The 144,179-nt window shown below is 40.2% G+C and overlaps 4 protein-coding genes and 1 pseudogene across 8 annotated transcripts; 3 read left to right on the plus strand and 2 right to left on the minus strand.

Moving 5' to 3' along the window:
• Positions 1–254: 254 nt before the first annotated feature.
• Positions 255–35,973, plus strand: ERLIN1 (ER lipid raft associated 1). 2 transcript variants are annotated; one of them, XM_081225183.1, is made up of 12 exons: positions 255–342; positions 658–781; positions 2,805–2,886; positions 7,277–7,323; positions 8,703–8,764; positions 12,353–12,478; positions 14,751–14,824; positions 22,402–22,460; positions 24,357–24,448; positions 31,529–31,618; positions 32,511–32,590; positions 34,017–35,973. In XM_081225183.1, the coding sequence occupies exons 2-12, from the start codon at positions 669–671 to the stop codon at positions 34,236–34,238; spliced, it is 1,047 nt and encodes a 348-aa protein (XP_081081309.1). In that variant the 5' UTR covers positions 255–342; positions 658–668; the 3' UTR covers positions 34,239–35,973. The 2 variants fall into 2 exon arrangements, with proteins under 2 accessions (XP_081081309.1, XP_081081308.1); XM_081225182.1 differs by having other exon boundaries at positions 264–400.
• An 8,697-nt stretch (positions 35,974–44,670) lies between these two features.
• Positions 44,671–78,451, plus strand: LOC308624429 (cytochrome P450 2C23-like). The gene is made up of 9 exons (XM_081247635.1): positions 44,671–44,949; positions 47,062–47,224; positions 56,454–56,603; positions 57,218–57,378; positions 57,889–58,065; positions 69,615–69,756; positions 70,731–70,918; positions 75,037–75,178; positions 76,883–78,451. Exons 1-9 carry the CDS (start codon positions 44,770–44,772, stop codon positions 77,080–77,082), a joined length of 1,503 nt encoding a protein of 500 aa, XP_081103761.1. The 5' UTR covers positions 44,671–44,769; the 3' UTR covers positions 77,083–78,451.
• On the minus strand, positions 48,437–53,892 carry LOC308624459 (large ribosomal subunit protein eL36-like; annotated as a pseudogene). The gene has a single exon. The product of its transcript is annotated as a large ribosomal subunit protein eL36-like (transcript).
• Positions 78,452–100,913: 22,462 nt separating the features above from the next.
• Positions 100,914–103,812, minus strand: LOC308624423 (MSL complex subunit 3-like). The gene has a single exon (XM_081247622.1). The coding sequence runs from the start codon at positions 102,991–102,993 to the stop codon at positions 101,374–101,376; it is 1,620 nt and encodes a 539-aa protein (XP_081103748.1). The 5' UTR covers positions 102,994–103,812; the 3' UTR covers positions 100,914–101,373.
• Positions 101,913–141,528, plus strand: CPN1 (carboxypeptidase N subunit 1). 3 transcript variants are annotated; one of them, XM_081247646.1, is made up of 10 exons: positions 101,913–102,002; positions 106,616–106,805; positions 110,992–111,188; positions 116,385–116,540; positions 119,023–119,205; positions 120,410–120,521; positions 122,155–122,294; positions 123,882–123,981; positions 132,237–132,355; positions 135,713–141,528. In XM_081247646.1, the coding sequence occupies exons 1-10, from the start codon at positions 101,988–101,990 to the stop codon at positions 135,866–135,868; spliced, it is 1,368 nt and encodes a 455-aa protein (XP_081103772.1). In that variant the 5' UTR covers positions 101,913–101,987; the 3' UTR covers positions 135,869–141,528. The 3 variants fall into 3 exon arrangements, with proteins under 3 accessions (XP_081103772.1, XP_081103771.1, XP_081103773.1); XM_081247645.1 differs by lacking the exon at positions 101,913–102,002 and having other exon boundaries at positions 106,072–106,805; XM_081247647.1 differs by lacking the exons at positions 101,913–102,002; positions 106,616–106,805 and adding an exon at positions 106,819–107,060.
• The last annotated feature ends 2,651 nt before the right edge of the window (positions 141,529–144,179 follow it).

Here is a 144,179-nt window from a genome sequence, read left to right on the forward strand (position 1 = left end):
TGCACAAGAACACGCTGACTAGTCCCTTGTCTCAGAGGCCCTCTCCGTTCCTCTGCCTCCTTCCTTACTCCACATTGCCGATTTCCCGTCTCTTCCGGAGCAGGAAACCAGCAGTACACAGTGGAGAGCCCACGTACCTTCGCGCGAGATAGCTCGGCGGGCGGCGGCGAGAATTTTGTCCCGTCCGCTCCCCGTCTCTAGTCGCGGGGCGAGCGCGGCGTCGGTGTGCGTGTCCGCGCAGCCGCAGTGCCCCGCGGGTGGGCGGGGCCGGCTCTTGGCCGCGGTTGGTGCGGCCCGGGTGGAGACTTCGCGTGCAGGCGGGGGGCGGTGCGTCACGGATCGGTGAGGCGCGGCCGAGGGGTCGGCGTCTGTCCGGAGTCTCCGGCTGGCCCCCTTCTCAGTTAGTGCTTTCCCCTGGGCGGGGAGGAGCGGCTGTTGGGAGGGGGGTGGTGGCAAGACGCTCACCAGGGGCGACCCACGGGCCGGCTCGCGCGGACGGCTTGGCGACGGGGAAGCGGGCTCTGCGAGGAGGGAAAAGAGGCACAGGACTCCTCAGCTCGGCCTGCGGGAGGGGGCCAGGTCGCGGGAGGGCGAGGTGGAAAACGGAAGGTGGGCCTGTCACTCACGGGGCTGGGGCTCCGTTCCTTCCTCATCCAGGAGGAACTAGGATGAATATGACTCAAGCACGCGTTCTGGTGGCTGCAGTGGTGGGTCTGGTGGTTGTCCTCCTCTACGCCTCCATCCACAAGATCGAGGAAGGACACCTGGCCGTGTACTACAGGTGAGGGGCACGTGCAGTCAGCTCAGTTTCTAGAGCAGGTAGAAGGGAGACTCCCATTAGAGTCTAGGAAGTTGTTCCCTCTGCGGTGCCAGGGAGCTCCTTCCAGTCCTAGGAAGTGACTTTCGTCGCAGCTCTAGGGAGAGTATGGGAGCTGTGGCAGGCTTTTGCAGAGCATCCTCCAGGTGTTGGACAGTTTCAGTGCTATGTACATTGTGTGCAGAGGTTAGGACTCCCTGCAGTTGTTGCTAGTAGTCAGTAAATTCAGTCATTTGCAGAAAAAAATGAAGGGTGGAAGGCAGTGGTGACTCCACCTGTGGCTGAAGAAATGGTTAAATCATTGTTAAATTCCACACAGCTGTACTGGCTTTTAGTTTGCAGCTGTAGGTGCTGTTTAGAAACTCTGGTCCTGTTTGTGGTTGTTTCTTAGATTTTTTTTTTTTTTCCTTTAAAAAGTTCTGGTGTCTGGTTTGGGCTTGTAAGGCCATTAAGACCATGACAGTTGTTAAATTCCTGGACCTTGGGAGACAAACACAGGATTGTGACAGACACATCCTCCTCCCACCTTTCCCTGTCTTTTCGAGTTGTGGAAAGCAGTGGTGTGGAATGTGTTGACCTCTAGCTGAGATGAATAGCTTTTCCTTCAACGTAGTTACCACCAGTTCTTTTGATATAGACAGAGGACAGTTTGGAGAAATTGCGATAACGATGTATTTGAAAGAGCTTCAACTTTTTGCTGGCTTCTGTCATCCCATAAAACCAATATTTCTACTTTTAGATCCATCCAGAGTCTTAGAAACAGTCTTCCCTGTGAAGCATTAATTTCAAATACAATTTTAGTGGTATGTCTTAGCAGGTGGGTGGTCTGGCATTTAAAAAATGACAGACTAGTCTGTATTTCCATCTAGTTCAGCATTGTCTTCCTGATAGTAAAGCCAAGGAAAGAGCATTTCAAGGTATGGCTCTCAAAAAATTAGGGATGGACCTCAAACAGTTAATCTTTTATTAGCTATTTGTTATGAATTCTTTGCAAACCTATTTATATTTTCAAGATAGGAAAGTAAGTTATATTAATTTACTATTCATTATGTAAAATAGGACTTCTTTTTTATATTTGCCTCCAAATTACCTCCTTTTTATAACTTGCAAGATGTGCTTTCATGTTTCTCACATTCCAGAATTTGGTGAACAAGCCCACACTTATATTTATCTGTAGTCTTATCCCCTCACCCTTCATCTTTCGTGCTAATTTGTTGTTGTTGATTTTATAGAGGCTTTATGCCCCCAGTATTTTTTTCTTTGTTCCAAATAAGTTTCTTTTTTTATTTAAAAAATTGTTTAAATTGTTAATTTACAGCGTTGTGTTTCAAGTGTATAGCAGAGTGATTCAGTTATACATATATATATTTATTTATATATATTATTTTTCAGATTATTTTCTTATAGGTTATTACAAAATATTGAGTATAGTTCCCTGTGCTATACAGAAGGTCCTTGTTGTTTACCTATTTTATGTATAGTAGTGTGTATGTTAATCGCCCCCACATTTTAATTGCTTTGTAGGTAGATTAAAAGAATCTTGAGCATCAGAAATTCTCCTTCCTTGAAAGCTTGTGTTATCTATTTTTTATTCAACCTGGTGATTAAATGTATTGTGTTTTGATCTGGCTCACGCTATGTACAATTAAAGTACATCAACTGAGAGCCATTCGAGTTTTTTTCACAAGTAGTTCTCAAAAGGTTAAAGACCAAAGAGAATCTTTATACCTGAGAGTGGTGCTGGAGACCCAGAGGTATGGTTGGTAGAACTTGTGAAACAAGGTGTAACATTAATTTGATCTTTTCACTTCTGTAGGCGTGGCAGATATTTTAGGGACCAGCAGTTGTTCATCATTAGTAACTTATATTAGTGAGGCTTTAGTAGATCAGTAGCATGAGTAAGAGTGAATATTTATTATAGCATTTTAGATTTGGAAAGAGAATTTCTCTTTTTATAATCTTGTCAAATTGAAACATCTTTTTGCAGGGGAGGAGCTTTACTAACTAGCCCCAGTGGACCAGGCTATCATATCATGTTGCCTTTCATTACTACGTTCAGATCTGTGCAGGTGAGTGATTCCTAGGGAAGCCCCCGCACTGGATAGACAGGTGCGAGCGGAACAGTGACCACATTCATGGGTGGAGATAGAGTTCCTTGTTTCTTAAGCTAACGGTAGTATTTACTTAAATATAGGAGTTGAAAATTCAGAGTACAGTTGTCACAGCATAAGTTACGGTTTTGAACCACGTCACTCTCTTGAGGTATGTTAGAAGTATGAGCTAGGCAGCTTGGAAGGACTCACTTCTCCCATCTATATAGTGGTATGCAGCAGGTTTTCTGTTGCTGCTGTCAAAATAAAAGCAGGACTTTGAAACACAACTAGAGATATAAACCAGTGATAACTTGGTTTAGAATGGTGTTTGGTTTCCATAGAGGCAAGCTCCTGGGCTGCTGTTAACATGGAGGATCTGAATTTTTATACACAGCTTCTCTGCTTCACATTTTTGCCTGGTACATTAAGCATAATTTTATGCGGAACATTAGTGAGTGTTCTATTTTGACAGCATCCCAGAATATCTTAAATAAGCGGCTGGTTCTTGAGAACAGGCACTTAGTAAATATCTTTTGAGGTAACAAGATGACAAAACAGGACCAGATTGTTACTACTTTTGCAGGCACAGTGTGATTATAAATCTTTGGATTCAGAAGTTTGTCTACTATCCGCTGCTCATTTTTCAGGGCTCGGGAAAATTCAGTGTATTTAATCTCGTAATTTAAAGTCTAGGCTTCCTGCTAAGTGAGATTTTCATTAAGAGTACTTAAATCCTCCAGATTTCCCTCCAGTTCCCTGTTAGATGGCTTGGGGCAAGAACTGTGTCTGTTGAGGTGAAGTGTGGTGTTCTTCCCCTAGTCAGACTGATTTCCATACTGTCTTCCCACCTTTATGTTATTCACTTTGCCTAGGCTGTTGCTGTCACCCCTTCCCTCACCCTCTCTCTCTTTATTCCTTATTTCCTGTCTAAATCTTGCCAGCCTTTTTAAGGCTCATCACAGATCCTTCTCCTCCTCTGCCATAGCCCTTAAAGTCTGTATTGTAGAGTTTGGCCCTTGATCTTATTTCCTTTAATGATGTTGTATGGTTCCCTTAAGTTTTTGTGTGAATTTTTTTTTCCAGAAAGTCTCCAAGCTTCTTGAAGGCAGGGGTCATAACACATGTATATTTCTGACCTTTCTACTTGTGGTGAAAGTTGTTAAATTGAGCTGATTTCTCTGGAAGTGGTATGGTGTAGTGAACATGGGGCCAGAAACCCGTAAACTAGGTTCTGGCTCTGGCTCTGCCACTAATTGTTTATATGACTTTGCAGAAATCACTTAACCATTCTAGACTTCAGTTACTCCTCTGTGAAACAAGGGGTTTTATTTGCATGAACCCATCAACAGCTTAAGTAGTCTACATTGATGTTATCAATGGCATCATCAGACCTTAGAGATCAGGGGCTTTTTTTTTTTTTTTTTTTTTGGCGGTACACGGGCCTCTCACCGTTGTGGCCTCTCCCGTTGCGGAGCACAGGCTCCGGACGCGCAGGCTCAGCGGCCATGGCTCACGGGCCTAACCGCTACACGGCATGTGGGATCTTCCCGGACCGGGGCACGAACCCGTGTCCCCTGCATCGGCAGGCGGACTCTCAACCACTGCACCACCAGGGAAGCCCCCAGGGGCTTTTTTACATCTTGTTCAAAGCCAGGCAGGTTTGTCTCTGCCTTCTTGGAGCTTAGTATGTTGAGTCATACTGATGCAGAGATATATAAAAGAGATACAGACAATAAACAAATGGATTTTAGAGTTTAATTACATATATAACAAATACACAGTGTGTGTGTTTATATATATGTGTGTGTGTCTGTATTCATACATATACACACACACACACACATAGAGTGATGAACTGTCATAAGAAATGAAAATGAGGAACTTCCCTGGTGGCGCAGCGGTTAACAGTCCGCCTGCCAGTGCAGGGGACACGGCTTCAAGCCCTGGTCCGGGAAGATCCCACGTGCCGCGGAGCAGCTAAGCCCATGCTCCGCAACTACAGAGCCTGCGCTCTAGAGCCCACGAGCCACAACTACTGAGCCCGCGTGCCACAACTACTGAAGCCCACGCATCTAGAGCCCATGCTCCGCAACAAGAGAAGCCACTGCAATGAGAAGCCCACGCACCGCAATGAAGTGTAGCCCCCGCTTGCCACAACTAGAGAAGGCCCGTGCACAACGAAGACCCAACTCAGCCATAAATAAATAAATAGATAGATAGATAGATAGATAAATAAATTTATTAAAAAAAAGAAATGAAAATGAAATTAGTAAAAAGATTTACTGCTGGAGTCAGTGTGACTAAATAGAAATGGTCTGTCTTTATATGTGAAACTGTAACGTTCTAGGAAAGAATTAGATTAATAAAACCCTTTTAAGTTGTTTTCATAAGAATGAGATAGAGAAACTTATTTTTAGGAATTTTGGGATCACATTAGAAGACATAGCTTATACAAACAAAAGGCTTAACAGACTTGGCATTTGAAAGGAATATTTAAGACATCTTGGGGAAATGTGAGATCCCATATATGATGTAAGAAAAAAAAACTATGTTTAGAAAAATATAAAAACCTTCAGCCTTTAAAATATATATTTACATAACAAAACCAAAGACTTTAAAAATAAGCATTCATACTGGGGAAATAATTTTTGAGGTAATATAAAAGAAGTATAAAAGTACATGAAGATAGGATGTTAAATTGAAGATTTAACATTTGAACTCTTTCCTAGTTCTACTTGGTTTGAAAATTGACTAGAGAATATTCTTTAGGTTTAAGTAAGAATGTATATTTAAAGTTGATTTGGAAGTTGAATTTGGTGAATGTTTTGAAGGAAATAAAATAAATTGAGCTCACCTCTATCAACTTCCCTTACTCTACCTAGATCCTGTCACTAATGTTTACTATCACCCTTTTAACCCCAGACTTAATATTCTATTCTTTTTCCTCCTGGAACTTTATATGAAACTAGTTATCAAATCCCTTCTCTATTGTATCTCCTGGGTTGAAAGCTTTAAATTTCCAGGGCCTTTTCTTCATTAACCTAAATAAATGACTACTTTAGCTTCCCAGCTGGTTTTCTTGCCTCCAGATATGATAGATAATGAGAACCACAACACACATAAGCAAAGGAATCAAGGAAAGGTCCTGTTTTTGAAAGGTTTGTTTGTGGCTCTGTATAAGATGGACTAGGGAGAGCACAAGCCCCCCAGCAAACATTCAGGGCCCTCTACCTAACATCATCATGTTATGTTCTCTTCTCAGAGTTTCACCTCTCATCTATATTGTCCCTTCTGCTCCAGGCAAGCCAACTGCTTCCTGACACCTATACACACGGTTTGTCCTCAACTTTGTGTATTTGAATAGATACGTATTGAATTTAAGATGCTTCTCTGCCTTATCTGTTCTTATTTCTCCTTCTCTAGACTGGGCTTATAAATATTTCACCTCAGAGATCTTTTCAGATGATTATTTTACTCTATCACTTAATACCTAACAATTCAGTTTATACTCTGTTATTTGTACCTGTTATGGATTGCTTTGTAAGGATTTTATCTCCTGTGTTGGATTGTGAGCTCTTTGGAAACAAGGACCATGCTTCTTTTTTCCATTGTATTCCATAAAGTACTATGTTGCTGTGGGCTTAATATGGTGCAGTGTGTCCAGAATACACTCATTATTTGCTCGCCTGTTGGAAGCCTTCAAGTGCAATAGGGAGTCATTCTGGATCCAAACCAAGTTGTGACAGGGGCAGAGTAATTAAGTACCAGATGGTTGGTTCACAAGGAGGAAGCAGTGCTGATGGTGGCATTTCTGTTAAAAAGGAAATTGAGAGACTGTCTGAGAAATCTGTAGGACCTGAACTAAAATATTGACTATAGCTTTAGAGGAAAAGGTTGGTGTTGAGCTCAAGGGCCCCTCTGAGTTGAAGACTGCTTGTATGCATATAATAGTTATCTCTTGCCTTCATTGTAACCATCAATATTAGCAGTGGAATCAGAGTTCAGAGTACAAATCCTAGCAGTAGTTTCCTTGTGGGTAATCCATGTAGTTTGCAGTCCCAGGCCAGCTCCACGCAAATAAGGGACTGTCTGAGAGATTGAACATTGAAACTTTCAGATAGAGCATTGAAGCTTTCCTGGTGCATCTTGACTCAGACATCAACTGTGAAATATTCTGTCTCTGGTCTTTCATGTTTGCCAGGATACGAAAAGAGATTGCTCTGATAGCTAATCTTTGGGGACTAGAATTGTAATGGAGCTCTCCTGTACTTACCTTTCAGCAGTCCTCTAGAGATTTTCCTTTGGGACCAGTGGTTCTTTGATGTTATGTGTGCTGAGTATTGATGAGATATTTTTTCCTCCCCAGACAACACTGCAAACTGATGAAGTTAAAAATGTGCCTTGTGGAACAAGGTAAGCGTTCCCCTTGCTTACCACCCTCCCTTTGGTTCAGATGTATTTTCTGTTCATAAGCTGTGATCACTTAAACACCTTTCAAATAGGTATCATAGTAACCCAGGGGGATTTCTCTTCAGAGCATTATTTGAGAAAAGCCCTGTCTCCAAATAGGACCTTTCCATCTTAGGAGCCATTTGAAACTAACAGTAGATAGTTTAAAATGAAATCAGCTCACCTTGTCATCTGTAGTATTAAATGCCATCTAATTTAGAGTTTCTGATTCAGTAGGTCTGGGATGAGACCCGAGAACTTGCATTTCTAGCAGAAGTCCCACGTGATCCTGAGCTGGTCTGAGGACCTTACTTTGAAAAATCACTGCTGTAAAGTTTGGGGGCAAGAAAGACAAGCAAGGCCCAAATTATTTTTAGAGTATAATCAGTACACTGAATTGTATCAGAAGAAGAGTATAAAGTTCAGTGTATGTTTTAAATTCTGTATTTTAAATGACCAAAATATCACAGAAATGTTCTTAAAGAGGGAGCAAATTCTCTCTGTTTTAAGTTAACTTATTTGATACAAGTTGTCCCTAGGTCTATCTGTAACTTTTTTAGGGATTCCCTTTAGAGATGACTCAAAATTGGCAGCTGATGAGATGTTGGGTAAATTTTATTTTTATCTTCATGCTCTCCTGTATTTGTCAGATTTTTTTCAGTGAGCAGGTATTATGCTTTTTTATCAGAAAAAAAATGTCGTTGTAAGTTGGTAGGAAGGCTTAGTTGTATAGTTTCAAAATCTCTTAACTTCATGTATCTGAAATTGAGGTTCACATGTTCCTCAGGGTGTGTGCTGGTAGGCCAGGAAGTATAGGAGGCCATCAATTAACAAGACCTATCTTTCTGGAGTGTCAGTTTTACTTCAAGGTTTGGGGGAAAATTCTTCTTTTCATATTAGAATAAATACAGATGAAAAGTAGATCAAGATAAAGCAGGGAATCAAAAGAATTTCAGCCTGTGGCTGGCCTCCATACCTCTGGGGAACCACTTTACCTGATTCCTTGATGGAGAAGTTTGAGAAGTGCACTGCCTTAGCTGTTGGCTTCATTTAATAAGGGCAAAGTGCTAAGCAGCTCTAGGTTATAGGTCTAGTCTTCCTGTGAGCTGATTTTGATCACAGCAGTTACAGAGGTGAGCTTTTGGTTATGAGAGAGCCAGGTGAGTGTGTGCAGGGTCATTTGAGTAGTGATCAGTGAGGTCAGTTTAATCAATCAGTAGTATATGTCTTTAGATTTTCCTCCTAAATTTCTATCATGTGGGATTTGTTTGATGATGTAGAATTAATCTAGGAACATAATAGGTTTGTATTTGGCTCACATTTTTCCATTTCTCTGTTTTTAGTGGTGGGGTCATGATCTATATTGACCGAATAGAAGTGGTTAATATGTTGGCCCCTTGTGCAGGTATGGTACCCATCTATTCTGTTATAGTTATAATCAGAGTATCTGTAACTGAGAGCTTCTCTAAGGAATAGGAATAGATTCCCTAAGGAAAGTTTTACGACCTCATTCATTTCTGATATATATATTAAAAAACATAATCACTGGAATGTTTTCCCTTCCTAGGGAATGGAGACAGAAATAGGTCACAAATCCTGGACAGAGTTGACTTTCTGCAACTGTATGGGTTACTCTGAGCTGAGCTGAGTGTATCTAAGAACAAGACAGTCATTGATTATTTCTAGAATTTCTAGAAAGTAGCATTTTATCCAGTCAGGATGAGAAATAATATCATTACATGTTAAAAGTCTATAACTGATCAGTTCCTTGGCTACATTGATTTGTGACCATAGAAAAATCTTTTCTAGTTGAGATTTTTTTTTTTTTTTTGTGGTCCACGGGCCTCTCACCGTTGTGGCCTCTCCCGTTACGAAGCACAGGCTCCAGATGCGCAGGCTCAGCGGCCATGGCTCACGGGCCCAGCGGCTCCGCAGCATGTGGGATCTTCCCGGACTGGGGCATGAACCCATGTCCCCTGCATCGGCAGGCAGACTCTCAACCACTGCGCCACCAGGGAAGCCCTCTAGTTGAGATTTGCTACAACTTGCAAAGCAATCTGAAAGTCCTCAGTGTGGGGAGAACATTTTGTTGGTAAAAGATGAAAACTCACAGAGATGGAGTACTGTTCAAATCAAAAACTTAATTAGGAGTTCTGAAGTAAGATCAACCTTTTTAATGTTTGATTTTTTTGGTAATTTTTTTATTGTGATAAAATACATGTAACATAAAATTTACCTTCTTAACCACTTTTAAATATTCATTGGACATTACGTACATTCACATTGTTATGCAACCATCACTAGCATCCATCTCCATAACTCTTTTCATCTTGCAAAACTGAAACTCCCTACCCATTAAACAAGAACTCCTCATGCACCCCCTCTCCCAGCCCTGGCAACCACCATTTCTGTCTTTCTGACATTTCTGTCTGTACTTTCTTTCTCTATGAATTTGACTACTGCAGGAACCTCATAAATGGAATCATATAGTATTTGTCTTTTTGTGACTATCTTATTTCACTAAGCATAATGTCCTCAGGGTTCATCCATGTTGTAGTAGCATGTGTCAGAATTTCCTTCCTTTTTAAGGCTGAATAATATTCCATTGTATGTATATACCACATTTTGTTTATCTACTCATCCATTGATGGACACTTGGATTACTTCCATGTTTTAGCTATTGTGAATAATACTACTATGAACAAGGGTGTACTTGGGTTACTTCGAGACCCTGCTTTCAATCAAAAGATCTGCCGTTTTCAGAAGACCTAAATGGACATTTCTCCAAAGAAGACATACAGGTGGCCAATAGGCGCATGAAAAGCTGCTCAACATCACTAATTATTAGAGAAATGCAAATCAGCACTACAATGAGATATCACCTCACACCAGTCAGAATGGCCGTCATTTAAAAGTCTGCAAATAACAAATGCTGGAGAGGGTGTGGAGAAAAGGGAACCCTCCTACACTGTTGGTGGGAACGTAAATTGGTGCAGCCACTACAGAAAACAGTATGGAGGTTCCTCAAAAGACTAAAAATAGAGCTGTAATATGATCCAGCAATCCTACTCCTGGGCATGTACCCAGATAAAACTATAATTTGAAAAGGTACATGCACCCCAGTGTTCATTGCAGCACTATTCACAATACCCAAGAGATGGAAACAACCTAAGTGTCCATTGACAGATGAATGGATAAAGAAGATGTGGTACATACATGCAGTGGAATACTACTCAGCCATAAAAAAGAATGAAATAATGTCATTTTGCAGCGACATGGATGGACCTAGAGATTGTCATACTAAGGAAAGTAAGTCAGAAAGACAAATACCATATGATACCATTTATATGTGGAATCTAAAATGTGACACAAATGAACTTATCTATGAAACAGAAACAGGACAGACTTATGGTTGCTGTGGGGGAGGGGTGGATTGGGAGTTTGGGATTAGCAGATGCAAACTATTATATAGAGAATGGATAAACAACAAGGTCCTACTGTATAGCACAGGGAACTCCATTCAGTATCCTGTGATAAACCATAATGGAAAAGAACATGAAAAAGAATGTGTACATATGTATAACTGAATCCTTTTGCTATACAGTAGAAATTAACACAACATTGTAAATCAACTATAATAAAGTTTTTGAAAAGATCTGCCATTTTATTTTTATCCTTACTACTAAAATGTGCATGCTTACTATGTCAGGATACTGTGTTGGCAAAAGCAGTTTTAAAAGGTGAAGTTAGAGCATTTGCCTTAAGGGCTTTTTATTTTACTTGAGAAGACATGATACTGACCTAAAAAAAATATATATATATATATGTGTGTGTGTGTATATATATATGTGTATATATGTATATATATACATATATATATGTATATATATAGGAATGTAAGGTCATGCTAAGTTTCATGTCACTGGTACAGGCACAAATAGCAAAAGAATTTCAGAAGAGAGAGTAACCTGTATTACTATCAAGTGGATTTGGATTATATTTTTCAGCAATTAAGTGTTTTCCTGTCTTTTATCATCTACTTTCCCTGGTCACAAATCAATGGAATGGACTATGATTGAAAAAATAGAAGAAGGGGAGATAGTGCTTGTTTTCTGGCCAGAGATAAAGAGGAAACTATTGTATCACCAACTCATTTGGAAATGACCAAGAGGATGAGTTAGTCAGCAAGTATTTATTGATGGCCTGTTCATCTGTTGTGATCTGGAATCTGGTTACATCTAGTATCCTCCATGGGAAGGCGAGTAGAGCAAGTCTTGGATTTGAAGGGAGAAAGCATGTTTTAATAAGTAGGGCACAGGTTCTGGCATGTTCTAGTATGTACCCTTAGGCACATTTCTGAAATTCTCTGTTTCTCAGTTTCATATTATGCAAAATAAGGAGATTTTTTTGTGAGAGTTAAGTGTTAATGTATATAAATTGCCTGATATAAAGTCTGGCCCAGAAATGTTAGCTTCTTTCCTATCTAGCCTGTCATTTCTTTTTTTTTTTTTTTTTAACAGCCTTTAAAAACTGCCTTTTTGAAAATGGTCTTTTGGATCTGTCTCCTTCTTTCATTCCCACTGTTCCTCAATTAGTTCAGGCCCTCTTTACCTCTTAGCTAAACTTTTACCTTGCAGTAATTGCTTTACACTTCCCCTGCCTCTGATTTATATGCCTCACAATTCATTTTCACTCTGCTGCCGAAGTACAGATCTGATTGTGTCATGCCCTTGCTCAATCTTTGACGGTTCCTTATTACCTCCAAGATAACATATACTCTCCTTAGTATGGAATTTGAAGTTTGCCCATTAGAATTGCAAATGCAGTAATATCTGGAGAATAAGGCACAAGGAACACATCAAGGCTTGGAGTTGTGTTTCATGTTTTCACTATTTCATTGGCACTTTTCCTCATGTATAGTTTATCACTGTAACTTTTACCTTGGCTGAATTAGAGGATACACGGGTGAACATGGATAGTACCTCTCTTTCAGTGTTTGATATAGTGAGGAACTACACTGCAGATTATGACAAGACCTTAATCTTCAATAAAATCCACCATGAACTGAACCAGTTTTGCAGTGCCCACACGCTTCAAGAAGTTTACATTGAATTGTTTGGTAAGTGTCTCATTTGTTTTAAATATATAAGTAACCAATTAGAAATCTTGTTCAACTTGTCTGTGAATGCTATAATAATATTAGTAAACATTATGCTATTTGAGCATTTCCTCTGAATTTATAATAGAGCAATTGTCTTTAAAATATTCTTTATCTTAAGTTTAAAATTACTTAAATTTGCTTAAAATTGCTTAAATTAAGCAAATAGTTACTCAAACAAGATACTTTAAGAATGATAACCATTTTCTGAAATACAAAGTATGTAACTTGGTAGAGATTGGAAAAAGATCATTTGTTACAAACTATGTTCTTTTTTAAAAATTAATTAATTAATTAATTTTATTTTTGGTTGCACTGGGTCTTCGTTGCTGCACGTGGGCTTTCTCTAGTTGCAGCGAGCAGGGGCTACTCTTCATTGCGGTGCGCGGACTTCTCATTGCGGTGGCTTCTCTCGTTATGGAGCACAGGCTCTAGGCATGCAGGCTTCAGTAGTTGCAGCACCCAGGTTCAGTAGTTGTAGCCCGCGGGCCCTGGAGCACGTGAGCTTCAGTAGTTGTGGCATGTGAGCTCAGTAGTTGTGGCACACGGGCTTAGTTGCTCCATGGCATGTGGAATCTTCCCGGACCAGGGATCAAACCCGTGTCCCCTGCATTGGCAGGTGGATTCTTAACCACCGTGCCACCAGGGAAGTCCCAGACTATATTCTGTTTTTACTATGATAATTTACTGAAAATTAGCTTTGTTGCTAGTTTAATAGATAATTTGGAGAAATTAAGAACCTGTGTCTTGGAGTTTCCCAAGACCCACCCCCACGTTTGATGATTTGCTAGGAGGACTGATAGAACTCAGTATAATCATACAGCTAAGATGTACTACAGCAAAAGGATACAAAGCAGAAGGAAAAGGCACTTGGGTGAAGTCTGAAGGAAATCAGGCACAAGCTTTCAAGAGTCTTCTCCCAGCGGAGTCATGCAGGATACGCTTAATTACTCCAGCATTGAATTGTAACAACACATGTGAGGTGTTGCCTGCTGAAGAAGCTCATTAGAGCCTCTCTATGCAGGATTTTTACTGTGGGCTGGTCGTGTAGGTACCTTCTGCCTAGCATATACCAATATTCCAGATTCCCAGAAGGAAAGTAGATGTTCAGCATAAAACACATTGTTTGAATAAACAATTTAGGCACGGTGAGTCATTGTTATCAGTTCTGGGGATAGAGGGAATGCTCTCCAAATCCACGACCCCAGGTGACAGCCAGAGGCCAAATTGCAAACAGGCCTTTCTAAGGATAGTAGTTTCAGGCTTGCTATGTTGACTCTCTTCTGTACAAGTTACTTTTCATTTGTGGTAGGGAAAGCTCTGGCCAGGGATTGGGTTGCTGCTATTGGCTGCTCACTTCTCCCTTCTGGAATTCTTAGTGAATTTCTTAGAGGCAGGCATAGGGATGGTTAATCAGTTTAGAAATCTACCAGTTGATTCCTCATTGACGATTGAGAACTATTGGGGCGGTGTTTGAGAAAACTGGTCTGTCCTTAATTGTCACATCACTGGTTATTTAATAATGGGGAAAGTACTGTTGAGGTGGATAGAAAATTCATGAGTTACAAAGCCAGGTGAAGTGACATCTTCATTGTCCATTCTTGTGTGCTTCAAGGACCTTCCTATGAGCCTTTCCCCCACCCTCTCTGTTTTTAAATCCAAAATAATTGGCAGAGGTCCATGGAAATGAAATTTAGTTATTTGGGAATTTGGATAAAGATCAGCTCGGTGCTTTGTGACCGCCTGGAGGGGTGGGATGGGGAGGGTGGGAGGGAGGGAGATGCATGAGGGAAGGGATGTGGGAACAGATGTATATGTATGACTGATTCACTTTGTTATAAAGCAGAAACTAATAAAAAAAATAAAAAATAAAAAAAAAGAAAATTTGTTTTTTTTAGAGAATCAGGACACATATTAAGTAGCGACACTGAATTAAGATATTAGAAACCTAGATTCTCCATTTATTTGATAAACTTCAAGTAGCTGCTTGTCATCTTTCCTTCTTAATTTCTTTGTTCGGTAATTCCTCACAATTTTTCCTCACACAAAAAGAAAACTATATATAAAATATATATATTTTTTCATATGTGTGTGAAATGGCTTAAGCCCTATAAAAGAATAGTACCATGGAAACTTCAGGTCTAATTATGATTGGTTTTGTTTAAATGTTAATACAATGTAACGAAATTTTTTTGAGTATAATGAGAGCTGTTGTTCTTGGCTTCAAAAACAGATCAAATAGACGAAAACCTCAAGCAAGCTCTGCAGAAAGATTTAAATGTCATGGCCCCAGGCCTCACCATACAGGTAAGCCCTTCTCCTAGGGAAATTCTTTGGGAATTTTGAGAGCTTTGTATTTAATTGTCCTTTCATCAGACTGTTTATTCAGCAGTTATTTAATTGTAGTGCTAGGGTGATTTACAGAATATCTTTCTCCGTTATGGGTGGCATTTTTTTCTGAACTCTTAGAGGGAACAGATAAGCTGAGGCTCTTGCAAGGAAATAAAATCCGTATACAGCTGTGTATGTGTGTGGCATTATTAAGATACAGTAATAGTTATAAATCAGTTTAAGACTAATCCTTGCCCTCAGTAAGATTATGAAAAAGAATTTCACGTATAAAATTTGAATAATAATTCTAGACAAAGTATTAATTGACAGATGAATTGATTGGATGATTATTGCTCTAAGAGTTAAAGAACATTTCAAGAGAGTCTGCCTGGAAATGACTGAGTTTTTATTGATAGGTAGGTCTGGAAGAATTTATAGGATTTATAAGGTGGAAAAGAGTAAGGAAGGTATTTCAGGTGGGTGGAAAGACCTGAGTAAAAGCAAGGTAGCAGGAGAATTTAGTGGTGGTGTGGTGGTGGCAGTGGCATTGGGAGATAGAATGGTGAGAATAACTGCTTTTTTTGGGTATTTTTTCAGATTGGGTTGAAATCCACTAGTAGGTTCTAAAATCAATTTTAGTGGGTCATGACCAGCATTTTAAAAAAGATGGAATTGAATAGGAAAGGAAACCCGAGCACATGGCATGTAGTAAGTTAAAGTATCAGTCTGTGAGGCTTTTGTTTGTTTTACGTAAGTGTGTGGGGTAGGTGTTAATATTGGGTGTCACTGTAATATGCCTTTTCTACTGTAGTCATGGTCAGTAACATTAGAACGCAGTGGCTTTGGATCTGGATTACCTGAGAAGTGGTAATGTGGCTTCTCTAATGTCCTTTCTTAGTTTCTAGATTGCACTGCTTCTGAGAAGTGTGCATTCACTGTGGGTGATCGTATGCGATCTCATGAGTCTGGAAAACTTCTGAAGGTTTTCCCTGTCCTCCATCTTGCCATTATCTCTGCCAGGTGCCTGAGGGGGAACTGCCAAAGTTAAGGGTTCTTTTGAAATGTCCCCGAGCTAACTTTGTAAAACTCTCTTGGTTGTCCTGGAGTAGCTTTTCAATTTTAAAGATAATGTGAATGCCACGGATTCCTAGATTCTGCTCAGGTCATTACTTGGAGATCTAGCTCATTGTTCTAAACAGCCCCCTAGAGTTCCTTGCCTTCTATTACATAACCATTTCCCTACTGTTTCCAATTTTTTGCTATTAATAAACAATAGTGTATTGAATATTCCTGACACATCTCCTTGTATGTACACTTTATCTTTCAAAGTGGCTGTATAAATCTACATTCTTTTTTTTAATATTTATTTATTTGGTTGCACCAGTTCTTAGTTGCAGCACGTGGCCTCCTTAGTTGTGGCATGCGAACTCTTGGCTGCGGCATGCATGTGGGATCTAGTTCCCTGACCAGGTACGAACCCAGGCCCCCTGCATTGGGAGCGTGGAGTCTTATCCGCTGCGCCACCAGGGAAGTCCCTAAATCTACATTCTTACCAGCAGTATATGTGAATACTTGTTTCTCCACGACCTCATCAGCATTTGAAGCAATCAGACATGCTGATTTTTGCTGTATGGATAGATGTGAAGTTATCTCTCTCCTTGATTTGCATTTCCTTAGTTGTTAATGAGGTTGAGCATCTTTTTGTTTATTTTTTTGTCCATTTGTACTCATCTGTCAATTGCCTATTCATATTCTTTGCCCATTTTTCTATTGAAATGTTTTTTTCTTACTGATTTATAGTAGTACCTTGTATATTATCGATATTTTTATACACACGCATGTTATATGTGTTGTAAAAATAATCAGATATTAGGAAAAAGATGAATAACAAAGTGAAATTCAACAGTAATCTTACTATGCAGAGATAACATAGTTCGTTGTATCTTTCCAGACTCTTCTTAATACAGAAGAGCATATGTTTATAGTTATAAATAATGTTGAACTAAAATGGAATCATACCATAGCTTTTTTCACCAGCAGTATATGTAAGCATCTTTTCAAGTCAAAAGTAAGATTTGCTGCATCATCACTTTTAATATTTTTATTTAATCCCTGTTGGCTTCCAGTTTTTACTGTTATGTGCATGTTATAATGACCAAGCTTATACATACATCTTTTAAAATCCTTCCCTTAAGATAAGTTCTTAAACGTAGGATTGATGCCTTGTTTGGGGGCTTTTTGATATATATTGCCAAATTGCCTTTCAGAAAAATTTTAGTAGCTTATACTCTCTCATCAGCAGTGTTGATGAGCTGTTGTTTTCTATACATTTGATTGTGTGATCATACTCAAATAATTAACAGATGCATACCTGCTCTCTACATCCTTTTGGAAAAAATGAATCTGCCATTGTGTATTAATTATTGAGGTTGAATGCCCTAGGATGTTTATTGGCCCTCTATATTTGATTTGTGAATTGTGTTTGCTCATTTTTTGGTTGTTTTTATTTGTTTTTCTCATTAACTTAAATAAACTGTTTCTGATATGTTAATTATTGCAACCCTTCTTTAAATGCATAGTAAACATTTTCTCCTAGTTTTTTTCTTTGTCATTTAACATCTTCCCCTTGACAATTCTGAAGTTTAATTTTAGTATTTTTAGCAGTAATTTTAGTATTTATTTCTTTATGGCATTTTGCTGTGCTACTATGCTTTTAAGAGCCTTTCACCAACTTTAAAATATAGAAATTTAAATCAGAAATTACAACATTTTCTTTTACAGTTTTATTTTTAGATTTAACTTTTTAATTCATCTGGAATCCATTTTGATTTCATTTGTGAGGTTGGGCTCCAATCTGCCCCTCCCCCAATTTACTAGCAACAGCAATTACTGAGTAATTTATGCCCCTCTCTCCTCTTTGTTTGAAATGCCATCATATTATTTGCTAACTTCCGTTATATAGTAAAGTCCTTTCTGAACTTTGTTCTGTTGCATTGATTTTTCTATTTCCTATTCTTTCATTAGTTATTGAGCCCTTGGTCTTTTCCCATCCAATCTACTTCTCTCCTGTTTTTTCCCTCTTGTTAGTAAATGGCTCCTTCTTACCCTCAGGCCAGTCTAGAGGTATGGGAGGCGTCTTTGAGAACTCTCTGGCCCTTAACATCTAATCAGTCCCCATATCTTGCTGATTCTACCAAAACCATCTAAAACATCTTCACTGCCACCTCCTTAGACCAAGTACTGTTTCTTGCCTAGACTTCTGCAGTAGTCTTCTATCCTGTTTTCTCACTTTCACTTGTGCACATCATTTTCTGCATGGCAGAAAGAAGGATCTTTTAAACTTATCTATATTTATTTGTTTTTATAAATGTTATTGAATGAAAAAATGTCACTTTATTGTTTTTAAACTGATAGATCAAGGTCTCCATTTTTTTGGTTGCTTTATTCTTGTTATAAAATAGTTTCTTATGATAGTTGGAATGCATTTTTAGAACTTAAAGGCTATTTTTCAGCATTCCTATTTTTAACATACTACCGTATGGTCATGATAATTCAACTTTTCATTCACTTTTAAAATTTGATAAGATATATTATCTTTTAAAAAAATAACGGCCTTTGGCAGTACAGTGGTTAAGACTCTGCGCTTCCACTGCGCGGGGCACAGGTTTGATCCCTGGTCGGGGAACTATTGGTAAGATACTACTTGCTGCATGGTGCGGCCAAAAATAATAATAATAATAATAATAATGGCCTTTGATATTTCTGCCAGTTTATTCTACAAGATGAGTTTTCATTATTAGTATTTTCAAGTCATATCAGGTACCTAAATTGGCTTATACATTTAAAAATTAGGAACATAGTCTATGACTTTACTTATAATTGTATTATCATTTTTGTTTCTTTTAGAATTTCTTTTTTTTTTTTTTTTTTTTTTTTACTATTTTTAAATTTTTTTTTTTTTTGCGGTACACGGGCCTCTCACTGTTGTGACCTCTCCCGTTGCAGAGCACAAGCTTCGGATGCGCAGGCTCAGCGGCCATGGCTCACGGGCCTAGCCGCTCTGCGGCATGTGGGATCTTCCCGGACCGGGGCACGAACCCGTGTCCCCTGCATCGGCAGGCGGACTCTCAACCACTGCGCCACCAGGGAAACCCTATTTTTAAAATTTTTTAATTTATTTTTTGGCTGTGTTGGGTCTTCGTTGCTGCACGCAGGCTTTCTCTAGTTGTAGCATTTGCGGGACTACTCTTCATCATGGTGTGCGGGCTTCTCATTGCAGTGGCTTCTCTCATTGCAGAGCGTGGGCTCTAGGCGCATGGGCTTCAGTAGTTGCAGCACGCGGGCTCAGTAGTTGTGGCGCGTGGGCTCTAGGGCATGCAGGCTTCCGTAATTGTGGTGCTCAGGCTCAGTAGTTGTGGCTTGCGGGCTGTAGAGCGCAGGCTCAGTAGTTGTGGTGCATGGGCTTAGTTGCTCCATGGCATGTGGGATCTTCCTGGACCAGGGCTCAAACCCGTGTCCCCTGCACCGGCAGGTGGATTTTCAGTCACCGCGCCACCAGGGAAGCCCCTCTTTTAGAATTTCTGACCTAGGTGAGAAACCCATATCCCAAGTTAAATTAATATCCATGAATTTAATGAGCTTTAATGCTATTAAATATGTAGTCTTTTTTTTTAAGCATTGAGGATTGTAAATGATTCTTGGTGACTTTATTGAATATCTGCAAGTTTGCTGAATTAACTGTCTCTAGTAATTCTTTTGATTAATTTCCTTAGATTTGTGAGTGTGTGTGGTAAAAAATACTTAACATGAGATTTACCCTCTTAAAATTTCAAGTGTACAATACATTTTTATTGACTGTAGGTACAATGTTGTACAGCAGATCTCTAGAGCTTTTTATCTTGCTTGACTAAAACTTTATGAATTTCCCTAGATTTTTTTAGTTATATAATTATGCCAAAATAAAAACCTTGATTCCCCCCAACCTAGTATTTTAATTCTTCAAATAACACTAATAACTATCTGAAATTCTCTTGTTCATTTATTTGCTTTTTATTGTTCTTTTCTGCCTTTAAAATGTTAAAGTCCATGAGAGCAGTCTTGCTTTATTCATTGCTGTGTCCACAGTGGTTGGAATAAGCAGTACTTGGTACAGACTAGGCACCCAATTAGTATTTGTTGTTGAGTGAACCTTCTCTGTAACAATCAGTATTTTCATTTTTCCCTTCTCTGTATTTGTACCCCATTTTTCCTTCTTGAATAACTACTATGGCAAATTAAAGTGGTGAAAATAGGCATTCTTGATATTTTTTCCTGTGTTATTTAAGGCAGTGACTATATATATTAAATGCTGGCTTTTGGTTTAAAATACATGCTTATAATCCACGGGTCAGTTTCAACAGACATATTCATTTCATCAGCTTTTTTTTTCCCTTTCTTCACTCACTGTGTGTGTGTCTGTGTGTGTGTGTATTTTGACCATTGTTTTTGAATATGTTGCCATTTTATTTCTTAAATCTCTTGTGAAGCAAATTACTCATGATATCTGTTACAGTAGGTGCTTATATTTCACATATTTGAAAATTATGAGATTTCCCAAGATTGGCAAGCATGTAGTGTGTTCTTCAGCCTCACACAGCAAGACAGAAGTCTTCAGAAGAAGTACTATTTCATGCTCTTTTTATAAGACTATAAAGATACATGGCCAGTTTCATAATTAAATGCAATAAGACAGTGCTTCCCCCTGAATCATATTGGAAGTCATCTGTATTTCTGGTAGTCACTTGGGAAATCTGGCATCTCTTATAAATTCTGGTTCTGAATTTTTCTTTGTCTTCTGGGTATGTCCATGAGTTGTTCTTTATGGCCTCACATGCCTTACCATTAGCATGAAATGACTTTTTTTCATCATGGTCCCCAGCTTCTTATTCCATTTCACTCTAATTCTTGTATTTAGTTATTATAATCCTCAAAATTGTGTACAGATCTGACTTGTCTCTTTTATGTAGGGGAGGCTATGTTGCTTAAAAGTTTTAAAAGCCTTCTTTCATAAGCCCTAAAAAAAGGCTATGTGCTTAAAGGCCTTGTTGCTTAAAAAGTTCAACCAGTTTTCAGAGGGAAATTAAAAGTATCTACAGATCAGTAAAGTGCTTTGTGTGTGTGTGTAGTAGGGTGGAGGGGTGGTGTAGGATGTTTAACTGGTAAAATCAAAGATTTCTGAGAGATCAAGTCCGTGATACAGAAAAGTCAGCCTTCGGAATCTGTATTTCCCAAGCAGATGTAACCCTGTAAGTGCTATGTGCCCACAGCACAGAAAGCCAAACTCTGATAGTGGGTGTTTACAGCAAAGTAAGGGTTTTTTCGCAGGGTCCAGCAAGGAGAATGGGCAGCTCATGCTCAAAGGGCTCAAACTCCCCAGTGGCTTTCAGGGAAGAGTTTTTAAAGGCAGCATTTGGGGTGAGGTTTGCAGGGGGCATGACTTTCTTCATGGTGATGTTCCAGAAATCTTAATTATCAGTCTTCTGGTTCCAGCCAGTCTGGGGTCTCTGTGCTTGTGCTCATGTAGTCAGCATCCTCCACCTGGGTGAGGGCCTTGGTTACTTCAGAACAACTCACAGATATGCATTAGGTTGTTATGTATATCCCTTGAGGAGGAACCAGGGCTCTGTTTTATAAATTACTGTTTCTTGACTGCTTTTCCTTTGTTTCTGCATTTCCTCCCTCCTGAATCAGTAACTGCTTGAGTTTGTTCTTTGGAACTCAAGAAAGGCCTAGGAGACTAAAGCCTTTTTCCAGGGAAGGCCTAGGAGACTAAAGCCTTTTTCTACAAACAAGAAACAGGGAACACAGAGGGGCTTTTGTACGTGGCTCTTGCACACCAAAATTATCCTGTTTCATAGATAATTATGCCAAAGTACACTATGGTTAGGGAAACAGGGTCTAGTAAACAATGTTTACAGAGATAAGTAGACTTTGTTCTAAGTGAGGTTCTAGGAAGAAAGAATACAAGCTGCTAATTGGTATTTGTTAATTGGTGTTTGTTTTCCCTCAGTACTGGGCTGTTTATTTGTAGCCAGTACTGAGTGATTGCAGGTTGAGGAAGTGGTAAATTCATTTACTTGTCCACTGTATTAAGTTGCATATACTGACCTGGGTTTTTGCTTGTTTATATTTTTGTTTTTGACTGTTTCCTCCTTTATAATTTAAATCTTGAAATTTTGCCTTCCTTCTGTTTCTTTGGTTTGCAGGTTTGAAAAGGAAACACAGGTATCCAACTTAAGAGCTTTGTGAAAGGTCTTTTAAGAGAGAACCTTTTCCCTAAAAATTTATTTCCTCAACAGCCAGGCATTTTTTAAAGGAAACAAGAAGCAGCTTATTTTGATTTTTTGGGGTGATGGCAGGAACAGTAGATTTTCTGATGGGATCCCTATGTGTGTCAGTAGGCAGCTATGTCATAGCTGTTTTATTAGCTTCATTTGAGGAGCTGTTTTGTAGAAGATTTAGTTTGACGATTTATTTTTCAAATACACTTTGGCTTTTTCACTTTTATTTTTTAGGCTGTGCGTGTTACAAAACCCAAAATCCCAGAAGCCATAAGAAGAAATTTTGAGTTAATGTGAGTAATATGCATGGGATCCCAATATATTTATTTAGGGCTGTCTACATTAATTTACCAGTCTAGAGGAAAATTATGTTTCAGATATTACACTGGGGAGGGCTATATGTCTATCTTCCATTCTTTAATTCTAGTAATATTACCTATTCTGGTGTCTTAATTCCCACTAGACTCTTATTAGCTTTCTCTTTATATATGGACATTTCAGGAGCAGCTTCAGTGGCTAAGGATGCAGTTTGCTGTAGAACTGTTGTTGGAAGCCTAAGGAGCTATAATTTGGATGTGAATAATGCCTTGAATTAAATATTAATAGAGGAGGGAAAGAGTCCTAGCTGTTAAGGTTGAAGAGAGTGCCTATATTTTGTTACTGTGTTATAAATGGTAAGAATAAACACATTGGTATCAAGTTTGCTTTTCCATTGTATGTGATTATGTATCTAAAATTAGACCTGATCTTTATAATTTGCCTTTGGGGAAGCTTTGCCTGGGTTGACTCCTGGTAGTCTTCTCGTCTGTGTGTCCAGGGCTGACTGGGAATGAGAAGTTACTTGCTTGACATGAAATTAGTTTTGAAGTGTTTTAGAAGATTCCTTTCGGGACTACCTATTGCAGTTGAAATGTCAGTATTATTCTCATATGACAGGTACTGAAAAGAAGAAACAAAAGTCTTTAGGAAACTTGACAGATATGTTAAGAGGCAAAATATGAAATATTAGAAAACTAACTTTGCAAAAGTCAAGAATACAAAAGACGTATAAATACAGGGGGTCCAAAAAGTAATAATACTACTTCTTCGTAGAGTGTTATACTTCTGAGTTGTTATTGTTCCCAAGTCTATATCTTTTATTATGCAGAGTTTAATCTTCCCTTTTTCATTGTAGAAAAGGATTTCTTCTTTTAAAACTATAAAGCACAGAGTGCTAGGCTGAGTAGATCATGGGTCTGATCCATTTATAGAAGAAAAATAAATTTCTTGAAGGCTCAGCATGTCTTAGGCTTTAAATATAATAGCTTCTGGTGATGGAAAGATGAATACTATGTGTTATCTGCCCTCAAATAACTCATAGTATCCAGAATGTCATTTTATCAATGTTGGCAGGAGGAAAGGAGAGAGGTGTGGGGGGGTGATGTTTGGGGAAACTATTGGAGTTACTTTTCAGGTAATTCTGGATCTTTCCTAATTTTAAACACTTTTGGAATTCTAGAATTAAAGGCTACCTTGGGATAATCCAGTCTAACTTCCCACCTAGTAGTGATCTTTTTTTATACCCTTTCTTCTATGTTGTCACCCAGTTGCCACTTGTACATGCTTAGTGATTGGCCACCTATTTCCATTGTTAGAAAGCTCAGATTCTTAGAAAGTTCTTCTTTGCATTGAGCCCCAGTTCACCACATAATTAGTAACTGCCACCTAGTTATATCTTCTGTATAACAAATCGAGCTGCTACACAGGGGTGTCTGCCTGAAGAGGGGCTGAAATCCAGCCCCCTTCTGCTTGCCAAACCATGCATCCGAGGGGCTGGCTACATCTGCCCAGAAGTTAGTGCCTTTTGCTAATTGGTGCAGATTAGCTGGAGGCCTAACAACAGAGGAAGCATTCATATACTCCAGACACTTCCAGATCACAGGCCTTTCCATGACACGATTATAGAGGAAAGGGTCTGACTAAAATTCAAATATACTAAATTTGACTCCTATTTCTGGGTGACTTTGGGCAAATCATTTAACCTTTCAACCTCAAATTCATTATTAGTAAAATAGGATAACACCTCTCTTGCCTACCTTACTGAGTCAGAAAGTTCTTGTTGAAAATGGTTCTCTGACCCACTGTAGAGTCAGAATTACTACCTGTGACTGTACACCATTTCTAATTTTTTGTAATATTTTACTCCACAGGGAAGCTGAGAAGACAAAACTTCTTATAGCTGCACAAAAACAAAAGGTTGTGGAGAAAGAAGCTGAGACAGAGAGGAAAAAGGCTGTTATAGGTACTTGGATTTCTTTCTGAAATGGATGCCTCTAAGTACATGTGTTATGAGTTTGTCCTGTTCTTTGTCCATCTCATGTTGGATATTGATGGGACTCAAATAAGATTGCAGCATACATAGTGGAGAATTCTGGAAATTCCTTTGTGTATTCAGATGTCCTAAAACCTTTAAAAGTAGATGAGGCCAGTAGTTGATGAAGTGCTTTGGCTCTTCACCATGGTGTTGGCCCCCACTGTTGTCTTTTGAGGACCCGAAATGTGGATAGGGTTTGGAGGCAGCTCTAGCCTCTGGTGGAGTAGGGGTTTTGTTTATACAGATTCAGAACAGGGAGGTTTTTTGGCCAAAGCTCAGGATTATAGTATGCATCCTTGCTGTTGACGTGCACCTAGTTTTATCTGGATAGATAGATGTTACCGCCTTTAGAGTACAGCAGGATTGCTCACGGCTCATTTTGAGTCCCAGTGACTTCCCTAACACTCCAGCATATTGTGTATTCAACTGCCGTCTTAGGTTCTCAATTGTTTGTTCCTTGGTTTGCTGAAAGTTTGAGTTTTATATTAAATATTTCAAATATACAGGAACATACAGAGAACAATATATGAAGGCTTAACATTTTGCCATATTCCTTCAGATCATATTTTCTTTTAGGAAAAAGTTTATATATCTATTTGAAGCCTCCTTTGTACCCATCCCTGGTCTTATTTCTTGACCTGTCTTCTCAGAGTACATTCTATTCTGAAGTTGATGTATATTTTCTGTCCATATTTTTATACTTTTACTCTAAATATGTAACAATAAACAATTCATAGAATTGTTTTACTACAAAAGTGGTATCAAACTCCACCTTTTATTTCACAACTTCCTTTTTTTTACTAACATTGTTTGAGTTTTATTCATATTGATACATGTAGATCTAGTTTATTTTTAACTGCTCTGTATGTATCTCATTTTATGAGTGAGCCTCATTTGATTCTGATGGATTACTAATGAGTTAGTTTCTGGTTTTTCCTTATTACAGACAGTTCTGCAGTAATACCCTTATCCATGTCTCTCTGTGCGCATATGCAAGAGTTTTCCTAGAGAAGTGCTACTCCACATGTGATGTGGGTCGGTGCCCTGTCACCGGCTTTTTGTTTTGGATCCACAATGAGATGAGTATGGAAATTGAGAATGAGTGTTTAGAAGTTCTTAAAACATTTTAACACAGTAATTTTATTGTCTGTTGAATCTAATAAAAAACTGGAGCTTATGTTTTTCTTTTTTAATATTTTTCTAGTAACTCATTATAATTTATAAAATATTGAAATACAAAAAAAAAATGCTTTCCCACAGGTAGTTTGAGAAGCACTGCTCTAGAATGCATATCTTGAAGTAGAATTGCTGGGTCATAGGGTACACGCATCTTCAAGTTACAACACGCTGCCAAATTGCTCTCCAAAGTGCTTTCTCCATTTTACCCTCTCCTCAGCAGTGTCTGAGTTTCAATTTCTGTGCTGCCGTATTCAATTCCCATTTCCACACATCGTCCTCTACCCATGGAGTTACCAGATTTTTAAAAATTTATACCAGTTTGATGATGGGCATGGTATCACATAATTTTGATACGAGTTTTCACAGTTACTAGTAAAGTTGAGTATCGTTTATGGGTCATTCGGGTTTCCCATTTTTTGGTATGTGAATTGCCTGTTAATATCTTTAGCCCATTATTTGATTACTTTTTTAAACTGATTTGTAGAAGTTCTTTGTATCTTCTGGATATTAATCCCTTCCCAGGTTTATGCATTGCAAATATCATCTCTCAATTTGTGGCTTGTCTTTGAACTTTATGATGTCTTTGACATACATATATATTTCATTTTCATGTAATCAAATTTATCAGTCTTTTCCTTTCCAGTTTGTGCTTTTCCTATCTTGTTTTAAGAATTCTTCCCCAACCCCAAAGTAATAATTTTATTCTAAAAGTTTTAAAGTTTTTCTTCTCATATGTAGGTCTTGAGTCCATCTGGAATTTATTTTCATGTTTAGTGTGACATAGAAATTCAGTTTAATTTTTTCCAAATGGCAAGCCAATTGTCTTAGACTATTTATTGAGTAGTTCCTTATTTCCTGTACTTATTTCTAATGCCACATCTGTCATATAATAAGATCCTATATATAATTTGTTCTGTTGTTAGGGTTTCTATTTTCTTTCAATTTCTTGGTCTATCCTTTTACAGTAATACCTTGCTTTAATTACTGTAGCTTTCATTTTAAGTCTTGCTATCTGGGAGAGCAAGTTCCTTCTTAACTATTCCTCGAAACTGTTCCTATTTCTAAAATTGTATTGGACTATTCCAGGCCCTTTATTCCTCCAAATAAATTTTAGAACCAGCTCCTCAATTCTATAAAATACTGTTAGGGTTTTGATTGTAATCACATTACTTGTATATAGTACATCAGTTTGGAGAGAATTACAATATTTATGATATTGAGTTTTATAAATCTGTTATATTTCTCCATTTATGAGAATGAAAAATGAAAGAATGGTCCTTCAAAGAAGTATCATAATTTTCTTCTCAAAGTTCTCAAAGTTCTTACACACTCTTTGTTAGAGATTTATTCCTATATATTCCTCAAATTTTTTGCTATTATAAATAGGCTCTTTTTTCAAGGCACATTTTCAAACTGGTTTTTACTTTTGTATAGGTATGCTGTTAATTTTTTCATTTAGCAATCTTGCCGAAAATGCTGTTGTTTCTAATAGTCTCTTGGATTTCCCAAATAATCTGTCTTCAGATCAGGACAGTTCTGGTTTTTTTTCTGTACTCCCACACCTTTTAGTTCTTACCTTACTGCTTTAGGCTATGACTTCCAGTGAAGTGTTGAAAAGAAAGATGGTGACAGGCATTCTTGTCTTGTTCCTAACTTTAAATACACAGTTCCAGTGATGTTTGCTATACTTAACTTTTATCGGGTTAATGACATTTCCTTCTGTTTCTTGCTTGCCAAGGGTTTTTATCATGAATGACTGCTAAAACTTTTAGAGTTTTTTTCTAAATCTGTCGAGATGACCATATAATTTTTCTTTTTAAAGCAATTAATATGGTGAATTATATTAATAGATTTTCTCTTACTGAATTATTTTGTCTTCCTGGGATAAATTCACTTGACCGTGAAGTAGGAGTTTTACCCTAATAATTTCTTTTAATTTTTTACTTTTATTTTCATAAATGGTCAGCTTTTTTTTTTCTTACATTCTTACTCTAAGGTTTTGGGGGGGTCTTTTGTTTGTTTTTTATATCATGGTTAAACTAGCCTCAAAATGAGTTGGAGAACATTTCTTCTTTTTCTGTGTTCTGGAGCATTTTGTATAAAATATGTTTTACTTCCTCTTTGTAGGTATGGTGGAACTCAGTTATAAAAACCATCTTGGTCTAGTGGGGTTTGTGCTTTTTTGTATGCTCATTTGATTTTTATGGCAACACTTAACCTACTGATTTAATTTCTATATTGTGTAAGGTATTTGTTTCTTTTTTAAGTCAGTTTTGGTAGTTATACTTTCTAGAAAATTCTCCATTTTATCTGTTATTTCAAATTTGGGGGCATAAATTTGTAAAGTTCTCTTATGATTTTTAAACTCTCTACCAAATCTGTATGCCCCTTTTCATTCCTGATATTGTTTATTTGTGCCTTCTGTTTTGCTGGATCAGAGGTCTGTTTTATGCATCTTTTCAGAGAACTAAATTTTGATTTGGTTGATTCTTTAGTCACTTTCTTTTCAATTATTATTTACACTTATTTTTTATTATTTATTTATTTTACTCACTGGTACTTTTCTAACTTTTTGAGTTACTAAATTCTTTAGTTTTTAGTCTTTTCTAATGGAAACATGTAAGATTATACATTTTCTTCTAAGTTCTGCTTTTAGGTACATCCACAAGTTTTGAATGAGGTTTATTTATTGGTGTTTGGTTTTCATTTTAAAAAAATGTCCATTATTTCTTCTTTGACTCATGAATTATTAAAAGTATATTTTTCAATTTCTAATTTAATTGGTTCTCAGGGGGCTACCTTTTTATTGTTGATTTCCAATGTTATTGCATTGTAGTCAGAAAATATGATCTGTTATATGGATTCTTAAATATTTGTTGAAGTTTGTTTTGTGGATTATCAGTACGTGGTCCTTTTTTGGTAAATGTTCTATGTGTGCTTGAAAAGATTGAATGTATATTCTCTATTTGTTGGATGCAGGTTTCTCTGCATATTCGTTATGTCAGGATTATGAATTGTATTGTTCACATCTTCTGTATTCTTCTAATTTTTGCCTTCTTGAGCTATCAATTACTGAGAGAGGTGTGTTAAAATCCCCCACTATGACCATGAAGTTTTTGACTTATAACTTTTTTTCTTTATGTATTCTGGGGCTATATCATTAAGAATGTTTAGTTTCAGAACTGGATTGTTACATCTCTGTGGAGAATTGGTCCAGTTATGTAATAACCCTCTTTTATAGCCAGACATGCTTGTTGGCTTAAGGTCTATTTTGTCTGATGATAATATAGCTATGACAGATTTCTCTTGGTTAGTTATTTTCTTGATGTGTGTTTTCACATCCTTTTACTTTCAACTTTTCTATGTCATTATGTTTTAGGTGTGTCTCTTGTAAACAGCATATAGCTGGATTTTGTTATCTTATCCAATGTGAGAATCTGTCTTTTAACTGGTGAGTTTAGTCTTTTTATATTTATTGTGGTTACTGCTATATTTGGACTTGTTTGTATCATTTAATTTTGTGCCATTTACCATGCTTCTTTTTCCCTTCTTTTCTGATTGGTATTGAATTGATTGTATTTTCTTTATTATTTTCTTCTTTTTACTTGATTGGAAGTTTTACATTCTATTTCTAGAATTTGTAACTAGTTGTTGCCTGTAAAATGTTAACAAGCATACCTGACTTGACAGAATCTAAAGTTAATCATTCTTTCCATCCTCTTCTTGAACAATATCTTAGGATGCTTTAACTCATATCACTGTCCTCCAGTTTTACATATTATTGTTGCCTAGTATTGTAGTTTCATGTTGTTTTTATTCCCCATTGATTATTATCATCATTGATTCTTACAGTAAATATTTTATTTTGATTTAAATATGTTGTGTAATTTTTTCCTCTCCATTTCTTCTGACAATTCATTCTTTTTTTCTGCTAGCTTTTTTTCAGTAAAGGCTACGGACTGGAAAATTTATTGAGTCTTCCTTAGTCTGAAATACTTTTATTTCATTCTTGAATGGTAGTTTAGCCTACAGCTCTAAGCCCAACTAAACTTTTCTTTGTCACTTTGGCAGTATTATTTTGTTTTTGTTTGGCTTCTGCTCCACTTTTTACTTTTAAGAATTTTCTCTGTTAAAAAAAAATAAAAGAATTTTCTGTATCTTTGTGTATTCTCTAGTTTCACTATAATATGCCACTGGGCTGGTGGGTAGAGTTGCAGCCCTTTAGCAGGTCCTCGGGTTTTATAGGGGAATTTCAGTTTTAACATCTCAAGGCCTCATCTGCTGGCCCTGCATGGGCAATAGCCCACGGCCCTTTCTCTTACTAGTCTAATAACCACTCCCAGGGCTGCCACCATACAGGCTGTCAGCTCTCTCTTTACTTGTCTCTCTTGAGGATCTCTCATTCTTTCTTATGATCTCAGTTATACATTAGAAAACAATTTTGTTATATTTTATCTAGCATTTTTAGGTGTTAGAAGGGTTTCTCATTAGCCTGCTCCACCATTTTTCTAGAACTAGAGGTTTGGTCATGCTCTTTATTGGTTTATGCCCACACATCAGAGAACAGTGTGAAATAGGATTACTGCATCAGTTCCCCATGTTGAGACACCATTCTCTGGGTTCTAGCTGCAGGCTCCAGTTTCCTGACTTTCTATTCAAATTTTATCTTGAGTTTCTGCTTATAGCTAAATTTTTAGCCCAGCTGAACACAGCCTATTTTTAGGACGGTATGGTGATAGATTGATTTTATGCTGATGGGGAGATAGGGAAGTATGCCCTGGAGTAGCTGGTAAAGGATCCTGCCTTATGGAAAGAAGAAACCACCTGGAAATGTTCTTTCCATTATACACTTCCTCCAGAGGCCAAGGAGAAGATATGTTAAAATATTCAACTTCTTTGGCTGAAAAGGAGAATTGAGAATGTTCTTCAAGAATTGCAGTGATTGTATTGAAAATACAGTTAGTCTTTCTTCCCTGGTCCTGAATCCTTTGGTTAGGCCAGAGGTTTCCTAAGGATGTTTTGTTTTCCCTGCCTGTAATTGCCTGCTGCAGCTACCTTGTTCACTCCCAACACTTGTTTTCACAGTCTCAGGTGAATTACCCTGCTTTCTCTTTTTTTATCCTCTACGGTAGTCAGAATACTCCTCCTCTGGTAACCCTTCATCACATCGTTTCCCTGATGATTACATAACAGTTGATCCTGAGTATATATTAAAGTTAAATTCTTTAGCCTGTCACTCAAAACAGGGGTCTTCCAGCCCTCTCTGTAATTTTTTTGTTGTCTTCTTTTATAAGCTGGCTCTTTATCACCTCTTCAACTGTGACTTGCTATGCTAATTCGTATATCTTGTTTTTGTTTACACTTTCTGCCAGGTCCTCTTAGGTCATGTCTATTATTTTCTTTAAGATTTCTTCCAGAAGGTCTTCCTTGTTTTATTTTCCTTATTCTTTCTTTCTCCTGCCACATCATATAATTGTCCTATGTTGCCATACATTTGTGTTGCTCTGTTTTTGTTCTGAGAACGTTCATGAAGTATCTTTTTTTTTCCCCATTAGCTTGTGGACCATTGCCATTTAATCCCATGAAGGACTGGAACTGTCACCTTTTGTACCCTTCCTTCCCACAAAACAAGCACTGTCAAAATAGAACAGTGAAGTAGGAAATAAAGTCCCTTTTTTCTGTTGAGTTGTTTACAGTCTGAATAGATAAAACAATGAAACAATGAGCCCATAAAACCTTATATAATTGTTAGACTGTGTGCTCATGTTTCTAAGTACCTCTGGAACTAGAGAAGTGTTTTTGAAGGTCTTGTTTTGTATATAATTTTAGAAGCAGAGAAGATTGCACAAGTGGCAAAAATTCGGTTTCAGCAGAAGGTGATGGAGAAAGAAACTGAAAAGCACATTTCTGAAATTGAAGGTACCTCAGGGAGAAAAGAGGCTCTGACCATCCTGAACTGCTTCTCTGTCTCAGGGACTGGGTCTGGGTTATGGTGGGTGGTCTGGAGGAAGTAGCTGGCCTGATATTCTAGACAAATTTTTTTTAAATTGCCATTGCATATCTAGCTCTTTTGTTTGATTTGTGACTATGGGAAACCCAGCCTTTCATTTTCCATCCTTAAGGTGGGGCTTATTTGTTCTCAGGTAAAGTAATCAGTTTTAACGAATATACAAGATAAGAAACCCCACCACCACCAGTTTCTTTTCTACCTGTCAACCAAAAAAATAACCAAACAATTAGCTGGGGGGAAAAGAAGCCCTCATTTTCGTAGAGGCTCCCAAACTCTTGATTACACATAGCAGGATGTCGATGTTCTTAGCTCACAGTCTTGAAGACCAAATATTCAACCTCTTTGGCTTATATGATGATGCTTCCTATCATTCTACATTAACTGATTCTGAATCAGATTTGAAGGGGATGGAGACAGTGCGGTAAATAGAGCAGAGCTCTCATGTCTGGACTTAATTATTAATACTTAAAGCCTAGAGCCTGGGTGGGGTGTGAGGCTTTAGGTGATGAGGGGTGGAGGAAAGAAGGAGCAGCTTAAGGTGGAAAATGAAGTGGGTTCAGACGAGCTGAGAGTTAACTTGACATTGACAAGAGTATTCCCCTTTGAGAAGGAGTTGTCTGGGGACTGGGATTTGAAAACTGCTAATGTTGTTTTATGCCTTTAAAGTAAAGTGAGTGATTGGAATATCAAGCAGTGGATAAAGGGGCTTCTACTTAAGGTAGAGTCTGAACGCTTACCCAGCTGAGGAAATGGATTGCAACTTTGCTCTGTTTTAAACACCCTGACTGTTTTGCTTACTAGATGCTGCGTTCCTGGCCCGAGAGAAGGCGAAAGCAGATGCTGAGTATTATGCCGCACACAAATATGCCACTTCAAACAAGGTGACTGGCTCTCTGTGTCACTCTCCTAGTAATATAGGTTAAGTTTTTGCTTTCCCCTGTGGGGCTTCTAACACAATGGAGGCGATTTTATCCAGTGTCAAGGAAGGGTAGTTACCATCACACCCTCTAGAATCGGCCAGTCACTTGGAAAGACATATGTTGCACATTCTATGGGTAGAGAACTTTGTATAGTTCTTCATAAAAGTGGGGAGCTAGGACAAAGGCAAGCAGATATATAAACCCAGGTCAAATGCCATAAATTCATACATTTGTACTGCTGTATAAGGGCTCAATAATCAGGAAAGTTAAAGGTCTTCTCCTGAAATGACAAGAGTGACAGGAGAGGAGTAAAGTTCATTTAAAATTGCTTCCCAGATTAGGTAGACCTTTGGGGTAGATGCTAAGCTTGTTTAGAGCAGAGTTTCTCATCAGACATTCTTAGCATCTTGGGGTGAGATACGTTTTCATTGTTGAAGACTCTCATGCATTCTGGCCCTTGCCTGCTAAACTGTCAGTAGTGCTCACCAATTATTTTAACAGTCCACACCCCCCACCACACATACACGTTTCCAAATGCCCCCAGTTGAGTACTGCTTGTTTGTTGGATTTAAAAAATACTCTAGTCATGAGGAATTTCATATGTGGTAATTTGAGAAAGGAAGTTGGGTGATGTGTGGGTGAACAATTTTTGTGTAGGGACTGGGGTAAGTTTAGGTCTAGAGAGTACAGACCTAGTTAGTAGGAATTATTTAATTAAAAGTCAGCTAGAACCCCTAGTAGTCTGAGAAGGGAAGGATATAGGGAAGGATATGACCAAGGTTTATAAGGTTATTAATTATACAGTAGAGTGGAACAGAGGAAAAGTTGAGAAGGAGGTTGCTAAGTTATATGATGCAGTCTGAAAGGTTAGAGTCAAGATTTAAGGCATAGGCGGGGCTTAAACTTTTTCCACTTAGGAAGGAACAACATAATCTATATTCAGAAGTCTGAAGATACGGTAGGTTGTCAGAATGAGAGTCGTCAGTACTTTGAAATCCAGTGTAAATTTAGAAATAAACTTAACATATTGGAGGACACAACTCTATAGAAACAGAACGGAATTTGGTCAAGATGAAGGCAAGATGAGAAATTTCAGTTTCCAAACCAGTGATCCAAATCTGTCATGGGAAAAGCTGGCCTGGCACAAGTGTCAAGACTTTGTCATTGAGGTGAGCCTTACGCTGAAAGGGGCAGTAGTTTTATGCCATTCTGAAAAATGCTGTCAATGTGATAGCCACACTTCAAAGTGAGAGAGGGTCATTGGTAGCGATTCACAGTTGAGGAATGATATTCAGGAGAACAGTAGGGAAAATCTGTGTAAGGAAAGAGAGCCGTGACTCTTGCACCAAAGTGTTCTGATGCCTTTGCTCTTGTTTGCCTCTCACAGCACAAATTGACCCCGGAATATCTGGAGCTCAAAAGGTACCAGGCCATTGCTTCTAACAGTAAGATCTACTTTGGCAGCAACATCCCTAGCATGTTCGTGGACTCCTCTTGTGCTTTGAAATATTCAGAGGTTAGGACTGGAAGAAAAAGCTCTCTCCCCTCTAAGGAGGCTCTTGAGCCCTCTGGAGAGAGCCCCATCCAAAACAAGGAGAGCACAGGTTGATGCAACAGGTGGAAATGTTCTCCCATGTCAAGATATGGCCCAAGGGGTTAAGTGGGAACGATGGTTATACGACTCTTCAGATTTACAGAGAACTCATGCTCGTCTCTTCTGCCTTTCCTGTGGTAATCCTGGCTTATCAGCTGATTGCAGGATAAAGCTGGCTGTCTGGCACCCAGATGGTCTTTTCAGGTGCAGTTTTATCAAATATCCTGTGTGTGTTCCTTTCTAAACTGGTACTCATGAATGAGGGAAAGTCTGATGCTAACATACTGCCTGCACTGGAATGTTAAACACTAAATATTTAACAAGCTGTGTTTTTCTAAGCTGAGATCTATTGGATAATGTTTACATTGGTCCCCGGGGAAATGTGTGCTCAGTCATTCAAGAGATAGGAGGTCAGAGAGAAGGCGGCCAGGATGTGGTAAGTGTAAAGAAGACTGATTATGCCAGGACCCAGGCTTTCTCTTTGGGGTCCAGTCCCAGCATTCATCCATGTGATTAGCATCTAGTCCGCTGAAGTTCCCCAGGAAATGATCTTCCACTTGAGCAACAATTTACTTGATACGATTTGCACCTTTTTGTTTTCCTAGAGTCAAGATGGTGGCCTGCTGGGACATGCACCTTGCCACCCAATCAGAGATTCTTCATAGAGATTCCTAATCATTAGTTTATTGCATTCGTAGGCTCAGAGATAGAGCTTAGTTTGAAGTTTTGGGTGAGATGAAACCTTTGCTTTGAACCAAAGCTCTGGGGGCCATACATACCCCTCCACTGGGTGATGGCTGTCTATGTCACTGCCCAGGCCATGTGTGACTAAGGTGCCTGGTTTTTAGGCTTAGACAACTCTTTCTATGTCACCTCTCAGCTCTGGCCAAGAGTGGAACAGGACTTTAACCAGAAATAGAAGCAGCATCCAGTTCCTAGCTGTTCACTGCACAGTATTGTACCATAACTGCAGGAAGTTTTTATTTTTAAAACTGGATTTGGGGTACATTCATTTGCCCCAGTACCTCTGCCTAAAGGTCAGATCCTGGGGCTGCCATGGTTACTGGCCCACGGGTTCTCCTTCTCAACACTGATCAGGAGCCCACCGGGTGGATCAAGGAGTAACCTAGAAAGCACCCCTGGTCATCTTTGCCCCCTTCCCTCCTGGCCCTGAGATGCTGAAATCTAAGTTGTTCCGCAGCTTTCACCTCAACTAGGAGATCAGGATTATTCCACTGACTTCCTAGGCAGCCAGTGGATGTAAACTTACATGAGAGGATGACAGTTAGCCTGTGGCTATGGGAGATCGGTTTCATCTGGACGTTTTTTTAATCTTAAGATTAACTTTCTTGAATGAGTGTGCCCTGTAGTTAGGCCTGAGTTTACGCAGTTTAAGACACCATTTGTGTACACTGTGTTCAAGCCAGACAGAAAAGTCATGGGACCACTTCCAGAAACCGTTAAGCTAACTGTCAGTCTCATGACAGCTTCTGGGTTGTGCCAGACACTTAATACGGGAAAGGAGTCCCAGATGTGAGGTCTTTTCCCAGGGCCTTATCCTATAAAGGCATTTGTAATATGGAAAGAATAATTTTTTTGTTTTTGCTCATTTAATTATATACATTCTCTTTATGAATGAATTTTGTGTTCTCTAGCCCTTTTTAAAAGATTTTTGGAACTATATAATAAACTCTTTACCTGTCATGTATTGTTGCTGCATATAAATAATGATTGTTGTGGGAAATCTGGATCATTGACCTTTGTGCTTTCATTCCTAGAGATGTTTCCTATTCCCATGAGCTAAAAACTGTTGCCCCAAAGTGATGAATATGGGTTTTCTTACAAACCACAGGCTCTGGTGGCAGAGTTGAGGAACAGGGAAGTAGCACTGTGAAGTTCTCAAGAAAGGACTTCCGCTTAAACTCTCCAAGGAATGTGCTTCCCTGTGCTCACTGGGGCTCAAAGTCTGCCCGCCCCCCCTGCACCCCCTTCAGGGATGTTCCTTTTGGTAATCTTGAAGTCTAAATTTATATGTGAAATGCTACCTTTTTTAAAAAAGAAACGAAATAAAATTATTTTACTATCAGTGATTTGTGTTTTTCCCATATGTCTCCTTTCTCTGTTGCTTAACCTGCTCCTCAGGCTGTCCTGCCCATTTCAGCTTGGGAGCCAGTTTATTTACTAGTTTAACTTAGCTATAGACGCTCTCCTTACACTTTTCCCAGAAGCCTCGTGTAAGCATTTTGAAAGCAAGGTTTCCATTCTTTCCTGACTCATGGAATTTAACAAAGGGTGTTTTGATTCCTTGTGGGATGCAGCCAGCAGCAGAGGAGGGAAGAGGGAGGGTGGAGCATCGTGCCCCTTGGAGGCTGCCTGAGAGCTGAAGTACTTACACTGAGGAGGGGAGGGGACATTATCCTGAGGTGGAGAAAAGACAAACTGTATAAATTATAACTGGCAATGGTCTAATATAATTGACCTCACTAATTCAGATGTTAACCCAGGAGCCAGGGTTGGACCTGCTCTGCTCAAGCTCTCAACATTCCCTCCTGGGGACAATTTCACAGTGCTGTTGGGGCATCAGGGCTTGATAATTGGGAGTTCTGGGGAAAGCAGCCCTTTTACTCGGGTTCCTGTGGGATCCACCCCATAGTATCCTGCATCTGTGGCTACAAACCAGGGAAATTTAATTCAAACTAATTATCCTGTAGGCTTTTGGTACATCTTAAAATGAAGTGATTTAGAATTAAGTGATTTTTGCCTCTTGCTGTGGGGAAGGACTTCTGTGAATTAGACGTTGTGGCTTCTGATTGCTTTAGGATTAAGTCCCAAGTGTGTACACACTGACCTCTCCAGCCCAGGTCCTTGAATGTACCTTCTCTCTGTCCCTTTGCATGTATTATTCCATCCACCTGGCGTACTTTTTCTCCCTTATAGTTCCAACTTTGCTAACTCCTAAAGAGTCTTCACTTCTTCAGAGAGGTCTTCCGGAACTGCTTGCTCAGGTCAGCACCCCACGTTTCCCTGTTTGTAACACTCCACACGCCTCACATTACCTGCTTAATGTCTGTTCTCACAAATGTTTAGCTCCCTGGGGGGGCAGGGACTGTGACCATGCTCTTCCCTGGGATGGTATCTGTTGCTCATGCCTTGCACAGTGCCTGGCCCATATGAGTTGGTCAGTTATGTTGTGTGAAAGAACAAAAGGATGAATGTGAAAGGCAGGTAAGTGAGTAGTGGGGGAAAAAGGACAGAAGTTAGGCTAGAGTGTCCACATCAGGGCTTAGTGTGTAACCACGGGAAATTACCTAATATCTCTGAACTTGTTTACATATTCTTACAGAGCTCTTCAGTGGGTTCAGCAAGATCTGTTTATGCACCTGGAATAGTGATTTGCACGTGGTGTTTGTTGGGGTGCATTAGTTCACCCAGCCCATTGGAGTCGATATATGTTTCTGTCTCTGAGTAGCCCGTAAGTTCCTGTGATGGACAGAGAGCACAGTGCCCGATACATACAAGTGCATCAGAAAACACACACTGAATTATGTCTTCAGCAGCAGTGACCTAAGCTAGCTGGATTTTAAACCTCAACCGCAGCCCTCCAGGAACATCTCAACAAGCTGGGCCAGCTTCTCGGCTATCCTCTGGTCTCTTGTCTTTGTGTAAGCATTTTAAACTAATTTACTGTTAATCCATTGCTCACTCCCCCAAGTGTCCATTATTATATAACTCGGAATGACATTTTACTTGTTTTCCTTACCACGTTTCTTTGGAATTAGTGCTTTTCATGTTTTTCTCCTAGTATCTCTTTCTATCCATTTTTCTACCTTCCATCTGCTACAGGCTGAATGTGTTCCCCTAAAAGTCATGTTGAAACCCTAATGCTCCATTTGATGGTATTTGGAGGTGGGTGGGGCCTTTGACAGATATTGGGTTGGCCAAAAGGTTCGTTTGCTTTTTTCCGTAAGGTGGCTCTAGTAGCGCTTAGTCGTCTTTAACTTCATTCGAAACAATTTTGTTAGATTGTATTGTGACAGCTGTCATATCAGCGTGCATTTAAAAAAAATTCTTATCAAAATTGGTGATTTTTTATGTAGCCATTTTAATATTGAAGATGGAAGAAAAAAAGCAACATTTTCAGCATATTATGCTTTATTATTTAAAGAAAGGTAAAAACTGAAACGCAAAAGAAGATTTGTGCAGTGTATGGAGAAGGTGCTGTGACTGACTGAACGTGTCAAAAGTGGTTTTCAAAGTTTCGTGTTGGAGATATCTTGCTGGACGATGCTCCACGGTCAGGCAGACCAGTTGAAATTGATAGCGATCAAATCGAGGCACTAATTGAGAACAAGCAACATTATACCACGCGTTGAAAATCATTTGCACCAGCTTGGTTATGTTAATCGCTTTGATGTTTGGGTTCCACATAGGTTAAGCAAAAAAAGCCTTCTTGACCGTATTTCCGCATGCGATGCTCTACTGAAACATAATGAAAACGTTCCTTTTTTTTTTTTTTTTTTTTTTGGCTGCGTTGGGTCTTCATTGCTGTGTGTGGGCTTTTTCTCTAGTTGTGGTGAGCGGGGGCTACTCTTCGTTGCAGTGGCTTCTCTTGTGGAGCATGGGCTCTAGGTGCAGGGCTTCAGTAGTTGTGGCTCGTGGGCTCTAGAGCACAGGCTCAGTAGTTGTGGTGCACCGAAAACGTTCCATTTTTAAAACAAATTGTGATGGGTGATGAAAAGTGGATACTGTACAATAATGTGGAAAGGAAGAGATCGTGGGGCAAGCGAAATAAACCACCACCAAGCACCCCAAAGGCTGATCTTCATCCAAAGAAGTTGATGTGTATATGGTGGGGTTTGAAGGGAGTCCTCTACTATGAGCTCCTTCTGGAAAACCAAACAATTAATTCCAACAAGTACTGCTCCCAATTAGACCAACTGAAAGCAGCACTCCACGAAAAGTGTCTGGAGTTAGTCAACAGAAAACACATAATCTTCCGTAAGGATAACACAAGACCACATGTTTCTTTGATGACCAGGCAAAAACTGTTTCAGCTTGGCTGGGAAGTTCTGATTCATCTGCTATATTCACCAGACATTGCACCTTCACATTTCCATTTATTTGGTCTTTACAAAATTCTCTTAATGGAAAATATTTCAATTCCCTGGAAGACTGTAAAAGGCATATGGAATAGTTCTTTGTCCAAAAAGATAAAAAATTTTGGGAAGTTGGAATTATGAAGTTGCCTGAAAAATGGCAGAAGGTAGTGGAACAAAATGGTGAACACGTTGTTCAATAAAGTTCTTGGTGAAAATGAAAAATGTGTCTTTTGTTTTTACTTTAAAACAGAAGGAACTTCTTGGCCAACCCAATAATTAGGTTAAGGTGGAGCCTTCATAAACAGAAGTAGATGAGATGTCTTCCTATAAGAAGAGATGTCTTATAAGACATCTCTTATAAGAAGAGATGTCTCGCTGGGCCATTTGAGGACACAACAAGAAGGAGGCCATCCGCAAACCAGGAGGAGAGCTCTCACCAGACACCAAATCTGCTACCACTTTGGTCTTGGACTTCCCAGTATCCAAAACTGAGAAATGAATGTTTGTTGTTTAAGCCACCCAGTTTATGGTATTTTGTTATAGCAGCCTGAGCAGACTAAGACGCCAGCTATTTCAATTTTTTATCTTCAACTATGTTTAAATCTTTCCTTCCTATAAATATTTACTAGGTATCTAGTATGTGCTAGTTGCTGAGGCAACAAAAAAGACTTTTAGCCTTGTGGTGGAGGGGTGTGCGGTTTGGGTGGTACGGCAAATAAATAGGCAAGTATGATAGTGTGGTAAGTACCACAGCAGGCAGAACACTGGATGCAAGGAGTACAGGTGGGGGTCAACACAGCCTGGTGGTTTCTAGGAGGCAGTGTCAGATCTGAGCCACATTTTTAAGGATATACAGGAGGCAGCCAGGCAACTGAAGAGAATGATGGTAATGGTGGAATGTGTTCCAGGCAATGGGAGCACCAGATGCTATTGTATTTTAAAATGCAGTTCACTGGGTCCCCATGCCTCAACAGTGCCATGCAGGCAATTAACATGTTGTTTTTCACTGCAGGGTTCCTCCCATACTATGGAAGCTGCAGTCATTCTGCAGATGTATTCAACTCAGATATGCACAAGAATTAATATCCCGAGGGACAACCCTCAACCAATGGAAGAGAGGAGAACAAATGGTCAGAGAGGAGGTGACCCCTAGAACTTCTCAGTGGAGACAGCAGTCCTCCTGACACAACAGGAGAAACAATGTGAGCATCAAATTGAATACAATTCAAGTGTTCAAGTGGTATGTGCCAGGAAACCTAAAATGTGTTAAATATTGGACCAACAATAAACAAAACAATAGTGAATAAGACATATAGTCTTTGTTCTCTTAGAATCAACAGTCTCATGGGAAGGTAGACCTTAATCAAAGAATTCCAACTATGATGAGGCTATACAAATGGGAAGAATGTACTACTGGTAGTGTAAAAAATGAGATGGGGGAGATAAAGAACAAGAAGGTATGCTAGCCAGTTAAAGATCAGGGAATAACAAAAATTTTACAAAAAAAAATTTTTTTAATGAGCAAAAGATCTCAATAGACATTTCTTCAGAGAAGATATACAAATGGCCAATAAGAACATGAAAGATGTTTAACATCATTAGTCATTAGGGAAATGCCAATCAAAACCACTATGAGATAGGACTTTATACCCACTGGAATGACAATAACAAAAAAGACACAATAATAATTGTTTGCAAGGATGGGGAGAAATGGGACTCCTCATATACTGCTAGTAGGAATGTAAAATGGTACAGCTACTTTGGAATATGTTTTGACAGTTCCTCAAAATGTTAAGCAAAGAGTTACCGTAAGACCCAGCAATTCTGCTTCTAGGTATCTACCCAGAAGAATTAAAACATGTCCACACAAAGTGAACTGTATACTTTAAAAGGGTGAATTGTATGTGAATTATATCTCAATAAAGCTGTTACTTTAAAAAATGAAAGCTCACATGTGAAGCCTTACAACGTGAAGACCTCAGTTCAAGAACCTTCCAGGGGCTTCCCTGGTGGCGCAGTGGTTGAGAGTCTGCCTGCTAATGCAGGGGACACGGGTTCGAGCCCTGGTCTGGGAGGATCCCACATGCCACGGAGCAACTAGGCCCGTGAGCCACAGCTACTGAGCCTGCGCGTCTGGAGCCTGTGCTCCGCAACAAGAGAGGCCGCGATAGTGAAAGGCCCGCGCACCGCGATGAAGAGTGGCCCCCGCTTGCCACAACTAGAGAAAGCCCTCGCACAGAAACGAAGACCCAACACAGCAAAAATAAATAAATAAATTACTAAAAAAAAGAACCTTCCAGGAATGGACCAAAGTCTAGTACAGGTGTAACATTATTAGTGAGAATAGGAGCACCAAAAAAAGACTGGTGAGGTAGGTGTCAAGAGGGGAAGAGGATCATGGTGGGCCTTCTGAGTCTTGTTACATACCAGTGATTTTTCCAAAGGTTAGAAATAAACCTTTCAAGCAAAACATTTCAGAATTTAAAATTTAATGCACAATACCATTTATATTAGCACCCCAAACTATGAAATAGGTATAAATCTAACAAAATATGTATCTACAGGATCTATATGAGGAAAACTACAAAACTTTGATGAAAGAAATCAATGAAGAACTAAATGGATGGAGAGGTAGTCCACGTTCATGTATAGGAACACTCAGTATTGTCAGGGTGTTACTTCTTCCTAACGATCTATAGATTCAGTGCAATCCCAAATCAAATCCCAACAAGTTATTTTATGAATACTGAAATACTGATTCTGAAGTATATATGGAGAGGTAAAATACTCAGAATAGCTAGTATAATAATGAAGAATGAAGTTGAGGCTGTGACCTAACTTCAAGACTTATTATAAAACTACAGTGATCAAGACAGTGTGGTATTGGCAAAAGAAGAGACAAGTAGATCAGTGGGACAGAAAAGAGTCTAGAAATAGACCCACATAAATATAGTCAACCGATCTTTGACAAAGGAACAAAGGCAGTATGGAGAAAAGATAGTCTTTTCAACAAATGGTGCTGGAACAACTGGACGTACACATGCAAATATACCGCTCTGGTTCAGGACTTTCATGGTGGGAGGCAGGGAGTATATGGGAGCTCTGTATCTTAATTTTGCTGTGAACCGAAAACTGCTCTAGAAACATAAAGCCTTAGTAATAAAAGGAAAAGTCTATTAAAAACCAAAAATCAAAAAACCCTTTCAGGATTTTTAAGCAGGGAAATTGATTAGGTAATTTTAAAACTTCCCTTTTCCAACATGTTTACCAGTCCACTCTGTTTATTCACTTGCTTTCAACGTCCAAAACATTAAAGTTCTAACTTTTTGAGCATTTCAAAGTCAATAATTTACCTCACTGTGGAATGTCTGTAAACAAATGCTTGCAAACAACTGAGCATAAGCATCAGTGGACACTGGTTTCACAGAAAGTGCCAAAAGGAATACAGCAATGTATTAATATATGAAGTCCCTAAGCTACCTATGCCTGGGTTCTTCTTGCACAAACCCATTATCGGCTATGGCTGCATCCCAGCCTAGTGGCCCCACAGCTAAAGGATATATGAATGCAGGCCAATAAGGTTGGTTAATGGAAGCAAATAGTCTGCTGTGGGAAAATACAGAGAAATAGATGGCTGTGAAATTAGTGAAAAATAGTAAAGTTGAAACAATGAAGAATTTTAGTGCTAAATAGACTTTTTTAATGTTTTCTGTAATTAGTAGGAAACAACAGTAGACTTTTTTTTAGATTTTGAAAAAGATTTATTTTAACAAATTCCCCATAAGATAATATCTAGATTCTGAGACATTACTATTAATAGTAAGATTTATCTAAAAGCATAAATAAATAAAAGCATTAATTACCTTAAATGCAAATACAAGTGAGATAACGTTTTCAAATACCAACTAAGTAATCGGGTTTTTTTTCTTTATTGTGGTAAAATATACATAAAATATACCATTTTAGCCATTTTTAAATGTACAGGTCAGTAATATTAAATACGATCGCAATTTTGTGCAATCATCACCATTATCCATTTCTAGAACTTTTTTAATTAGATAAATTAATAACAAAAATTTTCCCACAAGGAAGGCATCAGATTGTTTCACTGTGGCATTTTATCAAACTTTTCAGGAAAAATAATACTAACCTTTTAATTAAAAATTTAAAAACTTTTACTAAAAAGAAAAAAATGGAGCACTTGCCTATTTATTTTATCTGGCTGTCATAAACCTGATATTAATAATAAAAAAATTTTTGTTAGCTTTTTTTAGCATAAATTTATTTATTTATTTATTTATTGCTGCATTTGTTCTTCATTGCTACACACAGGCTTTCTCTAGCTGTGGTGGGGAGGTGGGGGGCTACTCTTCATTGCGGTGCGCGGGCTTCTCATTGCAGTGGCTTCTCTTGTTGTGGAGCACAGGCTCTAGGCTCATGGGCTCAGTTGCTCCATGGCATGTGGGATCTTCCCAGACCAGGGATTGAACCCGTGTCCCCTGCATTGGCAGGTGGATTCTTAACCACTGAGCCACTAGGGAAGCCCTTTTTGTTAGTTTTAAAAAAATTATTTCTTCCCTGGTGGCTCAGTGGTTGAGAGTCCGCCTGCCGATGCAGGGGACATGGGTTCGTGCCCTGGTCCGGGGGAATCCCACATGCTGCGGAGCGGCTGGGCCTGTGGGCCATGGCCGCTGGGCCTGCGCGTCTGGAGCCTGTGCTCCGCAACGGAAGAGGCCGCGACAGTGAGAGGCCCGCGTACCGCAAAAAAAAAAAAAAAAAATTATTTATTGAAGTATAGTTGCTGTACAATATTATTTAAGTTACAGGTGATTCACAAATTTTAAAGGTTAGGGACTTCCCTGGTGGTCCAGTGGTTAAGACTTCGCCTTCCACTGCAGGGGGTGCGGGTTTGATCCCTGGTCAGGGAGCTAAGATCCCACATGCCTTGTAGCCAAAAAACCAAAACATAAAACAAGCAATATTGTAACAAATTCAATAAGGACTTTAGAACTGGTCCACATCCCCAAAAAAAATCTTTAGAAAAAAATTTTAAAAGTTATACTCTTTATAGTTATTGTAAAATATTGGCTATATTCCCTATGTTATACAATATATCCTTGTAGTTTATTTTATACCTAATAGTGTGTACCTTTTAATCCCCCAGCTTTATAGTTAATGAATCATTAGTGCTAAAAGGAAATAGTACATGTAATGGAGAGGCTTAAAAAATCAAAAGTTGCAGATTTTGTGAACAAGAGGTAGGAAAGATATGAATCCTCCCTAATCTCAAGCTTCAGGAAGGTAAATACTGCCAAAACCAATTCCAGGGTGTTTTTTTTCCAAGCCCAAGAACTCAGACCAGCCTTTGGCTGGCAGGTCATACCCCGGGTGTGTACAAGACTTTGCTAACAAGCAATCCAGACAGTTACCAACATCGAGTGGCTGAGATGGCACTGCTGGAAATCACTACTCTTGCTCTTGTGATTTGTGTCACTTGCCTGGTTTTCCTTTTTGTGTGGAAGAAAAGTCACAAAGCGGGAAGGTTTCCACCTGGCCCAACTCCCCTTCCCATCATTGGGAATCTGATGCAGCTAAACCTCAAGGACGTCCCTGCATCTCTCTCCAAGGTAAGGGGGTTTCATTAGAGGCTGGTCATCTCCAGGTAAGGGGGGGTCATCCTCAGGTTATCTTCATGTCATCTTCAAGCTTTCTTAGTTTTACTCACCACTAAGACACTTTGGGGTGTCTATTTCTGTATTAAAGACAGATATCTTTTTTTTTTTTTTCTGGATTGGATCACTTTAGAGCAGGTAGTGAGGTATGTTGACCTGACCTGAGATACAGGTTGAATTCTAGTGAATGGGAAAATTCTGAAGTCAGAACATACTTTGCCTGAAAGGCTTCCAGTCCCCTCTGCGTGTAACACTTACCAAAAGGCAAGCCAAGCAAATGTAATAAGTGTCCTTTTATATTATTATTACTATTTTATACTAATCTGTGGGATACTTTATGATCCTCCTTCTAAAGAGTGATCCCCACATCTTGTTCTGACACAGCCCAGCTCTGCTACCCTGACTGACATTGACTCCTTTGGAAATATTCTTTGGGAAAAAGTATTATCTCAATGAGTTCATTGTGTAAGCATATATTCTCCAGAACAACCCTAATTACTGTCCTCTGATGAATAAAGAAAATATGATGCACACACCCAGAGGAGTATTATTTATCCTTAAAAAAGAAGGAAATCCTGCCATTTACAACAACATGGATGAAACTTGATATTATCCTAAGTTATGTAAGCCAGACACAGAAGGACAAATACTATATGCACTCTTAATGTGGACTCTAAAAGAGTCAAACTTGTAGGGAGCAGGATGGTGGTTGCCAGGGGCTGGGGAAGGGGGAAAATAGGGTGATGTTGCTCAATTTTGCTGTAAAGAGGAAAGTCATGTTGCCATAGCTGGAAAAGACTAGAATCCAGTGCACAAGTTGGAGAATTGGGCCTTTTTTAGGAGCATGGAGAGTCATTTATATTAACAGAAAACTGTGTACATGGGCACAGATTCAGGTAAACAAGTGGATGCTATGGCAGAAGCATATGGACATTCTCTTCTGGTTATTTCTATTATCTCTGTGAAATAGGGAGCAAAGTCATCAGCTGAGGGTGAGGTTGGGAGAGGAGGACCTGGCATTTTGTGCCCCAAAATATAGAGACACGTTCAAAGGGAACAAAGGAAGTACGTTTCATTTTCCTGGGACAGAGAAAAGAGGTACAAAATGGCAAAACTCTCTACCATTTAAGTTAAAAAAAAAAAGGCAAAAAAAAATGGTGTCAAGTTTTGCTTCTTAGAAATAATTATCATAAAAAATGGAGGATTATAATATACAAATGGATTTTTTTAACAAATGGATTTTTTTTTAATTTTTGGCTGCTCCACACAGTTTGCAGGAGGATCTTAGTTCCTCAACCAGCACTCGAAGCCGCGTCCTTGACAGTGAAAGCATGTAGTCCTAACCACTGGGCCACCAGGGAATTCCCTAACGGATTTTTAAACATAATTTTATTTTTCAACAATTTAATTTAGAACTTGAACATGTTTCTGCACCATTGTACATCCTCATATAAGTAATTTCAAATGGCTGCTTTGAATTTAACTGCATGGTTGTAAAATACATTTGAAAACACCCCTAGCTGTCAGATGTTGTAGCACTCTATTTTTCCCCTTGGCACAATGCTATCATAAATATATAGATTTCATCCTTTTTAATACCTGTTTAGTGAGCTCTCCTTCTGGCCCTTATCCTGGCTGCTTCCTTCTCATCTTTAATTTTACCTTAAGTGTTACCTCCTCATAGATTCCTCATCTATTTTATTGTTTTCCCATTATCATCCAACATTGTACATTCTTTATCGCTTTCATAGAATTATGCTCAGTTTCTACTGCAAATGTAGTTTGTTCGGCTATTTACTGCCTGTTACTTCCACTAGACTCTAAGTTCCATGAGGGTTCCTGGCACAGTGTCTGACACAGTATAGGTGCTTAGTAAATATTTGCTCAATTGTTGCATGTATAGATGAAGGAAAGAATGAATCCATGACTGTACCCTAGGTTAAATTCCTGAAAGGAAATTAACGGAGCAAAGTCTAAGTTACATGTGAATCATTACTTAATTTCCACTGAAGCCTCCAATGGAGAGATTTCACAATAGCCCTTACAGCCACTTGCATCTCTTTCCAGCTGGCCAAAGAGTATGGCCCCGTTTACACTCTGTACCTTGGATCCCAGATCACTGTGGTCTTACATGGATATGAGGCGGTGAAGGAAGCTCTAATTGATCAAGGTGATGAATTCCTTTACAGAGGACATATTCCAATTATTGATGATAACCAGAGAGGATATGGTATGTTTCAAAATAAAAGTTAATTCTTTTTAGCAAAAAAGTCTGATTAACCTAATGAGTGTTCTGCAACAAGCTACAAACTAGATGCTGCAATACTGCACTGCAATTCTGATACTAACTACACAGAGTTAGTGCAGACTCCATAGGTTAAGGACATCATTCCCAAGAAGACTGCCCTCACTTCTGATGTCAGCCACAAGTTCAGGAGTCTCCAGGTTACCCACACTTCTGACCAACTGGCTAAAAATTCGGGGTTTCCGTGGCCACCTCAGTTTCAGTAATTTGCTGGAATGACTCACAGAACTCAGGAAGTTGCCATACTTACAATTACAGTTTTATTTATATGAAAGATACAAATGGAGAGACACATAGGGCAAGGTTTGGGAGGGCCCAAATGCAGAGCTTCTGTATTCTATTCCAAGGAAGCAGAATGCATTACCCATTTGATGCATTGATGTGTTCACCAACCAGGAATCTCACCAGAGCTTGGTGTCCAGATTTTTTCATTGGAACTTCATTACTTGGGCACGATTGATTGAGTCATTGGCCATGTGATAGAACTCAGTCTCTAGCTCCTTCTATTCCTTGAAAGTCAGGAGGTCAGGCTGATATCACTTGGCTAAAAGCTCCAATTCTCTAAATACAAAGTTGGTCTTTCTGGCATGGCCCGCCCCACCTCGAAACTGTCTAGGGATCCACCATGAGTCACCTCACTATCATAAACTCAAGTGTGATCCCAGAGACTCAGCATGAATAACAGAGACACTTCTGTGTTAGAAGTGGGCATGTCCAAGGGTTTAGAAGCTCTCTCCCAGGAACCAGGGACAAAGGCCAGACAAATTCTTTTACTATTCAACAGATGCTCTGATAACTCTATTGAGATAAACATCAAAAACAGACTCCAAATTCCCTTTAAGGTAAATCTGCAAATATGATTGTGATAAAAAAACAATCTGGGAACATTTTGAAAAAAAAAGTTGTTACCCAGAGGTCTTAGGGTTTAGGGAGCTGGAGAAGCCATGCTTGGGGTTTCATTTCACAGGGTACAAAGGCTGCAGTGGCATAGTGGCAACAACAATAAACAGATGACTAGGTATAGAAATTACTGTGTTTTCGATGTCAGCCTGGTTTGGGGATGAGGGGGCGGTTGGGAGGCGGTGGTGAGGGAGCTGGGAGAGGGTGGTAGGATCAGAGCGGTGACACACAGGGAGCTACAATGGTCTTAGTGAAGCTCAACTTCTTCAGTGGGACAATAGGCTCACAGATAATTATTTTATTATTATGTTTCAAAACTTAGACATATGTTACATATATTCCTTCATATGTATGAAGTATTACACACACAAAAGCCTAGGACAACCTGAAAGTCTCCTCCAATCCACTTCAAATTGTAAAATTGCAAGCCCCAAAGAAATAGAAACTTAATTCTTTTCAAAGCATATTTATGAATAATTAATTAAATATTATGCAGTGTACTAAGTGATAAAAGAGAAGCAATTTTTGATCTCTCTTACATAAGATCAGGATGCATTTGCTCACCTAAGAAGCAACCAAACCTTCCCTCTACTACTTCCCTTTTTTCTAAACATGTTGATTACATTGTCTGTGTGTAAGCTTTAAAATCAACTTTTTTGTTTTCTTTTGGCTGCGTTGGGTCTTCGTTGCTGCACGTGGGCTTTCTCTAGTTGCGGTGAACGGAGGCTACTTTTCGTTACGGTGTGCGGAGGCTACTCTTCGTTGCACTGTGCGGGCTTCTCACTGCGGTGGCTTCTCTTGTTGCAGAACACAGGCTCTAGACGCGCGGGCTTCAGTAGTTGTGGCACATGGGCTCAGTAGTTGTGGCACAGAGGCTTAGTTGCTCCGTGGCATGTGGGATCTTCCCGGACCAGGGCTTGAACCCGTGTCCCCTGTGTTGGCAGGGGGATTCTTAACCACTGCACCACCAGGGAAGCCCCTAAAATGAACTTTTAATTGGAGCGGGAAGCTTGTGGGTTGGATTGAGCTCAAGAGGGAAAAAATTATTGCTCAAAAAATTGCCGTTTTCACAACTCTGAGAAAATTGGTTTCCAAACTTCCTCTAAAATCCTTGTTACTGCTCCTTACTTGCCTGTAATGGGAACAGATAACTCAGCTCTTCCTTTCCTAAAACTTTCTATCTTGGAAAATAACAAAAAGAAGAACCATTCATTGATATTTTAGTTTTCCTTCTGCATTAGTTTCCTGGGGCTGTCATAATAAAGTACCAAAAACTGGGTACAAACCTTACGGCAACAGAACTTTATTGTCTCACAGTTTTGGGTCCAGAAGTCTGAGATCAAGATGTCAGTGAGGTTGGTTCCTTCTGAGAGCTGTGAGGGAGAATCTGTTTCATGTTTCTCTCCTAGCTTCCGGTGCTTTGCTGGCAATCTTTGTTGTTCCTTGGCTTGTAGATGTATCACCCCAATCTCTGATTCATGTTCACATGGCATTCTCTGTGTATATATGTCTCTGTGTCCAAATTTCCCCTCTTTAGAAGCGTACAGTCATATTGGATTGGGCCCGCCCTAATGATCTCACTTTAACTTGATTACCTCTGCAAAGACCCCATTTCCAAATAAGGTCATATTCACAGATACTGGGGGCCAGCGCATCAACATATTTTGAGGGGAAACAAACCCATAACACCTTCAAAGATGAAATGTCTGCTAAAATACTAGATAGCTTTCTGATCTAGTGAACTTTGAACACTATAATACAGTGCTGAGGATTTGTGTCTAATCAAGTTGAAACATTTTCTGTTAACTATCAACTCAATATTTTGTCTAGTGTCTTAATCTTTAAATATTTATCTCATTGACAGATTGCAACAGCTTAAGCCCTTACTTTATCTTTTTCTTTTTTTCTGAAAAAGTTTTATTGTGCACAGAGGGTAAGGGCTCAGTCCTTCTTGGCTGCTGCCTTCCTCATGGTGGCCAGGGCATTGCTCAGCTCTTCTCTCTTCCTCTTGGTATGGATGTGTGTCCCCACCCTTTTCTTGATGAACTTGAGGGCCCGCTTGTCCTTGGAGACCTTGAGCAGCTCCATGGCCCGCCGCTCATAAGGGGTGAAGCAGCACACTTCCTAGATCACGTCCCGCACGAACTTGGTGTGCTTGGTGAGGCGCCAGTGGTGGTGTCTGTGCTTCGGCTTGCTCAGGTCCTTGGTCACCTTGTGGCCCTTGTTGAGGCCCAAGGCCATGGGTAGCACAGAGCCATGGCTGCTGCTCTGCAATGGCAGCCACGGCGGAAGGGCCTCCGACACGCAGAACTCTGGGATTTCTACCAACACGCGGGCAGCAAGTGCCAGAGAGGCCCTCTTACTTTAACGTATTCATTCAATCCACACACTAGTTTTAGATGCCATTGTTCAGTCGCTAGAATGCAAAAATTAAAATAACTTAGTGCTCTTAAAGGTATGGATAAACAGCCATTCATTCTTTACCTGGAGGAGTGCAATGCTGTAACATTTTTGGAAAGTACTATATCTATGGACATATAAACTGTAGAGACCTACTGAGGAATCTAGTTTACATAAACAGAAACAACCAACTGTGTGATTATTCACCCATGCACGTACTTGCCCCAGTGCAGTGGGAGTGGAGAGGGCATTGCTTCCTTGGAACAGTGCACGCCTGCAGGGATGCAGGTGTGGTAAAGAGAAAGAAGTATATTTTTTCAAAAGATATTTACATAATGGGTATAGATTCTGAACAAAGTGAGAAAAATAGGAAAGTATCACAGCTATCTCTTGTTGTGTAACAAACCACCCCAGACTCAGGGATGTAAAACAACAACCCCCCAGCCCCCACTTTTTTTTAATGCTCATGGATTCTGTGATCAGGAATTTGAACACGGCACAGTGGAAGGTGTTTTCTCTGATCCACAAGGCCTGGGGCCTTAGCAGACATCCAATTTTGTTTTTTTCCAAATAAAGCAGCTAAGGGTGATTCAAATAGCTGAGGGCTGAAATCATCTGGATGCTTCTTCATTTATAAGTCTGGCTTCTGGGCAAGGATGACCCAAAGGCTGAGCTCAGCTGGGCCTGTCAACAGAGCATCTCCAAGTGGCCCACTCATGTGGCTTGGGCTTCTCGCTGGTGCCTGGAGTCCAGGAGGGGGCATCCTGAGGGGGAGCTTCTGGAGAGTGAGCATTCCAAGCTGCAAAGCTTCTTCAGACCAAATTTTAGAACATAGAACCATTTTATTCATTGCAAGTAATTCCAAAAAGCCAACCCAAATCCAAATGGACAGGAATTAGGCTTCCCTTCTTGATGGGGAGGTGGTGGTGGTCACACTACAGAAGAGAATGAGGGATGGGAGATATTGTTGTGGTTCACTCTGGAAAACACAATCTGCCCACAACAAGCAGGTAGAAGAGGAAAGTATCACCTCTGCACTGATAAGGGAAAACTTGAACAACAGAAGTTTAAGTGGGAGCCAAGTGGTTCTGCAGTGGAAGATAGGATTAGAGAGCCTTCTGCATTGAGTCACAGACAGCCCTGGACCAATGCTGAACTCCCCATGTAGAAAAGAAGAGACTGACTACTGTATGTGAGATTCGTGTGTGTATATGTGTACATTCCCAGATTTGGACTCCCAAAAGCATTTCAGTTTCAGAATAGGGCAATAGAAGATGTCAGATTTTCCTCTGAAATAGATATTGTCAAGAGCCTTGACCTTAAACTTTTAACTGACAGCATCAGTGAATCAAAGCAGCCTTCACATAGCTCATTTATTGTCATCAGAACCTAGAAAATATATCGGCACTCTTTCCCGCCATCACATTTACATGGCATATACTCCAACATTGGAAGAATTCAACCATCTTCTTCTCTGTGCTTGTGTCCAGAAGATAAACACTGCTAGAGAAATTCTCTCAGTAATTACACTGGCTTCCCTTTAAATTAATACTTTAAACCTCAATTAGACTCTTAATACAACACGTGCCTCTGATTGGCTCCCTTTTCCACTCTCAGAGACTCCTCATTCCTCCTATTAACACCCCCATTATACATTTCCTCTCTCAGAACCACTGTATCATAACTCACTGTAACAACAGAAGTATCAGAAAGGAACTCTTCAGTTTCTTAACATTTTATCTATGGGTCTATCTGCCCCTGCACCCACATTCTCCTTTTTTTTTCTCCTGTTACAATTGAAAAAGTGTCCCTTTCTTGACAGGGAAAATTTCCACATGTGCCCTAGATCCTATAGCATCTCACCTTCCCAAGGATTTTACTTCTTTGGTAATGCCTTCTCCATCCCTGATTACCCATCTCTCTCCACTTGTCTTGAAAGCCACTCCTCTCTCTTCCCTACTGGCCCTGGTTCCCAGTGCTACAGTTACTGCAAGCTGAAATTCCCACACTCTTTCAACAGCTGGCTCTGACTGGGATCAACCAAAGAGAGGCACTGGCGAGAGATTGGGGAGTGGATGGAGAGCCAGAGGGCCCCCTCTCTCTGTGCCTCAGCATCTCTTCCAAGAGCTGCACGTCCCCCCGTAATAACTCCAGGGCCACTTTGGTTCCTGGCCAGGTAACCCCAGCCACTGAGCTCCTTTGTCCCTTCCATGGGGAGATGGTAGCAGTTTTCAGCTGTTGATAATTACTAGTTGTCTCACTGTCCCTGGTTTGGCCTCTCAGTGTTTCCATCACCTTAAAACCAATTCCCTGGATCAATTTTCCTCTGTTTTAAATATTGAGAGAGGCTTCTCTTTTGCTGGTTGGACTGTGACTGATAAACTCACTCTCCAGTGAATCATTCCCAGGAGTATGTGAATATTCCACAGCACTCTCCTCACAACTCCCTTCGGTTACTGTTCCTGGTTTCTTGCCCCTTAACAACCAAACTTCTCTAAAGAGACATCCATAATGATGGAGTAATTCCCCTTTAGAAACCTATCTTGAGAGAGAATACAAGATGTGGGAAAAATTATAAACAAGAATGTTCACGGTAGTAATATTTTTAGAATCTGGCATACAGCCGGTGTCAACCAAAAAAAAAATGCACAGTGTGAGAGTTGTGAGTTTACTTTTATTTGGGGACTTACTGAGGACTATAGCCCAGGAGACAGCATCTCAGATAGCTCTGAGAAACTGCTCCGAAGAGATAGTGGGGGAGGTCAGTATATATATGATTTAGCGAAGGGGGTATGTGCAATCAAGCACCCATCTCAGTAGAAGGCTGCTGCTAGTCACGAGGAACAGATGTCTCGCATCTGTTCCTTTTATTTATTGTCATCAATAAAATCATTGATGTCTCAATGATTTTATTGCTTCACTAAGTATGAGGAAATGCAAGAAATTGAGTTCCTAAAGTTTTCTCCTGAAAATATTTAACTATCTGAAGGCCTGTTCTGTCAGTTTCCCCAGAGCACAAAGTGCCTCATTCCTGATCTCCCCGCTGAATTCCTTTCATGGTCTGTTGAAGGTCAGTGACTGCAGTGGCCATTGACCTAATCCTTGTAGAGCTGGATGGCAAGTGACATGCGTTAGTTGGCACAGGATAGCAATGAAAATTTATTAGATAAATGGAAGAATAAATGAAGAGAAAAAAAGGCAACATGTAAAAGTCTAATTAAGGATTAAATAAAAACTTTACCAAATTTGTAATTGCTTTTTGATTTAAAGGTGATGCAAAAACAGTTAAAAATTTAAAGAGATAAAAATATTCCTAAAATCCAATAATAATAATAATGTTATTATTAATTATTATAAACATTAGATGTTATAATAATAATTGGGATATTATTGAATTAGTATAATAGCTATAATTATATAATATTAGCTAATATTTATTAAATACTTCTTATGTGCCAGGTACTGTGCTGGGCGTTTCTTATGTATTACCATATTCAGTTAACACAGTGGCCCCATGAGGAAAATGTTTTTTATTTCCATTCAACAGATGAAAAGCTGAGGCAACAGAAGTTAAATAACTCACCCAAATTAGAAAGTTTTGGAGTAGAGATTTGAGTTCAATTTGCCTAACTCTAGAACCCAGAACCAGTAACCATAGTCTCAATACACTAACCTATTCTTAAATTTTTTTGTTTTTTAATTTTTTAATTGAAGTATAGTTGATGTAACATATTTATTTTTATGTACCATCTCCCAAATGTTGTTCATATGCACACATATTTTACATAGTTGTAATTATAGTATAGGAATATTTGTGTACTGATTTTTCTTTTAAATATTAACATTTCTGCTATTTTTACATAGTTTTCATAATCATCATTTTAACAATTGCTTACTTTTCCTAATATTGATTTACTATCATTGTATAATTATGCAAAAAATTACCCTATCATTATCATTTAGATTGTTTACAAATTTCTTAAGTCAGTATAGATGACATTGCAGTGTACACCTTTTAAACTTTTGCTGAATTATTTCTTTGTGTAAATTCTTAGGAAAGCAATTAATGGATCAAAGACAATTTTAATAGTTTTTGCTATAAATATTGCTTTAATTTCCAAAATAGGTCGTGATATGCAAAGAGGCTAAACAATGCACCAAATTTGCCACAAGCTTGATTGCTTTAGGTACAAAATTTCTTTTTAATGCTTGCTAATTTGGTAGATGTGAAATGAATATTTAAATTATTGTGTATTGAACATCTTCTATGTGCAAGGTAAGAGATCATCATGTGTCACAGGAAATATTTGGAGAGATGCACCAGTCACTTAACTAAGTAAAATCTAGTATAGGAAGTAACACAAGTAAACAAATTGCTGTAATACAAGGTAGAAAAGATAAATTGTATTAAAGCATCACGCAAGCCAATTCAGTTAAAGGAAGGCAAGATTACCTCCAGTAGAGGATAGGGAAGACTTCAAAGAGAAGGTTTTCAAGATGGCTCTTAAAGGAAAGCTAGAAACTCAACAAAGCAAATAGGGCGGGAACAGACTTGTCAGCAAAAAGGAGAGAATGAACAAAATAAGGGTGCAAAACAATGTAGTTGCATTTAGTGAACAGCTGTGATTGGTCTATAAGCTCAGAGTTAGAGCCAAGGGAGAGAATGATGGAACTGTTTGAGGTTTTAAAGGTGTCAGAATGAGACCGGGGTGGGGAGGTGGGGGTGGGGTAGAGGGACTCATTGAATGATTTTCAGCACCAGCCTAATTGTCCCTGTATTTGATTTTGAGTAACCTGGAAACTGTAGATTTAGAGGAGTGAAAGGGGAAACTGGTTTGAAGATGATTAGAACTTTTAAAATCTGTAAAAGTCTTAGAACCTGAAGTGTGGTAGCATAGTATAAATTGATAAGAAGGGACAGATGAGAAAGACATTTTGGAGGTGGAATCGACAGGACTTACCAAGAGCAGATGTATAGGGTAAAGGGCAAGAGGGATGTGAAGATGCCCTGAGGTTTGGATTTGGGGCACTAGGAAACTGGTGGCACATTAAGGAAATTCAGGACACGTAACTGTTTTGTTTTTTTGTGTGTGTGTGGTACGTGGGCCTCTCACTGTTGTGGCCTCTCCTGTTGCGGAGCACAGGCTCCGGATGCGTAGGCTCAGCGGCCATGGCTCACGGGCCCAGCGGCTCCGCGGCATGTGGACCAGGGCATGAACCCGTGTCCCCTGCATCGGCAGGCGGACTCTCAACCACTGCGCCACCAGGGAAGCCCACGTAACTGGTTTTGTACAGAGGAAGGAATGAAAAAACACTGGTGTGAACATACTGAGTTCCTTTGCTCCTGAGTTTCTTCTTGTTCAGATTAGTTAACATTAGCTGTAGTAAATTCAGAGGCCAATGGAAACATATATTCCCTATTGCTCTGCTTTCCAGTTGCTTATCCTCTAATAGAGAAAGTCACAGGTAGAATTAAACCACAAGTTAGAAGGATATTAAGTGTAAAACAGACACTCAGGAAAGAGGTTTGTGAGAACACATGCCAGTCTTTACTACTTTTAACAAAACCAGACAGAGGGCCCTTCCCACACTTGGGAATGTTCTCTACCTGCCAGTGATCCTGCCTCCTGACTCCATCACCCCTGCCCTCTGTTGACCAGAGCTTGGGTTTTATTTTCTTTGTGACAAATATTTCACCCAAACCAAAGAATATGTTGTGCTCTTCAAAGGCCAGTTGCTAAATCCCTGATAAAGGGCACTGGCAACAGTGCAGGGTGGACACAGGAGATAAGCTTCAGGGAAAGTCGGACTCCATGATGCAAAATTCTTTCCTGCTCTTTGCTTCTTTTCCTAGGAATCTTTTTCAGTAATGGAAACAGGTGGAAACAAATGCGGCGCTTCTCCCTCATGACCCTGAGGAACTTTGGAATGGGGAAGAGGAGCCTCGAGGAGAGGGTCCAGGAGGAGGCCCAGTTTCTGGTGGAGGAGCTCAGGAAAACAGAGGGTGCATTCCATCGACCATCCTTTGGGGCAAGGGGCTTCTACACACAGAGCTTCCCACCAAAGCTCCTCCTTTGGGAGGCACGCAATAGTCCACAATCTGCTCTATGAGTCAGGACGTTGACTAGGAAAAAGGCAGCAGGAAGAAAATGACCCAAAACTGTTACTTAGGACTCACGAATCCCATTGTTTGGATTCATCTCCCAACTTCGGTACTTACTGGATGTGTAAATTTGGACAAGTTACTTAACTTTTCTAAAATGCAGTTTCCTCATGTGAAAAATGGGGCTAAAAATCAAACCTCAGAATGAGGGTTAAATAATACAGTTTGCAAAACATTTACACAGTATCCAGCATGTATAATACTCCATATTACTTGTTGCTATGATGACTAATACAGTATTCATTGAAAAACATAATAATTAGTAGTAGTAGCATAGTATAATACTATAGAGCATGTAGTACTATTAGAAGATCCCTACATCCTAATTTGAAGAAGTTTAGAGAAAATAAAATATGGGTATCAATCTGAGCAAGAGGGAGGCCCTGTTCTTGAAGCCCTAATGCACGCTGATGAAAATTCTAAATGTTAGAATTGTTTTTTTTTTCTCACATCAGCTCAGCCCTTGGACCCTGTCTTCACCCTCTCCTGTGCTTCCTGCAACGTGATCTGCTCTGTCCTCTTCAACGAGCGTTTCCACTACAACAATAAGACGTTACTCTCCCTGTTGAGTTTGTTAAATAAAAATTTTAATCGAATAAACTCTCCCTGGATCCAGGTAAAGCCAAGTCTGCATCTGCCCTTGCGGTTGATCTCATGGGGGCACTGGGAGCCCATAGTCAGGGTAAAGGGCTGCGAGCTCCTCACCCTGCCCCATGAGCACGTGCCAACACAAGCACTGTCACCTTCCCACCACGTGTGTCTTGTCGAGTGGATGAGTGCAGTGTCGCTTACCCCAGCACCTATGGAAGGCTGCCCTCTGCTTGTTTCTGTGAGCTGACTCCCACAAAAGAAGACATCACGTTCCCAGTTGCCTACGTTTCTTTTAAGGCCCCTACGCACATTCTCCGCCTCTTGACTCTGAGGTTGGCCAAGGGTGGCTGAGCAAGGAGATGGGAAGGGGCTGCTCTCTCATGTACGTGATGGTCACCCTCCCTTCTCTTCTGCTCGGAAGCTGGAGGAAGGGATTCTGCCTAGCCAGACCACTCAGAGGGTTAGGTGCTCCACTTAGAAACACTGGTCTCTCTTCACAAACTGAATTGCTGATGTATTATTTTTCTCATTTTAGATTTACAATCTATGGCCAAAACTCATAAAGTATCTCCCTGGAGAGCACAAAGCATTCTCAAAAAGGCTTGATGATGTTAAATATTTTATTCTGGAAAAAGTGAAGGAGCATCAAAAGTCCCTGGATCATAATAACCCTCGAGACTACATTGACTGTTTCCTCAGCAAGATGGAGCAGGTACTGTATGTGACATCTTTCCCTGATACTATATTTTACCAGTCCATGGAAATGCAGGAAAGCATAATCACACCATGTAGGTAATTCTTTTTTTTTTTTTTTAATTGGGTTGTGCTGGGTCTTAGTGGCGGCAGGCAGGCTCCTTAGTTGTGGCATGTGAACTCTTAGTTGCAACATGCATGTGGGATCTAGTTCCCTGACCAGGGATCAAACCCAGGCCCCCTGCATTGGAAGCATGGAGTCTTAACCACTGCGCCACCAGGGAAGTCCCCATTTTGGTAATTCTTAATATTTTGATATCTTATGGCAATGGGGTACACTATTAAAAATAACAGAAATTTAAAAATAGTCCAAAGCCCTCTTTTTCCTTTGTATTTCTATTTACTTCCTACACTTGGATATTAGCATTTAATGAAGTGTTCTCGATATATATTTACAATGAGCTACATATATATATATATAAACATGCATATATATATATATATATGCATGTTTCTGAACATATATTTATCTTGGGGTGGCTAAACACACATGCATCTTCTCTACACATTATTTACACATACATAGTCAGCCATTTTTGCCACAGTGCTTCCCAGGTAGCATGTCATAGACCAATACATTATAAAAACTGGATTGTGTTTTCCCATAGAACAATCTTGTTATTTGAAACTGGTGATGGATAAAGGGTTCTAAAACAAATACATTATACATTAACCATGGATGGTATTAAACATATTGAATAGCAAGTATCACATAGCCACCAACCCTCAGAACATCACTGACATAAAATACTAGCATGAGTGTCCAACAGAACATCAGTAGAAAAACAGTCAAGACTGTGACAAACAATAGGTTGTAAAAAAAGATATTTAAATGTATATACACATATAACAGCTTAAAATCTGAAAATAATTCTTTGAGCCCTATAAAATTAACCTCATTTATGCCAAATTTCCCCAGATATATATAAACAAAAGAAAAACACCACTCAAGTATATCATAAATGTGCAAGTTATAGAAAACAATTAATAATAACTTGTTTAGTCTTCTTAATCTCTAGGAGGGCTGATTTGGAAAGCTTGATTTCCTTAGAAAACATATTGAAGGAAGGCATGTTGATGCCCTATTTTCTTCTCAGAAATTTCCCTGGGGTCAGTAGAGTCATTCAAGTTCATTCCACTTATCAACAGTGTACATCGAAATAGCCTCTTCATTCTGATGGAAAAGTTTGTTGTTGGCTCTCAGAGGACTAGATGTTTGTCTGGAAAAGAGAGGGAAAAAATAGCCAAGTTTTTAATTCAATCATTTAAAGATTTTATTTAGCACCAACTCTGTATCAGTCATGGTGCTTGGTAAAGGGAATAAAATGATGAATCAGATACTACCCTGTAATTTTCTTTCATAGCACTTATCATAGTTTAACAAAATATTTATTTAATTTACCTCTATATTCTCCACTACACTGTATACTCCAAAGGGCTGGAGTATTGTCAATTTTTCATGCTTTGTATCACCAGCAACTAGCACAATGTCTAAAATATTGTAGATGCACATAAATATTTATTGAAATAATTAATTAATTAATTAATTAATTAATTTAAAAAGATACAGTCCTTGACTTAATGGAGCTTACAGTCTAGTACAAAGATCATGAAAACAAACAGTAACAATGAAGTGCTGATAGGGGAAGTACAAGATTGTTATGGGAGGATGTGGCAGGAACACTAATGCTAGTCTAATTCAAGTCAGGAAGGGACTTCTAAACCAAGGCCCAGTGGATACATCCCTGCTCACATAGGTGAACAATTGAGCTGAGAGCTGAAAGGTGAGTAGGGATTATCTGCATAAAAGTAGCAAAGAAAAATATACCAAGCAGAGGAACAAGATGTGCAAAGGCCCTGAGGCAGAGGGAAGCTTGGGGATATGAGGGGTAGACAGAAAGTCAGTGTGACTGGAAGGGAGGGAGCAGGGGAGAGTGGTGGGAGAGAAGCTGAAACAGCAAGAGGTCAGCAGGCAGACCATTCATGCAGGGCCTGGCAGGACACATTAATTAGTTTAACTTTTATCCTAATATCAGTGAAAATCATTTGCAGGGTCTAAGCACTGTGTAAAGGATGACCATATTTGTGATGTGGAGAACAGATTGTAGGGGTCAACAGTGGATGCAAGGAGAACAGCTATGAGTTGTTTCAGGGTAAATTTCCTGGTAGCAGAGCCTAAAATAGGGATTTGTGTGGAAGTGATTTATTAAGGGAGTGCTATCAGGAGAAACTTCTATGTATGTGAATGAGAGAAACAGGATAAGGAAGGGGAAAAATTAAAAATAGATGTGGTTTCAGGTGAAGCCTAGTCTCTACCTGATCCTACAGGGGGCTCTAGAGTATAAATTGCACTGCAGAATTTGTCCTTCCCTGGGGCAACGGAGCTGGGCTTTTGTACTCTTGCACCTATCAGTCATTGGTCACAGGCAGCCCCATGAGGGTGGTCTGGGAGACTGATTCCCTCCCAGGCTTCTCTTGTCATTGTGGCTCCAGTGTCCAAGGGACTCTAGAGAAAGTTGGAGGTGTGAGCCAAAGCAGCTGTGAGGTAGGTTATCAGAACCAGTAAAAGGGATCTGAGCAGGGCACCAATAGCATTTTCTGTACGAGATGATTGCACTGGCCCAAGGCAAAGAAGATGGCTAAGGGTACTGGTGGTGGAAATGAAGAGACGTGGATAGATTTGAGATACTTTTAGGAGGTAAAATTAACAGTCTTGGTGGTGAGTTGGTAAATGCAAGAGATGAGGAGCTGTGTTCCTGGCTTGCCTAACTGGATGGAAGCTGGGGCCATTCACCAATACAGGAAACACTGCAAAGGGACCACGGACAGTTGTTAGCATACATACCAAAGCCTTGAGATCCTCTGAAAGAGCCTAGAGGAAGGAACAAAAGAAAGTTGATATGCCAACGTCTGGATTTCAACCATTCCTTCCTCTCCTCCCCTCCACATCTATTTTTCCTTTAAGATAACTATCAATAGAAAATGGGTAGAAACTCTGAAGCATTTCTGCTTTCCTGTAAGTTTTGTTGCATTATGTTTTAATCTCTAAACCTTACTACATAACAGGTTTGGGTGTGTTAAGAATTAAACAAAATGGTGGAGTTCATTCTACTTAGCTAAATTACAGAGTTAGAACATAAATAGAAGATATGTTGATATTTCCATTTTCTCCCTCACTCTCTTCCCAAGCAAAGATTTTTAAAAACCTACTGGACTTTCTGTTGTGAGGGAGTTATTCAAAATGCTCAGTATTCCAGATCAAGGCAGTAAGAACTATAGGTAGGAAGTGGCAACATGCCTAAAAACTTGGACATCCATATGCAGAAATCATCCCATTTTGAAATGAACAGGAGAGACATGGTATAAAGAAACTGAGTTAAGAAAAACTTGATTCAGAGCTTTAAAAGTAAAGCTAATAGTTAAAAGAAGTGCTCTAATACTTTTCTTAAATTTAAAAACAGTGGTATTAAAAGCCCACCAAAAATTAATCAGCAATGAAATAATTTAATTATAGTGAAAAATAGAGATTTTATTAGATTAACTAGTTTATATATATTAAACAATAATTTATTCAACAAATTCTTAGTGCTGGCTATTATGCCAAGGGTTGGGGATACATCAATCCCTATTATTTTTAGTATAGCAATTGTAAAATAGAAAGCTCAGAGATTGGTTCAAGATGGCAGAGTGGAAGGACATGCACTCACTCCCTCTTGCGAGAGCACTGGAATCACAGCTAACTGCTGAACAATCATCAACAAGGAGACACTGGAACTTACCAAAAAAGATACCCCACATCCAAAGACAAAGGAGAAGCCACAATGAGATGGTAGGAGGGGCTCAAGCACAATAAAATCAAATCCCATAACCGCTGGGTGGGTGACTCACAAACTGGAGAACAATTATATCACAGAAGTCCACCCACTGGGACTTCCCTGGTTACGCAGTGGTTAAGAATACGCCTGCCAATGCAGGGATCACGGGTTCGATCCCTGGTCTGGGAAGATCGCACATGCTGCAGAGCAACTAAGTCCATGCACCACAACTGCTGAGCCCACATGCTGCAACTACTGAAACCCATGTGCCTAGAGCCTGTGCTCCACAACAAGAGAAGCCACTGCAATGAGAAGCCCGCACACCACAACGAAGAGTAACCCCAACTCACTGCACCTAGAGAAAGCCCGTGCAACAATGAAGACTGAACACAGCCAAAAATAAATAAATTAAAAAACAAAAAACAAAAAACAAATTCTTTAAAAAAATTTTTTTAAAAGAAGTCCACCCACTGGAGTGAAGGTTCTGAGCCCCAAGTCAGGCTTCCCAACCTAGGGGTCTGGCAACAGGAGGAGGAATTCCCAGAGAATCAGACTTTGAAGGCTAGCAGGACTTAACTGCAGGACTTCAACAGGACTGGGGGAAACAGAGACTCCACTCTTGGAGGGCACACAGAAAGTAGTGTGCACATCAGAACCGAGGGGGAAGGAGCAGTGACCCATAGAAGACTGAACCAGACCTACCTGCTAGTGTTGGACGGTCTCCTACAGAGGTGGGGGGGGCGGTGTGGCTGTGTCTCACCGTGAGGACAAGGATACTGGCAGCAGAAATTCTGGGAAGTACTCCTTGGCATGAGCCGTCCAGGAGTCCACCAACAGCCCCACCAAACAGCTTGTAGCCTCCAGTGCTGGGTCACCTCAGGCCAAACAACCAACAGGGAGGGAACTCAGCCCCATCCATCAGCAGATAGTGGATTAAAGTTTTAATGAGCTTCTGCCCACCAGAGCAACACCCAGCTCTACCCACCACCAGTCCCTCCCATTAGGATGTTTGCACAAGCCTCTTAGATAGCCTCATCGACGAGAGGGTAGACAGCAGAAGCAAGAAGAGCTACAATCCTGCAGCCTGTGGAATGAAAACCACATTCACAGAAAGACAGACAAAATGAAAAGCCAGAGGACCATGTACCAGATGAAGGAACAGATAAAACCCCAGAAAAACAACTAAATGAAGTGGAGATAGGCAACCTTCCAGAAAAAGAATTCAGAATAATGATAGTGAAGATGATCCAGGACCTTGGAAAAAGAATGGAGGCAAAGATTGAGAAGATGCAAGAAATGTTTAACAGAGACCTAGAAGAATTAAAGAACACACACCTAGAAGAATTAAAGAACATACAAACAGAGATGAACAATACAATAACTGAAATGAAAACTACACTAGAAGGAATCAATAGCAGAATAACTGAGGCAGAAGAACGGATAAGTGACCTGGAAGACAGAATGGTGGAATTCACTGCCCCGGAACAGAATAAAGAAAAAAGAATGAAAATAAATGAAGACAGCCTAAGAGACCTCTGGGACAACATTAAAGGCAACAACATTCACATTATAAGGGTCCCAGAAGGAGAAGAGAGAGGGAAAGGACCTGAGAAAATATTTGAAGAGATTATAGTCAAAAACTTCGCTAACATAGGAAAGGAAATAGCCTCCAAAGTCCAGGAAGCACAAAGAGTCCCAGGCAGGATAAACCCATGGAGAAACACGCTGAGACACATAGTAATCAAACTGACAAAAATTAAAGACAAAGAAAAATTATTAAAAGCAGCAAGGGAAAAATGACAAATAACATAGAAGGGAACTCCCATAAGGTTAACAGCTGATTTCTCAGCAGAAACTCTACAAGCCAGAAGGGACTGGCATGATATATTTAAAGTGATGAAAGGGAATAACCTACAACCAAGATTACTCTACCCACAAGGATCTCATTCAGATTCGATGGAGAAATCAAAAGCTTTACAGACAAGCAAATGCTAAGAGAATTCAGCACCACCAACCCAGCTCTACAACAAATGCTAAAGGAACTTCTCTAAGTGGGAAACACAAGAGAAGAAAAGGACCTACAAAAACAAACCCAAAACAATTAAGAAAATGGTAATAGGAACATACATATCGATAATTACCTTAATGAATAGATTAAATGCTGAATTAAATGTGAATGGATTAAATGCTCCAACCAAATGACACAGGTTCACTGAATGGATGCAAAAACAAAACCCATATATATGATGTCTACAAGAGACCCACTTCAGACTTAGGGACACATGCAGACAGAAAGTGTGGGGATGGAAAAAGATATTCCATACAAATGGAAACCAAAAGAAAGCTGGAGTAGCAATACTCATATCAGATAAAATAGGCTTTAAAATAAAGAATGTTACAAGAGACAAGGAAGGACACTGCATAATGATCAAGGGATCAACCCAAGAAGAAGATATAACAATTATAAATATATATGCACCCAACATAGGAGCACCTCAATACATAAGGCAAATGCTAACAGCTACAAAAGAGGAAATCGACAGTAACGTAATAATAGTAGGGGACTTTAACACCTCACTTACACCAATGGACAGATCATCCAACAGAAAATTAATAAGGAAACACAAGCTTTAAATGACACATTAGACCAGATAGATTTAACTGATATTTATAGAACATTCCACCCAAAAGTGGCAGAATACACCTACTTCTCAAGTGCACATGGAACATTCTCCAGGATAGAACACATCTTGGGCCACAAATCAAGCCTTGGAAAATTTAAGAAAATTGAATTCGTATCAAGCACCTTTTCTGAAAACAACACTAAGAGATTGGAAATCAATTACAGGAAAAAAACTGTAAAACACACACATACATGAGTCTAAACAGTGTGCTACTAAATAACCAAGAGATCACTAAAGAAATCAAAGAGGAAGTCAAACATACCTAGAGACAAATGACAACAAACCATGACAATCTAAAACCTATGGGATGCAGCAAAAGCAGTTCTAAGAGGGAAGTTTAGAGCAATACAATCCTACCTCAAGAAGCAAGAAAAATCTCAAATAAACAATCTAACCTTACACCTAAAGGAACTACAGAAACAAGAACAAACAAAACCCCAAGTTAGTAGAAGGAAAGAAATCATAACGATCAGAGCAGAAATAAATGAAATAGAAACAAAGAAAACAATAGCAAAGATCAATAAAACTAAAAGCTGGTGTCTGAGAAGATAAACAAAATTGATAAACCTTTAGCCAGACTCATCAAGAAAAAGAGGGAGAGGACTCAAATCAATAAAATTAGAAATGAAAAAGAAGTGACAATGGACACCACAGAAATACAAAGCATCATAAGAGACTACTACAAGCAACTCTATGCCAATAAAATGAACAACCTGGAAGAAATGGACAAATTCTTAGAAAGGTATAACCTTCCAAGACTGAACCAGGAAGAAATAGAAAATATGAACAGACCAATCACAAGTAATGAAATTGAAACTGTGATTAAAAATCTTCCAACAAACAAAGGTCCAGGACCAGATGGCTTCACAATGAATTCTATCAAACATTTAGGGAAGAGCTAACACCCATCCTTCTCAAACTCTTCCAAAAAATTGCAGAGGAAGAAACACTCCCAAACTCATTCTATGAGGCCCTCATCACCCTGATACCAAAACCAGACAAAGATAGGACAAAAAAAGAATATTACAGACCAATATCACTGATGAATATAGATGCAAAACTCCTCAACAAAATACTAGCAAACAGAATCCAACAACACATTAAAAGGATCATACACCATGATCAAGTGGGATTTATCCCAGGGATGCAAGGATTCTTCAATATATGCAAATCAATCAATGTGATACACCATATTAACAAACTGAAGAATAAAAACCATATGATCATACCTCAATAGATGCAGAAAAGGCTTTTGACAAAATTCAACACCCATTTATGATAAAAACTCTCCAGAAAGTGGGCATAGAGGGAAACTACCTCAACATAATAAAGGCCTCATATGACAAACCCACAGCAAACATCATTCTCAATGGTGAAAAACTGAAAGCATTTCCTCTAAGGTCAGGAGCAAGACATGGATGTCCACTCTCACCACTATTATTCAACATAGTTTTGGAAGTCCTAGCCATGGCAATCAGAGAAGAAAAAGAAATAAAAGGAATCCAAATAGGAAAAGAAGAAGTAAAACTGTCACTCTTTGCAGATGACATGATACTATACATAGAGAATCCTAAAGATGCCACCAGAAAACTACTAGAGCTAATCAGTGAATCTGGTAAAGTTGCAGGATACAAAATTAATGCACAGAAACCTCTTGCATTCCTATACACTAACAACAAAAGATCAGAAAGAGAAATTAAGGAAACACCTCCATTCACCATTGCAACAAAAAGAATACAATACCTAGGAACAAACCTACCTAGGGAGGTAAAAGACCTGTACTCAGAAAACTGTAAGACACTGATGAAAGAAATCAAAGATGACACAAACAGATGGAGAGATATACCATGTTCTTGGATTGGAAGAATCAGTACTATGAAAATGACTATACTACCCAAAGCAATCTAAAGATTCAATGCAATCCCTATCAAATTACCAATGGCATTTTTTACAGAACTAGAACAAAAAGTCTTAAAATTTGTATGGAGACACAAAAACCCTGAATAGCCAAAGCAATATTGAGGGAGAAAAAATGGAGCTGGAGGAATCAGACTCCCTGAGTTCAAACTATACTACAGTGCTACAGTAATCAAGACAATATGGTACTGGCACAAAACCAGAAATATAGGTCAATGGAACAGGATAGATAGCCTAGAGATAAATCCCTGCACCTATAGTCAACTAATCTATGAGAAAGGAGGCAAGGATATACAATGGAGAAAAGAGAGTCTCTTCAATAAGTGGTGCTGGGAAAACTGGACAGCTACATGTAAAAGAATGAAATTAGAACACTCCCTAACACCATACACAAAAATAAACTGAAAACGGATTAAAGATCTAAATGTAAGACCGGACACTATAAAAATCTTAGAGGAAAACATTGGAAGAACACTCTTTGACATAAATCACAGCAAGGTCTTTTTTTGACCCACCTTCTAGAATAATGGAAAGGAAAACAAAAATAAACACATGGGACCTAATGAAACTTAAAAGCTTTTGCACAGCAAAGGAAACTGTAAACCAGACGAAAAGACAGCCCTCAGAATGGGAGAAGATATTTGCAAATGAATCAACAAAGGATTAATCTCCAAAATATATAAGCAGCTCATGCAGCTCAATATTAACAAAACAAACAACCCAATCAAAAAATGGGCAGAAGACCTAAATAAACATTTCTCCAAAGAAGACATACAGATGGCCAAGAAGCACATGAAAACCTGTTCAGCATCACTAATTATTAGAGAAATGCAAATCAAAACTACAATGAAGGGGGCTTCCCTGGTGGCGCAGTGGTTGAGAGTCTGTCTGCCGATGCAGGGGACACAGGTTCGTGGCTCGGTCCGGGAGGATCCCACATGCCGCGGAGCGGCTGGGCCTGTGAGCCATGGCCACTGCGCCTGCGCATCCGGAGCCTGTGCTCCGCAACGGGAGAGGCCACAACAGTGAGAGGCCCATGTACCGCAAAAAAAAAAAAAAACTACAATGAGGTATCTCACCTCACACCAGTTAGAATGGGCATCATCAGAAAATCTACAAACAACGAACTCTGGAGAGGGTGTGGAGAAAAGGGAACCCTCTTGCACTGTTGGTGGGAATATAAATTGATACAGCCACTGTGGAGATAAGTATGGAGGTTCCTTAAAAAACTGAAAATAGAATTACCATATGACCCAGCAATCCCATTCCTGGCCATATACCCAGAGGAAACCATAATTCAAAAAGACACATGCACCCCAATGTTCATTGTAGCACTATTTACAATAGCCAGTCATGGAAGCAACCTAAATCCCCATCGACTGACAAATGGATAAAGAAGATGTGGTACATATATACAATGGAATATTACTTAGCCATAAAAAGGAATGAAATTGGGTCATTTGTAGAGATGTGGATTGATCTAGAGACTATCATACAGAGTGAAGTAAGACAGAAAGAGAAAAACAGATATCGTATATTAATGTGTATATGTGGAATCTAGACGAATGGTACAGATGAGCTGGTTTGCAAGGCAGAAATAGAGACACAGATGTAGAGAAGAAATGATGGACACCAAGGGAGGAAAGTCGTGTGTGTGTGTGTGTGATGAATTGGGAGATGGGGATTGACATATATACACTAATATGTATAAAATGGATAACTAATAAGAACCTGCTGTATAAAAAAATAAATAAAATTCTAAAATTCAAAAAAAAAGAAAAAATTTGGAGAATATATGCAAAAATATTGTCAATGTTTATTACTTAAATGATAGGATTAATTTTCTTCTAGCTCCCCTGTATTTTCTAAATTTTTACAATGTTCATGTATTTTTACACATATAATGCATTCCTGTATGTAACACTACAATGTATTTGTATTTCTATGATGTATATGTATTACTTTTGCAAAGTAAATGTAGATATATGAAAAAAATAAGAATAAAAATATATTCTTGATTTAAACATTAGAAGGGTGCAAAAAAAAAAAGAAAGAAAGAAAGAAAGCTCACTCACTGTTTTTAAGCCCTGGATCAGTTTATTTTCTAAAGACTTTGTAGATCCCATGCAAAAAATTATAAGTCAAAATGTCCTATATGTACAAGTACAATCTTCATATTAGAAATGCCAATAATGGGGGTGGGTGGGAGGGAGGCTTAAGAGGGAGGGGATTTATGTATACTTATAGCTGATTTACTTTGTTGTACAGCAGAAACTAACACAACATTGTAAAGCAATTATACTCCAATTAAAAAAAATGCCATTAATAATGATATGAGAGTCACATCAGTGTCATATGTGAGAATGTGGAGCTGTGAATACCTAAGTCTTTGTAAGTGAAGGAAACAGACCAGTCCCAAACCAGTGATTTCTCTACATTGTGCTCACACAGAGCTTATCATCTAGTCTTTTTCATTAAATATAATAAAAGGGCTTCCCTGGTGGCGCAGTGGTTGGGAGTCCGCCTGCCGATGCAGGGGACACGGATTCGTGCCCCGGTCCCGGAGGATCCCACGTGCTGTGGAGCAGCTGGGCCCGTGAGCCATGGCCGCTGGGCCTGCGCGTCCAGAGCCTGTGCTCGCAGCGGGAGAGGCTACAGCAGTGAGAGGCCCGCGTACAGCAAAAAAATAAATAAATAAATAAATAAATAAATAAATAAATAAATATATATATATATATATATATATATATAATAAAAGAAGATACCATTCACTGAGTTTTTCCAAGATCTTCCACCAATTAATTCTTTTAATCTTTATAATAACCCTATGGGGTATGTTCTGTTTTTTACCCCAATTTCACAGATGATGAAATTGAGTAAAAAGGTAAAGTAACTTGCCAAGGGCACACATCTGTTCATTGACCAACCCGGGATTTGAGCCAGAAGTTTCGATTCCGTGATGGATTTCTTTATCTACCATCCTACCGTGCACAAAATGAATCCTATTGCTAGTGATGGGGTGTGATCATAGAGCTCTGATAAGCCACTGCTTTCTTTTTAACTCACATGGCCATTAACTCTACCATCTACAGGAGAAACAGAACCCAGAGTCTGAATTTCACTTGGAGAACTTGATAACCTGTGGATCAAATCTGTTTTCAGCGGGAATAGAGACAACCAGTATCACTCTGAGCTATGGACTCCTGCTCCTCATGAAATACCCTGAGGTTCAAGGTACAGCAAATATCCTAAGTATTTATGTAGGATAAAATATCAGCTCCTGGCACTGGTGAGGGTGGGAAGATACTACTGGCAGTGACGACTTCTCTTTCTTTGGACTGCCTTGTAGAACATCATGCAAAGGTTCATCCATGTGGTTTGATTTTATAGATCAGAATTATATCAAATGATGCTGATAAGAGAGACCTTTACGAACCCAAAGACTTTCATTTAAGTTTAAACACAGAGGAGCTTCTGAATCCCAACTCTTCCATATGTGATGCAATGCTGAAGAGTGAGCCCCATTTAGATGAGGGATGCATGGATTCCCATGGTGGCTTCTCATTCTCCGCCTGCCCATACCTGGCTGTGTGACCTCAAACAAGTTATTTCACCTCACAGGCCTGTGTTTTTCCATCTTGAGAATGGATCAGACTCCCCAAAGGGAATTTTTAGATCCAATGTAATTTAAAATTAAAAAATGAAATTGTAGTAGCGTGATTTTCTCAAGCACGTTCTCAGAGCACAGGTCTTAGAAAGCCAATGTTTATACTGCTTAACAAAATGGTGTTTGCCATTCCCACAAAATGTGTAGGAGACTGGATGAGGCTGACAAAGGAGATGCTCCCACTAGAGTGAGGATTAAACATTTCCTCTCCACAGCTGCTTTGCCAGGAATCTGGGGTAAACCTTAATCCCTGCCACAGAGGTCATCTCCTCACCTGTACAGGAGGACAAACCAATTCAGGCATGAGGCCAAGGACATAGCTGATGCAGCTTTTATGTTTCCTGCAGCAAAATCTCTGGTCTTTTAGACCAGAAAATATAAAATAGAAATTCTGTTGAGGAGCAGACCCGTGGGCTGTTTAGCAGCACGTCTTTGACCTTGGGAACCTTTTCTAAGCCACTTTCTATTATACATCGTAAGCATTTCCAGGTGTCCAGGGGACACATCTCTTGAGTAGCATTCATGATTCATGTCTTTGCAGCCAAAGTTCACGAAGAAATTGACCGTGTAATTGGATGCAACCAAAGCCCCTGCATGAAGGACAAGATAAAGCTGCCCTATACAGAGGCCGTGCTTCATGAGATACAAAGATACATCACCCTCCTTCCTTCTAACATGCCCCATAGTGTGGTCCGGGACACGAAATTCAGACAGTACTTCATCCCTAAGGTTAGAGGTGTCTGGGAAAGCTGGCTGGGATAGAAGGGGCAGCATGATACCTCAGTGGGGCCTGTTAGAGGCATCTCAGTTCTGTTTCAGGAAGAGAGGCAATTGAGAGACATGGAAAGAACACAAGGTCAGAGTCACACGGCCTGGATTTGAAATCTGTCATTGCCATGCAGTGCACCCTCAGGCCATTATGTCACCTCTGTGGTCCTGTCTCTGCCTTCCTGGAATGGGGAAGCTGACCTGGGGCTCCCAAGGCCCCTCACACTCTCATGTAGAATGTATTGAGGGAGAAGTGATTTGCATTAATGTGAATGTTGTGGGAAAATAAACCTGATTTTCCATGATGGATTTTAAAAAGGGGGAAGAGATGGAAAATGTATCTGCAGCTCTAAAGTAATCAAGTCAAATGTCAACTTTCTTTAACCCGAATGCTTTCCTCTGAAGACCTCATATACCAGGACATTTGGGATATTGCTGCCCATAACAATTAACAATTATCAAAAGAGTAGTCAGTCTTCTGTAGTCAGTCTTCTGTAGTGATTAAGGGGTTGGGTTTTACATTTAATCCATTCAAGAGTATAGAAGAGGAAGAAAAGGTGACAGAACACTGCAAAACTGAAACAGCCCCCAACCTTACTGCCAAATGTCAATGCAAAAGTCTATTAACACATAAGTCTAGCATCACATTAAAAATACTACATCACCAGCAAGTGAAGGTAATCAGGAACACAGGAATGGTCTAACACCAGAAAATCTGGTTTATTAAAATTCACCATATAAATAGAATTTAGAGAAAAATCACATGATAATCACATTTGTACAGAAAATGCTTTTGATAATATTAAAGAGTTTAACCCTTAAAAAAATAGGAATAGATAAATACCTCATTAGCCACGGAAAACATATTTCCCAAATCATGCTTTTTGACTAAAAGCATTCCTATTAATATCAGGAATAAGGCAAAGCTACCCACCATTACCAGTATTTAACTAGAATTAGAAAAAGGTAATGAGATAAAACATTTAAGAGGCGGAGTCGATTTGTAGGTGACATAATTGTACCTGGAAAACTCAAGAAAATTAACTTAAGTACCACTGCAAAAATAGAATTTTCCAGTGGTTGGGTACAAATTTATTATTAGAAAAATCAATTTCTACCCTATATAAAATAAAAGCTATGTTTTAAAAACATAATGAATAAAAGCTTTTCATTGATAAAAATGAGGATAAAATACTTAGGAATATACTTGATAAGAAATTTGCAAGATTTATACCAAAAAATAACCCCTTAAAATGTTAATGAAAGATATACAAGTTTTGAATAAATTAGAAGACTTATTCTGTGTTCAGGTAGGAAGATAGCAGTTACCCTGAAATTAATCTATGCATTTATGAGATCTCAATGAAAATATAAACTAGATACTTTTTTGGAACTAAACTAACAGATCTCAAATTTGATATGGGAAATTAAAAAATAAAGAATAATCAGGGACAGGTCCTACCAAATATTAAAATATAATATAAGGTCACAGTTATTAAAGCACTATAATACAGCTTCTTGAGTAGACAGATCAATCAAATAAAGTCTAGAAATAAATGTAATTATACATGGAAACTTAGTATATGATAAAGTGGCTTTTTCCTTGTAACTTAGAGGAAAAATATTGATTATTCAGTTGTAGAATTCCCAGGGGAGTTGGAAAAAAAAGAATAATAAATCCCTACCTCAAACTTTCATATAAAATAAATTTTATATGAAAATTTATTCTTGGTGGTTCAATTATATACACATAGAATATTAAACTATAAAAGTGCTAAGGATAAAAGCAATAATTTTTTTGAGAATTTCAGAGGGAAGAAAGACTTTCTAACATTGACCAAAGAAAAGAGGAATAAGAGGGCTATACATTTAAAAATGGATAAATTTTGTTACATGCAAATAAGAAAAATCTACCTAAGATAAAGAAACAAAGTCAAAAGACAGGGCTTCCCTGATGGCGCAGTGGTTGAGAGTCCGCCTGCCGATGCAGGGGACACGGGTTCGTGCCCCAGTCCGGGAAGATCCCGCATGCCACGGAGCGGCTGGGCCCGTGAGCCATGGCCGCTGAGCGTCCGGAGCCTGTGCTCCGCAGCAGGAGAGGCCACAACAGTGAGAGGCCCGCGTACCGCAAAAAAAAAAAAAAAAAAAAAAAGTCAAAAGACAAATGACAAACTGAGACAAAATGTTTCATAGTTCATAAGAACGAAGAACTAATTACTGAAAAATAAAATAAACTCCTACAGTCAGCATGAAAAAACCCCAGAACCAACAGATAAAATGCATGGGAGACAAAATTTAAATTTTAGTGAAAGTAATTACAAATGTTTTTTAAATATGTGAAAATATACTTACACAATAAAATATATTGAAAATAAAAATGATAAAGAAACATGTTTTCACTTGTCACAATATGTTGGCAAGATATTAAAAAACATGTTTTGGGCCTCCCTGGTGGCGCAGTGGTTGAGAGTCCGCCTGCCGATGCAGGGGATACGGGTTCGTGCCCCGGTCTGGGAGGATCCCATATGCCGCGGAGCGGCTGGGCCCGTGAGCCATGGCCGCTGGGCCTGCGCATCCGGAGCCTGTGCTCCGCAACGGGAGAGGCCACAACAGTGAGAGGCCCGCATACTGCAAAAAGAAAAAAAAAAAAAAAAAAAAAAAAAACATGTTTTTGCTAGTAGTATAAATTGGTGTAACTTCCATGGAAGGCATCATTGCAATTTATATGAAAATTCAAAACGTGCATAGCAATTTGAAAAGCAGTTCCACTACTAGGAATTTATCCTTTGTGTATATTTCCCCCCAAATAATATTCATTGCAGCAATATTGGTGCTGAATATTCATTTAAAAAGGACTTAAAATTATTATTATTTTTTTTTTTGGCCATGCTGCATGGCTTACAGGATCTTAGATCCCCGACCAGGGATCGAAACTGGCCCCCAGCAGTGAAAGCACCAAGTCCTAACCACTGGACCGCCAGGGAATTCCCTAAAAATTATTTATGTAAAGTAGAATACTAAGCAAGCTACAGAACACTACAGGATGCTACTATTTGTGGAAAAAGTAGGAAATAGGTGTGTACCTTTTTTTTTAATCCATAAGATATCTCATAAAGGATATATCATACACTGGTAACAGTGATTACATTAAGAAGGAAACCAGGGACTTGAGTATAGGAAAGAGACTTATTTTCACTTTGTACCCTTTTGTACTTTTTTTTTTTTGTATTTTATACCATGTGCATGTATTACCTACTCCAAAACTTGTGAAATAATGTTTCAGGAAATCCAAAATGAAGTAAAAATGGGAAGAGGAGGCTTTCACTTAAACAGGGGTGCTTTATGACCCATAGATAGATGGGTCAAATTCTAACCATGCCACTTACTAAAAGTATAACCTCAAGTAACTTATTTCTTCTCTCTGAATCTCAATTTCTGCATTTATACAATGTGAAACAAACAAACAAACAAACAAAAAGAGCCTACTGGATATGGTTGAAGTGAGAATTAAATTTATAAACTACTAGACACAGTGTCAGGTAAATGTGAAGCATTCCATATCAATGGTCATTATTATTTTGTCATTGAAATCTCACAAAATCTAATGGGGCAAAGAGGAAAGCCTATTGTTATTACCCCACCCCATTTTACAAGTGAGGGAAGTGGGGTTTGATCCAATAGATTTTATAGGTTACAAGTTTCCATCTCTCATTTTCTTCCATTCACACTTGAATTCAGAAAGAAAAAAATTATAAAATGTGAGCTCTTTCAATTTGAGGCAACAATTCCAGTAAAGCACATGTCTAGACAATATGGGTTGCAAACCTTAGCTTTTTAACAATTGATTATTGCACATTGACCATAACAGTGCTCTTCCCACAGAGAACCATCTTATTACTTGATAAAAGATATTGTATGGTAATGTGTGTAAAAGAGCCATCACATGAGACAGTCCTCTCCAGGCAAACTTAAGAGTGCTCGATCCTATTTAATCCACTGTGATTAAAAGTGTTAGACTTTTTATGAACCAAAGGTAAGCATCATAATGTGCCACTCCACTCTCCATTTCTTGGTTCCAGGGCGCTACTGTATTGCCATTACTGTCTTCGGTCCTGTACGATTGCAAGGAATTTCCCAACCCAGAGAAGTTTGACCCAGGTCACTTTTTGGATAAAAATGGCAGCGTCAGGAAAACAGCATACTTCGTGCCTTTTTCCATGGGTAAATACAAATACACCCCATCCAAACCATACACATGAACCTTTTGGATAACTTTTAGCTTTACTGAATATGGCATAACTAAGTAATCTACTGATGATAGCAAAGTCAATCAAATCAATCTGTTATAAACCCCCAAATCGGGATGGATCCATTTAAGTCTGTATACCAGTAGGATCAGGTAAGTCTTCCAGAGACTCTTTTGTTGTTTGGTGATTGAGTACAATGCTAGTTTTTAAAGAAACCAAGGCAAATCAATTTAATTCAGATGTCACACATTATCAGATAACAAAGGGACCTCCTTTTACAAACTCTTGCCTGTTGATCTCCCTTCCATAATATGACTTTTTCAAAACAAAATGTTCAAGTTTCTCTCTTCTTATAAAATTATTAACCATTATTAATTTTCTGATTCTTAGAGAGGCCATCAGAGACACCTTGGCCACTTCATCCTCTTTCTTCTCCTCTGAAATCCGGAGCCCCACATACGCTTGCCTCTTTGCAAGCGCTGGTTGGCTCCCAGTTGCTAGTTCTCATAAAGTCATAAAGACAACTTAGGATTGCTCAGCACCCATTCTTTTTCTTTGTTACCCTAGTCAATCATTTGATTAGTATTTTCAAAAATAACAGTATGTCTTATTTCTAATTACAGTGATAGTAAGTGTTCAATATAAAAGATGGAAAATGCAGAAGAGCAAAAAAAAAAAAAAAAGAGAGAGAGAGAAAGGAGGGACTTCCCTGGTGGTGCAGTGGTTGGGAGCCCACCTGCCAATACGGGAGACACGGGTTCCGGCCCTGGCCCGGGGGCTCCCACATGCCAAGGAGCGGCTGAGCCCATGCGCCACGGCTGCTGGGCCTGCGCGCTGGAGCCCTTGGGCTGTGGCTGCTGAGCCCGCGTGCCTGGGGCCAGAGCTCCGTGACGGGAGGAGCCGCTGCGGTGCCCGCGCACCGCGGCGAGGAGTGGCCCCTGCTCTCTGCAACCTGGTAGGGGGGGGCGCGGGGGGCGGGGCGCCAGCAGCCACGAGGACCCAGCGCAGCCCTAAGTAGATGGATGAGTGGATGGGTGGATTTGTAAAAAGGAAAAAAAGAAAAAAGAAAAAGGAAAATCATTTGCAATTTCAGACTATAGCCTGGATTTCAGATTCAGGCTATAATCGCTGTTAATATTTTGCTATATATACTTCACAAAATTGTCTAGATATACATAATAAATGTATATTTTATTTTAAAAAATCAGGCTCATTCTGTACAATCTATTTGATAACCTGCTTTTGCTTAGTGTGTTGTGATATAAGACAGTATTAAGTAATCTTCCGTGCAAACATGTTTAGGTTGTGTTGCATGATAGATGCACAAGGATTTATTTAATTAATCCAGTATAGGTGGATGTCTAGTTTTCAACTAACTCATCAGTGTCATAAATAACAATGCAAGTGACACCCGCATAGGTGAATCTCTAATTCCTACAGATAAATCCCCAGAAGGAGAATTACTGAATTAAGAGTGAAAATTTCTTTAGAGAGTTTTGATATGTATTGACAAATATCCGTCTAGAAGAACTGTACCAGTTCATTGTCCTCCAGCAGTTTCTTAGCCATCCCTTTTCTGATCAGTGTTTTCATTGGCTGTTAGGAGTGTATAGTATTTGAATACGAGCTATTGTATTTGAATTTGGAGCAAGCTAATGGAACTGTCTCCTCCTTCCAGGGAAACGGGCATGTGTTGGAGAGGGCCTGGCCCGCGTGGAGTTGTTCCTGTTTCTCACCACCATTCTGCAAAACTTTGTCCTGAAACCCCTGGGGGATCCAAAGGACATAGAGACCAAACCCATTGCTACCGGGTTTATCAACATCCCACAACCCTACAAGCTGTGCTTTATCCCTAGACAAAAGAACTTTCTCTTTTAACAATTTAAATCAAAGTAATTGCTTTTTCCTCTCATTCCTTCTCCCACCCCATAGTCTCTTTTCATTTTAAATACTGCCTAGTACAGAAACACTACTCACTAAAAGCTTGATGGACATTTGTTTAAACCTACAAATCCCTTGCCAAAAAGGATCTGGGTCCTGAAAACTCCAAGGGTAAAACAATATACTTATATCCTATAGAGTACTTTATAAACCATGATCCAGCCAAACCAGGCCCAGGCCCACAGAAGGCCTTTACTGAGACAACTGGCAAATAGTGGAGCCTTCACTCTTTCTGTGGCTTCGGAGATATGCTGATTTTCTATAGTTTTTCAAAATAGAGAAATTAATAAAATGGCCTATGTGTATTTTTTCCTATTTCCAATGGAAAACACTTACATGATTTCTGCCACATTCACAAAATAAATCCTTTTTTTCCACAATAGATTTTCTTTGAATGTTGACTTTATATCAAGTCTCAAAAATCCCTTTCCTTGAGCTATGGGCACTCTATAATTAGAATATCATAAACAGATGAAATGATAATCCCCACCACAAATCTCTCCCTGCCCCACCCCATCTATTTGCAGCCATTGACTTACATGGGGGCCCAAGGAGCCCACTTGGATAAAAATTAAAACCATGTTCATAGGTAGGATTCAGACATGCATAGTTACATCTTCTTCAGAAAGTGATGAGGGGCAGGGCTGCGGGTTGGAGAGCAAGCGGGCAGATTGCAAGGAAAGACTGAGTATTGCTAAGAGAACAGTGACCCAGAAGGGAATGGCTAGAACAGCTGCCACAAAAGGATGGCTCAAATGCCAGCAGGCAGCCCAGGCTCCAGGACACTGGGAGGGAAAGAAGCTTTAAAAGCAGAGCTTGGCTTGGTGCTTTGTGACCGCCTGGAGGGGTGGGATAGGGAGGGTGGGAGGGAGACGCAAAACGGAGGGGATATGGGAACATATGTATATGTATAACTGATTTAATTTAAAAAAAAAAAAAAAGAAACTTCATTTCTATGTACAACTGACTGTGATATAACAGAGCAACCCTGATACATATGGATAAAAAGAAAGCTGTGAACAAAAAAAAAAAAAAAAAAGCAGAGCTTGGGACTTCCCAGGCGGTACAGTGGTTAAGACTCTGTGCTCCCTAAGTAGGGGGCACAGGGTTTGATCCCTGGTCAGGGAACTAAGATCCTATATGTCACACGGCATGCCCCCCCCAAAAAAAAAAGTAAAAGAAAATAATAATAAAAAAATAAAAGCAGAGCTGAGTTTCTGGTTGTATACTCAAAAGAACTGATTTTTTTAAAGTTCTCTCCAACAGATATTTGTACCCCCATGTTCCTAGCAGCATTATTCACAATAGCCAAAAATGTGGAAACAACCCAAATGTCCATTAGTGGATGAATGGATAAACAAAGTGTGATTATATACATACAATGGAATATTATTCAGTCTTAAAAAAGCAGGATTTATAGTCTAACACATGTTACAAATGGATGAACCTTGAAGACATTATGCCAAGTGAAATAAGCCAGTCACAAAAGGACAAATATTGTATGATTCCATTTACATGAGGTACCTGGAATAGTCAAACTCATAGAGACAAAGTAGAATGGTGCTTGCAGAGGGAGGGGGGAGAATGGGGAGTTATTGTTTAATGGGTACGGAGTTTCAGTTTGGGAAGATAAAGTTCTGGAGATAGATGATGGTTATTATTGCATAACAATGTGAATGTACTTAATGCCACTAAACTGTACACTTAAAAATGGGTAAAATGGTAGGTTTTACATCGTGTATACTTTACCACACAAAAAAAGTAGAGCTGAGGTCCTTGAGGTGGGGATTTTGAAGCTGTAAATTTTGGATCTAAATGTTAATGTGATTTGCTAACGTGAGCGTCTCTGTTTTCTTCCCACCCTCACACTCCTTTCTAGCTAACAAGAGTTTTGTCTTTTATCACTCGGAGTCTCATCCTTCCATGCATTCTGAGAAGTTTTGAATTTGCCAGCTAGGTTCCCTAACTTGGGATGCAGAACTAGTAGAATGAAGAGAGACCAGACAGAAGAGGAAACTTGTTTGGGAGGTGAGGTTAAATTCCATAATAAAATAATATAAAGATGGGACTTCCCTTGTGGTCCAGTGGTTAAGACTCTGTGCTCCTGGACTTCCCTGGTGGCTCAGTGGTTAAGAATCTGCCTGCCTATAGGTCATTCCATCCAAAAACAGCAGATTACACTTTCTTAAGTGCACATGGAGCAATCTCCAGGATAGAGCACATCTTGGGTCACAAATCAAGCCTCAGTAAATTTAAGAAAATTGAAATCATATCAAGCATCTTTTCTGACCACAATGCGATGATATTAGAAATCAATTACAAGGAAAAATACATGAAAAACACAAACACATGGAGGCTAAACAATACATTACTAATAACCAGGAGGTCACTGAAGAAATCAAAGAGGAAACCAAAAAATACCTAGAGACAAATGACAACAAACCATGACAATCCAAAACTTATGGGATGCAGCAAAAGCAGTTCTAAGAGGGAAGTTTAGAGCAATACAATCCCACCTCAGGAAACAAGAAAAATCTCAAATAAACAATCTAAACTTACACCAAAAGGAACAACAGAAACAAGAACAAACAAAACCCCAAGTTAGTAGAAGGAAAGAAATCATAACAATCAGAGCAGAAATAAATGAAATAGAAACAAAGAAAACAATAGCAAAGATCAATAAAACTAAAAGCTGGTGTCTGAGAAGATAAACAAAATTGATAAACCCTTAGCTAGACTCATCAAGAAAAAGAGGGAGAGGACTCAATAAAATTAGAAATGAAAAAGAAGTGACAATGGACACCACAGAAATACAAAGCATCATAAGAGACTACTACAAGCAACTCTATGCCAATAAAATGAACAACCTGGAAGAAATGGACAAATTCTTAGAAAGGTATAACCTTCCAAGACTGAACCAGGAAGAAATAGAAAATATGAACAGACCAATCACAAGTAATGAAATTGAAACTGTGATTAAAAATCTTCCAACAAACAAAGGTCCAGGACCAGATGGCTTCACAATGAATTCTATCAAACATTTAGGGAAGAGCTAACACCCATCCTTCTCAAACTCTTCCAAAAAATTGCAGAGGAAGAAACACTCCCAAACTCATTCTATGAGGCCCTCATCACCCTGATACCAAAACCAGACAAAGATAGGACAAAAAAAGAATATTACAGACCAATATCACTGATGAATATAGATGCAAAACTCCTCAACAAAATACTAGCAAACAGAATCCAACAACACATTAAAAGGATCATACACCATGATCAAGTGGGATTTATCCCAGGGATGCAAGGATTCTTCAATATATGCAAATCAATCAATGTGATACACCATATTAACAAATTGAAGAATAAAAACCATATGATCATACCTCAATAGATGCAGAAAAGGCTTTTGACAAAATTCAACACCCATTTATGATAAAAACTCTCCAGAAAGTGGGCATAGAGGGAAACTACCTCAACATAATAAAGGCCTCATATGACAAACCCACAGCAAACATCATTCTCAATGGTGAAAAACTGAAAGTATTTCCTCTAAGGTCAGGAACAAGACATGGATGTCCACTCTCACCACTATTATTCAACATAGTTTTGGAAGTCCTAGCCACGGCAATCAGAGAAGAAAAAGAAATAAAAGGAATCCAAATAGGAAAAGAAGAAGTAAAACTGTCACTCTTTGCAGATGACATGATACTATACATAGAGAATCCTAAAGATGCCACCAGAAAACTACTAGAGCTAATCAGTGAATCTGGTAAAGTTGCAGGATACAAAATTAATGCACAGAAATCTCTTGCATTCCTATACACTAACAACAAAAGATCAGAAAGAGAAATTAAGGAAACACCTCCATTCACCATTGCAACAAAAAGAATACAATACCTAGGGACAAACCTACCTAGGGAGGTAAAAGACCTGTACTCAGAAAACTGTAAGACACTGATGAAAGAAATCAAAGATGACACAAACAGATGGAGAGATATACCATGTTCTTGGATTGGAAGAATCAATACTATGAAAATGACTATACTACCCAAAGCAATCTAAAGATTCAATGCAATCCCTATCAAATTACCAATGGCATTTTTTTTACAGAACTAGAACAAAAAAGCCTTAAAATTTGTATGGAGACACAAAAACCGCGAATAGCCAAAGCAATCTTGAGGGGGAAAAAATGGAGCTGGAGGAATCAGACTCCCTGAGTCTGACTGTACTACAAAGCTACAGTAATCAAGACAATATGGTAGTGGCACAAAACCAGAAATATAGGTCAATGGAACAGGATAGAAAGCCCAGAGATAAACCCATGCACCTATGGTCAACTAATCTATGACAAAGGAAGCAAGGATATACAATGGAGAAGAGAGAGTCTCTTCAATAAGTGGTGCTGGGAAAACTGGACAGCTACATGTAAAAAAATGAAATTAGAACACTCCCTAACACCATACACAAAAATAAACTCAAAATGGATTGGAGACCTAAATGTTAGACTGAACACTATAAAACTCTTAGAGGAAAACATAGGAAGAACACTCTGACATAAATCACAGCAAGATCTTTTTTGATCCACCTCCTAGAGTAATGGAAATAAAAACGAAAATAAACAAATGGGACCTAATGAAACTTCAAAGCTTTTGCAAAGCAAAGGAAACTACAAACAAGACAAAATGACAACCCTCAGAATGGGAGAAAATATTTGCAAACAAATCCATAGACAAAGGATTAATCTCCAAAATATATTAACAGCTCATACAGCTCAATATTAAGAAAACAAACAACCGAATCAAAAAATGGGGAGAAGACCTAAATAGACATTTCCCCAAAGAGGACATACAGATTGCCAAGAAGCACATGAAAAGCTGCTCAACATCTCTAATAATTAGAGAAATGAAATCAAAACTACAATAAGGGGGCTTCCCTGGTGGTGCAGTGGTTGAGAGTCCGCCTGCCGGTGCAGGGGACGTGGGTTCGTGCCCCGGTCTGGGAGGGTCTCACATGCCGCGGAGCGGCTGGGCCCATGAGCCATGGACGCTGAACCTGTGCGTCCAGAGCCTGTGCTCCACAGCGGGAGAGGCCACAACAGTGGGAGGCCCGCGTACAGCAAAAAAAAAAAAAAAAAAAAAAACTACAATGAGGGGCTTCCCTGGTGACTCAGTGGTTATGAATCTGCCTGCCAATGCAGGGGACACAGGTTCGAGCCCTGGTCCAGGAAGATCCCACATGCCGTGGAGCAACTAAGCTCGTGAGCTACAACTACTGAGCTTACATGCCACAACTACTGAAGCCCGTGAGCCTAGAGCCTGTGCTCTGCAACAAGAGAAGCCACTGTAATGAGAGGCCTGTGCACTGCAATGAAGAGTAGCCCCCTCTCACCACAGCTAGAGAAAGCCCATGTGCAGCACCAAAGACCCAACACAGCCAAAAAATAAATTAAAAAATAATTTTAAATCATTAAAAAGAAAAAGGCTCTGCACTCCCAATGCAGGTGGCCCAGGTTTGATCCCTGGTCAGGGAACTAGATCCTGCATACCGCAATGAAGATCCCAGATGTGGCAACAAAGATCCCGCATGCAGCAATGAAGATCCCGTATGTCACAACTAAGACACGGCACAGCCAAATAAATAAATATTTTAAAAAATATAAAAAATAAAATAACGTAAAGATAAGGGAAGAGGAAACAGAAGGATGATGATTGCAGGGAGAATTCAGTTTGACTTGGTGACTTTGGGGAGACAGGGATAAATTCTAGGGGAGCTGCTGAGAGCAAGGTAATTGAGAAGGAAAAGGAAGAGAATTGAAGTATGTTTGTGGCTTAATGTTCTTTAAAACACAGAAATAAATAATGGAGTTCCCTTTTAATTACTTTTTTTAAATGTTATTTATTCACTTATTTAATTTTTGGTTGCATTTGGTCTTCGCTGCTGCACACGGGTTTTCTCTAGTTGCTGAGAGCGGGGGCTACTCTTTGTTGGGGTGCACAGGCTTCTCATTGCGGTGGCTTCTCTTGTTGCAGAGCACAGGCTCTAGGCGTGTGGGCTTCAATAGTTGCGGCACACAGGCTTCAGAAGTTGTGGCTCTCAGGCTCTAGAGTGCAGGCTCAGTAGTTGTGGCGCATGGGCTTAGTTGCTTCACGGCATGTGGGATCTTCCCCGACCAGGGCTCGAACCCGTGTCCCCTGCATTAGCAGGCAGATTCTTAACCACTGCACCACCAGGGAAGCTCCCTTTTAATTACTTTTGACAGTTAGACTATTCTCTTCACTTGCATGTCCCTTCAGAGACTAAACCATGGGCATCAGCTTCAAGATTTTCTTAGCCCCACACACAGGCTATGAAATTTGGAGCCATTTGGATTGCAGCTCTAATCGTCCATTTGTACACTGCCGAGGTAAAATCAAAGAAATATCACTTTCAACAAGTCCCGTAACATTTCCCCAACTTGATTTCCTCATTTGTAACATGGAGATCACAATACTCACTTTCAGAGTGGTTATGAACATTAAATGAGTTAACGTTGCATTAAGGCAAAATCATTCTCTAAAGATGTGTAATAAAATGTGTGGGTTAAAATGGAACTCTCTGTCTCCATTTCAGCTGGGCTGCCCAGGCAATAGTTACCAAACATGACCGCATTCCAAGGCATGGTGCTAGATCACCAATCAGGAGTTGCTGCAAAAATAATTTGCTAAAAATAGTTGCTTCAAAAATAGCTTCTGAGCCTTAGCCTCTCATCCTCCTGGAAATTCTCATAAGATTGAAGTTGAGAAACAGTATTTCTTAGGAGTGAGTAGTCAGAAGGTTGTGTGTTTCGCTACTCTCACCAAAAGGAATAAAACGAGGATGCTTCCCCCTCATGGCAAACCGAGCAAGGGGGACTTCATGAAAACAATTTAGAGAGTTTGACAAGTGTTCCCAGGACTGGGGTAGCACAATGTACTGAGGGCTGAGATACACCTGGGGAAATCTTTGAGAGACAATGGCTGCCGCTAATTGGGAATGGCCTATACTCTCAGAATTCCTGAGGTCAAAGGGTGTGTGGGCATTTCCCACAGATGAGATGTTAGCCTGGGAGAGAGAGATCTTAAAGGGTTTCTGCCCAAGAGAATAGCAGCTAGCTTTGGATTGTGGGCATGGTTGGCACCTCCTATATTAACAAAGTTAGGTCAGAAAGAGTCTCATATAACTCAGCAATAAAAAGACTACCCAATTTAAAAATGGGCAAAGGATTTGTATAAACATTTCTCCAAAGAAGATATGCAAATGGCCAATAAACACATGAGAAAGTTCTCAATATCATTAGTCACCAGAGGAATGCAAGTCAAAACCACAATGACATACCACTTCACACCTACTAGTAAGGTAAAATTAAAAAGATAATAGCAAGTGTTTTCAAGAATGTGGAGAAGGTGGAATCCTCATATATTTCTGGTGTGAATGTAAAATGGTGCAGCCACGTTGGAAAACAGTTTGGCATTTCCTCAAAATGTTAAGCATAGTGTTACCATATTACCCAGCACTTTCACCTAGGTGTCTACCCAAGAGAAATGAAAATATATGTAAACACAAAAACTTGTGAAAGAATGTTCATAGGATGATTCATAATAATTAAGAAGTGGAAACAAGCCAAATGTTCATCAACTGCTGAATGGATAAACAAAAGGTGTTATGTCCATACAATGGAATATTTTATGGCCATAAAAAGGGAATGAAGTACTGATACTTGCTACAACATGGATGAACCTTGAAAGCAGCCAGACACAGAAGACCACGTATTATATGATTCAATTTATATGAAATGTCCAGAATAGGCAAATCCATAGAGACAGAAAGTAGATTAGTGATGGTGTAGGTCTGGAAAGTGAGTGCGAATGGCTAGGGAGTTTTTTTGAAGGGTGATGAAAATATTCCGAAATTAGATTGCAGTGATGATTGCACAACTCTGTATTTTCTAAAAACCACTGAACTGTACCCTTAAATGGGTGAACTTTATAGTATGCGAATTATATCTCAATAAAGCTGTTTTTTTTTTTTGGCTGTGCCGTGCAGCTTCTGGGGTCTTAGTTCCCCTACCAGGGATCAAACCCGGGCCCTGGCAGTGAAAGTGTCGAGTCCTAACCACTGGACCACCAGGGAATTCCCATAAAGCTGTCTTTTTTGAAAAAAAGAATATATACACAAGCACAAAAGCATCAATAATTAGCATACATTTTCATGATAAAATAGAAGCATGATGACTAGTAAGTACTTTCTGGCTCAGAGGTGTCTTCTAAACACTGCCTCAGGTCATGCAACAGTCCAAACTCAGTTTCAAGACAATATCCCAGGTCAAAGCAAGCTAGGACATCAGAAGTCTAGAATTGGAACAGGCTAGTAAGGGGAAGGGAACATCCTAGTTTCAGGCACCGTCAGAACTGGAGGCAATTGGGCCACTTACAGAGTCAACAATTCAATCTAGAATTTTCAAGGGATCTTGGTAAACTCAGGCTAGATTGAAGTTGATGCTGTTATAGGAGGAGGAGACGGGAGAGATGGATTCAAGTGCATGCATAGGCCCTGTCTTATTGGTATTACTACAGATTTAAAATCACAGCAAGAAAGGTTTAGGACAAAATGCCTTTAGGCTTAGAGATATCAACTTTTAAGTCTCAAAGGCCTTTACATAATAGGTACAAAAATTATATTGGGTGGTCAGTTCTAGCTCTGAATTTTCAGTGAAGCTGGATTTAACTTCATAGTTATGGTCATTTAGGATGAAATGACCCTCATGAATTTCCGTTCTCAGGGCCATTATAAACAAAACCCAAGAAGCTTGCTCAGGACTCTTTCCTATTTATCTTCTCCATTAATTTCAAACACAGAAGGAATATGTTTCTTCAACGATGATCTAGTTGCTCAAACTGAAAAAATAATTATTTTGTTCTTAGGTAACAATTAATTTTATCTTTAGGGTCAGTGCTTTCTTCAGGAGGGAGCATAGAATAAAATAAAGGTAATAAGTTTTATTTATTTATTTCTTAAATTAATTTTGATTGGAGTATAGTTGCTTCACAATGTTGTGTTAGTTTTTACTGTACAGCAAAGTGAATCAGCTATACGTATACATATATCTTCTCTTTTTTGGCTTTCCTTCCCATTTAGGTCACCACAGAGCATTGTGTAGAGTTCCCTGAGCTATACAGTAGGTTCTCATTAGTTATCTATTTTATACATAGTATCAATAGTGTATATATGTCAATCCCAATCTCCCAATTCATCCTAACCCCTTTTCCCCCCTTGGTATCCATACGTTTGTTCTCTATGTCTGTGTCTCTATTTCTGCTTTGAAAATAAGATCATTTATACAATTTTTTGGTAATAGGTTTTAAAATCTGATCATATCTGTTGTATTCTAGCTGTGTGACGTTGGGCAGGTCCAGACTTTCTCAGATCTTCATCTAAAACATGGAATTAACACCGCCTACCTTCCAGGTTAGGAGGGTGAGGATTAATGATAATGTATGTATTTTCCCTGGCAATTAGGAAGGGCTCATAAATGATGGTTTTTATTATCAAGTCACTGAAAATTCTCCCACAGTCAATGCAAATTCAAGCTTTTAGCCATTCATTGCTTTTTCTACTCTGTTTCCTGTTTTAATGTGTGATATTCCATGCTCAGTTATAATTAAATCAATTAATATTGGTTATTATATTTCTCTGGTATAATTGTGATGTTGGATTTCTCTTATACTTCTTATTATAATGTTGTATTTCTCTGAATCTAAGATGCCATCTGTTTTAAGATACATTTCTGTTTCAGAAACATTAAAATGTGAAATCAAGAGCACCTTAGAATCAATGAAATATAGTTGCCCCCTACTACATTTGGACCCATAGACTGTTACTGGTCCAGTTAACAGGCTGCTCAAAGTCTGATGTATGTTGGTCCCTTCATCGCAGATGACCAGATCACTTGGATTCAGGCTCCTCTTTTCCAGTTAACTTAATACCCTGATACCCTCATACCTCACATGATGTCGTATCAGTAAACACACATTACATTAGTTTTTTCAAACTCAGAAAGAACTTCTTTACTCCCAGTAAGGATTACACAGGTACAGGCTATTGACAAATTAGGCAACACTGGTATACAGAACGGATTCAGAGTCCATGCCATGCACATTTTCCATCAGCTAGAGGGCAATCTGAATCAACGTGTCACTAAACCAACAATTGCCCCAATTGCCCGGTTGGAAGCAGGGTTAGTGGGAGCATGTGGAAGAGCCTGGATTTCTGGAATTCCAGTGAGTCATTTCCTGCCCTGTTATAAGGTCAACAAAATGTGAATAGAGAGGAGATAGTTCATTTTTTGTTATTGCTCTTCAGAATTTGTTTAATCCCTGTTGTATACCAACTATAGGTTAAGGACTGGGAATCCAGAAAGAAGATATTGTCCCTGGTCTTAAGGGCCTTATGCTTTAATCATGGAAGACAAACAAATAGACCAAAAGTGACAGCATAATGCTATGTTTTTAGAGAAGTACGCACAGAGTTTTCTAAGGAAACACGAGAAAGGTACCACAGAAGTCAGACCAGAGGTAAGTGATAGAAAAGTTTTATAGAAAATGATGCCTGCACTTGGTTTTGAAACACAAATAGGAGTCAGCTAGCTTCCAAATGGAGGGAGAGGAGTTGTTTAAACACTCTTTTATGCTGGTGTATTTTACCATAAGTTTTTAAAATTGGAGGGGAAAAAAATGCAGTCTTTTGAAAGACTGCTCATTGTTTGGCAAAGCCAGCAGGAAGGAAGGGTGTTAGGGAAGAGAGGTGAGAAAGACAATGGTCGCCAGGTGCTGGAGGGCCTTGTTTCCGGGTCAGATGTTTGGAAGTAACTGAGGAGAATGGAAAACCAACAAAGGGTCTGAAGGGTAGAAGGGAGGGGCGAGCGGGAGACGCGACGTGGTTGCGTTGAAGGAAGAGCACGAGGTGTGCAGCTGGCGTGGGTGAGTTCCAGGCAGCAGGGCCGGTCCAGGCAGGGGTGAAGGAGTGCAGAACCAAGCAGTGGCTGTGCAGGGGAGAAGCAGGAAGCGTGGTGAGGATTGGCAGCAAAGAAGTGACAGGGCTTTGAGGGTGAGTAAACGCGGGAGGTGAATGAGAAGGGAGAATTTCGACCAGCTCCCATGTTTTCAACTTGGGCAACAGGTGGTGCCGTATCCCAGGAAGAGCTGCTCTGGGGGCAAACAGGCGGCATTTAGATTTAACGGGTTGCGCCTGAGGGCCCTGAGGAAAGGGCAAAGAGGGAAGGCATCCTAGTCAAGGCAATACGGGACATAAATACAACTGACATGTGCACAGCACTCTACAGATTATACAAAACTGTTATTGACAAGTGAGACGTGACTGGAGCAGATAATGTGTGTTGGGGGGCGAAGTTCTGAGGGAAGTTATCTGGTCGGGAGGAGCAGCTTGTTTATAGAGAACCGTGAATATCCAACCCTGGGGGTCCTGCTAGATCCAAAAATAGAAGAAACCCCGGAAGGGTTGCATTTAGGGGCATGCATATTCAAGAATATTTCTTCTGGCAAATTCCAGTTAAAGATAGCAGGGAAGGGGCATTTTGAATTCACTTCCAAGTCCTGAAACCAACTGAAAGCAAAATAAAGGAGCAAAAAGTAAAAAAGAAACTTCCACCTTCAATTAACAAGGCAAAAGTTATAAAACAAAACTATGAAGAATGGCTGCCAAATGAAGAGAATTTTGACCTAAAGTATATGAGAACAGAGCCAACACATCCCTGCACAGACTCTGGGAAAGAGATCAGTTTACCTAAAATTAAGTGTCATGTTCCTGAGAAGTACATGCAGTGATCCTCTGCAGGTAGATGGACAAGGTACAAGGTCTGACAAAGGGTGGGTCAGAGATGGTCAGTGTTCTGTAATATCTGTCCTCTCTTTTTATTGTAAGAGAACCTCTGATTTTTAAAAATTGAAGTAGAGTTAATTTACAATGTTGTGTTAGTTTCTGGTGTTCAGCAAAATGATTCAGTTATATATATATATTATATATATATTGTATATATATATAATATATTCTTTTTCAGATTCTTTTCCATTATAGGTTATTACAGCACGTTGAATATAGTTCCCTGTGCTATACCAGGACCTCTGGTTTTTTAGCCGAGCACATGGCTGGCTGGCTGGGATAAAGACTGCATTTGTTAGCTTCCCTGCATGTGGGCATGACCATGTGACTATTTTCTAGCCTATGAGATGTAAGTGGGAGTCATGTGTAAAACTGTGGAAAGTTTGCTTTTGTTTTTATTTTTTAAGCAACTTTATTGAGATATAATGCACACACCCTCTGTAAATGGAATCATACAATATGTGGGGTTTTTGTGACTGGTTTCTCTCATTTAGCATAATGTTTTCAAAGTTCATCCATGTCTCAGCATGGATCAGTACTTCGTTTCTTTTTATTGCTGAATATGTATCTAGCACATTTCATTTATCCATTCTTACCAGCATGGTGTGAGGGTGGGAAGTTTGCTTTTGAAGGAAGAAGGTGTGCTCCTTCCTGGTGGCTGGATTGTGAATGTGACAATGGGGCTGGAACATCTGTCCGGACAATAAGTTAAGTGTGTGTTGAGATAGGTAGAGCAACAAGCTAGAAGGAGCCTGGGCCATTTGATGAGCACAACACTGGTCTTGAACCTATTGCTTCCAAGGTCCATTTATGTAAGAAAGAGGTCAAGCTCCAATCATTTGGCATTTTCTATCTAGTCCTGAAGCATATAGGGTGTTGCAGGAAGGGAACACTGATGAAAATCAGAGAATATAGAGAAAGCCATTCAGGAAGGCAGAATAGCAGGGAGGTGGCAAAAGGAAGAGTTCAGGAAGAAAAAGAAAAGAAAAAAAGAAGAGCATTACAAAGAGCTCAGCACAGCCTTGGAGCATCAGGAGCACATGGCTTTTTATAAGAGACACTGACAGCTTTGATTTTGTGGCGGGTTTTGATGAGTAAATGAAACTTACTGCAAAGGTCAGATAAATGCACTTTGAAAAGGTATCAACGTAATAATCTTGAAAATATAAATTTCATTTAAGCTTAAATTGCTTTTGTTACACTCTTTTTCCTTCTCTACAAATGTTGTTGAAAAAACATAGCAACATAATCACCATCCCTTAATGATTTCTGGTTTTTTTTTTCTTTAGAGCCATTAGTTGACAACTAGTATTTCGTCTTGTGAAGAAACATTTTTCCAAAGGTAAGTGATTCCTTCAGCTTTATTTCAGCTTCTCTTTCTTCTGTTAAATATATGTTCAATGTAGTAATTTTTATTTTTAAAAGCATAAAGACTATGATCCTTTTTTGTAAAATTATCTATCCCTCTATCTGCAAATTCATTCTTTTACAAATATTTAGTGAGCACCTAGTATGTGTTAAACATTATGTTAAGCGTTGAGGACAAAGTAGTGAGAAGAAAAAAAAAAGAAAAAGACCAAAAAAAAAAAAAAAGCAAGACAGTAATCCTTGCCTTCATATAACTTACATTCTAGTGGTAAATACAACCCCCCAAAAAAGGAACAAATAATTATATAGTTTGCCTTTAGATAATGATAAGTATTATGAAGAATAATCAAGTAAAGGAATAGAGAATGGTAAGGGGTGGCAGCCAGGGACTAATTTAGGTGGGAAGGTCAGGGCTAGCCACTCTAAGCTGGTGGTATTTGAGTGTGGACTTAAGTGATGTAAAGGGAAAACATTTAAGATAAGAGCATGCAAACATTTAAGATAAGAAGGTTCCAGGCAGAAAAAATAGTAAGTATAAAGGCCCTGGGGTAGATGTAAGCTTGGTATGTTTAAGAAATTAAAAGGATTTTGTGACCGTTGCTTAGTGGCCCTTTTTGCTATTGTAAGATTTTTTTTTTTTTGCTTTATAACAAATTTAATCAGTTATACATATACATATGTTTCCATATCCCCTCCCTTTTGCGTCTCCCTCCCACCCTCCCTGTCCCACCCCTCCAGGCGGTCACAAAGCACCGAGCTGATCTCCCTGTGCTATGCCGCTGCTTCCCACTAGCTATCTACCTTACGTTTGGTAGTGTATATATGTCCATGCCGCTCTTTCACTTTGTCACAGCTTACCCTTCCCACACCCCATATCCTCAAGTCCATTCTCTAGTAGGTCTGTGTCTTTATTCCTGTCTTGCCCCTATGTTCTTCATGACATTTTTTTTTCTTAAATTCCATATATATGTGTTAGCATACAGTATTTGTCTTTCTCTTTCTGACTTACTTCACTCTGTATGACAGACTCTAGGTCCATCCACCTCACTACAAATAGCTCAATTTCATTTCTTTTTATGGCTGAGTAATATTCCATTGTATATATGTGCCACATCTTCTTTATCCATTCATCCGATGATGGACACTTAGGTTGTTTCCATCTCCGGGCTATTGTAAATAGGGCTGCTATGAACATTTTGGTACATGTCTCTTTTTGAATTATGGTTTTCTCAGGGTATATGCCCAGTAGTGGGATTGCTGGGTCATATGGTAGTTCTATTTGTAGTTTTTTAAGGAACCTCCATACCGTTCTCCATAGCGGCTGTACCAATTCACATCCCCACCAGCAGTGCAAGAGTGTTCCCTTTTTTCCACACCCTCTCCAGCATTTATTGTTTCTAGATTTCTTGATGATGGCCATTCTGACTGGTGTGAGATGATATCTCATTGTAGTTTTGATTTGCATTTCTCTAATGAGTAAAGATGTTGAGCATCCTTTCATGTGTTTGTTGGCAGTCTGTATATCTTCTGTGGAGAAATGTCTATTTAGGTCTTCTGCCTATTTTTGGATAGGGTTGTTTGTTTTTTTGTTATTGAGCTGCATGAGCTGCTTATAAATTTTGCAGATTAATCCTTTGTCAGTTGCTTCATTTGCAAATATTTTCTCCCATTCTGAGGGTTGTCTCTTGGTCTTGTTTATGGTTTCCTTTGCTGTGCAAAAGCTTTGAAGTTTCATTAGGTCCCATGTGTTTATTTTTGTCTTTATTTCCATTTCTCTAGGAGGTGGGTCAAAAAGGATCTTGCTGTGATTTATGTCATAGAGTGTTCTGCCTATGTTTTCCTCTAAGAGTTTTATAGTGTCTGGCCTTACATTTAGGTCTTTAAACCATTTTGAGCTTATTTTTGTGTATGGTGTTAGGGAGTGTTCTAATTTCATTCTTTTACATGTAGCTGTCCAGTTTTCCCAGCACCACTTATTGAAGAGACTGTCCTTTCTCCACCGTACATTCCTGCCTCCTTTATCAAAGATAAGGTGACCATATGTCCGTGGGTTTAATTCTGGGCTTTCCATCCTGTTCCATTGATCTATCTTTCTGTTTTTGTGCCAGTACCATACTGTCTTGATTACTGTAGCTTTGTAGTATAGTCTGAAGTCAGGGAGCCTGATTCCTCCAGCTCCATTTTTCGTTCTCAAGATTGCTTTGGCTATTCGGGGTCTTTTGTGTTTCCATACAAATTGTGAAATTTTTTGTTCTAGTTCTGTGAAAAATGCCAGTGGTAGTTTGATAGGGATTGCATTGAATCTGTAGATTGCTTTGGGTAGTAGAGTCATTTTCACAATGTTGATTCTTCCAATCCAAGAACATGGTACATCTCTCCATCTATTTGTATCATCTTTAATTTCTTTCATCAGTGTCTTATAATTTTCTGCATACAGGTCTTTTGTCTCCTTAGGTAGGTTTATTCCTAGATATTTTATTCTTTTTGTTGCAATGGTAAATGGGAGTGTTTCCTTGATTTCATTTTCAGATTTTTCATCATTAGTATATAGGAATGCCAGAGATTTCTGTGCATTAATTTTGTATCCTGCAACTTTACCAAATTCATTGATTAACTCTAGTAGTTTTCTGGTAGCATCTTTAGGATTCTCTATGTATAGTATCATGTCATCTGCAAATAGTGACAGCTTTACTTCTTCTTTTCCAATTTGGATTCCTTTTATTTCCTTTTCTTCTCTGATTGCTGTGGCTAAAACTGCCAAAACTAGGTTGAATAAGAGTGGTGAGAGTGGGCAACCTTGTCTTGTTCCTGATCTTAGTGGAAATGGTTTCAGTTTTTCACCATTGAGGACGATGCTGGCTGTGGGTTTGTCATATATGGCCTTTATTATGTTGAGGAAAGTTCCCTCTATGCCTACTTTCTGCAGGGTTTTTATCATAAATGGGTGTTGAATTTTGTCGAAAGCTTTCTCTGCATCTATTGAGATGATCATATGGTTTTTCTCCTTCAATTTGTTAATATGGTGTATCACGTTGATTGATTTGTGTATATTGAAGAATCCTTGCATTCCTGGAATAAACCCCACTTGATCATGGTGTATGATCCTTTTAATGTGCTGTTGGATTCTGTTTGCTAGTATTTTGTTGAGGATTTTTGCATCTATGTTCATCAGTGATATTGGCCTGTAGTTTTCTTTCTTTGTGACATCCTTGTCTGGTTTTGGTATCAAGGTGATGGTGGCCTCGTAGAATGAGTTTGGGAGTGTTCCTCCCTCTGCTATATTTTGGAAGAGTTTCAGAAGGATAGGTGTTAGCTCTTCTCTAAATGCTTGATAGAATTCACCTGTGAAGCCATTGGTCCTGGGCTTTTGTTTGTTGGAAGATTTTTTATCACAGTTTCAATTTCAGTGCTTGTAATTGGTCTGTTCATATTTTCTATTTCTTCCTGATTCAGTCTTGGCAGGTTGTGCATTTCTAAGAATTTGTCCATTTCTTCCAGGTTGTCCATTTTATTGGCATAGAGTTGCTTCTAGTAATCTCTCATGATCTTTTGTATTTCTGCAGTGTCAGTTGTTACTTCTCCTTTTTCATTTCTAATTCTATTGATTTGAGTCTTCTCCCTTTTTTTCTTGATGAGTCTGGCTAATGGTTTATCAATTTTGTTTATCTTCTCAAAGAACCAGCTTTTAGTTTTATTGATCTTTGCTATCGTTTCCTTCATTTCTTTTTCATTTATTTCTGATCTGATTTTTATGATTTCTTTCCTTCTGCTAACTTTGGGATGTTTTTGTTCTTCTTTCTCTAATTGCTTTAGGTGCAAGGTTAGGTTGTTTATTTGAGATGTTTCCTGTTTCTTAAGGTGGGATTGTATTGCTATAAACTTCCCTCTTAGAACTGCTTTTGCTGCATCCCATAGGTTTTGGGTCGTCGTGTCTCCATTGTCATTTGTTTCTAGGTATTTTTTAATTTCCGCTTTGATTTCTTCAGTGATCACTTCGTTATTAAGTAGTGTATTGTTTAGCCTCCTCTTTTCCTGTAATTGATATCTAGTCTCATAGCATTGTGGTCGGAAAAGATACTTGATACAATTTCAATTTTCTTAAATTTACCAAGGCTTGATTTGTGACCCAAGATATGATCTATCCTGGAGAATGTTCCATGAGCACTTGAGAAAAATGTGTATTCTGTTGTTTTTGGATGGAATGTCCTATAAATATCAATTAAGTCCATCTTGTTTAATGTATCATTTAAAGCTTGTGTTTCCTTATTTATTTTCATTTTGGATGATCTGTCCATTGGTGAAAGTGGGGTGTTAAAGTCCCCTACTATGAGTGTGTTACTGTCGATTTCCCCTTTTATGGCTGTTAGTATGTGCCTTATTATTGAGGTGCTCCTATGTTTGGTGCATAAATATTTACAATTGTTATATCTTCTTCTTGGATCGATCCCTTGATCATTATGTAGTGTCCTTCTTTGTCTCTTCTAGTAGTCTTTATTTTAAAGTCTATTTTGTCTGATATGAGAATTGCTACTTCAGCTTTCTTTTGGTTTCCATTTGCATGGAATATCTTTTTCCATCCCCTTACTTTCAGTCTGTATGTGTCTCTAGGTCTGAAGTGGGTCTCTTGTAGACAGCATATATATGGGTCTTGTTTTTGTATCCATTCAGCCAATCTGTATCTTTTGGTGGGAGCATTTAGTCCATTTACATTTAAGGTAATTATCGATATGTATGTTCCTATTCCCATTTTCTTAATTGTTTTGGGTTCGTTATTGTAGGTCTTTTACTTCTGTTGTGTTTCTTGCCTAGAGAAGTTCCTTTAGCATTTGTTGTAAAGCTGGTTTGGTGGTGCTGAACTCTCTCAGCTTTTGCTTGTCTGTAAACGTTTTAATTTCTCCATCAAATCTGAATGAGATCCTTGCTGGGTAGAGTAATCTTGGTTGCAGGTTTTTCTCCCTCATCACTTTAATTATGTCCTGCCACTCCCTTCTGGCTTGTAGAGTTTCTGCTGAGAGATCAGCTGTTATCCTGATGGGGATTCCCTTGTGTGTTATTTGTTGTTTTTCCCTTGCTGCTTTTAATATGATTTCTTTGTGTTTAATTTTTGACAGTTTGATTAATATGTGTCTTGGCGTATTTCTCCTTGGATTTATTCTGTATGGGACTCTCTGTGCCTCCTGGACTTGATTAACTATTTCCTTTCCCATATTAGGGAAGTTTTCAACTATAATCTCTTCAAATATTTTCTCAGTCCCTTTCTTTTTCTCTTCTTCTTCTGGAACCCCTATAATTCGAATGTTGGTGCCTTTAATGTTGTCCCAGAAGTCTCTGAGACTGTCCTCTGTTCTTTTCATTCTTTTTTCTTTATTTTGCTCTGCAGCAGTTATTTCCACTATTTTATCTTCCACCTCACTTATCCGTTCTTCTGCCTCAGTTATTCTGCTATTGATCCCATCTAGAGTATTTTTCATTTCATTTATTGTGTTTTTAATCCATGCTTGATTCATCTTTAGTTCTTCTAGGTCCTTGTTAACTGTTTCTTGCATTTTGTCTATTCTATTTCCAAGATTTTGGATCTTGGAAATAGAATCTTGGATCATCTTTACTATCATTATTCTGAATTCTTTTTCAGGTAGACTGCCTATTACCTCTTCATTTGTTAGGTCTGGTAGGTTTTTATCTTGCTCCTTCACCTGCTGTGTGTTTTTCTGTCTTCTCATTTTGCTTATATTACTGTGTTTGGGGTCTCCTTTTTGCAGGCTGCAGGTTCGTAGTTCCCGTTGTTTTTGGTGTCTGTCCCCAGTGGCTAAGGTTGGTTTAGTGGGTTGTGTAAGCTTCCTGGTGGAGGGGACTAGTGCCTGTGTTCTGGTGGATGAGGCTGGATCTTGTCTTTCTGGTGGGCAGGTCCACGTCTGGTGGTGTGTTTTGGGGTGTCTGCGGACTTTTTATGATTTTAGGCCACCTCTCTGCTAATGGGTGGGGTTGTGTTCCTGTCTTGCTAGTTGTTTGGCTTAGGGTGTCCAGCACTGTAGCTTGCTGGTCGTTGAGTGAAGCTGGGTGCTGGTGTTGAGATGGAGATCTCTGGAAGATTTTTGCCGTTTGATATTATGTGGAGCTGGGAGGTCTCTTGTGGACCCGTGTACTGAAGTTGGCTCTCCCACCTCAGAGGCACAGCACTGACTCCGGGCTCCTCAATTTGGGATGATGTGTTGTCTATTCATGTATTCCACAGATGCAGGGTACATCAAGTTGATTGTGGAGCTTTAATCCGCTGCTTCTGAGGCTGCTAGGAGAGGTTTCCCTTTCTCTTTGTTCTCACAGCTCCTGGGTCTCAGCTTTGGATTTGGCCCCGCCTCTGCGTGTAGGTCGCCGGAGGGCGTCTGTTTTTCGCTCAGACAGGACAGGGTTAAAGGAGCAGCCTCTTCGGGAACTCTGGCTCACTCAGGCCGGGCGGGAGGGAGGGGCACGGAGTGCGGGGCGAGCCTGCAGCGGCAGAGGTCGGCGTGACGTTGCACCAGCCCGAGGCGCGCCGTGCGTTCTCCCAGGGAAGCCGCCCCTGGATCCCGGGACCCCGGCAGTGGCGGGCTGCACAGGCTCCCGGAAGGGCGGTGTGGGCAGTGACCTGCGCTCGCACACAGGCTTCTTGGCGGCGGCAGCAGCAGCCCCAGCGTCCCACGCCCGTCACTGGGCTCCGCGCTTTCAGTCGCGACTCGCGCCCATCTGTGGAGCCCCTTTAAGCAGCGCTCTTAATCCCCTCTCCTCGTGCACCAGGAAACCAAGAGGGAAGAAAAAGTCTCTTGCCTCTTCGGCAACTCCAGAGTTTTCCCGGACTCCCTCCCGGCTAGCTGTGGCACATTAGCCCCCTTCAGGCTGAGTTCTCGCCGCCAGCCCCAGTCCTCTCCCTGCGCTCTGACCGAAGCCCGAGCCTCAGCTTCCAGCGCTGCGCGCCCCGGCGGGCGAGCAGACAAGCCTCTCGGGCTGGTGGGTGCCGCTCGGCGCCGATCCTCTGTGTGGGGATCTCTCCGCTTTGCCCTACCCAGGTATGTGGGGGGTTTCTTGCCTTTTGGGAGGTCTGGGGTCTTCTACCAGCGTTCAGTAGGTGTTCTGTAGGAGTTGTTCCACGTGTAGCTGTATTTCTGGTGTATCCGTGGGGAGGAAGGTGATCTCCGCGTCTTACTCTTCCGCCATCTTACCCGGAAGTCCCAAGAATTTTTTATTTTAAGTATGGGAAATCACTGAAATGTTTTGAGTCAGAAAGTAATTAAGTTTATGTTTTTAAAACACTCTGGCAACTGTGTAGGGAATAAAACTAGTAGGGCAAAAAAAAGTGGAAATGGAGAATATTTGAGGAGGCTTTTGTCATTGTCCAAACAAGAAATCTATGATGGGGCTACTGTCACCATCCAAGCAAGTAAGATATGGTCACCTGGACTAAGATGACAGTGGTCAAGGTGAGAGAAATAGTCAGTTTCCAGACATACTTTCAAAGCAGTCTATATAACTTGATGATATGGGGAGTGAGATAAAGAGAGGGATTATGGATGAATCCTAGGTTTGGGTATAAGAAATTGGATCAATCATGGTAATATTTGCCAGTTTGGGGAAACTGAAAAGGGAAAGAACAGATTTTAAGAGTCATCACAATAAGATTGATTGTCACCAGTTGATTGTCACCAGTTGATTACAGTGTCCTAGCTGAGGGGGTATGGGTGTAGTATCTTATTTTTATCCTCATACTTTTCTATGTTTTCATAACAAACATACTCATTTTTACATAAGCATATAAAGTTATTTTTTATTTTATTTTATTATTATTATTTTTTTTTTGCTGTATGTGGGCCTCTCACTGTTGTGGCCTCTCCCGTTGCGGAGCACAGGCTCTGGACACACAGGCTCAGCAGCCATAGCTCACGGGCCCAGCCGCTCCACGCCATGTGGGATCTTTCCGGACCGGGGCACGAACCCGCGTCCCCTGCATCGGCAGGCAGACTCTCAACCACTGCGCCACCAGGGAAGCCCTAAAGTTATTTTTTAAAAGAAGGATTTTTCAGTTACTCTTAAGAACTGGAAGCCAAATTAGAGGCAGTTTTTGTGATGTAACCAGGCCCACGTGGTGGAGGCATTCGGTGTTATGGAAAGCACCAAGCTTTGGAGTCAGAAGGCTAATTTAATCTCCAGATTTTCTAACTATACTTTATATGAGCTGGGAAAATCATTTAAATTTTAGGGATCTTCATATATGTAAGTGGAATATAATGGTCTCAAGAAAGATTGAGGTGAGGTTCAAATGGGATTATGTAGGTAAAAGCATTTAATCATTCAATCATTCACTGACTCCACAAATATTTAGTGGAACTTACTACTTGCCAGGCCCCAGTCTAATTGCTAGAGACACATCAGAAAATAAAAGAGATCAATTCTCTACCCACAAGGTGCTTATATCCTTATAGGGAGAGAAGACAATAAACAGACAATTAAATACAATTTGTCAGATGGTAAAAAGTGCTTTGAGGAAATATTAAATAGGGGAAGGTGAAAAGCGAGTGCTGGGGACATGGTTGGTTTCTCCTCATCCAATTGACCCATCACCAATTGGTGTCACTTGTGGACACAGTTTGTATCTGTAAGGCTCTGTCTGGCTCCAGGGACTGGAGGGGGGGTTAGGGGCCTTAGGAATGGGTACCTATTAGAAATCCTCATGGAGGTATGAGGTACGTAGCTGGAAGTACAGTTTTGGAGTTCAGAGAAGTAGAAGCAAGAAATATAAATTTGAGGGTCATCAGCTTATAGTGGGATTTGTCGATGAGATCATCTGGAATTAAGTGCTGATAAAGAGAAGAAATTCAAGAACAGACCCCAGCAGACTCCTACAGGGTCAGCGTTATAAGGAGGGACCAATAAGCTTACCCCTCTTAAAACTCTCACCAAACACACACTCCTCTACCGTTTTTAACCTGGTTAACATCTATTCATTTAGATCTCAGATCTCAGTTCATACATTACTTCCTTCATTTTAAAATGTATCCAGCATAGGGCTTCCCTGGTGGCGCAGTGTTTGAGAGTCCACCTGCCAATGCAGGGGACACGGGTTCGTGCCCTGATCCGGGAAGATCCCACATGCCGCGGAGCGGCTGGGCCCGTGAGCCATGGCCGCTGAGCCTGCGCATCCTGAGCCTGTGCTCTGCAATGGGAGAGGCCACAGCAGTGAGAGGCCCGCGTACCGCCAAAAAAAAAAAAAAAAGTACCAGTGTTATATGTAAATTACATCTCAATGAAGCTATAAAAAATTTTTTTTTAAATATTATATCCCCCTGACACTCAAGTTCCTTCTACTTCTGGTTGCTTTGAGAGACATTGTATGCCCTCTGGCTTCAGGGCATATGCTCTGGTACTCTATGTGAAATTCCAGGGAAGGAGTGTCAATCTCAGCCCTGATGTACAGAGGGCATTCCCTGTTTACAACAACCCGAAGTTCATACAAGCAGGGAGGGTACATCCCTCTCCTAGAGAATGGGTGTCATCTGTTTAGCATGAGTGAGGTCACCATAAGAACTAAAGACACATTTACCAGAGAAATGGGAATTCTTCTGCAGAGGAACAGTTTGGGACTATCTAAGGACCACTAAGCCAAGCCTTCAATAATGACAGTAGATATTGTCCTGTTGACAAAAATTCAATTAATTATCAAGTCAAAAGGGGAAAAAGGGGGAATCTTATTCAAGCCAAACTGAAGATTGTAACCCGGGAAGCATATTCTTTTTTTTTTTTAATTTTTTAATTTAATTTTATTTATTTATTTTTTATACAGCAGGTTCTTATTAGTTATCTATTTTATACATATTAGTGTATATATATCAATCCCAATCTCTCAGTTCATCCCACCACCCACCCCTTCCCCCCTTGGTGTCCATACGTTTGTTTTCTACATCTGTGTCTCTATTTCTGCCTTGCAAACTGGTTCATCTGTACCATTTTTCTATATTCCACATGTATGTGTTAATATACAATATTTGTTTTTCTCTTTCTGACTTACTTCACTCTGTATGACAATCTCTAGGTCCATCCACGTCTCTACAAAGGACCCAATTTCGTTCCTTTTTATGGCTGAGCAATAATTCATTGTATATATGTACATCTTCCCTATTCATTCGTCTGTCGATGGGCATTTAGGTTGCTTCCATGACCTGGCTATCGTAAATAGTGCTGCAATGACAATTGGGGTGCATGTGTCTTTTTTTTTTTTTGAAAACTCTCTCTTGGTTCTTTCCAACAAGATAGGCAATGATTTATTTGAGATCACCAAAAATAACATCTTACAGAAAGGGAACTATAACATCACACAACCAAGTGTAGCTATAAAATCTCAAACATTCAGGCAATGCTTATCTAGATCACCAAAAATAAGGTTTTATAGAAAAGGAACTGTAACAAGCAAATGTATAGCTGCAAATTTTCTTTTGCGATCAATATCAACTCCCTCTGAAATATTCTGGGACTACTCTTTGGTTTTCAAGCAAAACTAATGTTTTGTTGCTCAGCCTCATCACAAGAATGAAAATGGCTTGCAAAACGATTTTGTTTAATGCTAACAAATAACTTAAAAAATGTGGTTATTGCTAACAAGTAACTCCGTCTACTGAAACAGCCCAACCTACACACACTTTCATGAACATTTCACTGTGAACACAGCTGCTCTTTTCCTGTCGTCACAGATGACAGGTACCATGGCACGGGTCACATGTTGGAGGCTGTTCAGGCACCTAGGAAGTAATCCTTAATAGAAATAACTATGGAGTAGCTCAAACAAATGGGCCCGCCACAGCCCCCCAAGGGGTGTATCGCATTTGCTCTGCCTGTAAGGAAGGCCCACCAACTCCCTAGTTCTTTACTGGGGACTGAGAGCGCAAAGCTAGATAGAGAAGCTGTTCTTCCAGAACCATCAAAACCTTAATAAATCACCCTGGGGTTCTTCGTGCTGTAGTGCACCTCACAGGCAGCAACATAGGCAGACTCTGGGAAAAAGTCATCATGGTATTCTGCTAAAAACCTCAGAAAGAGATCAAAGTGCTTCAGTAAAGCCTTCAGATTCTTCTCAGAAAAGGACATCTTTCCAAGGATTTCTGGAAGTTTCATGAACAATTGCAGGAAGTGTTGCGCCCCATAAATGTAAGAGGGTGGAGGTGGCTGGTCACCTGGGGGGTAACTGTCAGGTACAAGTTTCCAGGAGAGGACCTCATTTATTTCATTAGTTCTTCTGCCTTCAAAGCCAGCAAACACCACACTTCCTTCCTTGCTAGGGGTCAGAGGAACAGGTGAGGATGATCTGCTATGAACAGGTGTCTTCTTTTCCAGGTGCAGTAACAGCTTGGACGTGCTGGCAGACGTGTCCAGCTGCCGGCACTTGGGCTGAGGTGAGCTGCTGCTCTCAGACAGTCTGTCGCAATTGGCAGAGTGGCGTGTGGACCTCCTCAGAGACTGCAAGGCTTCCGGCTCGGCTTTGCACCTTTTGGGGGCGGCTGGCTCGCCTGTGGTTGGCTGACTCTCTGTGGGCTGTGGCGTGGATGGATTCAACAAAGGTGGGCTTGGAGAGAGATTCTCCGGGTTTCGATTAGCATTTGTGGTACTTCCCTTAATCGGAAGAAAAAATTTGGACGAGGTCACCTTTTTATACTGAACTTGTTCATATGGATAGAGCCAAACCAATGGGAGAGCGTAATCAAAGGTTATTCTTAATCCATCCACCATCTCCTTACAAAGGTCAACGTTCTTTTCTGCTGGGATATAATGCGCACTCATGTTGGCGTGTGGCACAGCCTGATGGTGATGAGGTCTCTCACTGGCTGAAAAGGCTGTATTGATAGCAAAATGCTTCACGTACGATTCCAAAATAGTTATGATGTTGGTCTGGCATGAAAGTTTCACTAACCGTTTCCTCCTGTTGATACAGTAACAATCGTCCTCAGGCTTCTTCAGAACTTCAGGGATTTCTACAGCTATTGCTCTTTCTTCCATTTCCTCTTTTGCGTGCAGCTCTGGTTCTTCCTTCACTTCAGTCTTCTCTTCAATATCACTTTCTTCACTTATTTCTTCATCCTTTTCTTCACTACTGTCATCAGAGGAACTGCTTATTAAGTTTTCAACATTTTCATCTTTTTCTTCAGCAGGGAGGCTTTTTAAGACAGTGTCCACACCTGGCAGCCTGCAGCGCTTCCTCTTTCTTCCTGTGCTTCTCGGGCGAGCTACAGCTTTTCTTGCCAGTTTACGCTGTAATCTCCAATTTTCATCGGTGTCATGAAGGACATGATCTTCAGCTGCCCATCTATCCCAGCTTCTGTTCCAACTATTCAAATGGATCAGATATTCTGGAATCTTTCTGCCTTTTTCGTCATTACCAACAATAACATCGACAATCTTGGCATCGTCCAGCACTCGTGCCTTGGTGGGGTCAGGCTCGAAGCACAACACTTTCTCCCCTGAGTGGAATTTAAATTTCACGCCCTCTCTGGTGCTCATTTGCTCATCGTGGCAGAGGGCGAGGCTCCGGGGTGGGCGGAGCATGCGCCGCATGTGTCTTTTTGAATTATGGTTTTCTCAGGGCATATGCCCAGGAGTGGGATCGCTGGGTCGTATGGTAGTTCTATTTTTAGTTTTTTAAGGAACCTCCATACTGTTTTCCATAGTGGCTGTATCAATTTACATTCCCGCCAACAGTGCAGGAGGGTTCCCTTTTCTCCACACCCTCTCCAGCATTTGTTGTTTGTAGATTTTCTGATGATGCCCATTCTGGGAAGCATATTCTTAGAAAGCTCTGAGAACCGTTCCACCTGTTAGGAGTCTAAGGCACAGTCACATACGTTTTCAAGACAAAGGATTGTACATCAAAATGACATATTGATATTTTACATAAAGTTCACCAAGGATACATGGTCCACGTAAGCACGTACAAAGCGAGCAACACGTCACCACGACCCCCTACAGAGCTGGGAAAGAACAATATTCTTTTAAGAAGTTACATTGCTAGGAAAAAAAATGATCTTTACTGTAGAGCAGGCCCATCTTTGAGGAGCTCTGGTTAATGTGTAATGTGGATGCACACTGCACATGAGGGAGGGAGAGAGGAGGTCCAAACAAACACACAGAGAAAATTTTGTTTAATTTTTTCTTGTCCTGCCTTAAAATATAAATTTTATTTCATCAGTCCTAGATCAAGGACTTAATGTGTAACAGCATTAGTGATGTCCTTTCAGCTTTCTCTCTTGATGCCTGCCCTCACCACCTGGGGTGTCAGGATCTCATCAGAAAATTATGGGATTTTAGCAGTGGGTGCAAAATCCTGTGGTTTTTACTCTGTGGTACTGCTGATTTGGTACTGATCTTGGGCCAACTCTCTAGACCATCTGTGGGCCAGACTGGTCTGGCTATAGTTTGTTCACCCAAGATAACCAAGAGTTGATAGCTGTCTTTACTGACAGGTGACAAAAGCATAGGATTTCCTTGGAAAAGTTTGCTGAAGCGCAGGAGGATGCAAGAGGAAAGGTCAATAATGGGTCTATTCATTCATTCAACAAATGTGCACCCATGCCAGGCTGTGTGCTAGAGGCTGACGATCATCCTGGGGGGCAGGAACAATGCATCAGCAGGGCTGCCCCCTATCCTAACACCTAACACCTAGCACAGTGGATAAGTGCATAACAGGCAAAGTCATAAGATTGGAGATACAAAGACTGATGGTAACAGCAATTGCAAGGGGACATGAGGAAGACCCAGGGTTTGGAGCTGAGTTAAGCTACCTGGGGAAAGAACATAAGCAAAAGCAGGAAAGCAGGTGATGAGGGCATGCTCAGAAGACAGTAGGCACTGCAGTGGGGCTGCACTGGAGTGAGGTCACAACTGGACCTGGTAGGAGTGACTTGAAAACCAGGCAGGAGCATTTGGATTTTACACTCTGGCGCATGAAATTCCACTGAAACTTTGTTTAAAAAAAAGAAACTTTATTGGAGTATAATTTACATACCATAAAATTCATCCATTTTAAGTGTGCAACTCAATGATTTCTAGTAAATTTACCAAGTTATGCAACCATCACCCAGTTTTAGAACATTCTCATCACTCCAACAAGATCCCTCATGCCCATTTACAGTGAATCTCCTTTCCCACTCCCAGCCCTAGTAAGTCACTATTTTACTTTGTCTCTGTAAGTTTACTTTTGCAGGACATTTCATATAATTGGAATCATACAATAAGAGGGTTTTCTGTGTTGGCTCCTTTCAGTGAGCATGGTGTTTTTGAAGTCCATCCATGTTGTAGCATGTATTAGTATTTTATTCCTTTTTATTGCTGAATAATGTTCAATTATATGGATATACCACATTTTATTTATCCATCAGTTGGTGGACACTTGGGTAGTTTCTACTTTTTGGCTACTACAGATAATGCCACTATGAATAGTCTTGTGTACAAGTCTTTGTTCTCTTGGGTAGGTACCCAGGAGTGGAATTGTTGTGTTGTATGGTAAACTCATAGTTAACTTTTGGGTGACTGTACTTAATTATTTTTATTTATTTTTTAAAAGCACCTTTACTGACATATAATTTGTATACCATAAAATTCATCTACTTCCCATTTACATTTTCACTCCTAGCCCTAGCCAACCTCTAGTTTACTTTCTGTCTCTATATGTTTGTGTTTTCTAAACATCTCCTATGAATTGGATCATATAATATGTGATCTTTTGTGTCTTCTTTCACTGAGCATAATATTTTTAAGGTTCATCCATCTTGTACAGTGTATCAGTACTTCACTCCTTTTCATTGTCAAATGATATTCCATTGCATGGATATGCCATATTTTGTTTATCCATTCATTAGTTAATGGATATTTAGATTGTTTCTACTTTTCTATTGTGGATAATACTGCTATGAACATTTACATACTAGTTTTTGTGTGGATATGTGTTTTCATTTCTCTTGGGTAGATACCTAGGAAATTGCTGGATTGTATAGTAAATATATATTTAGACTTCTAAGAAACTGAAAAACTGTTTTCCAAAGTGGCTGCACCATTTATATTCCCATCGGCAATATATGAGGTTTCTAGTTTCTCCCTATTCTTGACAACACTTGTTATTGTGTCTTTTTGATTATAGTCATTCTAGTGGATGTAATGTGATATCTCATTGTGTTTTTTTGTTTTTTTGTTTTTGTGGTACGTGGGCGTCTCACTGTTGTGGCCTCTCCCGTTGTGGAGCACAGGCTCCGGATGCACAGGCTCAGCGGCCATGGCTCACGGGCCCAGCCGCTCCATGGCATATGAGATCTTCCCGGACCGGGGCACAAACCCGTGTCCCCTGCATCGGCAGGTGGACTCTCAACCACTGTGCACCAGGGAAGCCCTCATTGTGTTTTTAAGTTGCATTTCCTTAATGACCAATAGTGTTGAACATCTTTAATGTGCTCATTAGTCATTCATATATCTACTTTAGTTGAATAAAATGTCTATTCAAATCTTTTCCCCACTTTTAAATTGGGTTGTTTGTTTTATTACTGGGTTGTAAGAGTTCTTGATTTATTCTGGATATATTGTCAGATACATGATTGGCAACTGTCTTCTCCCAACCTGGGGCTCGCCTTTTCATTTTCTCAATGGTATCTGCTGAAGATTTTTGAGGAGAAAGGGGACAAGACAGAGCTGTGCTTCAGAAAGATAGGATGTAGAATGGATCAAAAGGACAGAGTGTTCTATTTTAATACCCTTTCCTATATTGTAATATAGGGAACAAGGACAGGCCAAGCTTCTCAAAATTCTCCGGGAATCAAAGGGTTATAAGCAGCTATTTATTGAAGCTTGTTTACAGTCCAGTTAATCAGTAAACCAGAATCAGTGAAACTACCCAATCTGAAGAAGTGCAAAAACCTTTCAAAAGGTTTTCATGGATTAGGAGAGGCAGAGAAATGGGGGAGGGGAGATGAGTGCCTATTCCAGAGCTACATAAATAACTTCTGGCTTTGGAGGGACAGTTCTGAACTTTCTTCACAGGCACTGTCACACTGGTGTTTACTGGCGGGAAACTAGAAAAAGCTGGTTCTTGGCCCTTGGATTTTGACTGGTTACTGGGAGAAGCGGGGCCCATTTTAGTGGGTCTCTGAAAAAGCCCAGCAAGATGTCAGACCTGGTCTCAATTTTCCTCCAGCTCCTTCTCTTCAAGTTGGTTGCCCCGGTGACCTTTCGCCACCACCGCTATGATGACCTCGTGCGGACGCTGTACAAGGTGCACAATGAATGCCCCCATGTCACGCGGGTTTACAGCATTGGACGCAGTGTGAAGGGGAGACACCTCTACGTGCTGGAATTCAGCGACTACCCTGGAATCCATGAGCCTTGTAAGCCCTGAGCATGTGTCTTAAAGTGTGTGTGGGCAGGACCCTTCCCTTACAAATCCAGTAATTGGGGTGGTTTCTGGGGATGTCCCTGGACCCCTCCACCCATAAAGTATCATCACTTCCTCAGCCTGAGCTAAGTATTTCCTTGCTTAGCCTACAAACTGGCCCTGCCTCTGGGGAGCTGCAACCCCAGTTCAGGCTCCAGTCTGCTCCACCTTTTTGGGTTCTGTTTGCTCAAGACCTTAATGGTAAAAGGTGAGTCTTCTTCCCTGCTCCCTTCCCATCCACCCCGCCTTCCCTCCCATTACCCTTCTTTCTTCCTTGCTGTTACTGTTCTGCCTTTCCCTATCCAATGCCTCTGGAGAAACAGTTAGCCCTTCTAGTTCTGCCAGAGTTTAGGGATAGCTCTTTGGGGAATGACGGTGTACTCAGAGTATGGGATCCTGGAGAGAGTTTGAGGTTTGGGGTATTCATTTTATTCATTGCATTATTTGTTGTTAGTTTGTTTCTATTATAAAAGCCATCCATGTTTGGATTAAAGTAGAAATTAGATAAGGTAAAAACCTCACCCGTAATCCCACCACTCACAATGACCATCGTTAACATATTGATGTATTTCCGTCCAGACTTTCTTCTATGCATGTTTAAGCCACTTCCCCTTACATACACATCATTTTTTTAATAAAAATGGAATCATACTATATCTGCTTTTCTCATTTCATAGTCTTTGATGAATAGCCTGTCTGTAAATATAGATCTACATTATCATTTTTGGCTGCATAATATTCCATGGTTGCAGGGTTGTATTTAGCAGTTCATTTATTGATGGGTATTTAAGTTGTTTCTACTTTACTGCTTTACTTACAGCAATTGTGACATTCAAGTACATCAGTTCCTCCTTCAAACTGTCAACCTCAAGTCTCTTTTCCTCTCCACTTCCTCACCCTTCCCCCAGCCCAAATTCCATCACAGCCTGCCTAAATGATTGCACCAGGCTCCTGACGTTCTCCTAAGGCCTAACGGCCACCACTCTAAACCTTTCATTTAAGACACAGATGCTAGATGCCCAAATACTGATATAATCCCCTCCCTCCCTTGCTTAAAAACCTTCAGTGGCAGCCTCACACCCAGTGGATTCTGTCCATGACAGCTTCAAACTCTTAAGTGGCCAGTTGGGGGGAGGGGGGAGAGGGGGGTGGGAGGCTGGCTCAAGGAAGGCTACGTGATTAGGCGAGGACAAGGGCCTTGCTTTGAAAATGCACTTTCAGAGCAAACACCCTGCTTTTACTCAGGTCGTGTGTTCATTGTGGAACCTTGTGGGTGCTAATGGACATTGTAGGCTTAGCCCCTCACTCCATGCCCCTTTCTTGGTGCCCTGTCTACTTTCTAGCATTCAGTGCCTTTCTTGAAGCTTTTCATATTATTGTACCTCACCGATCCCTCTTTTCTCTGATGCCCTATCAATGGTACATCCATTCATTCCTTAATTATTCCACAAGTATTACTGATGATCTACTCAATGTAAACACTTTGGTAGACTCTGAATATAGCACAGAGAACAAAACAAAGACTCTGCCCTCAGGGCCTTAATTCTACAGAGGTAAGACTGGCAATAAATAGGTAACTAAATAAATATATATTATACCAGATGAAAATAAGTGCTATTGAGAAAAAGAAACCAGGAAGGAGAGATAGGGAGTTGTGGACAGTTGTGGGTTGAGTAGGGGAGGGGGTGTTGCTTTTTAGGAAAAGCTTCTCCTTCGAGGTGATTTTTGAGTATGTGATTGAGGTGCCATACTGGTTCTGGGGAGGGAAACACCGCACAGAGGCAAGAGCCGGAGCACGCTTGGCATGCGTGAGGAGGCCCCTGTGGCTCCGGGACAGTGAACCACAGGAAAGCAAGGTCAGAGCAGAGCTGTTGGGGATACCGGGCAGGAGGAGATCACGTGGGGCCTTACAGGCCTCTGCAAAACTTTTGGCTTTTGCTCTGAGTGAAGTGAGAAGCCGTTGGAGGGTTTTAAGCAGAGGAGTGATATGATCTGACTAAAAATTTTAAAAGGTCACTCAGAACAAGAGTCAGCAAACTAGAGCCTTGAGGGCCAGCTACCTGTTTTGGTAAATAAAGTTTCACTGAAACACAGTCACACCCATTTGTTTTTGTATCATCTGTCTGCTTTCACTGGAAGCATTGAGTAGCTGCAGTGAAGACAATATAGCCCAGGAAGTCCAAAGGATTTACTATCTGGTCCTTTACAGGAAACGTTTGCCAAACACTGGCTCAGGAGAATAGACTTGCATGGCTGGGCAGATGCAAGGACTTCAAGTAGGAGATTTATTGTAGTAATGCAGTCTTGCGATTGTGGGAGCTTGAACCAAAATGATGACAGTGGTTGTTAGGAGAAGTGGTTGTATTGTATTCTGGATATCTGGAAAGTAGAGACAAAAGAATTTTATATTGAATACCTCCTAAGAGCAAGGCACTATGGTAGGTTCTACAGGGCAGTGGTTCCCAAACTTATGGATTTCACACGCACATACAAATATATATATATGGGAGATCAGAGGGGACTAAAATAGATTTTCCAAATTTTATTTTACTGAACAAGGATGTTGAAGAATACTACCTGCCATCTGCTATCACCATCCTTTCGTAAAATAAAGTATAACTTAACACCAGGAAAAGTAAGAAAGACATGATAAGATTAAAGAAATATACTAAGATTAAAGAATGTACATGATAGAAAATCCACCACACGGTCCTTATGGGTTATAGACATTCCTTTGGGAAAGACTGCTGTAGCAGATAAATAACAATGGATTGTATCCTAAAGAAAGTTAAAAATGGCATACATTGCAAAGGCCAGGTCCAGTAAGGAAAATAGGACATGTGCAAAATTAGCCAAAACTCAGAGTAGAAAGTGGTATCATAAAAGGGAAGTTTAATAGCGAGTTCACTCCCAGCAAGGAGATTCCAAGATGGCTTCACAGAGTAAGGAGCATTTGAGCCTAGATGGATGGTGAGGAGGGCATGGAAATGTGAAGATGAAGAGACACAGAATCAGAAAAGGCATGAAGGCAAGAGAATGCTGGATGGGGGCTTCCCTAGTGGCGCAGTGGTTAAGAATCTGCCTGCCAATGCAGGGGACAGGGGTTCGAGCCCTGGTCCGGGAAGATCCCACATGCTGCGGAGCAACCAAGCCCGTGCGTCACAACTACTGAGCCCGCGTGCCACAGCTACTGAAGTCTGCGTGCCTAGAGCCTGTGCTCCGCAACAAGAAGCCACCTCAATGAGAAGCCCGCTCACCACAAAGAAGAGTTTCCCCTGCTCGCCACAACTAGAGAAAGCCCGTGCACAGCAACGAAGACCCAACACAGCCAAAAATAAATAAATAAAATTAATTAATTAAAAAAAATAAAGAGTGCTGGGTAGAAGGGAAATCAATTGGCAAGGGCTTTTCTCCTTCCTTTTAAAACAGGGCAAGAATGATTTTTTAGGTGGTTCTAGAGGCTCCTCTTATGACCTCAGTTCTAACTTCAATTGAACAGTTAACATAGCCAAAGAAAAGACTAAGGAATGAGACATACATAGACTCCTTCCTACTCTGTGCCTCAAGACACAGCACTCTCAGATATGAAGGGGAGATTTTAACCTGAGTACCAAGAAAATTAAATTTTCAACTGGTGCAATTAGGAACTGTTATGCTATAACAGTTATGCTATAACCTGGAGGACTTTAGGCCAGCAAATCTTGGAAAAGCACTATCCTTATCCCGAGAAGCATTAAGCTACCTCAGTGCCACCTGGGCTTTGACCTCCATTATTAATCTGCCAGGTGACCTCAGACAAGTTACTTAACCTCTTCCATACCCAGTACCCTCATCCTGAGGCTAATAATGCCTACTTTACAGGTTTTCTGTGAAGATTAGCAATAACATAAATGCTTAGTACACAGTAGGGTTTTAATCAGTAGCAGACATTATTATCCATGGCATGAATTTTTGTAGCATTTGTAGTTGCAGTTTGTTCAAAGGGGGCACAGGGATTATTGGAAAAGACCTAACAGAAGCATGAGGTTTTCTTTTATTCATTACTGAAAAAGAGGGGAAACGTCCCTTTGCATGGTTAGGAATTAACTGCACTCGTAAGCTTTCCCCATCTTCTTTATGTGTGTTTCTCTCACTTGCAGTGGAACCGGAAGTCAAGTATGTGGGGAATATGCACGGCAACGAGGTGCTGGGCCGCGAGCTGCTGCTGCAGCTGTCGGAGTTTCTGTGCGAGGAGTTCCGCAACAGGAACCAGCGCATCGTCCGGCTGGTGGAGGGCACGCGCATTCACATCCTGCCGTCCATGAACCCCGACGGCTACGAGGTGGCCGCTGCCCAGGTACCGAGCCCCAGGGGGAGGCCCTGCAGAGAGCAGAGCCGTCTTAGAGAGTAAGGAAAAGCCGGGGGACCAGGTGTCCTCTCTGTCCCACTGTAAATGCCACGATGTGATAGAGGAAAAGCTGGAGAAATAGAATGAAGTGTGAAGATGGATTCAGCACTGTAGCACCCTAGGCAATGAATGGGGGTTCTCTCTGAGTCTCAGTTCCCTCCCTCCCCCGCCTTTCCAGCTGAGTTCTCCATTTCATTGTGAGGATCAGTGAAGCAGTATCAGTGACAACATTTTATCAACTGGAAGGTACTGAACACGTGTGAAGGGATATTGCAAAACGGCCCTCCTTCCCTGAGCTTTTAGCTGCCAACCCTAAATCCTCTTCTTCCTCCCACACTACACTTACATTTGCATTTGGGGGAGAAAGAGAAAGGATGAGCTTTTCTCAGAATTGTGGGTTGGCGGGTTAGTCCTGTTATAGATTCTTCATACTTTATTCCATCTCTGTACGGCTTTTTTCCTCTACTAGTATAGTACTCAGCCTTTGAATTCTTTATTTTAGAGTTACATTGTTCAGGGGACAAATAAAAAAAAAGTGTTTATGGGCTTTATTTCCTAACATAAATTCAAAATATCAGTGTGCCTAAAACTTTAAGTCAGTGATTCTTTTGTGGCTGTGCATCAGAATTGTAGGTGAAGATTTTTGAGATATAGGTTCTCAGGTCCTCTCCCCACCCCAAATCTACTGAATTAGAATTTTCAGTGGGTGAGGGCAGGCATCTGCCTTACACAATGGATATGTTTCTTTAAAAGCTCTATTTAAACCTGGTTTGTTTGGGGGTTTTTTTTGGGGGGGAAGGGGTGTAGATGAAAGATTTTTTTTTCCATTTAAAAATATGTTTATTGGGAATAGTCTTAAAATGTTTTTTATGTTTAAGACTAGACTTCACTACTATACTTTTTTTAAAATTTTGGTTTTATTGTGGTAAGAACACCTAAGATGAGATCTACCCTCTTAACAAAAATTTAAGTGTACAATACACTATTGTTGATTATAGGCAAAAGGTCGTACAGCTGATCTCCAGAACTTATCTATCCTGTTCAACCAAAACTTTATACCCCCTCATTAGTAACTTCCCATTTCCCCCTCCTCCCAGCCCCTAGCAATGACCTTCCACGCTCCGATTCCATGAATCTGACCATTCTGTCCCATACAAGTGGAACCACTCAGCATCTCTCCTTGAATGGCCCATCCTGGTTTAAGCCTACTAGAGGACAGGGCTGAGGGGTGAGGAGAAGCAGGGAGGGTAATGGAGCCAAGATGTTGAGCCAAACACAAATTCGACCCTTGCAATCTTACAACCTCCTGCTGACATGACTCAACAGATGAAAACAAAAAACAAAAAAACTTTGTCTCCCCCCCAGCCCCCCACTGGAAATCAGAGAGATGGACATGAACATGCCTCGAAACTTGAGTTTCCAAAAGAACAGGACAATTTGAGAGCGTTGTAGGGGTGAACCCAGCCTGGCCACCTTCCTTCTAGTGGCCCTTCCCTGTATTGCAGTGGGGAGACTGGAGAAGTCCCTCAGACCTGCCCACATCTTTTGTGCAGTGAAGTGGGGGTGGGAGGAGGTGGAGAAAACCCCTGCCAAATCCTAGAGCTGTCTCTGGGGAGCCAGTCACCTCTGCTCACCTGCTATGTACTTGTTCAAAGGGAGCAGATCTTGAACCTGAACCCAAGAGAGGACCCATCGGGTTCTCAGGTTCCCAGAGCTACGTGCCGTACCCAGAGGAAACCTGTCTGCATGGCTACACAGGGAAGACCTGCCTGGCCACCTAAATTTAAAGCCATCTGTAGGTAAAGTAGAATAATATGGCTCCACCTCCCAAAGATAGTCAAGTCCTAATCCCTGGAACCTGTGAATATGTTATGTTACATGGCAAAGGCAATTAGGGTTACAGACAAAATTAAAGTTGTTGATCAAGTGACCTTAAAATACCCTGGATTATTTGGGTGGCCTAGTGTAACCAATCACAAGGGTCCTTTAAATGTGGAAGAGGAAGGCAGAAGGTCACAGGCAAAGAGAGATTTGAAGATGTTCTAGGGAAACAGATTCCCCTAGAGACTTCAGAAGGAACACAGCCCTGCTGACATCTTTAGGTCTCGTGAGACCCATTTCAATCTTCTGACGTCCAAAACTGTGAGATCATAAGTTTGTGCAAGGTTAAGCCCTAAGGTTGTGGCAATTTGTTACAGCAGTAATAGGAAGCTAATAACTGAACCCTGTTTATGGAAACTTCTGTTAAAGGAAGTCCTTACTGCCAGCTTAACTAATGACCCGGTGTGAGTAGTAAGTCAGCTGATAGGTAAATTAACATAACTGTTAATATGGACAGTTATGAGTTAACGCTGATATAAATCAGCAAGCAATGAAAACCCCTGGAAGCATAATGAAAATCATTATCTCATAGAAGTGAAAAATCAAACTCCAAATAGAAAAATCATATAAATGTTTTCCACTGGAACAGAATTGATGTAGGAGACTTAAGAGAATGTCAAAAAATATGTTTTCAATGAGATCTAAGAATAAAATACGAGCACGATGCCACGAAAATAGAGAAATCCTAGAACAATAAAGAGTTCTTAGAAAAATACTAGAGTAGTAGTACATCTGTGAGTTTTTAGCCTCCTGGTGTCCATGCATTCACCCTACTTCCAGTAATGACCACCAATTTGGGCTCTCCCCTCTCAGTCCACAGGGCTCCAGTGGATACTATTCTCCTTCTCCAATGCCAAACAAAACACCAAACAGAATTTCAGTTTTGCAAGAGCCTGTGAACTTATCTCTATTCTACTGCTTTATATATTTTAATTATTTATGTAAATATCTATCTCCCCATATATACCATGAATTCCTGGAAAGCTAGCATAATGTCTCATGATCTCTTTCCCTAGTATCTTTCAGGGGACTTTGAATAGAGATAGACCTAAATAGTTGTGGATTGATTAAATGGATGGATGAATGAATGAATACATGACCAAATAAAAGATGAAATGTGAAGTGTGAGCAGAGAGATTAAGGGATCCACGAAGTTGATATTGCTCAGAAAAAAGATAATCAAGGATCCTAAGTAAAAAAAAATAAATAAAGGGGAGGATGGTTTCCACTTTGGAAAACAATTTAGCAGTTTCTGAAAAAGTTAAATATGGACTTACTTTATGATCCAGCAGTTCTACTACTAGATATTAGAAATGAAAACATGTGTCCACACACAGACTTATACACAAATGTTTGCAGCAGCATTATCCACAATAGCCAAAAAGTGGAAACAAACCAAATGTCCATGTACTGGGTTTAATAGTATCCCCTCTGCCCCCTCCAATTCATGTCTACCTGGAACCGATGAATATGACCTTGTTTGGAAATAGGGTCTTTGCATATGTAATCAAGTTAAAGTGAAGTCATACTAGATTAGGGGACCTAAGTCAAATATAACTGGTGTCCTTATAAGAAGATAGCAATTTGTACTCAGAGACACAGACATACAGGGGAGAAGACTATGTGAAGATAGAAGTAGAAATTGGAGTGAGGCACCTACAAGCTAAGGGACGCCAAGGACTGTCAGCAACCACCAGAAGCTAGAAGAGTCAAAGAAGGATCCTCCTCTAAAGCCTTTAGAGAGCATGACCCTGCTTGATTTCAGACTTTTAGCCTCCAGAACTCTGAGAGAATACATTTCTGATGTTATAAGCCACCTAGTTTGTGGTAATTTGTTACAGCAGTCCCAGGAAACAATACAGTCTATTAACTGGTGAATGGATAAACACAATGTGATAAATCCATATAATGGAATTATTCAGAAATAAAAGGGAATGAAGTCCTGATACATGCTACAACATGGAGGAACCTCAAAAACATTTTGCCCAGTGAAAAAAGCCAAACATATAATATATGATCCCTATTACTGAAATATCCAGAAAAGGCAAATCCATAGAGACAGAAAGTGATTACCTAGGGGTGGAGTAAAAATGAGGAGTGACTGTAAATGAGCATGAGGTTTCTTTTCAGGGTGATATAAGTATTCTTAAATTGTGGTAAAAGTTGCACAATTCTGTAAGCATACTAAAGTTCTTTAAATTGTATGCTTAAAATGGATGAATGTTGTGCTATGTAAGCTACATATATCAATAAAACCGTTTTTAAAAAATAGGGGTTCCCACCCTCCTACACTGTTGGTGGGAATGTAAACTGGTGCAGCCACTATGGAAAACAGTATGGAGGTTCCTTAAAAAACTAATAATAGAGCCACCATATGATCCAGCAATCCCACTCCTGGGCATATATCTGAAAAAGGTGAAAACTCTAATTTGAAAAGGTACACGCACCCAAGTGTTCATAGCAGCACTATTTACAATAGCCAAGACATGGAAACAACCAAAGTGCCCATCAATAGACAAATGGTTTAAGAAGATGTGGTATAAATATCCAATGGAATATTACTCAGCCATAAAAAAGAATGAAATATTGCCATTTGTAGGAACATGGATGGACCTAGAGATTGTCATACTAAGTGAAGTAAGTCAGACAGAGAAAGACAAATATTATAAGTGATAAGTGATATCACTTATATGTGGAATCTAAAATAATATACAAATGAATCTTTATATAAAACAGAAACAGACTCAGACATAGAAGACAAACTTATAGTTACCAAAGGGGAAAGGGATGGAGGAGGGATAAATTAGGAGTATGGGATTAACAGATACAAACTACTATATATAAAATAGATAAGCAACAGGATTTACTGTACAGCATGGGGAACTGTAGTCAATATTTTGTAATAACCTATAATGGAAAATAATCTGAAAAAATACATATATAACTGAAAAAATTATACTTTCTCACTGCACATACCTCTGTCATTCTGATTAAATAGACATAAACAATTTTTAAAAAATAGGGGTTCCCATTATCCTGAAACACCCTCCTTTTGTTAGAGCTTCTCCTGGGATCTCTACCTCCAGCATGTGGTTTATAGGGAAACTTGAACCACGCCACTGGGACTTTGGATGAGTTAAAGGAGAAAATGCTATATTGTTTGATAGATCGAGCTAATGTGTAAAAAAAAAAACTATACAGTGTTCTTCAAATAGAGCATTCAGTCTGAAACCTTCATCTTTCATTTCTTCCTTTTCCCACTAGGACAGGGACATTTCTGGGTATCTGGCTGGCAGGAACAATGCAAACGGAGTGGACCTGAACCGCAACTTCCCTGATCTCAATACCTACATCTACTACAATGAGAAGAACGGAGGCCCCAACCACCACTTGCCCCTTCCAGACAACTGGAAAAATCAGGTATAAGACAAAATTTGCAAGCAGAAGCAGGTAAATCAGCATCTGGAATTTCTTCCCTGAATCTTCACATCAACTAAATATGCAATAATAAAGCATCAACCCAATTCTGTGCTAGTCTGTCCAGATCAATGCTAACTGTAACGTATGCTTCTTTTTTCCCTCCCTGAGCATAGAGCCCTTCACTGAGCACATGATATTTGATGTTAGTCGTGAGAGTGGCAAAAGAGGTGAAAGTGATATCATACCACTGCACAGCACTTCATAATTTTATAGAATTCTTTCCTAGCTAGTGTTTCAGTTGATCATCGTAACACTCTGGTAAATGCAACAAGCAGTGTTATCCATCCCCGTTTTACAGATAACACTTATAGAAAAAATAATTTAAACTCACACAGTTAGTAATTGGTGGACTCAAGATTAAAACCCAGGTCTTCTGACTCCTCACCCAACATTCTTTCTACTGCACTATACTGTCGACAGAGAACTGTAGCGTTCTAAAGAGAAATCTCTCTTGCATGTGATGAACTGTACACTTATCAACAATTAGCTAGAGAAAGAGGTTCAGGGAGTCTCACCCTTAGAAGAGAAGTTTTTCTTCTTCTCTTTCTGTATGACCCTTGACTACGTTACCATACTCTCATTTCCCTTACTTTCTCAATCAAAGGATCCCATTTGCTGCTCTCAGACCTCTTGCCCCTCCCTTGGTAATGCGAATGGTTTCAGCCTGATGGTCGTCCTGTTCCTGGGAATGACTCTTGTCATCCTTGGAGCATCACCACCACCCTGTTTCTTACACTGTATGGGCTAGTTCTAAACATTTTCTGTGAGTATCTAAACTTAGAGACTGGGGAGAGAAAATTAAAGCAGGTGGAAGGCTTTATATTGGGAGTTTCTAGATGGAATATTATCAGTTTTTTTCCCCTTGGAATTGAAGCAAAAGTCATGCCAGCATGTTTAGATTTTGGATAGCAGCTATGCTCTTGGCTCAAGGAAATAATACATCAAAAATAACTTTGTACTCGTTGACATATCCAGCCAGGAGGATGTTCTGATTTATTAAACTTGTCTACAAAAAATAAGGTAATTGAGCCAGTAACAGTTAGACTCCCACTGGCTCCTCTGTCTGCATCTTAGAAGGAAAAAAGACAATGAGAAGTCCCTCTTGCTCTTGAGGGGCCAGGAACAGTGAGAGGCTGGCCTCCTTCTGATGGATGGAGGGTTAGGACATAGAGAAAGGACTGCTTTAAAGAATCTGAGCCCTGGTCACAGAGCTGGACTGGTGCCTTTGGGATTATATCCATTCTGATTGGGTGAGACTCAACATTATTCATTCAGTCTCCCTTGGAATAGAAAAGATGGAGGCCTTCACAGCTGACCCTTGGTCCAGGACGAGCCGTTAACACATTAACACCGCATAACCTCTAAGCACATCCATCTTGAGGGGAGGAAAAACAGTGAAGACTGTAAATTATTTACTTACAAGTCCAGTAGATTGAAGGCTTTCTTTAGAATACTGTCACTCACTAGCAATATAATCTGCAATAGAAATCTGCAGTAGAATGGGTGGAATCTCACTACTTAGCCAAGACTGGCCCATATTACAGTATGTCTAATTCATGAAATTTGGGTATGACCACAGGACAACGTTCTACATGTCAACAACACAGCAGATGTGTTGGGGGAAGGAGGAGGTTGAAAACCATTGCTGTAAACCAACAATTTTCAGATATATTTACTAGAACCCTAAATTTCTGCAGATGAGCTCCAGAAGCTACTGGAACCGTGGGTAAATTGGAGGACCCTTTTTTGTTGCCAGAGAGAGGCCAAACTGGGACTCTGCGCTCTCCAATTTATGTTACCCATCTTCAAACTGCTCTTTTTCTCCCTCTCCTTCTCTCTCTCTCTTTTTTTTTTTCTTTGATAGACTTCATTTTTGAGCAGTTTTAGGTTCACAGCAAAATTGAGTGGAAAGTACAGAATATTACCATATATTCCCTGCTTCCCATTATCAACATCTCCCACCAGAGGGGTACATTTATTTCAATGATGAACCTACATTGACTTGTCATCATCACACAAAAGTCCATAGTTTACATTAGGGTTCACTCTTCATGTTGTATATTCTGTGGGTTTTCACAAATGTATCATGACATGTATCTACCATTTTGCATCATGCACAATAGTTTCACTGCCCTAGATGACCTCTTTTTAGCTACTGAATACTTAGTTTCCATATGAGATTTCATTTTAATCAAGTGTTCCATTCACTTAATTTGTTGAACTATCACGCAAAAGATCAAAATTTCCCCATCTGCACTTCTCATATCTGGTAGGATTCTCTTTGCTTTATTCAGACATGCCATCCTCTCAGGCTACTCCCTGTCAGACATGCCATCCTCTCGGGCCACAATCTGACAAACTCATGTAAACAGCCATCTGGCTTCAGTTGCAGCTTCACTGCCAAGCTCTCATCTCTCCTCAGGTGGAACCCGAGACCCAGGCAGTGATCCAGTGGATCCGCTCCTTCAACTTTGTCCTTTCAGCCAATCTCCATGGAGGGGCAGTGGTGGCCAATTACCCATATGACAAGTCCCTTGAGCACCGGGTCCGAGGTTTCCGCCGCACTGCCAATACCCCCACGCCTGATGACACACTTTTCCAGAAGGTATGCAGAATGGCTGCCTGTCCAGCCAGAGGAACTTGGGGCTTAGGAGTGTGACTGAGGTCAAATCAGTAACACAGGACCCTGTTAGGAATGAAGGAACAGAAAATGATTGAAAACACCTCCTGCTCATTAAGAGCTTACAATCTAGTATATTACATTTTGTTTTGAGTGATAAGCCATAAATTCATGAAAAAGTAAATAAATAGGAAAGCTTTTTACAGTACAGTTACCAAAATGTAAAAAAATACTTAAGCTAATGACAAGCAAGAAATATGCCAAAAGCCTAATAGTGCTGGTGGTAAGCTAGAGCATTAAATGTGAATTTGGGGGCTCTAATTTACGGTTTTATGGTAATATGGCTATATTAATGAAAAATAGACCATGCACATGAAAAAGGTTTACATAATAGTTCAAAACAGCAATAGAATAAAGTTAACAGATCAGTTATTTTATAGTTAATATTATTAATAATATATAATTAATATAATGATAACATTACTTAGTATCTCAGTTTTTGGGGCGGGGAGCTGTATCTCTTGGCTTGCAGGATCTTAGTTCCCCGACCAGGGACCAAACCTGGGCCCCAGCTTTGAAAGTGTGGAGTCCTAACCACTGGACTGCCAGGAAATTCCCCTGTAATGATAACATTATTAATTCAACAGTTAATGAATTACATAGAGAATAACACCAGTTGTTGCTTTGCAAAGCAAGTATATTATTATATTTTCTTCTCTAGTAATCTCATTTTGTCCACTGTTATAAAATAGTAATGAAAGAGAATTATAGAGATTTTGAATATATTCCTCTCTTTCCACCACACATCTCTCACAAAGGCCTTTGTCACAAAGGCCTATCTTTCTTTCTTCTTGATTTCTCTTATAAAACTCGGCTGGAAAATGAGGTACACCTCACTGAGGTACACCTAGAAGGGAGCTTATACATTATCGAGTGCTACCTCTCACTTTGCACTTGAAGAAATTTAGGCCCAAGATAGTGGGAAAATCAGAAGATAGGTCTCCTAACTCTAGTCCACTCCACGCACACACACCCCATCTCTCTATTCCTTCTGGTATTTTCTTTCGCTAAAGCAAATAATCAGTTGTTATACCTAGTGGGGTTCTTGGCCTCACCCTTCTTCTGAGTATGAGCATTGCCACATGGGTTGGGGATACTCAAGGTCGTTTTCCACCTGCTTTACCTGTAGCTGGCCAAGGTCTACTCCTATGCACATGGATGGATGCACCAAGGTTGGAACTGTGGGGATTACTTCCCAGATGGCATCACCAATGGAGCTTCCTGGTATTCTCTCAGCAAGGGTAAGAAGAGTACTAAGCACAAGAGTGCTGTAAGCTGAAGTAGAATGGGGTTCATTTCTCCTTTTTAATTATCATTCTTTTTCACAGAGAAATGACAGGAATGCTATTTTGCATTCAAGTAGAGATCTGAAAAATGGGAAGTCTTAAGTTGGCATTTAACATCATCTTGTGATTCTTTAAAATGCAGGTCGGGACACCTTGTGGTCCGTTAAAACTGGTGGTTTACAGAGTGGATTAGGGCATAGGAGGGAATAATGCAGTCAAGTGGTTAAGAGCATGGGTTCTAAGGATACACTGGGCTGGAACCACGCTTGCCCATTCACCAGTTATGTGGCTTCAGGCTAATTACTAATTAATTAACTTCTCTGTGCTTCAGTTTCCTCATCTGTACTTTAAGAATAACACTACTTACATTGTAATTTTGATATAAGTATTAAATAATGCACATAGAGGATTTGGAAATGCCTGGTTTATAGATGTTAAGGTTTTCCCGTAGTAACATGAGGTATGCCTCACGTACCAAAGAAGGAGAGATGCAAGCCTGGACAAAAACAGTTCCTCTGATATGTGCTCTCTGTACCCTGCCTACCCATCTCCCATCAGAAGGGGTTTGCTGTGGACAGTGGCCATTGATAACATAGCAGAAACCTCCAGCAAGAGGCTTCTCTCTCTATTCCCTGGGCTTTTCCCATCACTGAGGGTCAAGATAGAACCTCTGTTCACAGACCTTCAGTAGGTAGGGGACCTAAGGTTAGGGAGGAGGCTGAAGCAGGAAGCCAGGTTCTCTTAGGATTCATGTTGCAGCAGCTGTCTTTCCCCATCTTCTCACATCTGACCTGTCAGAGCCCAGGTAGTAGAAAACTCACTGGAGAGGGCTGAGCTGATGGCTGGTCCTATGGGGAGTGGGCAGGAGGAAGGTGAGGGAGTCATCATGTACTGGGAAGGCGGTAGACTTATCATGGCTGAAAACTCACTTGAACCCAAGGCAAGAAGATTTCTTTTTTTCAAAGACAGATATACACTTATTACCTTTTGTTATGGAAAGTTTAAAAATCATTAAACAAATACGATAATTTTTTTAAACACCTTACCTTTAATATTCATGTGGAACATCAAGTAGCATTATGTATTACTGGAAGTTTATAAGACTAGGTAACAGATTTAAGAATCATCTTCCTTGTCACTTTACTACATCTACCAATATCTACCAATAGTTTACTGTTAATTTAAGCCAAGGCAAGAAGATTGAACTTTACTTTCTTTAGTTTGCATTAGGAAAGCAATAAGTACCCCCTCCCAAATTTAAAATATAAAATATACTTTTTTGAATTATACTTGTTCTTCCCTTTCCCTTCCCATCCTCTGGGAAAACATGACCCACTGCCTCCACTGAGAATCATTACCCTAAATTAAAGGGGTGCAATTCCAAGATCATGAAGTTTGTATCAAAATGATAGTATGGTCTCTAGACCAGCATCACCAGTGTCACCTGGAAACTTGTTAGAAATGTAAATGTTCACTGAATACATACTGAATCAGAACCCTGGGGTTAAGCCCCAGCAATCTGTATTTGGCATGGGGTGTTGGGTGGGAACCTGGTTGTACAAATCTGCCACCGCCCTCTTTCCCTTAGGAATGCAAGACTTTAATTACCTCCATACCAACTGTTTTGAGATCACACTGGAACTGAGTTGTGACAAGTTTCCGCGGCAAGAGGAATTACAGCGTGAGTGGCTGGGTAATCGGGAAGCCCTAATTCAGTTCTTGGAACAGGTAAATCCCATTCTTTAACTTTCCTGGTTACAGAAAGGGAAGTGTTTTCTGATGGTAGGCAAGGTATTTTGTGTGACTCAGGTCTGACTTTTGCTCTGACTCATTACAATAGATCTCAGCTTCTCTATCAGTGAAATTAATTCATTCAACATTGTTGAGCACAACTATCTGTCAGAGACTGTACGATATGCTCGGGATTAAGAGTAAACAAACAGGGCTTCCCTGGTGGTGCAGTGGTTAAGAATCCGCCTGCCAATGCAGGGGACACAGGTTCGAGCCCTGGCCTGGGAAGATCCCACATGCTGCAGAGCAACTAAGCCCATGCACCACAACTACTGAGCCTGCGCTCTAGAGCCCACGAGCCACAACTACTGAGCCCCAGTGCTACAACTACTGAAGCCCGCGCGCCTAGAGCCCGTGCTGTGCAACAAGAGAAGCCACCGCAATGAGAAGCCTGCGCACTGCAACGAAGACCCAACATAGCCAAAAATAAAAACAAATAAATTAATTAATTTTAAAAAGAAGAGTAAAGAAACAACAAATATCTCTGTATATATGCAGCTTATATTCTAGCGAGGAGAGACAGACAATAAAGAAAAAATAAAATAAATTTTATAACATGTTAAATGCAAAATGCTATGAAGAAGGCCTTACAGAGAAAGTGACATTTAAACAGACTTAAAGGAGGTAAGGGAGTAAACCACAAAGATATCTAGGGGAAAAGGGGCTCCCTGATGAAGTCACAATTGCAAATGCAAGGCCAACAACAAGTAGATGAGAAGATGCTCAAAATCCTGAGGGAAATGTAAATCAAAGCCACAGTGAGATACCATCTCACACTCATTAGGATGGCTGCTATAAGAAAAACAAATTTACAAACAATGACAGAAAATAGCAAGTGTTGGCAAGGATGTGGAGAAATTGGAACCCTGGTGCAGTGTTGGTGGGAATGTAAAATGGTGTAGCCACTATGAAAAACAGTGTGGTGGTTCCTGAAAAAATTAAAAATAGAGCCGCCATATGATCCTGCAAAACCGCTTCTGGGTATATATTCCGAAGAACTGAAAGCATGATCTCAAAGAGATATTTGTATACGCATGTTCATAGCAGCATTGTTCACAGTAGCCAAAAGGTGAAAGCAACCCAAGTGTCCATTGATGGATGAAGGGATAAACAAAATGTGGTATAGATACACAATGGGCATACAGCCTTAAAAAAGAAGGAAATTCTGTCATATGTTACAACATGGATGAACCTTGAGGACATTATGCTAGGTGAAATAAGCCAGTCCCCAAAAAAACAAATATGGTACAATTTTACTTATATGAGATATCAAGAGTAGTCAAATTCATAGAGATAGAAAGTAGATTAGTGACATGATTTGACTTAGATTTTAACAGGATCACTCTGACTGCTCTATTGAGATTATTGGGGATTGGGGTGAGACCAGAGAGACCAGTCAAGGGTCTATCACCATAATCTTTGTGAAGATCAAGTGCAGAAACACATGGGAAAGGGCTTCGTGGACTCTCAAACACAGCACAAAGGTTTTATGAGCATAACTATACACTATAAACTTTCCTACAGGTACACCAAGGCATCAAGGGAATGGTGCGGGATGAGAATTATAATAATCTTGCGGACGCTGTCATTTCTGTCAGTGGGATTAACCATGATGTCACTTCAGGTAGGTGGCCACTGCTTAGTGGGGTGAGAAGGAAGCTTTCACTCCCTCACTGTCTTCAGCCTAATCAGGAGGCCAATTTGTAAGCCAGTGAGACCAGCAGGGACATCAAGGACATGGTGGAGGGGGTGGATTGAAGGAAGGAAGGATAACAGGATTGAGGACAGGAATTAAGAGGCAAGGGCCAGGAAGATGTAAATGTAACATCTCTCTCAGCATTCAGGAATCACTGCCTCATACAACTTTGTTAGGGGTGTTTCCTGGGTTTGAGGTTATTAATAGCTCACATACTGGTGTGGAATGGGCTAGAAAAAAAAAGACTGTAAAACTGATGTTTAGTCTTGTCCCTGAGCCAGGCATTTCTCTACACCTCTGTTCAGGGAAAAGTTAGTAAAAAGCATTCCATAGGCTCACTGCAGGGCAAGATTGATGGTGGGGGCAGATCTCAGAGCCAACTTGGAACCTTCTAGAATGGTACAGAATATCTCATGGCACAATGGTGTTACCAACTGCCCCAGCCCAATGTGATCAGGTTTGGGGTTGTTTGTTTGGTTTTTAATGTAGAGCAGTAGCGCCCAGTGGTTAGGGGCAGATGAGATTTGCCTCCCTCCCCCAGCCTTGATACCAGCATGCTCAGCCACATTTCACGGTGCAGGCTTTACCAAGCAGGCATCTTACAGCTCAAACAGTCTGTTTAAACTAGATGAATCTCAGCTTTAAGGTGATAACATATTCTTTAAGGTGATCCCAACACGTCTTACATGAACAGTTCATTCAAGGCAAAGGCAACAACGTTCTAAAGGCAGAATTTTGTAGCCCCACAGTCAAGCATCAGACACCAGAATCCTCCAGCCCAGTGACTGGAGCCAGGACTGTATAGGGAACCAACCTTTGGAATCCGTAAGAGCTTCAGGGCTTGCTAGATTCTTTATTTTAAATTAATTAATGAATTTATTATTATTATTATTATTTGGCCGCGTTGGGTCTTCCTTGCTGTGCGCGGGCTTACTCTAGTTGTGGCAAGCAGTGGCTACTCTTCGTTGTGGTGCGTGAGCTTCTCACTCTGCTGCCCTCTCTTTGTTGCAGAGCACAGGCTCCAGGCATGCGGGCTGCAGTAGTTCTGACATGCAGGCTCAGTAGTTGTGGCTCGCGAGGTTAGTTGCTCCGCGGCATGTGGGATCTTCCTGGACTAGGGCTCAAACCCATGTCCCCTGCATTGGCAGGCAGATTCTTAACCACTGTGCCACCAGGGAAGTCCCATAGATTCTTTATTTTTTTAAATTTATTTTTATCTTTTTATACAGGAGGTTGTTATTAGTCATCCATTTTATACACATCAGTGTATACATGTCAATCCCAATCACCCAATTCATCCCACCCCCACCTCCACCCCCGCTTTCCCCCGTTGGGGTCCATACGTTTGTTCTCTACATCTGTATCTCAATTTCTGCCCTGCAAACTGGTTCATCTGTACCATTTTTCTAGGTTCCACATATATGCGTTAATGTATGATATTTGTTTTTCTCTTTCTGACTTACTTCACTCTGTATCACAGTCTCTAGATCCATCCATGTCTCAACAAATGACCCAATTTCATTCCTTTTTATGGCTGAGTAATATTCCATTGTATATTTGTACCACATCTTCTTTATCCATTCATCTGTCGATGGGCATTTAGGTTGCTTCCATGACCTGGCTATTGTAAATGGTGCTGCAATGAACATTGGGGTCCATGTATCTTTCTGAATTATGGTTTTCTATGGGTATATGCCCAGGAGTGGGACTGGATCATATGGTAATTCTATTTTAACTTTTTTTTTTTTTTTTTTTTTTTTTTTTTTTTTGCGGTAGGCGGGCCTCTCACTGTTGTGGCCTCTCCCCTTGCAGAGCACAGGCTCTGGACGCACAGGCTCAGCAGCCATGGCTCACGGGCCCAGCCGCTCTGCGGCATGTGGGATCTTCCCAGACCGGGGCACGAACCCGTGTCCCCTGCATCGGCAGGCGGACTCTCAACCACTGCGCCACCAGGGAAGCCCTATTTTAACTTTTTTAAGGAACCTCCATACTGTTCTCCATAGTGGCTGTATCAATTTACATTCCCACCAACAGTGCAAGAGGGTTCCCTTTTCTCCACACCCTCTCCAGCATTTGTTGTTTGTAGATATTCTGATGATGCCCATTCTAACTGGTGTGAGGTGATGCCTCATTTTAGTTTTGATTTACATGTCTCTAATAATTAGTGATGTTGAGCAGCTTTTCATGTGCTTCTTGGCAATCTGTATGTCTTCTTTGGAGAAATGTCTATTTAGGTCTTCTGCCCATTTTTGGATTGGGCTGTTTGTTTTTTTACTATTGAGCTGCATGAGCTGTTTATATATTTTGGAGATTAATCCTTTGTCTGATGATTCATTTGCAAATATTTTCTCCCATTCTGAGGGCTGTCTTTTCATCTTGTTTTTGGTTTCCTTTGCTGTGCAAAAGCTTTGAAGTTTCATTAGCTCCCCTTTGTTTATTTTTGTTTTTATTTCCATTACTCTAGGAGGTGGATCAAAAAAAGATCTTGCTGTGATTTATGTCAAAGAGTGTTCTTCCTGTGTTTTCCTCTAAGAGTTTTATAGTGTCTGGTCTTACATTTAGGTCTCTAATCCATTTTGAGTTTATTTTTGTGTATGGTGTTAGGGAGTGTTCTAATTTTATTCTTTTACATGTAGCTGTCCAGTTTTCCCAGCACCACTTATTGAAGAGACTGTCTTTTCTCCATTGTATATCCTTGCCTCCTTTGTCATAGATTAGTTGACCATACGTGCATGAGTTTATCTCTGGGCTTTCTATCTTGTTCCATTGATCTGTATTTCTGGTTTTTTGCCAGTACTATATTGTCTTGATTACTGTAGCTTTATAGTATAGTCTGAAGTCAGGGAGTCTGATTTCTGCAGCTCTGCTTTTTTCCCTCAAGACTGCTTTGGCTATTTGGGGTCTTTTGTGTCTTCATACAAATTTTAGGATTTTTTGTTCTAGTTCTGTAAAAAATGCCATTGGTAATTTAATAGGGATTGCATTGAATCTGTAGATTACTTTGGGTAGTATAGTCATTTTCACAATATTGATTCTTCCAATCCAAGAACATGGTATATCTCTCCATGTGTTGGTATCATCTTTAATTTCTTTCATCAGTGTCTTATAGTTTTCTGAGTACAGGTCTTTTACCTCCTTAGGTAGGTTTATTCCTAGGTATTGTATTCTTTTTGTTGCAATGGTAAATGGGAGTGTTTCCTTAATTTCTCTTTCTGATCTTTCGTTATTAGTGTATAGGAATGCAAGAGATTTCTGTGCATTAATTTTGTATCCTGCAACTTTACCAGATTCATTGATTAGCTCTAGTAGTTTTCTGGTGTCATCTTTAGGATTCTCTTTTTTTTTTTTTTTTCATCTGCAAACAGTGACAGTTTTACTTCTTCTTTTCCAATTTGTATTCCTTTAATTTCTTTTTCTTCTCTGATTGCTGTGACTATGACTTCCAAAACTATGTTGAAAAATAATGGTGAGAGTGAACATCCTTGTCTTGTTCCTGATCTTAGAGGAAATGCTTTCAGTTTTTCACGATTGAGAATGATGTTTGCTGTGGGTTTATCATTTATGGCCTTTATTATGTTGAGGTAGGTTCCCTCTATGCCCACTTTCTGGAGAGTTTTTATCATAAATGGGTGTTGAATTTTGTCAAAAGTTTTTTCTGCATCTATTGAGATAATCATAGCGTTTGTTTTGTTTTGTTTTGTTTGTTCTTGCGGTACACTGGCCTCTCACTGTTGTGGCCTCTCCTGTTGCAGAGCACAGGCTCCGGACACGCAGGCTCAGTGGCCATGGCTCATGGGCCTAGCCATTCCGCGGCATGTGGGATCTTCCCGAACCAGGGCACGAACCCGTGTCGCCTGCATCAGTAGGTGGACTCTCAACCACTGCGCCACCAGGGAAGCCCGATCATAGGTTTTTATTCTTCAATTTGTTAATATGGTGTATCACATTGATTGATTTGCATATATTGAAGAATCCTTGCATCCCTGGGATAAATCCCACTTGATCATGGTGTATGATCCTTTTAATGTGTTGTTGGATTCTGTTTGCTAGTATCTTGTTGAGGATTTTTGTATCTATATTCATCAGTGATATTGGTCTGTAATTTTCTTTTTTTGTAGTATCTTTATCTGGTTTTGGTATCAGGGTGATGGTGGCCTCATAGAATGAATTTGGGAGTGTTCCTTCCTCACAATTTTTTTGGAAGAGTTTGAGAAGGATGGGTGTTAGCTCTTCTCTAAATGTTTGATAGAATTCACCTGTGAAGCAATCTGGTCCTGGACTTTTGTTTGTTGGAAGATTTCTTTTTCTTCTTTTTTTGCGGTATGCGGGCCTCTCACTGCTGTGGCCTCTCCCGCCACGGAGCACAGGCCCCGGACGCGCAGGCCCAGCGGCCATGTCCCACGGGCCCAACCGCTGTGTGGCACACGGGATCCTCCCAGACCGGGGCACGAACCCGTGTCCCCTGCACCGGCAGGCGGACTCCCAACCACTGCGCCACCAGGGAAGCCCTGTTGGAAGATTTTTAATCACAGTTTCAATTTCATTACTTGTGATTGGTCTGTTCATGTTTTCTATTTCTTCCTGATTCAGTCTTGGCAGGTTGTGCATTTCTAAGAATTTGTCCATTTCTTCCAGGTTGTCCAATTTATTGGCATAGAGTTGCTTGTAGTCGTCTCTTAGGATGCTTTGTATTTCTGCGGTGTCTGTTGTAACTTCTCCTTTTCATTTCTAATTTTATTGATTTGAGTCATCTCCCTCTTTTTCTTCATGAGTCTGGCTAATGGTTTATCAATTTTGTTTATCTTCTCAAAGAACCAGCTTTTCGTTTTATTGATCTTTGCTATTGTTTTCTTAGTTTCTACTTCATTTATTTCTGCTCTGATCTTTATGATTTCTTTCCTTCTGCTAATTTTGGGTTTTGTTTGTTCTTTCTCTATTTCCTTTAGGTGTAAGGTTAGATTGTTTAGTTGAGATTTTTCTTGTTTTTGAGGTAGGCTTGTATAGCTATAAACTTCCCTCTTAGTACTGCTTTTGCTGCATCCCATAGCTTTTGGATCATCGTGTTTTCATTGTCATTTGTCTCTAGGTATTTTTTGATTTCCTCTTTGATTTCTTTAGTGATCTCTTGGTTATTTAGTAACATATTGTTTAGCCTCCATGTGTTTGTGTTTTTTATGTTTTTTTCCCTGTAATTCATTTCTAATCTCATAGCGTTGTGCTCAGAAAAGATGCCTGGTATGATTTCAATTTTCTTAAATTTACTGAGGCTTGATTTGTGAACCAAGATGTGATCTATCCTGGAGAATATTCCGTGTGCACTTGAAAGACAGTGTAATCTGCTCTTTTGGATGGAATGTCCTATAAATATCAATTAAATCTATCTGGTCTATTTTGTCATTTAAAGCTTGTGTTTCCTATTAATTTTCTGTTTGGATGATCTGTCCATTGGTGTAAGTGAGGTATTAAAGTCCTGCACTATTATTGTGTTGGTGTTGATTTCCTCTTTTAGAGCTGTTAGCAGTTGCCTTATGTATTGAGGTGCTCCTATGTTGGGTGCATATATATCTATAATTGTTATATCTTCTTCTTGGATTGATCCCTTGATCATTATGTAGTGTCGTTCCTTGTCTCTTGTAACATTCTTTATTTTAAAGTCTATTTTATCTGATATGAGTATTGCTCCTCCAGCTTTCTTTTGATTTCCATTTGCATGGAATATCTTTTTCCATCCCCTCACTTTCAGTCTTTATGTGTCCCTAGGTCTGAAGTGGGTCTCTTGTAGACAGAATATATATGGGTCTTGTTTTTGTATCCATTCAGCGAGTGTGTGTCTTTTGGTTGGAGCATTTAATCCATTCACATTTGAGGTAATTATTGATATGTATGTCCCTATTACCATTTTCTTAATTGTTTTGGTTTTTTTTTTTTTTTTTTGTAGGTCCTTTTCTTCTCTTGTGTTTCCCACTTAGAGAAGTTCCTTTAGCATTTGTTGTAGACCTGGTTTGGAGGTGCTGTATTCTCTTAGCTTTTGCTTGTCTGTAAAGCTTTTGATTTCTCCATCGAATCTGAATGAGATCCTTGCTGGGTAGAGTAACCTTGGTGTAGGCTCTTCCCTTTCATCACTTTAAGTATCTCATGCCACTCTCTTCTGGCTTGTAGAGTTTCTGCTGAGAAGTCAGCTGTTAACCTTATGGGAATTCCCTTTTATGTTATTTGTTGTTTTTCCCTTGTTGCTTTCAATAATTTTTCTTTGTCTTTAATTTTTGCCAGTTTGATTACTATGTGTCTCGGCCTGTTTCTCCTTGGGTTTCTCCTGTATGGGACTCTCTGCACTTCCTGGATTTGGGTGGCTATTTTGTTTCCCATGTTAGGGAAGTTTTCAACTATAATCTCTTCAAACATTTTCTCAGGTCCTTTCCCTCTCTCTTCTCCTTCTGGGACCCCTATAATGAGACTGTTGTTGCGTTTAATGTTGTCCCAGAGGTCTCTTAGGCTGTCTTCATTTATTTTCATTTTTTTTTCCTTATTCTGTTCCACAGCAGTGAATTCCACCATTCTGTCTTCCAGGTCACTTATCCGTTCTTCTGCCTCAGTTATTCTGCTATTGATTCCTTCTAGTGTAGTTTTCATTTCAGTTATTGTATTGTTCATCTCTGTTTGTTTGTTCTTTCATTCTTCTAGGTCTTTGTTAAACATTTCTTGCATCTTCTCGATCTTTGCCTCCATTCTTTTTCTGAGGTCCTGGATCATCTTCACTATCAATATTTTGAATTCTTTTTCTGGAAGGTTGCCTATCTCCACTTCATTTAGTTATTTTTCTGGGGTTTTATCTTGTTCCTTCATCTGGTACATGGTCCTCTGCCTTTTCATCTTGTCTGTCTTTCTGTGAATGTGTTTTTCATGCCACAGGCTGCAGAATTGTAGTTCTTCTTGCTTCTGTCTGCCCTCTGACTCCCCATAGATTCTTATACCCTATTCATGCAAGGGTGGGGAATGTCTCATTCTAGCCAATCAACATACATTTAATATCACCAATTTCTCCAATAAGAGTCCACTTCCAACACCCATTATGCTAAATTGACAAATTACTCATTTCAGCAACAGAAAAACTCATTGCTATCATTCATTATGCTACTTAGCAAAGCATCTAGTGTTGCTAAGAGATGAAGATAGCTGAAGCCCTTATAACAGCTGCATCTGGAATTGGGCCTTTCTGGTACAATGCTAGCTAACCACTTCTGGGTGTGAGCCCCTAATTAAAAAAATGACAGCCTCTAGGGTATAACAAAGTATCCAACATATGTATTAAAATACACTGCTTTTGCTAAAGAATTTTAAAGTAAATTACATTTAATAGGGGGCAGAGACGAGACTTCTTCATTATTTATTATCTGTCACATTCTTGATTTCATTTATTTCAATTATTCATTACTGTACAATTAAAAGAAATTTTAAAGGCACAGTCATAATTTATTCTAAAGAGATATAAAGTCATTAGCCAAAATACTACATCCCTGCCATGAGAAACATGCTTTCTTTTCAATTTCATTTTCCCCTTTTGATGGTGGTAGAGGAAATATTAGAAATAGGGTTCTCAAACTCAGATATTTAGTGGAGCACCCCCACTCAATACAAGATTACACACATACAACACCGCTGACAGCTGGTTGTCCAGACCATGTCCATTGGTGCGGGTTGTGCACTGCACGACATAAAGCAATCCATTTCTTTTCTGGTAGCTCATATTTTGTCAAAAAAGTTTTTGCTTCCATCCTCATTATTTCTTTACGTAGATGTCATTTCTTCACAATGACTTTTCAAACATTGAAACAGAGATTTCACGTTAGTCTCTTTACCAAGCAAAACATTCATAAATCTTTCGGCCTTTCTCCTAGTAACCCTTTACTGGACATGAGTTTGTGTTAAAATACAGGGTCTAAAATTAAACACAGTACTCTCAGTGCAGAGCACAGTAAAACTTCTGCTTCCCAGGAGCTGAGGCCCATGCACTTACAACGTTATGACAACCTATGATTGTTTTATATCATTACCAGTTTCATCATGCTATTAAGAAAAATCAAGCTTGTGGTCAGCTAAAACCCTCAGATCATTTTTTCATATCAAGGCCTCACCTGGGGCAGATTTCTCATCAGCAGGCTGAGTTATATCCTTGTGACTTTCAGGTGACCATGGAGATTACTTCCGGCTGCTGCTTCCAGGTACCTACACTGTCACTGCCACAGCACCCAAGTTTGACCCAGAGACAGTGAGTGTGACCGTGGGTCCTGGGGAACCCAAACTGGTGAGTTAGGCTGACCTTTACAGAGCACTGTAAAGATCACTTATACAGAGTTACAAATGATCGATTGTATAGTTCTAATCTTTGCCAAGCTGCCCTCTTTCACCATCTAAAAAAAAATTCATTGCTCTCATATGCTAATTTTTCTTCTGTCATTCTCCTGTTACATCCTTATCCACTTCCTTTTGGTTTTTCCTTTTCCTTCTGTTTAACATAGCATAATGATTAAAACACTACCTGATTCTAAATCCAGCTCATTTGTCCACAGATCTTGGACAAGATAACTGATCACTCTCATTCTCAGTTTCTTCCTCTGTAAATTGGTAATAATAGTGCCTCCTTCACAAGAGGTTGAAATGAGAAAGTGCATGCAAAGCCTTTAGTGCAGTGACTTACACGTAGAAAGTGCTCAACAAATGTTGGTTCGTAAATCCCAGAGACCCTGCCCAGATACACAGGCTTACGTTCTTCTGCGCCATCAGCAAGGACTACCACCAGATGGCACTCGGCCCCCTTCTGGTGCCCATGTGCCCGGGCAGCCTTGCTTTCCACTCACCTCAGCAAAGAGCCAGCTGCTCTCCAATATTCAACTCTCCAAAAGGCTTTCTTTTATAGATAGGATGAGAAGCAAAGAACTGTTTTGATCTACAGCCTGGACCTTTTTAGCTTTGGTTGTATTAGATCGAGATCTCAGAGGCAAAGAGGCTCAAAGATCATGGACACTAATCCTCTGGTTTCTCAAACGAGGAAAAGGTAATGATGGCATCCTGGTTAATGAGCATCTATGGACCTTTTTCTCATGTCAGGTCTTCCCTCCTCAGTCTGTCCTGTTCCTTCTCTATACATCCCAGGAGCTTAGCAGACCCTCCCTCCCCTTTCCCTGTTAACTCAGTGCAGTCAAGTATCTTGCCTTTTCAAATAGTTATAGGTACTATTCATTGAACAGCCACTATGTGTCAGACATTATCTGAGAGCCTTTCAGAATTATCTCATTTAACCTTCATAACAATCCTGTAAGGTAGATCTACATATCCCCATTTGTGGCTGAGGAAAGTGAAGCTTAGAGAACATAAGTAACTTGTCCAATACCACACAGTGAGTAAGTGGGAGCCATGATCCCAGCCTCTGTGGGGCTTTCAGGACTGCCTTCTTAGCCAGTCTGTTACAGGGCCTCGAGCTAAGCTCACAACCTGTGTTCATAATCCCTTATTTATTTATTTTTTAACATCTTTATTGGAGTATAATTGCTCTACAATAGTGTGTTAGTTTCTGCTTTATAACAAAGTGAATCAACTATACATATACATATGTTCCCATATCTCTTCCCTCTTGCTTCTCCCTCCCACCCTCCCTATCCCACCCCTCTAGGTGGTCACAAAGCACCGAGCTGATCTCCCTGTGCTATGCCGCTGCTTCCCACTAGCTATCTATTTTACGTTTGGTAGTGTATATATGTCCCTGCCATTCTCTCACTTCGTCACAGCTTCCCCTTCCCCTTCCCCATATCCTCAAGTCCATTCTCTAGTGGGTCTGTGTCTTTATTCCTGTCTTACCCCTAGGTTCTTCATGACATTTTTTTTCTTAAATTCCATATATATGTGTTAGCATACGGTATTTGTCTTTCTCTTTCTGACTTACTTCACTCTGTATGACAGATGAGGTGGATGGACCTAGAGTCTGTCATAATCCCTTATTTTAACACAAGGACGAAGGTCAAGAGCTCCTTGAATCCTTTGAAAATTCCTCTGAAATTTCTAGACAGTTCCCCCTTTCCCCTCCACTCCCATCTCCTGCAGGATATAAACGACTTCTACTTGCAGATGCAGGAAACAAAGAGTAACTCTTCCCTGGCAGCCTGTTACCTGGTCCCAATTTCCCTACCAATGCATCCTCTTTCCCTTTTTTCTTGTTATCCCCCTGCTCCTCATCTACCTTAAAATCAAACGACTGTTATGCAGCTGCTTACAGAAGTCTTGCACTACATACAAGTCTATCCAATTGCAAATTCAAACAAGGACAAATCCTCTTAAGTAACAAATTCTGCTTCAAAAGATCTCATCTCCTTTGTCATATAGCCTTTAAATTAATTAACATAACCCATCGTTGTATCAAATATAACTCAGAGGGGGGAAAATCTGTCTTTTGGATACAATTCTTAGATACAGTCACAACTAAGAATACATTTATTGATCCCAGCTGAGTCTTTTCCCATTCTAAAGCAGAGATCCATTTGGTTGAGGGAAGAGAAAAGAAAAAAGATCATTTACTAGAGGGTTTTCATGCTGCAATTAAAACTCTTTAAAGTATCTCCGAGAGTCCAGTGTTTTCCCCTTGGCTTTCCCCACTGCCTTCCAGATGTCCCGCTCCTTTCATTTCCTCTGTCCTCCCCTCATTTTGTTGTGTGTGTGTGTGTGTGTCTCTCTCTCTCTTTCTTTCTTTCGTTTCCTTGATCCTTATATTACTATATAGGAAATAGTACTGATACACTGTAATTGGCTCTGATTTCTCCCGCTTTGGGAGAGCTAACAGAAAAGCTGGCTGTGGTTTGTTGTGAAAGGGGCAAGAAATAACCCTGTGAAGAGGTCTGTCTGTCACATGTTTTCCAACTCCCCGCTGGCTTCAGCAGCTCACACTGTTCCCAGGGCCTGAAAGCCAAGGATGCCTCTGGGGAGTGTGGTTAGAACACTGTGTCACACCCTCGCCTTTTCCTTCCTGGGACAGCTCTATGGCTTCTGCACAGCCAGCACATCCCACACTTGTCAGTCAGAAGCATCTTTACCTCTGAGTGCATGGCCAGAAAGGAAGTTTCAATGTACTGCTGGAAACAGTACATTAATGCACATGGACACTGGGAATTTAAAAATCCATACTAATAATCTATATCATCTCTACTATCTCTATTTCCAAACAATTATGACAGAAAGTTTAGTTCTGAAGGTCTGAGGCATTCTTTGGCATTCCTGAGCACAACGCCTATGATTCCCAGAGTCAGCATAAAGGGGATTATTGTGGCACCATCGATCTCAGTTCTTGTGCTGAACAACAGTATCGGTAAAATCACGGTTTGAGGTGTAGATATAATTTTTTCTATTACAAATAAATAAATGTACATTAAGTTCATGTCGATATACCCTATGTATCACCAGTGATTATGTGCCACTTTGAGGGGAATATTAGCCAAGCCTGTATGACACCACCAATGCTGCTCTGGGTGGTTGCTGTGATATTCTCCTTGGTCCCCTATCCTCAGAACCCGGAACCATGGTAAAACAAGGTCCAAACTGGTCTTCCGATAATTTCAATCCTAGGAAATGGAAAACTGATTCCTGTGCTCTCCTAGCTTCTTTTTCTTTTTTCCAGGTTAATTTCCAACTCAAGAGGAGCACTCCTCCAGCAGCCCCTAAGAGGAGAGGCCCCAACTCAGGGCATAGAGGCAGAGTCTTACCAAAGAAAGTACAGCCCCGGGCAGCTAGGAAAAAAGAAATGATGAAACAGTCCCAGAGAGTCCCTGCCTGAAATCCACAGTCCCCGGGGCAACACTTTAGAAAGGCTTTGTTCCCACTCTCACACCAGATGAAGCATTCTTTCTATTTTATTATCTGAGACATATTTAAATATAAACATATTCAGAACAATTCAGAATGGTCTCCATCTGTTCCAAGGGTAAACCCTCTGATGCAGCAGTACATACATGCAGTGGTGTTCAGTAAGATTTTCTGATTCTGAGGGTATGGTTTAGGTCCAGAAGGCTCTATGCCAGTCTACGCTGTGTCCAGAGACTGGTTCTGGCTGGTTAGTCACTATCTAGCAGAGAGCCTGCAACGCAGTAAGTACCCAATGAAGGTTTCTGGATGAATGGCTGAAAGGCTGAAATGATCCATCATTACATAGCAAGACCAGGTGACCAATTCTTCTGAAATTCCAGAGGACTGTTTCAACAAGAGCCAATAGTTTCTTATTAAGAAAAGGATTTCACACACAAACACCTAGTCCTGCTGCTTCATACATGGGCATTTTAAACAATACGCCTCTTTCAAACATTTTCTGGGCATATAAGTGTAATGCAGATGCCCCTATGGAATGACTGTGTCCTGACCCTGTGCCAGGGATACACAGCACTCTCCACCCCACTGAGTTCTCCAGAATGAACCCATTTGTACTAAAAGTGTTATTAAGCAAAGTAGATGTCATTGACTATTTTGAAGGCATGTGTAGTCTTTCATCACACATCAGGCAAGTTCATAAACCGCCACTGGGGTTCATAAACCGCATGCTGGGGTTCCCAAGTACCCTGTCCCCAGGGTTTGCTGGGGGTTCTTTACGCATCATCACCCATTTCAGGGAGCCTCAGTGAGACGGGGCAGAGGCTCCATTTCCCCCGACTTGCTCTACCTCCCCCAACCTTGTCAGCCTCCCCCACTGGCGCCCCAGCCTCTAACTCACCCAGACCTTTCTTAACATTGAGCAAAGTAGCTGCTCTCAACAAGTATTCCCACACCCACCAGAAAACAAGTGGTGCTATAGCTGTGCCAGTCCACCCTCTGTAGGAGGCCATTCAAGATTAGGATTAACACATGATTTACTTTTGTTACTTGAGCAATCTCTCAATCTGCGGTTAAAAGGGAAACAGAAGAAAAATATACCTTTTCCCATTTAAAAAGGAAATTCTCTCCTCAGGTGATGTTTTCTTTCTTCCCAATTTTAATCCCATATCCCTTGGTTCCCTTCTTATTGTTAGAAAGAAGGAGCTACTTGAGAGGGCTCTTTTCAATTCAGTGAGACTTTGTGCCTGAGGTTGCCATATGCAGTCGATTTTTCCAGATTGTCTGAATATCACTTACTTTGATTTCACCTTGCCTTGTACATAGCCATTTAACAGAGCTGATGTTTGCAAAGTATGGTTACAGTGCTTTCTCTGGTCCAACCGTATGCTTTTATTTATTCATTTATTCATTCATTCATGCAGGGGACATTCATTGAGTCCTTGCTCTCAATAAATGCAGAGAATACAAAGAGAAATAAGATACAGCTCATTATCTCAGGGCTGCCGTGACCTAGTTGGGAAGACAAATAGGTCATTACATTGCCTTGTGATAATTGCTGTGATGCAGTGAACTCTGGGGCAGGGGGATGGGGAGACTGTGCGAAGGGCCCTACCATAGTCTTGGGAAGATCAGGAAAGGCATATCAGAGTTCGTGAAGTCTACGGTGAGATGTAATAAGGTCAGATAAATAGGCATTGGCCAGGGGGAGAGAAATGGGGGAGCAAGAGTTAGATTGAGGGGACTGCAAGTACCGAGGGCTGGAGGCTCCGGAGAGGGCGGCCTTTGGGGAGCTGCAAGAAATTCAGCACAGGGGGAGTGAGTGAGGTGCCCAGAGAGGCCAGTGGGGTGGGGAGGGGCCAGACTGTGCAGGACCTTTGAACCATATTACAGAGCTTGGACTTTATCCTGAGAAGAACAAGGAGCCGTTGGAGGGTTCCACTGAGAGGAGCAACAGAATCAGATTTAGAGCCATCACCCTGGCTGCGGCCTCAAGAGCTGGCTGGAGCAGCAGCAAGGCTGACTCAGTGAGAAGGCTGCTGAGAGCCGGGTGAGAAGGTGGCCCAAACTGGGGCTGGGCAACAGGGGTGGGGACCACCAGACAACTCATGAGTTACCCAGAGGGCTTCCTGTCAGCCCCCGATGGCTTCACTGTCCTCTTCAAGATTTGCAGCCATCTCATTCAGGTACTCCCAGCCTGCCATCCTGAGGATTTTAAGCACTAAAGGAGATGCAGGTTTTCAACCAAACCTTAAAGACTATCCTGAGTAAAATTCACCCAAGCAGGAGGTGATAATACAGACAGAATATTATATGGAAAATACAGGGTCTGGCTGTGACTGTACAAAAATTTCTCAATATGGAGGAAGGATGTGAAATCAGAGCTGATGGGGGAGAGAGAGGGCAGGATTCAGAGGACAAGAAGGAACGTCCTCCAACTTTGAGTCCAGCATTCTCCTGGCCAGGAGCCTTTCTATTTTATGTCTAGGATCTTATTTTAAAGAGGAAGTCTTCTGCACAAAATGCCAGCCTAGATAGATAACGTTTCCCAAAGGGGTAGAATACTGTAGTTAAGGGCATGGGTTTTGGACTCTGACAGACCTGAGTTTTAATCCTAGCTCTGTTCCTTATTTGCTGCATGACCTTGAACAAGTAACTTACCTTCTCTGAATCATGGTTACTCATCTGGAAAAAAGAAATGCAGATAATATCTACCTTCACTTGGGATTAAAGGTGAGACTCTCATAAATCAGTAGGGAGGGGAAGGCAGCTCCTGCCCTGGACCTTCCTCAGAGGATTATCACTCATCAGACTAGTCGACTGTAAACCAGTGAGGCTGACAGGGACATCGTGGACTTAGGGGTGCAAAGGGGAGTTTGGAAGTGAGGCAGATCCCGAGGAGCTGAACCCAGCCTACTCTCTCTCTCTCTCTCTCTTTTTTTTTTTTTTAAATCTCATGTGCTGGAAGGTCTTTGTTTGTTCCGTATTCTTCCTAGCACTTTTCCTTCCAGATTGAAGACTTTTTTGATACAGTGATTTTCCTCATGTGACTAGATAGGAGAATTTCCAATTTTCAGACAGGATGATACCTAATGACTGTTGGACCTGGTACTGGTGCCTGAAGAAGTTTCTGCTCTGGTAAGCTGTGACTACCTTACCTTTTCATTTTACTCTGCCCAGCACTCAGAACAGTGCCTGGTATATAGAAACACAGCAAACATATTTGTTGAGTGAATGATTCCAGGATTATTTTCACATTTTTTCCTCCTCCTCTCCTCTTTGACCATTTTTCTTCTTTTATCTAGTATAGTTTTGAGCATGCATTTTTTTTTTTTTTTTTTTTTTTGTGGTTCACGGGCCTCCAACTGTTGTGGCCTCTCCCATTGCGGAGCACAGGCTCCGGACACGAAGGCTCAGCGGCCATGGCTCACGGGCCCAGGTGCTCCGCAGCATGTGGGATCTTCCCGGACCAGGGCACGAGCCCGTGTCCCCTGCATCGGCAGGCGGACTCTCAACCACTGTGCCACCAGGGAAGCCCCTGAGCATGCATTTTTAAAATTATTATTATAAACCATGGTAGGCAGAATTCTAAAATGAGTCCCCATGACCCTTGCCCTTGTATAATCCCTCCCCTTGTAGGTGGATGTGACTGTGATAAGATATCACTCCCCTACTTATGTTCCACTATATGGCAAGAGGATTTTGCAATGTGATCAAGGTTCCAAGCCAGCTGGTTCTGAGTTAATCAAACAGGGGATTATCTTGGGTGGACCTAACCTAAACTGAACAGCCTTTTATAAGCAGAGTTTCTCTCCCAGGCCTGGGAGGAAGAAAGCAGACAGATAGGTTGTGAACTGCCTGTGAAGAGAAGCAGCCCTAGGAGATGTGAGTGGTGCCAGGCAACAGCTGGCAAGAAAATGGGGACACGGTTATACACCACAAGGAAATGGATTGTGTCAACAGTTTGAATCAGCTTGAGCCCACACTTGGGTGCAGCCTTGTGAGATGGCAGCAGGGGATCCAGCTAAACCATGTCCAGACCCCTGACCAGTAGAAACTGGGGGATAATACACTCATGCCATTTGAAGCCTCTACATTTATGCTAAGTTGTTACACAATAATAGAAAACTAATATACAAACTATCTCAAATTGTTTTGTAAATTAGGATATAAACCAATAAAACATAAATAACCAATTGTGATCACCCTACGGAGTGGTATGGCTGCCATGCTTCTATCTCATATAGAATGTATGTGAAACAAAGAACAGGGAAAAACAAAACCATACAACTCTTTTTAAATAAGATGGCTGGTATAGTCAAGAGTTCAAGAGTACATGTCTCTGACAGCAGGGACTTCAGCCTTTGGATAACTGTAGTTTCTTGCTTACAGTAGTTCCCATTATTTGCACCAAATTGTTTGTTACTAGATTGTGGAGATGTACCACTGGCACAAATACTAAAGCAAGAGAAAATTTAAAGCATGTCCAGAGACTCTGTAGACAGAACTCTTCTTTAAATGGAGGCTCTTCTGCCCTTCCCAAAGAGCCAAAATCAATAAACAGTGTGTGACATCCTAAACTCTTCTACCCACCTTCAGGACACTTTGAAGGAAAAGCAGGACAGGAGCCCTCGTAAGTAGCCAAACGTAATTTCTCCCAGTTGGAAATTTTATTCTAAAACAAAAAAATCCCAGTACAGTGGTATCAAGTTTTTTATCTACGAAAGACCCAAGATATGGATTCAGAGCAGTTCATTCATCTGACAGATAGTTGAGTCCTTTTATGAATCAGACCCTGTGTTGTCTGTGTTAAGAGTCAGGGAGATGGTGGTAAACCAGAGAGAAATGGTTCCTACCTATTTGGATTCTGAGGGTTTGAGGGAGAGACAAAGAATAAAACAAGTTCGTTAAACAAATACATAAAAAGAATTACTAGCTGAGAAGTGGTACTGAGAGACGAAATGCCAGGGGATCTATTGGAAATAGGATGGTTAGGGAAGACTTCTCTGAAGAGGTGATTTTTGGGCTGAGATACAAAGGATAAGAAAAATAAAGGCTTACAAAGAATAGGAATGAAAAGTACAGGCAGAAGGAGTAGCAAGGCCAAGGACCCTGCAGCAGGAAAGAGCCTGGCTGCTTCGAGCAGCTGCATCTCCTGGGTCTAAGGATGTGTGTGTGTGTGTGTGTGTGTGTGTTTGTGTGTTTAGCTTCCCAATCTATGATCTAACATCCTAGAAGCCTAACCCAGCATAGGTCCAAGACACAGCATAGCATCCAAACCACATTTAGTCTAGTCATAAATGAGCCAATAAGATTCACTTTTTCCATGGCCACAGAAAACGTCCCTAAGACCAGCCATCTCAAAAACAAGGATTGAGAAAGTGGAACACACTGGTTTGGGACAAATCTGCCACCAGAACAGGAGAAGTCAAAGTTCATGCGTCTGGAGCATCATCTTCACACATGTGGTACGATGATTTGTCTAATACACAGACTCCCAACACATACCCTGTACCAACACTCCGTCATGCCCACCTTCTGCCTAGCATATTACTTCACTTCAACTTTAACACTAACTTCATTCTGGCTATTAAGCCTGAGTAAACATTCCTCCTGGGCAAATGCCTAAGCAAACATCACTTCTCTCCCTCCTCCCAAAAGTTAAATTCCACTATGTGTAAAGGCTTTTTCCCCTCTCACTTTCTCTTATTCCTCCCCTCTGCACTTACCGTTCCTGCCCGCGCCCCTTCCCCTCATGGATCTTTCCCTCTCCTACCTTCATTCTCTTCACTTCCCACACATTCCCTGCACCTTTGCCCTCACCCCATCAAGGGCCCTGCTGCATGTGGGATGTGGCTTCACCTAGAAGCAAGGGACCTGGAGCCATTGCCACATGGGTGACCAGCAGCTAAGGAGAAGCCTTCAGGGGTGGTGCCTATTTCTGCTGACACATCACTTCTTATTGCCCAGCCCCAGGGAGCAGGCAGATAAAACTATCACTTGGATCCATGCCTACCCCACAGGAGGAGGGAGGAAAGGCCTCTTTGACTTCCTTTCAGATTGTCTCACATGAGGCCTTTGGAATGAAGAGTCCATCCTGGGCATTAGATCAAAGGAGTCGAGTGAATTTCCTTAAATCCTTTCTGGACTCAGTTGAAGTACAAATAAACTGAGAAATAAAAGGATCACAACTTTATTATTTTTTGTATATCCAAATATAGTATTTTACATACACTGTAGTTTATAGCAGACTTATTTCACAGACAGTTTAAAAAGAAATTTCTTTAATGGAAGGTGCTATGGACCGAATGTTTGTGTCCCCCCCAAATTCATACATTGAAGCCCTAATGTGATGGTATTTGAAGATGGAAACTTTGGAAAGTCACTAGGTCACCAGGGGGAAGCCCCCATGATGGCACTGGTGTCCTTATAAGAAGAGGAAGAGAGCTAGCTCTTCCACTCTCCCTGCCACGCGAGGCTACAAGAAGGCCATCTCCAAGCCAGGAAGCAGGTCTTCACCAGAACCTGGCCATGCTTGGCATCCTGATCTCAGTCTTCCCAGCCTCCAGAACTGTGAGAAATAAGTGTTTGTTGTTTGAGCTACCCAGTCTCTGGTAATTTGTTATAGCAGCTGGAGCAGACTAAGACAGAGGGATAGATAAATGGTCTGCTAACTTTCCATTTTAGACTAACTTTCTATTAAGGACTATTAGAAAAATACAATTGCAATCTACCATCACCATCAATTCATAAACACTCTAATGCCAAAAATTAGAAAGATATAATCTCAGAATTAAAAAGTGTTATCGATGAAATTATTTTTCTCATTTTGCTAGGGAACTGTAAACATTTCATCTCAGACTAGCACTTCTGAACCAGTAGTTTAAAGATGGGACCGTTAGTCGTTCAAATAACTAAAAATTTATAAGAAGGGTTTTCGGACACGGCTGGATCCAGGTGCCCCAGTTATGTGGGCTGGAATCTTTCTCCACTTCTTTATTTCATTGTCTTCAGTGGTGGCTGCCTTCTCACACAGGTGCTCTCTTGAAGGACTAGATTACCCACAGCAGCTTCAAGTTTGTATTCTACCAGCCTAGCAACAAACTATTGATTCTTGGGCCTGACTCTCAAGAGCACAAATTGGGTGACATGTCTGTCCCAAAAACCGTCATGGTGACTCTGATTGGTCAATCTGGGGTTGTATGCCCACTCCCAGAAGGCAGAAGGTAGGTATGGGAAACCAGTGTAGGAGAGTTGGTTCCCGTCTTTTAAAAACAACAAAACACTGTTACCAAATAAAGAAGAATGGATGATTGTGGACAATAACAACAAAAGAACATTACAATTTTATTAAAATCAAGCACTGTTATAATTTTACTATGACTCTTAACTCAAGTGAACTCAGTCATTCGACAAACATTTATCAGACACACCTATGTGCCAGGCACTTTGCTAGGCAATAGGACACAAAGATAAATCCACTAGTCTCTGCCTTCGATGAACTCAGCTAATGTGAGGAGAGGGAGAGGTGGACAATTTTTACAACAGTGTGTGAAGCGACTAGATCAGCCCTGTCAAAGGACTGAATCACAGTCCTTGTTAGTTCCTTACTTTGCTTGACTAATACAGACCTGACTTAGTACAGCTTGAAGTTGGATGACCCCTTTATGTGAAACACTTTACACTAATTTCAAACAGATCTATATCATGTAGGAGGTGGGGGTAGGAGGGACATGAACTTGACCACAGTTCAATAAGAGACAGCTATGTGGTCCAGCTCCTTAGGCAGGTAATACATTCCCAGACTGTGTTCAAAAGCACAGTGTCATATCAAAAGAGCACAGTTCCACCAGGCCACACAAGAGTCAGCCTTCCTCTGGAATGTGATTTATAGTTCCCAGAACATTTTCAGGAAGGACATTGAAGGTCATGATGTCACTAAGTCTCATGGATGCACCATTGCCAAGAGAAGAAAAACACGGCTGCTTCAGAGAAAAGTTCTGAAACTATCTGAGTGGGGAGCCCAGATTGCACAGTGGAAAGACTTTGGCAGATGGTGGTTTGAACCCTAGCTTTGTCATTTACAAGATCTGTTATCTTGGGGGTAAAGTATCGCAAGTAGTACTCAAAATATTCTTTAGGACAACTCAAGTGGTGCATGAGCCAATTTTGCTTGATGTTCTGATCAAGCAATAAATTACCTAGAAAGTTATTCTTTACATCTTTCTGAATATATCAAGAAGAAAGTTTCTCTTTGGTTCTAACTTTCTAACACTGACTAGTTT

Source organism: Mesoplodon bidens (genome assembly GCF_964165515.1).
Source record: "Mesoplodon bidens genome assembly, chromosome: 1".
In the NCBI taxonomy this organism is placed as follows: Eukaryota; Metazoa; Chordata; class Mammalia; order Artiodactyla; family Ziphiidae; genus Mesoplodon; species Mesoplodon bidens.

Coding starts and splice junctions, on each gene's coding strand:
- ERLIN1 (XM_081225183.1), top strand. CDS start 669: ATGAATATGACTCAAGCACGCGTTCTGGTGGCTGCAGTGGTGGGTCTG. Junction 7,324..8,702: donor AATGTGCCTTGTGGAACAAG/GTAAGCGTTCCC, acceptor CTCTGTTTTTAG/TGGTGGGGTCATGATCTATA. Junction 14,825..22,401: donor CCCCAGGCCTCACCATACAG/GTAAGCCCTTCT, acceptor TTTATTTTTTAG/GCTGTGCGTGTTACAAAACC.
- LOC308624429 (XM_081247635.1), top strand. CDS start 44,770: ATGGCACTGCTGGAAATCACTACTCTTGCTCTTGTGATTTGTGTCACT. Junction 69,757..70,730: donor GAAATACCCTGAGGTTCAAG/GTACAGCAAATA, acceptor ATGTCTTTGCAG/CCAAAGTTCACGAAGAAATT. Junction 70,919..75,036: donor GACAGTACTTCATCCCTAAG/GTTAGAGGTGTC, acceptor TCTTGGTTCCAG/GGCGCTACTGTATTGCCATT.
- LOC308624423 (XM_081247622.1), bottom strand. CDS start 102,993: ATGCGGCGCATGCTCCGCCCACCCCGGAGCCTCGCCCTCTGCCACGAT.
- CPN1 (XM_081247645.1), top strand. CDS start 106,586: ATGTCAGACCTGGTCTCAATTTTCCTCCAGCTCCTTCTCTTCAAGTTG. Junction 106,806..110,991: donor CCCTGGAATCCATGAGCCTT/GTAAGCCCTGAG, acceptor TCTCACTTGCAG/TGGAACCGGAAGTCAAGTAT. Junction 116,541..119,022: donor CAGACAACTGGAAAAATCAG/GTATAAGACAAA, acceptor ATCTCTCCTCAG/GTGGAACCCGAGACCCAGGC.